The 144,179-nt window shown below is 50.3% G+C and overlaps 1 protein-coding gene across 1 annotated transcript; it reads left to right on the forward strand.

Moving 5' to 3' along the window:
- The first annotated feature begins 21,459 nt into the window (after positions 1-21,459).
- GRIK3 (glutamate ionotropic receptor kainate type subunit 3) lies at positions 21,460-84,560 on the forward strand. The gene is made up of 16 exons (XM_072355320.1): positions 21,460-21,711; positions 54,130-54,306; positions 55,128-55,385; positions 56,472-56,653; positions 58,462-58,515; positions 61,081-61,254; positions 62,659-62,802; positions 63,709-63,816; positions 66,013-66,126; positions 68,600-68,803; positions 73,383-73,606; positions 76,765-76,883; positions 78,816-79,033; positions 82,898-83,120; positions 83,261-83,511; positions 84,232-84,560. The coding sequence occupies exons 1-16, from the start codon at positions 21,597-21,599 to the stop codon at positions 84,424-84,426; spliced, it is 2,760 nt and encodes a 919-aa protein (XP_072211421.1). The 5' UTR covers positions 21,460-21,596; the 3' UTR covers positions 84,427-84,560.
- The last annotated feature ends 59,619 nt before the right edge of the window (positions 84,561-144,179 follow it).

Consider the following 144,179-nt stretch of genomic DNA (forward strand, 5'->3'; position numbering starts at 1 on the left):
CCAGCCGTGTTCTGCACCCCTGCACAGGAGCATAAGCAATGCTCAAAGGCAGCAGTGCCCCATGCAGAAGCCCTGCTCAGCTCAGCATCCATGCTGCCTCTTTCTCATTTGCAAAGTCACCAAAGCCTGTGCTGTCCGTGAGGTGTAAATGCCTTTTGCAAGAGAGGAGCAGGAGATACCATCACTGTATGTCCTTTAAAAACTGACACAAATCAGATGAAGAGATGCCTCTGGCAGTGAGCCTCCATCACCAGTGAGTCGCCATGGCAACTTGTACTGTGGCCTGAATTGAGGAGGTCAGGAATTCGGGTTCCCTCACCCCCCATCACCAGCCACGTGCAGACACACTTGGGTGCAAGTGCCCTGATGGATGCTGAGCTTCTCAGCCCTCTCACTTGCTGCTCTCATCTCACACAGCAGCCAGAACAACCCCTGACACCCCTCTGCTGTTGCCACAGCTTCACCTCTGGCCCCTGCTCAGCATTGGGAAACCACGCAGATCTTCTCTTCCACTTCCAATCCAACCACTCACTTTGTCCTAGCCTTGCCCAGCAACGCTTTTCCTTCTTTAACATTCTCCTTCACCCAAACTGCCTTTACACCTTTTGACAGTTTTAACTTCTTCCTATTGACGAATTACACTCAGAAACGCACGTGCTAATGAGCTGAGGTCCTTCATTTCACCCATGAAAAGATTCCTTATCGACAATAAGCGCCGAGCAGGTCTGCAGCGGTGCAAGCTGAGTTAATTCTGTTACACAGGAGAACATTGATTTGTTGTCGCAAGGCATTTGTTAACCAAAAGGCATTTCCAGATGAAAAAGGTGAAGAAGAAAAAAAAAACCAACCCTGCCCAAGTTTCAAGTTCTGACAGATGTAACAAACTGCTTCACAACCGAGTGCACATTTCCCAATGGAGAGAAGCCCAGAGACTGATAGATGCCTCTTCTCATCATGTGCATTCCTGTGAGCACATTGAAACCAGCATCCCCACACCTGGCACCATTGCTTCTCTCCTACGTCTGCAAAACCCACTGCTACTGTCTGTCTGTCCATCCAGGCTCTGCATTGCATGCAGCAATGCAAGCTGCTCAGTGATGGAGGAGCCAACACTGTCCCTCTCGAGTCCAGCACTGATGGACACCAATGGACACTGCCTGCAGGGTGACACCACTGTGAGCATCACTGCTGTGACCCAGCAGGGGTGTGGGGACTCCCTCACCGCCCCCCCACCACCACCACCAGGTGCTCTGCAGAGGAGTTAGCTTTGCTTTCCAGTTACATTTATTCAAATGTAAAATCCTCAGCTTAAATTGCAGAGGGTTTCGTGATATTTAATATCCAGAGCTGGGAAAGGTCATCTCTGCCTGAAAATAAAACGAAGTTTAATCTGGAGATTGTGTGTGGCAGGGTTTTTTTATGAAAATTTGGCTTCGAAATAGATCTTAAATCCATAAGGTCACAAAGAAGAACGTTTTCCTTTCTCTGAGACTTATCGTGTTGGGATCTCAGAGGAGCTGAGGGCATTTCAGGGGAGGAAAACAAAACCCTGCACCTTCTGTTCATTCTGCACCTGCACTCAGAGCTGCCTCCTTCAGTACATTCAGCAATATTTATTGGAATGTTTGTGCTTAAGGTGTATAATCGAAGCCTTTGTTGCATTTTAATGCTATTTTTTAGCACCTGAATGTGAAGTTTGGGGCATTTCTCTGCATCTTGCCAACCGGCCCAGCAGACTGTGCTGAGCGTGAGAACTTCATCTCTCACAGCACAAACCTAATTCTGCATGCTTCTTGGTAGAGAACACATTGGGCTGGAGGGGAAAGACACAGCAATGCCACTGTTGCACTGTAGGGTTGCCCTGCAAGCCAGGCTCCCTGCAAACCCCTCCTGCCTTGGAGATCAGCACAGAGCTCCATGGAGCTGCACTATACAGTAGCAAGACAGCATCCCATGTGTGCAGACAGCACTGGAGAACACTACAGAGATGCACTCCCCCAACCACTGCTCCCTCAGCCCAAACTGGGCTCCGAAATAAGCCCCTCTGCCTTCATATCTTGATCAGCATCAGTTCTGGAGGTGCTGCCTGACTCTGCAGAGCACCTCCCTGCAATCCATGCTGCCTTTAAGAGCAAGAAACAGACGCACTCATCTGCTCCATAACGCATCTCCAGGAACCTTCCACCGGTTGTTCTGTCGTCCTGTTTGATCTCGTTAAGAATCAAAGGAAGCAATTACATCCTTAATCTTGTTCTCTAAAACTGTAGCTACAGATAAAACCACCACGAGCAATGTATCCTATAGCATCAACACAAAACAAAAGAGCAAAACTGATACGCGATCTTTGATGTCGGATTTGTGACACCTATAAAAGGAGCTTCGGGACTTCTGAAAACTACAGATCCTCTGTGACAGCTGAGCACGAGGTGCACACTTGCAAAACGCCTTCTTGCACTCGTGTACCAGGAACAACAAACAGCAGCAAAGCCTGGAGATGGGGTTTCCTGCAGCTGTGGGTACGTTAAGTGACGCAGCCATGGATCCACAGAAGGAAGAGGAAAGGAAAGGAGAACCCAATGAGGAACTGCAGCCTCAGAAGCACGGGGACGAGATGGGACTCAGAGAGCTGTGTGTACAGCGTGTCTTCTGCCTAAAAAAAGGACTTTATTCTGCTCAGGTGAAGCTCAGCACAGCATTAGCACCAGTGAGTTCTTAGGGTTGCTCTCAGCAGCACACAGCAGCAGGCAGAGCCCTGCATGGAGCGGCCCCACGGGGTATCCAATGCTGCTGTGCTCACTGCAGAGCTCCTACACTATTTGCTTTGCACAAAGCAGCTGAATCCTTGAAAAATATCTGCTCTAAACCCAGAATTACTGCAGAGAGGGTGCTCGTTGTGCCTGGAGATGGCAGAAACCTGGTATCCATGGGCAGGGGACCTTGTGGCTGCTCCCCAGCAGAGAGACCTGGGGCAGAAACCCTTCAGGAAAGCTGCAAGGACCCGGTGGCACCCAGCATGGCCCCAAGCAGCACTGGGTCTGTGCTCCCAGCACAACCCTCCCGACCCCAGGCACATCCCAGAGTGATGGGTGCAGGAGGACCACAGCACCCAGCTCAGAGGGCTGGGAAAGCATTAAGGCAGGAGCTGGGAGAGGAAATGTGACACCTGGATATTACACCGTGTAATGGAATCAGCCAAGTGGTAAATGTAGCTCTTAAATAGGTTTTGTGCTCCCCATTAGCTCCCGTGACGCTGATCAGTGCTGACGGGGAAGGGGATGGCTGCAGTGCTCCCCCCATCTCCAGGCGGGCACCGTGCTGCAGCAACGGGCCCTGGGGAACAGCAGAACCCAAAGGGGATAGATAGGAAACTGATGGATGCAAATCTGTGGGAAGATTTTGGAACTGTGTCATTGCTCGTGTGTGCAGGTAAGCAACGGCCAGCATTGACACATACTGACACTGAGCGCTGCACATCAGCTCTGCAGGCTGCAGCCTGGTGTTAACACTGCTCAGCCCCGATCTACAACATGCAGCCACAGGTTCACCACGGGCTTTAACTCGGCACCCTATCCCAGCCAGCCATGCTTTGTGCAAAGGTTTTATCTCCATTCACAGTTTCATGTTTAGAGCAGAGCAAACGTTTCTTCACTGCTTTGCTTTTTACTACGCGCTTCCCAGCACCGAACAGATTTTCCGAGTGGTGCAGCATCTGCCTTTATTCTCCTCACTTGCAGTCAGAGCTCTCATGGTTTTTTTTCCCAGGATAAAGCTAATTAAAAATGCATAGAGAACAGAGGCTTATGGAGGAAAAAAACACTATGGGAAAGATAGAAAAAAGCCAAGTTAATTGGAATTTGGAAAGAGTTGTACGATCACACGCTTAAATCCCCAACCAGATTCCTCACCCCAAGCTGCTTGTCGGCCCCTTCTGAAGAAACACACTCAGTAAAGTGTTAATGCAAACATCAAGTTGGAGCTCCTTAAAATTCCGGAGCAAAGATGTTCCAAGTGAAAAAGCTATTTGGATCCAACACCTCCAGCCTGAATGTTCCAGCAGAAACCTCCCATCCCAGTTCAAGCTCAAGGAGGGCACCTGCTCCCTGCTGTGCTGTGCCTGGAGATGGGAATGCCCATTTAAAAGCATCAGGCTGCACCATCATTTCCTGTTCTAACTAAACATCGCATGGCTTCTCATGTAAAACCCAGTATTTTAATTGCACCGCGACCATCTTTCATAAGCAGTCACAGAATTCACCGACTCATTTCCTTTTTAAATGAGGAACACTCATTCCAAGTAGGTAGAGCACCCTCTGCCCAGTGTGATGCTGAGGAAAGAATTCTGCTTTTTTGCTCCTGGAGCAGCTCCTGCTATTTATGCAAACAGAAATGTGCTGCTGCTACGCTGGGAGTCTGCATCAGCTGTTTATGAACTTGCAAAGCTTGAAATCGCTCCCGTTCGATCTAAAGCAGACACTGCCTTACACGTGTGCACTGAGTTCCCAACCAGGCTCTAAAACAATAGCTCAGAGAACTAATTAGAGTCCTCGTTAAGCAGCAAACAGAATGCAAAGCTCCAACTGCAATGGGCTTCAGGAGAGAGTGCCCTGCTGGGAGCTGGGTGGTGTTCTGAGTCTGCTCTGAGACCTGGAAAGTATGGGGAGAGCTCCAGCATTCTGCTTTCAATGCCCAGCCCCATATCCCCATGCTGTCACCTCGCAGTGCTGCAGAAGAGGCAGCAGAAGGACCTTCCCATGCAGCACAGCAGCTGGAAACAATGACATCCACTGGAACAAACCCAAATTCTTCTTTATGGGCTCAAGGGCCTCACGTCATCCATAAAACATCACTGCAGATGTACCTGTGCTGCAGACCCTTTGCCTTGGCTTTGTGATTTGGCAGTTATCTCTGCCGTGGGTTTCTGGCTGTAGTGATGCTCCTGGCACTCCCAACCTGTACTGCATCACTCTGCCCACTGCAGGGGGGTTCTGCTGGGTGTCAGCCAGCCATGTGCCATGGAAACACACCTGGCAACAGGGCTGAATGATGGACTGGTTTATCCCTATTGCTTTCTGCCAGTAATATCCTAAATAACATGCTCTCTGGCCTCAGGCCCATTTCAGGTGCATCACTGCTGATGTAAGTCCAGGGCTATCAGGGGGCTTTTGGGGACCAACCAGCATCACCCAGCTCCTCCCCTCCATCCCCTCTTCAGCCCAAACCTCCCTGTGCTCCCCAGTGAGGAAACATGATGGCACAGCCCCTCATCTACCACACTGCTGCTGTTCCTGCAGTGACACTGGGGAAGGAGGAAGACTGCACACTGCAATGCCCCATGGGTTGGTCAGGGATGCAGTATGAGAGCACCACAGAAGCTGGTATATATGAGCTTAGCAGCAACCACTAGAAAAGAATCAGATCCAGCACAAAGCAGCAGCAGGAACTCGAACTCGAGTTCCCCTTTCCTTCAACAGAGCATGCAAAACCAACACGTTGCATGCCCCTTCCAGCAGGGCATGGATGTGCAAAGCCCACCCCCAACCCGCCCAACCATTCCCAGCCCTTTGCACATCAGCAGTAAATCTGGGACAGTTCTCTTTTATTAGCCTAATGAAATAACGGCCCTATAAAGCTCCGGGACCTTAAAGGTCATTCAGTCAAGCACAGGGCACAGCAGTGCTCCCCAAGGGGTGGAAAACCCATGGGGGACAAACTCATCCCCTACTCACCCCGAACTCCCCCCTCCCCAACCCTGTTTATCTTAACCACAAATGGGCCAATCTCCTGCAATATGACACAAGTCACATTAACGTGGCACGTTTGGCTGAGACTTAGAGCACACCAGTTCTGGAATTGAAAAGTTATGGTTCCCACAGCAACCACAGGTAGCAATTATCCCAGCGCTGCAGATTTCCAGCACAGAAGGAGTATTTGCTTTCTGCAGCCCTCCCCTACCCATACAGCAATGTGTTCGAGCACAGAATTCAATGTATTTTCCCCTTTTTTTCCTGTGTTTTCAGCTGTTTGCACCTTGGAAGTCTTTTCTTTATCAACATTTTTGAACAGCTATTTTTTATATTCTTTCTTTTTTTAAGAGAAAAAGAACCCTGCTACGCAATAAAGGCCATCCTAAAGCACATCATGCTTCACTGATCTCCACTTGGCCCCACTCTTTGCAACATGCAGAACTGCCTGCCTTGCCTGCGCCGCACTTTCTCTCCGCGTATCACATGCAATGAATCTCACTGCAATAAAACTCACTGTTCCTGACACCCCTTATTAATAGCAGCTTCTCATGGAGCAGAACCATCACTGTGGCCATTGTGGATGCGTGCAGCCCATGTGTTTCCTGGCAGGGATACGCAGCAACACCGCTGCATGGAGGCACTGCAGATGCCATGCTTGCAATGAAGTGCAATGTTTCCACCAGGATTTATAGGAACCCCCAAAGTGAGTTCATGGCATGGATGTGGGTAATGGATCAGCAGCTTGCTGCAGGGTTAGTGCTTTAGTTTGTCTTTAATTAGCCATGTTCTCCTAATGAACAGCCTCCTATCTATACAACCCACTCTCCTGGGTGCAGATCCATCCCTGCCCTCCTTTGGGAGATGCTCTTTCATTTGGTGAAGTTCAGAAACATTGCAGTCACCTGGAAAACACTCCTGCTTGCTCCCAGCTTAAGATGCAGCTATATGCTCACTCTGCCTCTTCAAACTGCCTTTGGTTCCCTCCCTGCATCACCAGCTGAATCGCAAAGATCGAGCCCTGCTCTCTAACCCAGCTTTGCTTTCTTCCTGCTTCATTGGTGGCACTTGTTAGGACCAGGAGCGGCCCCAGCACCTCCATCCCACACAGCTCAGCTCAGCTCTTCCCATGACGCTCAGCTTGGTGGCAGAGGATGAATAATTAAAGCCCACAGCTCAGCTGCTCGCCTCTGTTTAACGTGTATTAATGTTGCAAACTGTCTCGCCGAGTTTAGAACATTTGTTATAGACTCGGCCCTCTTACAGCCACGATGCAGCACCTGAATTAAATTTCTACTGTCAGATTTGATTAAAAATTAAGCTGAACACAGTTGTAGGGAAATTAAATTAACATTCTTCTTGAATAATACCATATAATTTAGTGCAACAATTAATACAATTGAGTCACGCAAGAGCTGATGTATGCGCAGCGCAGCCCAGGCTTGGAGGCAGCAGGGAAAGCTTGCCATGTCCTGCTGTGAGGAGCCTGTAATGGAGAGTGGATCCACTGCCATGTGAGCATCCCCACCACAGGGCAGCACTGTGTCTCTGCAGGCACAGCCATCCTGCGAGGTGGGCTTCTCCTGTTTGGCTTTTGGAGAACACACAGCCAGCAAACAACAGAGATGTCTGCAAATCTCTCTTAGCCCAATGGCAGCTGCTGTGATCAGCACGGCCATCCTCATCCTGCCCCTCCAACACAACACACATCCCAGTTGCAGAGGATTTATGCCATCCTGACGGGATGAGTGTAAAGTAATTTGTTCCCCATCATTCTGATGAAACATCCACATCCCCAGGCGCTGCAGACAATGGAAATTGCAAAAGCACATCTTGACCACGTCCCAGGTGCTGCTCATCCTGCTCAAATACAGTGTGATTGATTTCCAGCCCTTAGCTCAGAGCACATCAGGATAATCAGAAAGGCAGAGATATGAGCACAGTGCCCAGACATCTCTGTTCTGGGGTCACTGGGGCAGTTGAGAGCCCAGTGTTTGGTAATGCAGCCAATCCCTTCAGTCCCCTATGCTTGGGATGGCTGCTGCTCTGGTACCGCAGAGAGAAGAGAGCCCTTCTCAGCATGGCACCCCAGACTGCCCCATGCTACACCCCAACAGCTCACCAGGTGTGCACCAAACACCTCATTGTGATGCTCCATGTGCCACAGCCCGGAGAAATACATGGGGCCAGAGATCAGCCTCAACACCCTTCACCCGATCACAGAGCCATAGAATCATCACAGCCTTACAACAAGGCATCTACAGGCTTTGCCTCTCTCCAGGGGCTGAGCAATTCCGGATGGTTTCTATTTCTTTGCAGCTTTCACAGTGAATGGAGACAGCTCACACACCGGGCTTTCAATACACGGCCCATTTAGGATTGAAAAATAGAGATAGGTTTATACACAGAACGGGAGCGTTTCAAAGAAGCTCTGCCCCTCTCTATCTCTTCAAGAATTATTGTTCCTTATTATCCCCCGACAATAGGAGGATCTGCTTTCTTGCCAAGGTGAAGGCGATCACTTCTCCCGTCATTCTGCAAAATGGAAGAGGAAAATAAAGCCAACCCCAGGGCTGGTGCATGGCCATACATACAGCCCAGTGCCACGGGGAGCAGCGGGCAGATCAGCCCAAGGCTGACTCACCTGCTGTGGGTTTGTGCCATTAGAAGCATTCTGCAAACGTCACTCCGACTGCCCGCCGTTCTGAGGGTATTTTTGGCTGCTGTGAGCTCTGAGGGCCGTCGCACAACCCGCTCATTGCTGTGGCTCTGAGCATCTATTTATACCCGCATGCATGCAGGCACAGAGGTCTGGCTCTTCAGGCAGCAATGAATTAACAAGTTGCCCGTCAGCCTGTTTCCTATTGCTGCCTTCTGTGCTGTTCTCAGCTCTTTCACAATGGGCTGGCTGGGCACTTTACTCACTTCCAGCTGGACAAGGTGTGCACCCAGGGATGGGTCACAATGCTGCATCCCCCTCCAGGTGACACTGCACAGCAGAGCTGCCCAGCTGGGAGCTGAGCACAGTGCATCCCAACACACATCCAGCCAGTTGGTGTCTATTAGGACAAAGCTTACTATGGAGGGAGCTGCCATGACTGGGTGCAGCCAAGGCAGCACCCACACCTTCCCTCACATCCCTCACTCACCATGCGGGTCACAGCAGCACATCCCCATGCATTGGGTACATCCCAAGCCCTTTCCCCTGTCATCATTTCCCAGTAGGGCTCCCCTCTTCCCAACCCAACGATGCTGACAGAATGGACAGCAAGCAGAAGGAACCCAGTGCTCACATTCTTCCTCCCACCGGGCTCCGAGTTGTGTTCAATGCATCTCAGCCCACATCTGCCCACGGTGCCTCTGCTCCATCCTCCATCAGCTGAACGCTTTTGCCTCAGGTCTTTAATAAGAAGAGTTTTGCCGTAGCTTATTATCACTAAAATTAAATGTCACCTTGGGTTTTCCTCGCTCACTTTAGCACGCTCTGCTGCTGCCTGCTACCTCTATAAAGGGAGATTTTATGGCTCTTCGCTCTCCGCTTCTTAAAAACTGCACGCAAAGAGGAAAACATCACCTTTTCTTCTTTTTGCTTAAAGATATGCACAAATTGTGCAGCTGCACCTTGCACTGAACAGCAGCTTTCTGGGAAAACTGCAGCACTGTGCAGCACTGATGCGAATGGATTATCAGTGGCATGGGAAAAAAGGCAGGTGGGAAGCAAATATCCTGCACTGCTTTATTCAGACCCATAAGACTTCATGTCATCCTAAGTGTGGGCAGCGTTCACCCACAGACCCTCATTCCAGCCTGCTCTGCTGCCCTGACCATGGCTTTAGGGGCTGTCTGAACAGCTGATGGGGTTGAGCTCAATGGTGTGGGAGTGTTGCTCTTTCAAGCCCAAAGAATCATAGAATCATGGAATTATAGAATGGATTGGCTTGAAAAGGATCATAATGACCATCTAGTTTCAACCCCCTGCTGTGTGCAGGGTCACCAACCTCCAGACCAGGAGCCTGGGTTTGGACAATGCAATGTAGATCCCACCTGGGTGTGATGCAGTGTTACCGACTGGAATCCTTCCTCTAATAATTAGCATAACTTGTGCAACTTTACTTAAGGGCAGAACAAACACAGGGCTGGACCAGAGCCCCAGCACTGCTGTGTGCCCCCCCTGCAACCCAGCTCTGCAGCAGAGCTCTGCACACAACCACCTCCCCTTTGTGCCACAGCAGCCACCCAATGATGCCTCTGCAAGAGGTCAACGCATTCCAACCCTGCATTAAATTGCACCCCTCGCTGCTCTCCTTTCTCAAAGCAGACTTAGGGCTGGGTGAGCTCAGGTGCTGCACCCAGCAGTTCTGTGCAGCTCCATAACACCTGCAGATGGATTTCCATCCGTTTGTTTTCAGGAGGATCCCCAGGTGGCCTTCCTGCTCCTGCCACCAACCCTGCCTTTAAACTATTCCCAATTGGATTCTTTCATCCTGGGAGAACACACAGCTCTTCTCCCCCCAGAATAACCGGGGTACGTTTGAAGTTGTTTTGCCAAGCATCCAGATCGAGCTGGGTTCATTTTTAATGACATCCTCCCGCTCCTGTTACACAGCTACAAAGATTGTTTTGATACTTGGAGAATACTTAACTCACCCATCAAAATAAACTAATGCAAATGAAAAGAGAAGCTGCCCCCGTGTACGGAGATCACTGATCATCAACACGAGCACGTTCTGTTGGATGAGATCTGGCCTGACTTCCCAATTAGTGACGATGCTGAAGCCTTCCATTGGAACCAACCGCACGAGGTGGTGGGCTGTTAATTAACTGTAGCAGTTTGCTTCAGATTCTGTCAGCTCCTAAATTGCTTTTTCTCAATGAGACAGGGTGTGTGTACCAAGCAGGTGGGCAGTGAGGAAGGCAGGGAGTAGAGTAGGAGGGTTCCATGTTCCCAATGGAACCACATGGAGACCTATGGGCCACAGAGATGTGGGAGCTGGGCAGCAGTGCACGGCTTTGCCTTTCCATTGCCAGCATGCTGTGAGCTCACTGCATCCATAATCCAGGCCTTGGAAGATAGAGAGCACCACATTCCTACATTGCCAAGCCAGCCTGGCTATGGCTTCTTCATTATTCTTATTGCTGAAAAGCAGAAGAATTTGTTCTCCAGTGACTTTGCACTCTAAGCTGTGTTTTCTTTCCAGAAACCTTATTTGGATGTAAATGTTGTAAGCAGGGGACTGGTCCGTTCAGCTGCTGAACACAAAAAGCTCATCCAAGGAACCAGATCAAGCATGCAGTTGGCTTGAACAGCCTGACAGTCAAGTGGGGAAGTGTGCATTGGTGGTGGGGGAAGAGACAGCTTTAGGGGTTTCATTGGAAGGAGAAGTGCAAAACAGCCAGAAAAAAAGAAGGGATCTGGGGGGTGAATCTTCATTTTTATCACCATAAATGCCCTCATGCAAAACAGTCATTGTTGGAGGCGGAACAAAATGGCTGCACAAAAGCTGAGTGTCGAGGCAAATAGAGAACTCAGACCTTTAGAGAAACGGTTCAATATTTAAAGCGTTTTCTTTGCAATCAGGTGTACCCACTTGGATTTCTTTTCAGTTTTGTTCCCCGAAATGGCTACCGGGGGATAATTACAGCACTTTCCACAAACCAAGTGCAGCCACACAGCAGCAGCAGAGCTGTCGATAGCGCAGCAGTGGTGCAGAGGCTTTGTTTGGTGCAGAGCATCGATCCTCCCCATGCAGCAATGCGTGGCACTGCACGTGGCGAGTGATGGGGATGCTCAAACCTGGGCTGAGAGCATCCCCACAGCTGATGGAAGGAGCTGATGGAGGAGCAGATGAACCATCACCGCGTTTCACACCACATCAACATCCCAAACCAAACCCAGGTGAAGCTAAGAGCCATGGGAACATTGTGCATCAAGCTCTGAGCCCTCACCCCTGGGGAAGGAGAAGCAAATGGTTAATGCTGGAAAGCGAAAAGCAAACTGCTTTTATCTAATCTTTGCTGGACACAGCAGATTATGCAGAACACCAAGAGAAGGAGCGCAAGCAAGATGGGTTGGCACTTGAAGTTATCCACATTATCTCGAGAACAGATCAGGCCTACTGCCCCTTTGAAGTGCTGTCACTGTTTTTAAGTGTGGGGTGGGAACGCAGTTTTTTAGGTGACTCCATCAGTAATTTATGCTAATAGATTTCCGTGCTCGTGCTTCATGCCCATCTCCAGCTCTGCCTCAGTGCAGCAATGGCTGCAGAGAAGCAGTGCATGCAAATGTGCACATGCAATGAGCACTGCTGTGCTATGGCTGCACCCCAGCAGTGTAGCTCCCAATGCATGCAGACCCCCAGCCCTGCTCCGACCATCCATCCCACACACAGACTGCACCAGCGACGGGTTAACCTCGTGCTGCAAAGCTGCTGCAGGCTTCTCTTCCTCAAAGGAACACCTCCAGACAGAGGGGAGGGATGGCAGCACTCTGTGAGCACTGCCCTGCTTTTAAGTGAAGCACTAAAATGTAAAGCGAACCGCTTTAATGTCGAGTAATGTGAAACAAATCCCCATGGAATATCTCACCCGTGAAGGGTGATTAAGACTCCTTCCCGTGTAAGAAGGACCTTAAATAACAGCAGGTCTTACAGTTTTGGGGTGGGAGAACAGACACCTCACCTTCATGGCCGAGGGGTTGCGTGATGGAGAGGCAAGAAGTGAATGGGTCATGTTAGGAGATGGTATGGGAAAGGCATTAGAGAGCTGGGAAGGAGAAGATGTGATTACTGAGCATGGGGGTGGGAGCTCTCTCCCCAGGTTCTGCTCACACTGAGAGGCACCGAGCAGGGACATTGAGCAGAGGGAGCAGAAATGAGTGGGGAACTGGGGCAGCATGCCTTGCTTACCTGCCCAACCCAATAGTACCCAACCTCTGCCATTCCTATTGAGCTCTGAACTTCAATACACAGGTGTTACACTCCAGAGGAGCTGGGCAGCATCCTGTTCTGAAGGAGTTTGTGCCTGTTGTCATAAACTTTCCCATGTTTATGCTCCCCCCGCCCCCCTCTCTGTAGTAACAGAAGTGTTAAGGGAAAGAAAAAGCATTCATAAAACCAAAATTCAAATCAAATCTGCAATTGTACTGGAATTAACTCAAAAGGAAAAGAGAATCAATTGCAGCCCGCTCCCAGCTCTTTAAGGCAGCCTCATATTGTCTCTAATGAAACAGAAATCAATAAGAAATGCTTCTTGTGTTTTTGTTTCTTAAGCTCGATACCAGCTATGCAATTTGGTTGACAATTATGAATGATCTGTTATGTCATTTGGCCCTTTTGCTGCTGCCCAGCTTGCCAAAGCCTGCAATCATGTATTATTGCTTGCGGGGACATCTTTAAATATTGGTTTGCTTTCCACTTTTCTACAATAATCACTCAGAAATGAACCGAATTTGCTGATCAATTCCATTGACTTGAAAGCAGCGGCTATTAATGCCTTCAGCTGGATGCTGGTTCCAAACTCCTCTGATCCATGAGTTATGAGGCCCATTGACTGAGCACACACACCTCCCCGTGCTGCTTTTTTTTCTCTCCTTGATAAAACGAAGCTCTTTTGAGAGCCGCATTTCCCCCAGGAGGTGCAGCTTGGTTTTTCAAACCAGCACGAGATGATAATGCCATTTCATCACAATAACCTCCTTGGCGGGTAAAAGTGACAAAGCTATTTTTGAAGTGCTTCATTAAAGATGATTTCATCTTCTTTCCAAGTCGCGCATCCTTCTCATTCATCTCCTTCTTGCCTTGTGCTGCTGAGCAGTGTGGAGTGGAGCTGGTAGGGAGCTGGGATCGGCCCCATGCAACCCCATGCTTTTCCAGTCACACTCAAGGTCTCCTCTGCTTCTCCCATATCAAGAGGATGGATGGAATGTGATGATAACCCAACAATGCTGTTCTCAGTGCAAATCATCCCCATCCTGCCCCTGGTCAGGAGGATTTGGGTGCAGCAAATGAGGAGGGCAAGAGAGAGGAGAGCATGAACTGCCACAGTGCTCCTTCAAACCTGCTAAATATCTCATAAACCTCAAAAAAATGGGGGGGAAAAAAATGGACCTACATCTCATCTGGAAACAAATCATTTAAGCACGATCTTATCTCGAAGCTAATGAATCAGCTTACTGAAATCAAACGATACTTAAAGGCCTTTGAAGATGCAAAGATCCTCTGGTGAGGAGGTGGGATGAGGGGTCCAGCAGTGCTCCCAGGGATGGGATGGGAGCTGTGGGCACACTGCAGCCAGAACGTGCCCCATGAGCTGCTCCAAATGTCCCAAAGCTTTGCATACAACTCTGAATCACAAGCATGGCCACCTCCAGTGCAACTTACAAGAGGCTGAGGTGATCGTCGTGTCTCATTTAGGTGAGGAAAAAAATCACTCTTGCGTTGTGTCTCACCTCTGTTGATAAATAACCAGCAAAGCCATGGAACCCTTGTGCTTGGAGCACATCTAACCCCAGGCAACATCCCCTACGGTAGAAGATATTCCTGAAAACGTCCTATTGATCCTGAGAGAAGAGCCATTCATTCATCAGTTTGCTGACAAATGGAAAACTCAGCACTGATCAAGGAGAGGTGAGATTGCACCCATCACCACGCTGGGTCCCCAGCACCAGCCAGCAGCCCACCCAAGGGACAGAGCCAAGAGAAAGGTTGGGAAAACAGGTTGTGACAGCCTGGAGTGCTGGGAACACCAACGGGACTGCCTCACTACCCTGTGCTATTGAACACAGCAAGTCAAAGCTGAGAGCCTCAGTGTTCCCTCTCAGTGACGGTCTGTGATCTGGAGTACATGATGTGGGCTGCAGGAGGAGGAAGGGGAGGAAAAACCCCCCGAAGCCATTTCTACTTGTTCTACTTGTTCTCCTTTTGGCTGCTGCTGCACCCTTGGGATCGCCCTTCTCTTGGAGAGCAGTGGTTTGGAGGAGAAAGAGGGTGACACGCTCTCAGGAGGTTATTTACAAGGGCTCTTGTGCTGGAGATCAATGTGCAGAGCCAGCTGAAGAACGAGTTCAATTTTGCCCTTAAAACTTGGATCAAACACTGCTGACGATGCAAACGTCCCTGCCATCCAGAGATTAGACTTGTTCTGCTGTTTTTAATAGGGGGCTGAGCACACTGCCTGCCAGCGGGCGCTCACGCTGCACCGTTTGTCTTAAAGCTGGCTCAGAGCACACTGCAGAAATAACCCACGTGTGCCTGCACTCTGCTTGGGATGCTCCTGGGGCAGCAGCGTGGACCCAACAGAAAGGGTATCCCACAAACTGGATGCAAAGCAAAGGTTCCTTGAGGCAAAGCATCGGGGTTTAGCTTTGGATTGCTATGTGCTCTTCCCACGACCTTCAACATATCCCTATGATTGAGGGCATGATGGCAGCGTGAGGACACGAGCAGTCCTGTGCAGTGCTGGAGTCTATAAGAGGTCTATATTCACACATCCAAAGCAATTTGCAGCAAGAGGCACCCCCAGCATCTCCTGGGACACGGCTGTCTGGCTGAGGCTGATCACCCTTGACTTCACCTACAGCTGTTTGCTCCCTGAGCCAGAAATTAATCCCACAGCCTCCCCCACCCTGGAGCTTCTCTTGTGAGAAGTCCAATAAGAGCTGCAGGCAACTGCTGAAATGAGTGGCAGCTCCGACCCAGCGGGAGCAGCACCTGGTTCTGCCACATCCACCTTCCCAGCAGCATCGTGCAGAGCCAAGCTGAGCACCAGCAGAAATCCCAGACATGCAGTGACCTCAGAACCCACTTTTGCTGAGTGTTTGTGAGGAGCCCAACACGAGCAGCTCCTTGCCTGGGGATGGACGTGGCTCCAGGCTGCTCTCTGCAGCATCTCCCAGCTGCACACGAGCACAAGCCAAGGTCAAAGCCTTCTCCCTCCTGACAAGCAAAGGTGTTCCTGCTGTCATCGTGTGCCTCAAGGAGGGATTGCAATCCTCCAGTAGAAATATATGACAATGGGTATTCTGTTAGCTATAGAGTGATATAAAGGAATAGTGGATTAAGCCTTGGCCTGAGGCAAGGAGCTGCCCTGCAGTGCTCCCAGCCTCTTCACAGGGCATTCAGGACCCTCACTGTGGGCTGCACAGCCCAGCAGCAGCTTCTCTCTCTGTGGGACATTCCCCAAAGGCTCTGATGACTCATTAGTTGCCTTCAACTAACGAGGAATAGCAGCAAACAAAGAGACACATTTTGGCTTTTCTTTCTAGATCAGCACCATTCCAAAAACCTCTTCCGAATTACCTCTAAGAGCAGATGGCAGTGCCTTATTCTGAGTTACTCATCACGACAGCGCATTAATTCATTATTAATAAGAACAGTGTTTGTTCCATTCACAACGCTTTGAGGGGGTGCAGAGCTTCATGACAAGGATCTCAGCTCTCCTTTCCTACCTGCAGGAGAACACCGACAGGCTCACCCAAGCATTTCACCTTCCCAGGGCTATTCAGGTTTAAGAAGGTTTCCCCTTTTGGCAATCAGCTCTTTGCATGAATTAATGATCCCCAGAGACACGATGCTGCTCACATTGCTTGAGCACGGCGTCAAGGCGTTTTGCTGCAAGGTTCCTGTAGGATTCTTTGATGCAAAGAGCAGAAGGGACAGTTTGCATTTGCTGCTTCTCAGACCCAGCAGCATTTCAGCTGTGGGGCTGTTTGCTCCCTTATCCCACCACAGCTGCAGGGTACAGCTGGTGCCACACAGGTTTTGCTCAGTCCCTTCACCTTTGCTTTGAAACCCAGCACCAAGAAACAGCCCATGCCAAAGAAACCCTCCCTCCAAGCCAAGAAACTAAAATGACAACAACAAATCACATAGCCATTGCCCTGATCCCTTGCACATGGCGCTGAGCTCTTCCAGCAGCACGCAGGCTGGAATGCACTCTGGATAACAAGAGGCCACAGGCACACAGAGCACCAAAGACCCCAAATCCACACCCCCTCAGTGCATCTCTCCCAGCCCTCTGCCTGGGGTTGTCCCCATTGCTGCCCACAGCAGTGCCCATTGCTCAGCCCCATCCCATTGCATTCCCATCACACTCAGACAGTGCACTGCCCAAACGTGACAATGCTGCACTAAAATTGGGACTGCATTCCGGGAAGGATACGCATCCCCTTCCCATCAGAGCACAAAAGGAGCTGACATCCCCTTGTGCTCCTCAGAACAATACGCAGACAAACACTAACGGATGGATTTCATGCGATTTCAGACGTAATTTGTTAAAAGCCACTCAATCCCATGTGATTCTGGCCTTAATTTATTAAGAGCCAGGGCTCAGTGCAGGCAGCAGCCGCCCCACACCATGGCAAGGGGCTGAGCCAGGACTGGCAGTGCCCTGTGTGCCTCTGGGACAAGAAAAGTAGATTTTAACCCCCCCAAAATGATGCAGAATGCCCAATTTTGGCTGTATTCTATCCCCCCTCCCCCCCAGCTTATAATACAAAACCACAGTTATGCAGATTTATGCACTGTCTTCTTTTACACTTGAAAAAAGCCAGCACAAAGTACTTCTTTATATATGACATTCTGCTTTAAATATCTGATGTTTACTGGACGCGGTTCTATTTTTTCCTTATGCTTGGAAAAAAAATAAAAAAACACAAAAGATCCCCATAGAAAATAGTGAAAATTTGCTCTAAAGAGAGGCTCGTTGTTTTCCAATCAGGTTTCCAGATGCAAATTGTGCTCCCACCATGAAGGGGAATCGGTGCACGGCAGACACAGCGCAGCACAGCTCTGCACACCACAGCCAGCAAGCAGAAGGGATGGGGCAGCTGAGAAAGGGAAGCAAGGGGCTGCAGTCAGGTTGGACTTAATGATCTCAGAGGTCTTAGTGAGACCCTGCTATGGCTATACAAAGCAAAATGGGGTCACACAGAGACAGGAAGCTTCCTGCATTGTGCTCCTAACTCGTGACCACTGCACCATTCGTTTCCAATGGGATAAACCTTGGGTTGCCCGAGGGGGTTGTGGATGCTCCATCCCTGCAGGCATTCAAGGCCAGGCTGGATGTGGCTCTGGGCAGCCTGGTCTGGTGGTTGGCAACACTGCACATAGCAGGGGGTCAGAACTGGATGATCATTGTGGTCCTTTTCAACCCAGGCCATTCTATGATTCTATGATGAATCTATGAAAGGATGTGGCTCATTGCTTGCTAAGCTGGGAAGTGCCACAGCCAACCCTGTGCCCAGGCACTGGGGGGGGGGGGTGTTTGGAACATCCCCTCTTTCCTCTCCTTTTGCATGCAGGTTGAGAGGAAGCTGTCTGTGACTCATCCCAACCCTCAGCATGAGCAATTGGACACGTGGGGGGGTGACTGCCCAGCCCCACTTTGGGGCAGACAGATAGCAAAGAACACTGATGGGGGATTTATCAGAAAGCCAGGAGTGTGCCGGTGGGTTTTTTTGTAAACTGGTTCCATGGAAAGATAATTGCAAGCAGAGTCTAATTCTGCAGCCTCTAATTTTCTTGTCTGACTAAGCAGGCATAATTTACACCCATCAGTTGCAAATGGCTTCTCCCACCAATCCTAAAGATAGGGGGAGAAAAAAAAAACAGGTTGGTTTCCTACCTTTGCAGAAAGAGGATGAAACACACACAGAGCTCCTGGCACAGCTCTGCATCCCTACCTGGCCTCAGCCACACCACTGTGCAGCCCATGCAGAGCCATGGGGCATCCTCAGGTGAAAACAAGGCTCCCCCATTGCCCTCTGTTATTCTAAGAGCGTCCATCACAGTATCCTTGAAGTCAGAGAAACCTCTGCAGTCCCCAAGTCCAACCACCCCCATCCTCCCCATGTCCACTGACAGCCACCCTCAGCCCCCCAGGCCCACACAGGGATGGAGCCTCGGATCCACGTGGCTTAAGCATTGCCCCCCATCTCCTGCTCTAATGCACACCTGCCTTCCACGACGACACACGCAGCAGAACTGAGCACGTTTCCAACCAGCTGTTACAGCAGTGCGCTCCAACACAAATACACACTGCAGTGTTCTTCCAGGAGCCACTATTCTGGAACCAAGATTGTACCCAAAAAGTGCCTTTTCCTCCCAGCTCCAGCCCTCACTCCCCCACCCACAGTGCTGTGCAATGCCTTCAATGAGCAGAGAGAAGGGGCTGGGAGAAGTCTGCCAAAGTGGGAAACCTCCATCCCAGCACAGCGCCCACCCAGCGCTTCTCCAACACACGGAGCTGAACGAGGAGCAGAGAGGATAAGAAGAGCGATGCGGTCCGGGGGTGGCCGGCAGCCCCCGCAGCGCTCAGTCCGCAGCTCCCGGAGCCGGGGTGCGTTCAGCAGAGGGCACTCACGGCCCAGGAATGCGCTCCGAAGGATCGAGGAGTGCGGAGCCCACGGAGCTCCGTAACGGGAGCGCTGGGCAGCATCACTCGGAGCTGATCGAGGCTGTACGAGCGTACATCCAAACACAACGCACGTGGGTGCCGCTGGGTCGCATCAAGCGGTTTAGACAGCGGTAAGCGATGAAAAAAGAACCTCTTTTTCTTCATTAGCAAGGAAAAGTGTGGCAGCTACTGAAGTATTTTGTCTCCCTCTGAGGTCTGCGCCTCTTCTGAAGCACGGATCTGAGTGAAGGAGTCCTTTGTCACGCAGTATCTTCCCCAGATATTAACGAAATTGTTGCAACATTTCCCCCCCACACACACACACACTTTGGCAAACATTTCCCTTTCATACCCAACAGGGAGAAGCCTTGCACTAAATCCATCCTCTTTGGAACAACCGTCAGCCTGCAGCTCTATTTGTGGGCGAGGGAACCGAGATTTCATGCATATAAAGAATGTAAAGTGTAGATGAGTAACCTCCATGTGTGATATGCACGGCTCCAAACGCCACGGGCAGCACTGCGGGAGGAGAAACCCAACAGAGCTGAGCACTCTCATCCCCAACCAGGAGCATCCAAACAGTGCCGGTATCCTCAGTGCTGCACGGAGGAGCACACAAAGCCCAGGACAACAGATCTGCACCAGAGCTCACCCCACCGTGCTGTTACTGCAGTGGGGAGCAGAGTGCAAAGCAGAAGCCGGAGCTTCTCATCAGCTAACAGCAAACATCACCCCGGCAACTCGCCTGATGAGAACAGTTTACAGAATCACAACTTCTTGTCCTGAGTTACTGAAATCCAAACTCTTCTCTAAGTGTTACAGGCAGAAGAGCAAAGAGCAGCTCTCACTGCAGCCTTCCCCCCCCAGGTGCACAGATTCACCAGATTGTGACATTCGATTTGACACCAAGCCCACAGCAACAGCTGCCCTTTGTTTAAGCACCGAGTGAAGAAAATTCCTTGCATGCACTTGAGCTGAATCCTATCCCTTTTTGTGCCCTCAGAGCAGGATTGCTCTCCTCTCCTGGCACTCCCAGAACCCCCAGAACTTTCTCCAAGGCTCCACAACAACCACCTCTCTCTATGGCACGGGATGGACCCCACAGCATTGGATACCCCAAGGGGGAACCGCCTCACTGCGCAGCCCTCAGTCACACACAGACCACAGGAGCTGCGCTCCGACTTTTAGAGTGATGGATAATTGCACACCTCCCCCCCCTTCTCATCCCCTCCATCCCCCCCGGGTGCACGGCGGAGCTGCGGCAGTGGGTTGAGCTGCAGGCAAAGCGAGGTCGGCTGCTCCTCCAGCGCCGAGCGGAGAGACGGGCAGAATTAAAAGGATGAACAGATACGGACTAATAGTATGTTTGCAAGAATATTAAAGATTTGCTCTCGAGATGTTCCAGGCGATGTAGTTAGCAGACAGCTCGCAAATGGGAGCGATTGGAAATGATGGAATAGATCGAATTATTTAAATGAGAAAAAATAAATTCGCCCTCGCCGAACCTCGCCGGTTGGCAACGCTGCCTCCTCCCCCGGCGCTCCGTCTCTGTCACCGCAGTCGTTCCGCTCCCCCATCTCGGGGCTCTCAGTGGTGGCACCGAAATGAGACCCATCCCCAACCCGAGCCCACACTCAACCGTGCTGCTGTGTGCTGCCCCGAGCCCGGTGGGGCTGCTGAGGACACAGGGGACAGTGGGGATCTCCGGGGATATAGGGGACAGAGGGGAGCCTGGGAATCCCGGGAGACAGAGGGGATGAGGGAATTTCTGGGAGCTCTGGGGGACACAGGGGACAGTGCGGTCCTTCAGGGACAGTGACACCCTCAGGACCTCCGGGAATAGAGGGAACACCATCATCCCCAGCACAGAGGGGCCGTTGGGGACACAGAGAAATCGAGATTCCCAGGAGCTCTGGGGACACAGTGGGCACCTCTATGAGCATCGGAGACACCTGGGACACCGCTCCGGGGATATAGGGTGCCAGCATCCCTGCCACACGGGGACAGCGGGGACACGGCAGGGACACTGGGGACAGCGGGAAGCCTGGGGTCAGGGAGAGAAGCAGCCGTCGGGGCGGGCCGTTCCCGCAGCCCCCCGGGGTGAGCGTGTCGGTGCGGGTGTGAGCGCGGGTGTGTGAGTGTGTGCGTGTGCGTGTGTGCACGCTCCACTCCGGGGCTTTGTGCGAGCCGCGCGCATCAGTGGTAGGAGGGGACAGAGCCGCTCCTGCGGGCGCACCGACAGCCCGGCTCCGCAGGTGCCGCCCGGCTCGGCACGGCTCGACACGGCACGGTTCGCTTTGGATCCGCACGGCTCGGCTGGGCACAGCTCGGAGCGGCTCGGCTCGGCACGACGCGCGCACTACGATGTGCCATGGGCGGCCGCTCCGGCTGAGCCCCGGGCTGCAGCCCCCCGCCCCGCTGCCCCTGGGGCCGTAGGGCCGCGGCCCCGCGCCCTGCCCGACGATGACCCAGCCGTGGCTGGCGCTCCGCGGCGTGCTCTGGGAATACTGCGCGGCTCTCCTGCTCGGCGGCTTTTGGGGACACTGCTCGCATGGGATGCCGCATGTCATCCGGATAGGTAAGCGGAGTGCGGCGAGGAGGGGTGCGGTGCGCTGCTCCGCCCGGCAACGGGATGAGGGGAGCGGGGCTGGAACCGACGCGTCCTTGGACGGTGCCGGGAGGGAGCCCGGAGCGGTGCGGGGCTGTGCCGTGTTAGGGGGAGATGGGCACGGCGCTGGAACGGAAGGGGGATGCTGAGAATGGTACGAGGATCGTCGTGGTGCCCGGTGCGAGAAGGGATGCTGCGCCCCGGAGAGGGGGATGCTTTGCTTTGGAGAGCGGGGTGCCGTGCCCGCGGGATAAAGGGATGCTGTGCTTTCAAAGGGGGAGATGCTGTACCCCAAAGAAGGAGATGCCGTGCCCCAGAACGGGCAAGGCTCTGTTCCTGGAGAAGGGGATGTTGTGCTCTTGAAGGGGGGGAATGCTGTGCCCCGAAGAGGAGGATGTTGTGCTTCAAGAGTGGGTTGTCGTGCCCCAAGAAAAAAGGGCATTCTGCACCCCTGATAAGAGGATTTTGTGCCCTGGAGAAGGGGACGCTGTGCCCCAGAGGGGGGGGACGCCGTGCCGGTGCAAGGCGGGTGCTGTGTGGATGTGAGCAGAGGTGAGATCCTGCTGCAGGAGGAGCGTTGTTCGGAGGTGCTCTGAGCCCGGCCAGGAGCAGCCCCCGGCTCAGGACGGGCACGGGGTGCTGCCGTGGGGCTGCGTAGGGCAGGCAATGCCGGGAGCTGTGCTGAGCTCGCAGCCTGCAAGGTGCTACGGCGCTGCGGGGGGCCGGGTGGTATTCATTAAATAGCTGAGGTCCTGGGGAAAATTAATTTTTAATGATGTTACATAAAGTAATTGCACAGATAACAGCTTGGGAAAGGGGCTATGATCTTTCTTTCTCTAATTAAACTAGATGCAGAAGTGTGTCGTGTAAAGAAAGTCTCTGATTCCCTGCTACATCCCATGCACTTGGCCATCAGTTCACATCCGCAGGGATTTGCTGTGTGCTGATAAGAGCAGTCAGGACAGGGTTAGTGCCTCCATGGGGTCCAAGCAGGAGAAACCAGTGAAAAACGAATAGATTTGTGGATAATTTTTAGTGTAAAAAAAAATAAAAGAACACAAAAACAACAGGACTTGTTTATGCTGATCCGAATGCGCAGCAGCCATGGGAAAGCCAGAAAGACAAAAATGCCAGTCCTGAAGGGCAGCTGAATTATTGCCACCTCCAGAAGGGCTGTGTGAGTGCATGGCCCCAACACGGAGCGGGGCTCAAGTCCTGCAGGGCACACACTGCTCTCCTGTGCTGCTGTGAGCCACGCAGACATGTCCTGTGTGTGCTGCAGCACCCCAAGCTGTGATGGGAAAGGCGGAGATACCCCGAGAGCATCAGTGCTGCTCATGGGGGTGTTTGGAGACAGGAGCATCCCAGGGGCAGCGCTCGGTTCCATTGGATTTTCTAGGCAGGGCTCAAAGCAATCACACAAAGGGATACGAGAGATTCCAGCAGGGAAACTGTGCCAGCCTTTCCCGAAATGCTATGCTTGGGCTGTGGCTCTGCTCCTCCTCACCGCAGGCACCGAGCAGAGCAATGCCAACACTGAGGCTGCCCCAGGAGCAACACCGACTGTGCAGGGCTCTATGCAGCCCCACACAGCCCCATACAGCCCCATGCAGCCCCACTGCTGCTCCACTACCTCCAGCCACAACCAACAGCTCAGCCCCTCTCTCAGCCCTCCCTTCACCTCTAAAACAGAAACAGAAGGGTCAGAAAGGAGCTGAAATGGGGCTGCAGGAAGATCCGCATTTACCTGTGCTCTCAGATAGAACTGGAATCATTCCGGCCTCTTTAGCTTGGGAAACTGCAGCTTCTTCCCCCCCCCCCCCCAATCCTGCATTCATTTGTGCTGAGCTGCTCTGGCTTTCAAGTAATTCCTTTAATTATTAGGCGATGCCAAGAAGTGGAGAATGCTTACATAAGTATTGTTTTAAAAGCGAATATGAAAGAGGAGAAAACAGGTAACTTTCGCTAAGCTCCCCTGTTTGCCCACAAAGCTGACAATTAAATACAGCGGGGCTTTGGTTTCTTTCTAGGAGATATCCAGGAAAGGAAGAGCTAAAAGCTCGCCTTCTCTCACATGTGGAATATAAATATTTAATCTACGCATCTAAACACAATCTACACAAATATACGTACAAAGAAAACCCATCGCTGGGTTTTGTTGTTAATAGGTAAGAGTTGGGATCTGAAGCTTCCCCAGCAGCTGTTTAATTATTATGCAATGATAAATATTTGAAAACGCCGCAGCAGAAAGCAGCCCAGCCATGTGTTCGGGGTGCTGCTGTGGCAATGGGCTGTCCCATTGCAGGGATGTGTGGCACTGCTTCCTTTGGAGGTGGCAGGGTTGGGCTGGCGCTGGCTCCACAACCCAAGGGTCGGCGTGAGGCAACAGAGCCCATTCCCAAAGCATCATCAGGATCCACTCGGGATGACTGTGCCAAAGGGTGGCCCGTTAGCAAGACGTACTGGCTGAGATTAATAGGAGATGGTGCAAGCTGCAGCGCAGGAGCACTCGGCACGGCCCTGCTGTTCGCATTGCTGGTGGCTGCTTCCATCTGCACCCAGCGCTGCGGGGATGCACAGCTGCAGCACAGCCCCGCATGGGGACGGCAGCGGCTGCATCCTTGCAATAGCAGAGCCACCCCTTCCCCACTCCCTGCCCTTTTCTGTGTGGACACATTGCATTTTTCTCTCTGGTTTTAGAAGCAACCACCCGCACCGTTGGCTCTTGGCTCTACTCCTGGTTTTTCTTATATCTCTCTCTATATATTTTTACCCTGGGATGAGAGAGCCCCGTGGTGCAAGCAGCAGCAGTGCCTACGGGATGGGTGGGGACGGTGATGCTTTGGGAACGTGGGCTCCATTGCTTGGGGCTGTGTGCACCAGGGGAAGGGCTGCACACCGAGTGCATGCTGTGCAGAACAGGCAACCCAACGGGATCGGAATCGGTGCAGAAGAAGGAAAAAAAAAAGAAGGAAAAAAAAAAAGAAGGAAAAAAAAAAAACCCACCCAAAAAAGCATTGATTATTTTATATAAATACACAGAAAACAAATTCGGTGGATAATTACCCTCCTCTGTGTGATTGGCTTTTTGGAGGCTCATTACACCCGCCTGGAATTTAATTCTGCAATCACCTTCCCACACATTGCAGGCGAAGTTGCCATCAGAAATAAGGCAGCCTTATGGGGAACCCAGACCTGGGGGGCATGGAGCTCCTGGGCTCAGCGCTGCACAGGGACCCCCCTACCTCCAGCCTGTGTTCCTTCAAGGCTCTGCTGCTGCACGCTGCCTGCTGTCACTAAAAGGCTTTGTGACCACCTTCGTGGAGGTTCCTCCTGCAACCCTACCTGCATCTGCATGGCCGTGCAGCCGCTGCTCGAGTTCTGCATGGCACAGGGAGGTGTTGTGGGGTCAGGAGATGCTCTGTGCCATCAGGCAGCGCATCCCGGTGCTGTAAACTGTTCGTTGGTAAATGAATTCGGAATACATTTGAATAACAATGTTACCTCTTTCTGGCGGAGTAGCCTAATTGTTTGATCTCGGGCGTCCTCGTGGGAGCACGGGGTGGGAAATTAAGATCAAACCGCACACAGTAAAATAAAACACAATCAAAAGGAAGGCAAAAAAGAAAGTAATCGACCCTGCTCCGTCATGGGATGACGGAGCTACACAGTGCCCAAAGTCACAGCTGCGAGTGGGACCTCAGTGGGGCAATGCACTGTCTGCACAGAAGGGTCTCATGGAGGGGCTTCCCTGCACCACTGCAGCCCCCACCCCCAGCTCTGCGCTGTGGTTGTGCCATAGAGCTGCGCGCTCACCACGCATTGCAGCCACAATTCTGCTCTACCACCAGCGGGTGCAAATCTGCCTCTGCTACCTTCTGGATGCTCTTCTTAGTGAGAGCAAATGGAGGCTGATGCTAGGAAAAGATTTTCCTAAAGCCTTCAAGACGCAGTCGTGCATGGAACGATACCAAAAGCAAAACCTGCACGCCCTGTGGTGCTGCTGGGATGCAGCAGTGCTCCCGCCCGGCCCCGCAGCAGCAGAGGGCACTGGTTCCTCGCCATCTCCCACTGCTGGGGGTGAAGCAGCAGCTCTGGCCACCTCCTCCCCCCAGTGCTGCTGCAGTGCTACACGGGGCAGTGCATCCCGAGGAGCTGCTACCGGAGTGCTTTGTGAGGACGAAGCTCCAACCAAACCCGGTGCTGCGCATCTGTCTGCAGCCCGTGTTAAAGCCTCCTTATCCAACGTAGAGCATTTCTGCGCCTGTTTTGCGGCGCAATCTTTATTCCCTCTTTTTGGCTATAGGATTAATGCGATGCCATTTAGATTATTTTCCTCTCCCTTTGCATGTTCTGAAGGTTCTGAGGAAGGCAGAGCATGCAGAGAGCACCTGAGCTCCATAGAGGTGAAGGCTACAGAGGGTGGGCGCAGGCGGGGGCTGCAGTGAGGGCTGTGCAGGTGCTGCTGTTGGCAGTGGGACAATGGGCCACTGAGCACCACAGCTTCCATGCCCTTGAAAAGGAGGTGGTGAGGCTGGACTGCCTCATTTCAGATGGATGTAGCCTGGTGGGGCTGCGCAGCACTACTGATGTTCACTACCAATAAAAGCAGTTAACGTGCTTGCTTTTAGCATTCATAAGAAAGCCCCAAATAGGCTCAGACCATTACCAGAAGCAACAGCTCACAGAGCGGGGCTTTGCTCCCAAAGAACAGCTCCATCCCACAGGAAGGAGCTTCCCTTCAGGCACTGCATCTGCAGTGAGCACTGAGCACCACACAGTCATGGATGAGACCACTCTGCTATGGCTGGAAGAGGAGATAACCAGCAGCACCCAGCTCTGATGCAAACATCACTTCCAAGAGCCACGCAGGACTCAATCCACAGCACTGCTCTGAATTTTGCCATACAAACACCAAAGAGCTCCAGAGTCAGCAAAGCATCCCCGTTTAGGAAGTCTTTAAGCATACGCATTAGACCAGCCAGCACCGAGGGAACAAAACAAAGCCTTTAAATTCCAGAAGTGTGCAGATGAATTCTTGCATTTGCACTTTGCTCATTGCTGGGAAGTGGGCACCAGGGAGCCCAGTACAGGGCGTGCAGAGCCGGTATGGAGAGCATTACAAAGGAGTGTGAAGGTGATGGATAGAAATGAGCCTTCTATTCTCCCCATCTGCAAACAGCAGCTTCAGGAGCATTTGTGATGGCCGTGGATGGTGAGAAACCAGAAAGAGCTGTGGGCGGCTTTACTTTAATGAATAGATGGCTGTCATCTCCTCCTTATCTCCCAGGATGAAACAGTAAATAAAATCTGGTAAAACCCACAAATTTAGCTGAGTTATGACTGTCTATTGGGACTGAAGTGTTAGACTGGGTGGTTGGTTTTGCAGTGAATGCAAAGCAATCAGATGTCAGTGATTCTAACAGCAGCGATCCCGAATCAAACCCTCTGCAGGTGGCTGAGCACAGCTCAGGTAACACCAGCACAGCACAGGTTTGCTATGGATGAAGCAGTGGGTGCTGAGCACAGGACACAGAGATAGGGTGGGTAGAGCTGCAGCACTGGGAGCTGCACCCAATGCCTGGCTTGCATTCTTACATTGTACCATAGAATGGCTTGAGTTGGATGGGACCTCAACGATCATCTCATTCCAACCCCATAACAGCTTAATAGGGGTGCTCTGCTCCATGCTGTGGGCTCCATGCTCCCTGCAGTCCTTCCCAGCTCAGGGTCTTCTGACCCTGTGACCCTAAGGGTCCTCCTGGGGATACCCCACCACCCTGGGTTCTCCCTGCTCAGCTTTCCATTCACCTGCACGAGACAGATGTATAATGTTTTCTCTTCCTTTCCTAACGCTGCATTCCTAGCACAGCTGGTGATTTATGGAATAATCCATTTCATACATTGAAGGGATCCATCAGTGGCGGATAATCAATCCAGCTCATGATTTTAAGTGTGCAAGAGTGTATGATGTGGACTTGTGTATATATTTTCACCCCGAATCGCACCGTATCGTTGTCAGACCGAATAAAGTCTGCCTTGCCATCTTCCTTTCCCAGTGACTTTTGTTTATGGTGTGTAAAAGAAAATCACAGCATTATATTACACCTTGTAAGTTTTACGGTGCTTGAGAGGTTTATGCAGTATGAATGTAAAGGGCAATGCAATAATGCAAAGGGCAGTGAGACATTTTTAAGCGCAGAAGGATACACAAGGAGCTGCAGAGATAAATCTGGGTGGATAATCATCCCAAAGTGTCTCTCCTATTTATGAGATAAAAAGACATTCACTGCAAATCATGCTCCGGGTCACTCCTGCCCCGCTCTCTGGCTCTGCTTTGCATTACAGGCAGCTCAATTGTTCCTAATGGTGCTCCTACCCTGGCACACATCCCAGCTGTGCTGTGCCCGTGCCGGCTCACCCTGAAGGATGCTGCAGCTCCCGGTGCTGACGGGGCACGTCGGGCTTGCCCAGCTCAAGGACTTGCATACAAGGACCTCTTTGTTGCTCTCTGTGAATCAGAAAGGGTTCATCCAGAGAATGAACCGTGGGAAGAAGCAGAAGGAATCCCAATTAGCCAGACTGCTGCTCACAGATACGTGGGGTGCTGGCTGCTGGGAGCCTGCTCTGAGCTGAGCTGGGTGCAGAGCTCTGGGCATTCAAGCAATGATCTGTGCTGGGATAAACCCCACGGCACGGCACTGCTCTTTGGATTTTTCAATGGTGAATCTATGGAAGTTGCTCAGGTTGGAATACTCAGAATGCAGCGTTCATAACTGTAAGCAGAGCTGAAGACAAAAAGCCATCGAAATCTCATTTGCTCTGTGAGCTCATGAGGACAGAAGTGCTGTGACCCCTCCAGGTCTGATCCACCACTGTGTGCCACCGCTCCATCCAGAGCAGCGCTGCTACAGCTCTGAGCCAGAACCGGGGCCCGTAAAAAGGAACTTCTTCATTTCAATTTCTGGTCTATAAATTCTTAAAGACTCACCCTTCATTTACAAGGAAAGAAAACCATTTTCTTCCCCCATTTTACGCACTTTCCTTCTTAGGAATTTTTATTTCTGCAAGATCAGTTTTTGTCGTCTTTACTTTGAAGAGATTCAAAGTGAGTCCTTGGGCACTCAGCTCCAGGGTTTGGCTCATCGTGTTTGAATGGAAATGGGCTCTTAAATTTCTTTTCCTATTCACCTGCATCGCAGGGAAAGGGTTGTTCACAAAGCGAGCTGCACCATCTCGGATGGAGCCGCCATCATTTCACATTCACACAGAGCCCAGCTTTGCACAGCAGCACCTTCAATTAGCACAGAAGTCATAAATAAAAACATCAAATAGAAACAACCCTCTGCTCTTCTACCTGCAGCCCTGGTGATGTGTTTCAGCAGACAGGAGTGGTTCTGCACTCATACATACACTCATCTACCTTCCATTGACATTAACAAAGCAGTGACTTGAGGAAAATCATGAGTGTGGCCATTTGAGTTGTTGGATCCATCTCTTCCAATTAGGAGGAGAGCAAAGGCAGACTAAAATCTGCAACCCGGCCTGATTTGCATGCCATTATGGTTACATTATGAACCTGCATTTAATTTTCATACTTTTTGGAGGCGATTCTCACCTGTTTAACTTCCACTCCCTTGCTCTCTTTCCTTCTTCCTGCCTGGATCCAACACCCCCTGCCCACCCCCAGTTCCCATTCATGCACAGCACTGGTTGGGACCCCACATCACTGTATGCCTTTAGCCCTGCTGTTGGGATTTCTGCTTATGCCGATGCTGGGAAACAAACTGCCCACCCTGTGCCCTTATTTCCTACAGACCCAGACCCTGTGGGTGACACAGCACAGCTCTGACTTTTGGGGGGGGATGATTCCCCAGTGCACACAACCACATCTCCCAGCAGTGCCACCAGTGGGTCCAGGCTGCATCACTGAGGTCACCCCGTGTTCTCACATGCCCATTTGTGCCTTGTGAGTCCGTGGGAAAACCCATTTTGCTATGAAATATGGAAGTTTACGCCAACAGGACCATAATTCGTAAATTGTTCTGACAGCTGCAGTTTAAGAGGAAGCACAGAGAAACCGGAGCAATAAACCTTTCCATTGAGGGACTGGAACTGGGAGTCCTGCAAAGAATTCTTATCCCAGGATTATTTATGATCCCCCGCAAAACAAAACGCATTTTTGCATTTCATTGCTAGAAAACGACATGTAAACCCAGCAGGGAACCAATGATTTTTCCTGTGTGACCGTGATACTTCACTCTGATGTTCATATATACGTTTCCGTGACCAGTTTAGCCATTGCTTTTGATTTATAGCTACAGTAATTACTTCTAAATAGTCGGGATGTTCTGGGGTTAACCACTGATTTCAGTCGGCAGAATGGAGGCACTGACAGTGATGGATTTCAAAGGGGATTGGCTGGCGGTGCGCTGCTGTTTTTCCTCAGGATTGCTTTAATGGTGCTAACGGCCTCTAATGGGGAGCACGGATTATTTATGTTCTTCAGTAGGTCCTCATTAATTTCACAGTGTATTTGGTTGGAGATTCCCAATTTCTTGCTTTCTTAATTAGCGCTTCGGGTTCGACAATGCAGAGCAGTGGAAATGAATTCTGGAAGTACAACGTATTCCGAGTCCCACTCAGAAGGAAGATGCTGCAAAGGCTTCCTGTGCAGTCAGCACCTCATCTGCTCAGAGCAACAACCCCAAGAGAAGGGATGGATGCAGGATCAGCATCATGCACGGTGGCACCTCCCAGACTGACCCGCCTGGCACAGATCCATCCATCGGGTAATACAAAGCCAGGAGGATTCCCTTCCCCTGTTTTGGACCCTTAGGAGTCATTGACACCAAGGAGAAGGGCAGGAGGATGGGTGGTGGCAGCGCCAGGGCCAATCCTGCCCCCAAGGGGTGCTCCCAGCACCATGCATGCATGCAGCAGGGCAGCACCCATCCACTGCTTCACAGGAGAGCTCCTCATAACAGCACCAAAAAAGCTACAGGAGGCTCAAGATTAATCTTAACAGGAAGGTGAAGCCAGTCCTGAATTACCCATCTCCATGGTTACTGGGCTGGCTACGCCTGCTGGTTTTGGTGTGTTGCTCCAAATCCTTCAGGTACAGGCAGGGGGTCCCAGCAACCCCATTGCATGTCCTTCCCTTCTGTTGCACCCCGGATATGAGCAACAGCCACCAGAACGTTCATCAGACATTACATTGTCAGCCACAAGTCAGCACAGGACTGACTGCATTTGGGATTGTAAGATGACAATTTGTTAGAGCCGTGCTTCCTTTTACAGACTTTCAAAGCCTTATTTTTAGAGAAGTATTGTTTGATCTTTTGCTGGCTCCCATTCTGCCCCGTATCAGACTCCCCGCCTGGCTTTGAACAAATGACTTTGCTCTTCCATGCTTCCATTCTGTACTTGCCAAACAGGGCTAAGCCTACCCCATGCTGCCCTGGGCTGCAGTAATGGGGAGGGCTTTCAAGTGTGTGCATGGGCATGGAAAGAGCTGAGAGAGACAGTGATGGTGGTCTGAAGCAGAGCAAAGAGGCAGAGCAGGCACAGCCCTACTGAACTGCACAGGCTGCAGCCTGGGACTCTCTCATTTGATTTGTTTGGAGGGGAAAAAAAAGCACGTATCCTAAATACGCTCAACTGCTTATTTATTTTTAAGGTTATTTATTGAAATGTAACAACTGTTTACTCAATATGGGACTGGAAAGCCTGAAAACATACTCTTAAAAATCCCTCGGTGTTTAACTGATGTACAATAGTCTGTGCTATTACATCCCAATTATACAGTCCAATATTATAGCCTACTTGAGATGCGTAATAAGCAAAGAAAAGGCTCCCAGTGACCAGCTCTTGCTTGGGTCCATGCAGTGCTCTGCCCTGGTCATGGGCACAGCCCTGAGGATGGCTGCTCCCTGCTCTGCCTCTCACAAATAGGAAAATCCCAAGCCCTGTCATGTCTGAAGGAGGAAGAGCCCCTTGCAAACCTTGGGGTCCCTTCCAACCCAAGTCATCCTATGATTGTATGAAATCTGGGGATTGCTTCAAGGATGGGCTGTATTCATCTATTCCAGTGCTTTAATACAGCTCTTAATTGTGGGGCTGATGACTCTGCTGGTTCCTAAACTGTGTCTGTCTCACCTGAAGGTGGAGATCGGTGCTCTGGGATCTGAGTATGGGGGGAGGAGAAGGTCCAAATTAAAAGGGGGAACTGCAACATCCACTCACTCCTTTGCTGTTCCAACCTCTCTAAAATAATGTTTGGACTTCATGTATTGCTAATTACATACACTGCTGTTCTGTGCTACTTAATGCCAGCCAGTGATGGATGGTCTATAATCTTATATAAGAGAGAGCACATTTGTTTTCTAAGGGTAACTGCACACAATCTGTTATTGTATAACGCTGAATACTTTGCGGGTTGGTGCCTTTCAGCACTGAGCATAGAGCCAGGCCTCCCTGACAATAACCCCCATTAATCAGAGCCTCCCTGGGCTGCAGCATTGCAGACCACGATGTCTTCTTTGCATGTCGGGATCGCGCTCCGAAAAACCTCCCACCGTTCTTCCCTGCTTTTATTTTGCTTTACTTGCTTTCAATGGGAAAGCTCCCTCCCGGTGCTGCTCTCATCATTTCAATCGTGGTTCCAATTTGTCAGTATTTCCACTGCTTTTAAATGAACAGCTTGAAGGGGTGGGGACAGCTGCAACTCGCTGGGAGAACTTCACCAAGAGAGAGTTTGGCTTCTTTGGTTGGTACAAGAGCTGCTGAGTGCTCTAGGCTTGAAAAAGTGCAGCCCTTTGTCCAGGTCCTGAGATGGATTTGGGGGAGAGGCTGTGGCCAAGTGGGGGTCATCCTCTGCTCCTGGGTAGCTATAGGATAGAGGTGATGGCCTCAGTGAGGGCCAGGTTGGGTACTTCAGGACCAATTTCTTCCCTGAAGAGCAGTGGGGCTCTGACACAGGCTGTGGGTAACTGTGACCTTGTGCCATTGCACCAGCATCATTTCATCTCTGGCTGCTCAATAGTGCTTAGGAGGAGCAGTGCCTTCCTGCCCTGTGCCCACACAGCTCTCCCAGGTTTCGCCACCCATTGCAAGTTTTTGGGTGTCCTTTTTTTCTTGCACGGTACATTTCAAATGCTTCATTGTCAAACTGCTTAAAAGCCCTTATTTATAAAATGCGTGCGTCTCTTTCAGCTTAACTGAAAAGGCATTAAAATAACTGCAGCTGTGGAAAGAATAATTACAGCGAGTTTTGTCAAGGACTCTCTTGTCTGATGTTGCCATCTGTGACATGGTGAATGCAAAGATCATTTTAAACATAGGCAGTTAATGCAGAGAATCATTTGGGAGCTTTCGATATTTATGGTAAATTATTGAACTTTACAGTTTGGTTTTATGGCCTCATTGTTCCGTGTAGGATGGAAGTCTGCGCGGGTTTTGCACTTTGATTCTCACTTTGTGATGGAAAAGTAAACTGCTGCAGAAGTAACACTTTGCGGAAGGGGACACGGCACTGATAGGATTATATGATTATATTCATGCTCTCCACCACCATCCTTGATGCTTTCTTAAGGGTCTTTAGAGAGGAATGTTGTGGTACAGGTGGTAACAGGCAGGCCTTCAGGCATGGGCAGCACCAGGAGTTTTGTGAACACTGATTTCACATCCATTTTCTCCCCCATCTCTAAGCATTTTGCTTCAGAGGCTCCCACTATGAGGGCATTGCTGCACTATGTCCTTCACCAACCCCATAACTGCCAGATGAAGAGCAGTGAATAACTGAATGCTAGAAAGAAGAGGGGAACTTGGCTAACCCAGAGCTCTTGGCATCCCCAGAGCTGGCTCCTGCTGGGGTGAATATCACAGCAGTGGTCATCACACAGTGCAGGAATGGGGTGAGTGGGGCCGGACTGTGCCAATGGGGTGGAAACTTCCCCAGCTCTGCATTGACGTCAGTTCCCATCTCACAGAGCAAAGATACCATCAGCTGTTGGTAACACAATGCTGCTCAAAGATGTGTCGTATGGGGAAAGCCCTCCTCGGAAGACCACAGAAGCCTGTGCCAGCAGCGTGTGCTCCTTTTGTCCATACGTTCCCTTTCTGTGCACATAAAGGCACAGATGGCTGAGCCCTGCAGGCGGGCGTGCAGCCGGGAGGACACGTGTGTGTGTGCATGTGAATGCACACTTGTCTAAGGGAGTGGGGGCACGCACAGCTCCGTGGTGTTGGTGCTTCTGAAGGAAGAAGTGACACAATTCTGGGCTTTGCCATTGACCAGGCCATCCATTTTCCTTGTTACAACTACAGCATAAAGGGGTGTAAAGAGGTCCTCGTGCACAGGGCAGCCCACATGCATCTGACATTGCAAAACTCACTCCCCAAGGCCTTGGTGATGGGATCTTTCTTGGGCCTGAAGACCAGAGAGTAAGAGCAACTCAGTGCTCTCCCATCCCCATCACTGGCTCTGCCTTTGGGTCTGCCAACAGACAGCCTGACCTGAGATATTTCCACTCTGAATGCAACTCTGTAGCTGCAAACAAGAGGAAATGGGGCAAGCCATTGGGATCAGGATGCTCTGAAATGCCATGGGGCCAAAGAGTCCTGCATGACATCCATCCAAATGCAATGGGAGATGGGCCCAGGGGCTGCACTCGGTGCCAGCAGTCCTTGCACTCTTTGACTTCTTTTCCTCAAGCCACCATCCTCGTTAACTCGAATTAACATTCATACTGCCAGATCTATTGGGACATGCCTTCCAGACTCACAGACATTTCTGTTATGGTCAGGATTAATCACGAGGGATAATTAGAGTATTAAATGAAATAATTAGAACATTATGACTCTAATAACCAAATTCATGGATATTAGCTCCTGAGAGAAGACAAATATGGGAACAGTGCAAGTTCTGATGGATGCCTCCAGCTTCACTTCTTTCTCTTTGCGTTTTCAATTCCAGCACTCCCAAACATTGGCCACGCTGCAGGAAACTTCACTGCAAGGCTGGAGGGGTTGCAAGAAGCATTGACGGAGCAGCAATGCTTTGTAGCACCAATATATGCAGGCTCCTGCCTACGTTCTGTGTATGCCAAGGAAGAAATGAATGCTTAGAAGTATTATGCAATTGCAAATAGGGAAAGCCATGCACTCTGTGAGCCCACGCAGCAGTGCATGCAGCGCTGCAATTGTTGCTGCAGCTGTCAGCATCTCAGGCACGGGAATGCAGAGCTCCCAGTATGCTCTGGGCCTTAAAATGCAAAGGAGTTTACAGCACAGAAAGAGCATTTTCATCATCTCAAGAAGCATGAACTGGCAGCAATGGGCACGCAGCGCCACATGCACTGAGCTGCCCCCCACGCAGCCCCCAGCTCTGCACAGAGAACACATGGCAGCACTTTGGGTCCTGAATTCCTTCACAATACGCAGCGATAAGAAAAACTCTGCGTCATTCCAACAAAGCAGTCAAAATCCAGTTGCAAATGCTGTGCTGTTTATTGATAGCTCCATAATACAGGCGAGCTAGGTTGCCAGACAGCTGCATTTCCTGGCATTTAAAAAGAATTCACTGTAATGTATTGTAATACATTAGCATAATAATTGGTAAGCATTCGCAGATGAATAGTTTACTGACTGATAGATTTTGTACAGAAACTGTGAAGGTTACGTGGAGGGTGAAAACATTTCACTGTGTCAATGAACATACTTAATTTTTCTGGAAGTGCTATTTAAATTGTGCAGTGCTGGGGCATTAGCATAACAAAGACATAATGCATGAGGCTGTGCTGTAATGGGGAACGCTGATGCCCCGTGGTCCCTTCATTGGGTGACCCGTGAAGGAAAGGGTTGGGGCTGCTCGTACCAGTGCAGGGATGGCTGCTTACAGTGAGCGTGTGGGATTTGGTGGACCACAAGTGATGCAGATGAAGCTTTTCCTTGTTTTCTGCACTCATCATAGAACCAGAGAATGGTTTGGGTTGGAAGGGACCCTTAGGGGCTGCTTGGGAGCCCAAAGCCCGCAATGCACAAAGACACCCACAGCTCCATCAGTGCTCAGAGCCCCATCCCTTGATCTGGGGGGCACCAACCCTTCTCAGTGCAGCCCGTGCCTCAGTGCCCTCATTGTAAACAACTTCTCCCTTACATCCAGTCCAAATCTCCAGTCTCTATATCCAGTCTCTATCAGGCATGTCTGTGTTCTACTAAACTTCCATCACTGCTCAGGACATGATGCCACCTCTACCTGGCAAGGTTTGCCTTGCTGCTTTACATTTGCTCCCAATGACACCCTTGCATCGCTGGGCACCAACAGCCCTCACTGTGTCCCTGATGTCACTGAGCCCTCATCATTGTTGGTCTGAAGCAGAACATCAACTTTGCCACTATCTCAGAGGAAGCAGAGAAGTGGACAGGAAGGGGCAGAGCTGAATCTTTTGGGCAGAAAGCTATTTTCTTTTGAAAGCATTTCAAGCCAGATCCTTGCTTGCCATTATATATGTTAATTCCATTGTTGTTTGGAATGAATTGGGGAAAACAGATGTGAGGAGGAATGCAATGTTCCTGCGGATGAGGAGACAAAGCTTTCATCTCTGCCGTGACCAAATGGAGAAGATCAGAGGGACGTGGAGGCTTTGCTGGTAGAGGGATCCCCAGTCGCTGGACCACACGGCCGACATTCATCTCTACATCAGGAATGTGTTTTAAAAATAAATCAAAGGAGCTTTTTGCCCGAGCTGCAAACCAGAAATACTTCCTTTCAGCACAATTATCTGACCCGTGGCTTCGACCAGAAATGTACACATTTCACACATCTCAAGCTTTCATCTGAACAGCAAACTCTGGGGTTCAATGCGTTTCTTCCAGGAGTGATGGAAGGATGAATCAAACCTCATTTGTGGAGATCTTTAATCTTCGATGGCATCTGTGCTTTTGCTTTTCAGAAGGTTCCTATGCACAGAGAGGGGAGGTCCAACCAAGTTTGTGCCTACCTTTAGATCTGGTAACGCATCTTCCTATGGCTTTTTCTACCAGAGTAACATGATGTGTGCAGGATGGACACTGCAGATTAAGAAAAGCTTCCCAAAGGTTTTCATCACCAGAAGGGATGCTTCAGTTAAGAACAGAGCTACGGTAAAGAAATCCACTGATGGGGTGTCCCCATACACAGACAGACAGACAAGCAGAGTTCTTCCTGATGCATCTCCACCATAGGAAGAGTCAACACAGCTCCTGCTCCTGTGATTTCAGCCCTTTGGGGTTAACCTCATGCTTGCTGCTGCTGGCTGTACACAAACATGACCCGCCTGGCGCTCCTCATCTAATTGGTAACAAGGAAATTGAAATGCAATTTATGGTAACAGATTTCTTCCTGCTTTACAGTTGCAACGTGTTTCATTAACACTTCCACAGCAATTTGCACTATTAGGGAGACATTTGCTTCACGTGAGAAGAGAGAAAATTGAACAATACGGAGAGTAATTATGGGGTCAGTGTGATACATGTGAGTCCTGCTGCCATGCTGAGGGCTCCCAGCAGGAAAAGCTGCATGGAAAGCTGCAGGAATTGCTGCAGGAATTGCATTGCTGCTCACTTGCAGTGTCCCTGTGCTCTACAGGAGTTGAGGAGAAGAGTGAGCCCAGGGCTCAGCAGGACCACCTTCACAGCCCTGCTGTTTTCAGGAAGGTTTTGGATGCACTGATTCCTAAAAGGTTATCTTCAAAAGGAGGGCTTTGTCAGCTCAGCACATGGACCCACTCCTCTGTTCTGTGGTAGATCTCTCCTGAGCTGGAACAACCCCACATAGAGCTTTGTACACCTTCCTGGAACCACATCTATGGTACCTCAGGACATGGTTTAGTGGTGGGCTCACAGTGTTAAGCTGAGAGTTGCACCTGATGATCCTAAGGGTCTCTTCCAACCTAAATAACACCGTGGTTCTTCATTATACTTAAGTCTACTTCATCCTACACCCTGTATGTTAAGAGCACCAAGCAGGGGGCATCCCACAGCGAGATGCTCTGTGAACCCAATGCCAGCAGTGCTCCTAAACACAGCTCTTTGACTCATGATGTCAGCTAAACACGAGGTCTGCGGTACCCAGAGGGTTGGGGTTGATGGGAGCACCTGAGCACCCCCACAGCGAGCAGCCACCAAAGCCAAAGGAGCAGCAGAAGGACCTGTGCACAACAGCTCTGCTAATGCAGCTCTGCTGCCCTCCTGCAGCCCAGGGTGCACCGAGCTCCTGCAACTTGAAAAGGAACAGCGCCGCGAAACACCAAACACTCATCAATTTTTACTTCTGCCGCTTTAAAAGGTATCTATTATTTATTTCTGCTCAGATCTATTTGATAATTAGCAGGAAAGGGAAACCGAGCAGCAGATGGGGACATTCCTGGGGAAAAAAATTCGGTGCTGAATATTTCATAAAGTACAAACGTAACTTTCAGCCCTTCGCTTCAGATCGAGGGCGGTTTGCAGCTAATCGGCGGAGCTGCAAATTAAAAACAAAAGAAAAAATGGCTATTTGCCTAACAAATAAAGTGTGCTTTATTAAAAAACATCAGTTCTGAACTGAGGACGACGTGGAGATTCGCTTGAATGCTTTATGCCAGACGGTGATGCCTTTCCTGATGGTCTCCACAGGAGCACGGCTGGCTTTGGAGCTCTGCAGCAGGCCTAGCCTCGTTGCATGCATCCAAAACAGGGGCTGCAAGCATCTCTTAGGGGAAAAGCCCACAACTATAGCATCACCTCGAGCCTGTGCTGAGCAGCCTTTTCACAGCACCTCCAGAGCCTCCACTGTATTGCCCTGGGGACGCCCTGCAGCAGTGCAGTGCTGCCACAAAGCAGTGCTCCAGCATCAGGTGTTCCATGTGCACAATGCTGCCCTATCTATACAGGGCAATGAATGCCCTTGGGGTAAGAGGAGAGAGTATTTCATTGCACAAGTGAAAAATACTAACTGGGGGGAAGGGGGGAGTGCTATCTCAGCTTGCTGCATAAGCAGCTACACCAAGCAGTGTGCCAGCATATCGTTTGGAACAGAGATTAATAATTCCTGCGCTGAGTGGCGGCACAGCCTGATTTATGGCAGGGATGGTATTATGGTCCCAGACTTTATTGTCCTCTAAATTATACTGCAGTCTATACAGGAGGCAGACAGGGATCTAAATCAAGGATTATAGCCTGTAAATTTGGAAACAAATAGTAGTTTTCCTCCCTCTAAATCACGGGGTTTGTGGCTTTTATAAGGTGAGCATTACGACTGTTCTGTGACCATGGTGCTCGTTTCCTCCTGGCTTTTTCCACCCCAGAGTCCTGCTCCCATCCCTGCTCTCGTTCCTATTCCCATTCCTTTTCCCATTCCTGCTGCTTACTGCAGGGTCTGTGACTTTTCTGCTGTCTCTCTGCAGTCCACTTTGCAGCAGTAATTGAAAAGGAGATAAGAGGAGCTGTTGCTGCCAGCCCTGCTCACCCTGCTCTGCTTGCAGTGCTTTTGCAGGTGCCTGCACTTTGTGTGTTGTCATCTCATTCCTGAATGCCTGGACCCAGCTCCTTTATTCCTGCCCTGCCCTGTGTGCCACTTGGCGTGCCCTCAGCCTCCCCAATGGTTCTCTGCTTTGATGGCACCATGCAGCAATGGCAGCACAGAGATGACTGTCCCTGTGGGTCTGATTCCAGCCCGGCATTCTGTGATTCTATAGAGCAGGAGGTACAGAGCAATACCTGTGGATTGCTGGTCAGGGTAAGGAGGAAGCAAGGGAAGGATCCTGCACCCACTGTTCCCAGCCCCATCCCTCCCCAGGAGGCTGCAGGTACCGACCTGCACTGTGTGTTGCCTTTCTAACTACAGCCATAGTGCTGCCTTGCAGTGTTGTCTTCCACTCAGTGTCGTACAACACAAAGGACTACATGTGAGCAGATACCAGAAATGGCACAATCACACACACACCTTATTGTTGAGTACATTTTACACTCAGCAAGGAATGGCCTCATCTGGAACAGCGTGCTAAATCGCAGCCCAGCACCCCCTCCCTACCTCCTTAAGAGCACAGTGCCCTTGCAGCACAAACATCCACGACACTTCAGCACTCAGAGCTCCTCACAGCCCTCCCAGCATCCATCGTTCCTCCTGCTCTTCGCAGTCCTGCTTTGTGCTGAAGTGCAGATCTGCACTTGAGAGATGCAAAAGAGACGTAAAGTGCCACTTGGCATCCGCAGTGCCCTCACATGGGGAATAGGACCAACAAGAACCCCAGCCCTGCAGCATTGCTCTGTGTCCCTGCAGACCCCACTCTGCTTTGCTCTGGCTCTGAGCACCGACCCAGCTGCAATCCAGGCACACATCAGCTGACAGAGCTGAGCTTCGAGCCCTGCTCCTCCAGTGGGCCTGTTGCTGAAGCATCACATGCTTCTTTCTGGTGTGGTTTATTTTTTTCCCCTTTTTGTGATCTATAAAAAGCAGTCAAAGTGCTCCAGTGGGGCACCAGCACCGACGTCACCACTGTGAGAGCCACTTCCCTCTGGCTCCTATTTTTAACCAACCTCCCGGCGTCCCCGCTGCCCACACGCTGCTGAGAGCTCTCCAAAGCTTAACAGCTTTGACATTTTCCTTTCTGTTTTCCTTCAAATCCATAACATCACCCGACTGAGCACTACAGCCCGTTTGCATCCTACTGCCTGCACGTACACATCCCCAGCCCTAAGGCAGCAGTGGGCACCGAGGCATCCTGCTTCCATGCATGGCTGCGGATGAGCCCAACCCCAGCCCACCCCCCCCATACCCATGCCCATATCCCCAAGTGCCACATCCCTACTGTTCTGAACACCTGCAGGGATGGTGACCAATCTCCCTCCCAGGGCAGCCGGTGCATCACAGCTCTTTCAGAGCAGAAATTGTACCCAAATCCTGACTGAAGACTTCAAAGACATTCGGAGGGTTCATTCTTTGTGCTTCCCATCTCACGCACACCCACCCCTCTCTCGTATCTGCTCGGCACAGTGTGCGCAGAGCAGGGCTGGCATTACCACAACCACACTTACTTCTTCCCCTCCTCTGGAGCCCAAAGCTCTATGGGGTTCAAAGGCCCCCAGCAGCACGCTATCATCTCCGGGTGGAAGATTACAGCCAGTACTGCAAATTGCACAAAATGCCTTCCCAATGATGGAGATTGCAGGGAGCCTGGGAAAATTACCTTTTTCATTAAAGCTTAAAAACACCGCAATCTCAGCCTGTGCCTGAGATTCCAGGAACTGCTCAGAACAAGGAGAGCAGGAAAATGGAGCCAGGTGTGCTGGGACCCCGTGACCGCTCCTCTTAAATCCCCACACCGTGGCTGCTGCTGAGCTTCCCGCAGCACACAGAGACAGGGAGAGCTGCACGAGGAGCTGTGAGTGGGGTCTGTGGGCTGCCTGGGCTCTGCTCTATGCCCAGCTAAAGGTAAAGCTACCCAGAAGTGATGGGGAGCACAGCAGCAGGTGGCAGAGCCCAGGGCTCCAAAAGCAAGATGCCTTTTGCCCAAGACCTTGGGGAAGATGTAGAAGGCGAATGGTGTAAGAAATGTGGGGGTTTTGAGAATTTACTCGACTATGGAAATACATTTTCTTTGGCAAATCAGAGAAGGGAGACAGCTTTGGCCCGCAGCCCATCCCGCTTTATTGCTGAACCGAAGCCAGTAATAAAATTAGAGAAACAGAGAAAAATACAGCACCAAAAGCATAAAGAAATGGGGGAAAAAAAAATAAATATATATCTATGGAACCGGTAACAGTAAAGATAAATCACAAGTATGGCAAAATGTGTACGAAATGCTAAATAGATCCTGGTGAAATGCTCACGGTCAGCAAAGCAGGTGGGAATAGGTGACATCCCACCACGAGCCAATCCATCAGTGGGACACCAGGAGATGAACGCGGCGCAGCTGCTGACTGCAGGAGCAATATGTAGAGTAGTACATATTTTCTGGTCTTTACATGAAAAACAACGTGCTAACTGGGGATCAAATGCAGCTCAGCATGTTTTAAAGCACTCGGTGCTGCTGCATTTGGATGCATTGCACCGGTGTGGCACAGCTGCTCTGCTTCCTATTGCTGCTCCACTCGTATTTCCTCTGCCCCGATCAATTTCTTCCCTCATATTTATCGGGCAGCGAATCCTATTTCTTGAAGCAGTATAATAGTGGGGTGCTAAAGAATTTCATTAAGGTCGGTGGGAACAGATGCATCCTGGCTTTGAAAGCATTACTTCCAATTGAATCACCCACGTGCATTCACTCTCAGGCAGTCCATTCTACGGGGGACACTTAATAACAACTGCTCCTCTTCTCTGCTTGCTCTCCTAGGGCACAAATCTAATACGCTGCTCTCCAGCTCCAGTCCCTGTTGCATTGGCACTGAGTTTTTCCCAGCAGCATGGAGCCCGGTGCAGACGTTCAGTGTTGGCCATGCAGCACTCAGTGCTGCTCTCCTGCTCGGCACCATGCGATGATCTGCTGGTATCTGGCACCCAGAGCCAGCATCTTCCCCAGATGAAAGCAGAAAGTGCACGCAGGTGCTGTGTCCATCAATACAGATTAATTGAAAAGAGCCCTCTCCCCACGAAGCGTTCCATTAAGAAAGATGTGCAAAGAGCCCTTCTGCTGCCACCTGACCTGTATGCACGCGCTCTGCCCCTTTTTATGGCACACCTGTAAGAACAGATTTCACGCCCCGTCGCTTTGCAGACAGCTGCATTTACTGAGCTGTGCTGGGTGAGCACATTGCCACCTTCAGCTGCTCCCCAGGTGTGGGGCATGAAGGTACAGGGGGCTGGGACCCGTCCCGAGCACTCCTGCATGCTGCAACTGCAAACAACCAACAGCAGATCTGGGGAGCTCTTGGAACATGCTCTGTATAGAGAATCTTTGCTCTTCCTTTTTTCTGCTTGCTTTGTCTGAATGGATGAGTGCCAGCTGGGGGGGGGGAAGGAGCAGAGGGCACAAATCCAACCCCAACCTACCCAACCATACCTGTAGCCTTATGTGACCTCAGCGAGGGAAGACCAAAGGAGCTGTGTCCTTTGAAGAGCTCAGGGAAGAGATGTCTGTCACTGCGGCACTTGGAAACTTTGCTGCATTATTACTACAGGAGCAGAAGGGATTTGGCACCATTGGCACAGTCGGTGCTGCCCCAAGCTCAGGCACGTGCCATTCCTCTTCCACTTTCCCTTCCTTTCCTAGTTAGCACAACACACACAACATGTACCTTTAAAAGCCACCTGATCCAAGTGCCTTGCAGTGGACAGGGATACCCACAGCTCCATCAGGGGCTCAAAGCCCCGTGCAACCAGATCAAGGCCAGCCACAGTGGCCCCAAGTTTCTCCCTCCTTGAGATGAAAATCTGAGCACCAGCAGGGAGGGCTGTGGGCCATGCTGCTGTTTGCTTTGCATCGAGGTGGGGTGGATGTTCACTTCTAGCAGGGGCTGCAAACAGAGCTCCTGCAGGCTCAGGTTGCTGCTGACTGCACGGTGCTGGAGGAGAGGTGCCAGCAGGCAGCGCACGGGGTGCATCTGTTAGGGCAGCTTCAAGGGTACACTTGAAAAATTAAGATACAAGTGAGCGTCTGCAGATCTGAAATACCACGTCCGTGTCTGCGGCTTTGGAGAACGGGCTCAACAGACAATGGAGCATCTGGTTGCAAAAAACGCAGACAAAGCCAATAATCAGCCTGATGCTTATTTTTATATCATCATTCACTGCGGTCGCCGTGCCCTGCCTCCCGACTAGCAGCCGATGGGAAGGAAGGCGGTAATGGCTGCGGGCAGCATGGGGAGCACACAGCAAAATGCAGTCCTGTGGGAAAGGCAGCTGGGCTGAGTCCCTGTTGCACAACCTCAGTGCTCCCAGCAGTGCTGGGATAGCCCCATAGCACACAGGGTGCCTGCAGTGCAGTGTGACCGGGGCAGGGTGCTGAGATCCGCTGCAGTCGGCGTTGGCAGGGAGAAACAAAATGACCCGAATGTAAGCGACAAGTGGTGCTCAAGCAGGAAACGGTGCCTTGCTGAACTCTGCACATAAAATGAGTGGAGAGAGTGGAAAACGTCTGAAGCAATTTGAAGGAGTTTATTGAATCCCCGCAGGGAGCTCCAGATGGTCTGTGTGGCCAAAGCCGCGCTTGTTGCTCATGCAGAAGCTGCACTGAGTTTTCAAGAGCATTCCTGACAGCAGCGCTGTGCAAAGCCCCACAGCCACGTTTCCCCACCAAAGCACTTCAGGGCCCCCCAGCACCGCCATGGGACCCGTCCTGCATGCCCTGCTCAGCTCACAGCCTCCCCATGCTGTGGGAATCAGACCCGTTCTCAGCCCTGTGTTGCTGCTTTATGATGGCAATCTGTTGTCATTGAGCCCTAGGCTCTTCCATTGGGTTTTTCAGCCACGTTTGGGCTGTGGCAGCAGATCCTGCAGCATTCTCCCTAAAGTAGGAAGAAAAGGATCCTCCGTTGTCTTTCTCCTATTTGCGCATTTTTAATTGGACCGTAAATCCCACTTTGTTGTGTTTTAGAAGGTTATTTCCCAATAGAACCGTCTCTTCTCTGATGAGGGCAGAGATTTATTACCTAATTTCCGAGCTTTATGTTTCCCTTTGGGTGTGTTGCTTTAGCAGCTCCCTGGTTACACAGACAGCCCCTTTTCCCCATCACTTTACAGCTGAATTTCCTCCAGCTCCTCCTCACATCGTGGCTCTCTCAGCATCTCCCCAGGATGCACCCTGGCCCTCCCATGCCCCATTCCCACCTTCTCTCTTTGAGTTGCCCATAACCAAGCACTGCTCTGCAATACTGCAGTGCTTTTACAGCTCTGGCCCTGGGCTCTCTGCACAGCACCTCACGGAAAGGACATCTGAGGGTTTATTTTCATACCCCCACAAAGAACGTAGGGGTGACCTTCAATCCAGCTGGTGATCATTAATCAATGGGTACAGCCACCACAATGCCCTACAGGAGCAGCCAGAAGCTCTCACCACTCAGCAATGTTTGAACCAATGAGGAGCAATTGGAGCCACAGCAGTCTGGGGTACCAACACCATGTAGCTCAGTGCTGAAGCCAGGTCCCCAGATGGTCCCCCCCCTGGAAGATGAGCCACTCACAGACCCCTCTGCACACCCTGGTGGTGTTTGCTTAAGGAAACACCTTGCTGGCATACACCGAAGAAGCCTCATTCTCTGCTGTTATATCAGCCTGCTTATACAAAATATTTCAGCACAGACTTCAAAGGTGGCAGGGGAGCCCCAGGAGCTAATTGGCCCCGTTGTTTCCAGCACTGCTTCTGGCACAGCTCTGTAATCAGAGCAGGAGCAGCGTCAGCTATCGGTGTGTGACACCGCTCGAAAGAATGAGAGCTCACAGAATAATTCAGCACGGCTGAGAAAAATGGGCTTTCTTCCCCCCCTCATGGAAAAGGCTGCAATGTTTCCACCAGTGCTGAGTGAGCACCAGGAGGACCACAGAATCACTGAGGCTGGAAAAGCCCACCATAATCCCTCAGCACAGCCCTGGCTCACCCCCCTACCCAATGACCATGTCTCCAAGTGCCACATCTCCACGGCTCTTAACACCTCTAGGGATGGTGACCCACCACTCCCTGGTCAGCTGTGTCACTGCATCACTGCTCTTCTGAGAAGCAATGTTTCCTAATATCCAACCTGACCCTCTCCTGGCACAGCTTAAGGTCATCCCCTCACATCCTATTGCTGCTACCCAGAGGCAGAGGCTGACCACCCCCTCATCACAGCCTCCTTTCAGGGCATTGGACTGCAGACCCTGTTTGCTCCAAGGGTTTGGGTTACAACTGCTCTGCAGGAAGAAATGAATGAGTCTCATTCATTTCTTCTAACATTGGCTTAAGTGAGAGAAAATAGGGAGCCCAAATCTATGCCTCAGATCCGGACACTCGTTTCAGCAGCACGGCATGAAGCTCAGACAGGATCCTGTGGGCTCAGAGAACTCAGCTGGAATGAAGAGCACGGCATGTTAATCCCGTTAGGGCTTCCACACTCCTCCCGGAGCGTATTGCAGTGTCATTACTGCATTAAGGCTCAGCTACACAAAGAAGAAGCAGGGGCTGAACCAGCAGGATTTGGGGTTTCATGAAGCCTGCTGTCTCCGAGATAATGCATTATTTTCATCTCCGTTTGAAAGCATTAACAAAAAACGTGTTAGCTCAGTGTGAACGCTTTAGGAAGAGCCTCCCGAATGCAAAATGCTGAGCGCACAAGCTTGAGTGCACCCAAATTGACTCACGTTCTTGGGGAAGCACACACTTAATTACAACCATAGAGAGGATTATGGCTATGAGAAGTGTTCGAGGTGAGCGTGGAAGGGCACAGCCATGGGTGTGCTGGGAGATGGCTGTGAAGGAGGCATGGATGGGGTGATGGGTGCACACAGCCTGAACCCAGCAGCAGCAGCACCAGGGTGAAAAGTAGCCTTGAAACATTACATCCAATGAAAGGGGCAAGTTTTGAGTAAGAACGCATATATATGGCTTCTCCTATCACTTCTATTGGTAACCCTTTGCCCATGTGCTTCGTCTCATGCTTCTAAATAATGTCAATATCAGGTTGGATATTAAGAGAAATTACTTCTCAAAGAGTGGTGATGAATTGGCAGGCAGTGCCCAGGGAGTGGAGGGTCACCATCCCCAGAGGTGCTCAGAAGTTCTGAAGCATTTGCTATAGCTTTCAGCTACAAACACAGCCACTTCCTTGGCTGCCCTGCTGCCTTCCAGCTCCCTGGTCTTGCTCGCAAAGCAGCTGCTGTCTGAGCTCACACACCTGGAAGGACATGCAGGCATTTGAAAACGTCACTGGAGAGAAAAGCTGCAAAGAGCTCAGTACCAGAGGGCTCTGCCTGGCCAGTCAGGCTAATAATTCCTCCTCTTACCCTTAGCTTAATGCTTTCAGTGCCTGCCTGAAACCAAGAGCTCAATATCAAGCACTACTTCTCCTTCCCTGCTCAGCTCTGTGCCGCTCAGGGGCAACAAACACCCAAACCAGCAGAAGCTGTTGCCTAAAAATAAAAGTGGTTGTGAGCAGCAGCTGAGCACCCCCAGCTCAGCCCCTCACCCCATCCCCAGCTTCATTTTAGGAGCAATAAGTGATCCCCCAGCTGCCGAAGTGCTAACACGGCAGTGGTTTGATTCCTTGCTCCCATTGCTATTCCACCTGAGAAAAGCAATTACAGCCGAGAGCGTGTCGTGCTCTGCCTGCTGCCGTGGCCCCGGGGAACCAGCACAGTGCTCAGCCCCAGCTGTGCTCAGCTGTGCTGCAGGTGATGATGCTCAGGATGGAGCCCAGGCAGAGCAGCCCCGCAGCACACAGGGCTGGTGGGCGCATGGATGCCAGTTGGATTTTTAGCTGCTGCTGGCAGGGAATGCACAGAAGGGAGCGAGATGTTGGCTGATAACTGGCACAGATTTCCACCCTGGGAATATCTGTCCTTTCATCAGCCGAGGGTTTTCGGTGTCTAAGACAGTTCCAAGGCAGCACAAACCCAGGGTTCCTGCAGAGTGAACCTGAGACCTTTTCCTCCCTAACAGCAGTTTGCTTTCTTTTGAAAGGACAAATAGGGGGGGATGGCCCTGAGCAGCTGCATTGCCCTGGTGCTGCCATGGGCTGGGGGACAGCAATAGACCTTATATGGACCACGCTGAGCTGGGCTCAGTTCTGTGACCCTTAGCAGAGCCCCATCCTTCTGAGCCATGATTCTACCACCTGCAAACAGGTTTCAAACCCGCTCCTTCCCCTCCTTGCCGTCGATAGCTGCTGTCGTTTTGTCTCTTTAAACTAGAAAGCCACAGCTTTCTCTTTATAGTACAAAGCCCAGCGAAACGCTGAGCAGTGGGGTTATTCCAACTCATTGTCTGCTGCGATGAGATTGAGGTCAGGCCTTGAAGTATTTCCACAAACAGCATTTAAGAAGCAAAATAATTCACACCGCGCTCCCTGTGAGCTGCTGCCTGAGAGAGAACTGCATCCCTGCCCACCCCTCCCTGCATGGGAAGCAGGGAAGCTCTGAGCAGCTCACCCACTGCCCTTCATGTCTATGGGACACTCAAGTTCTCCTGCTGCTCCAGGCGCATCCATCCACTCCACGTATGGTTTGTGAGGAGAGAGTGAGGGGTGGGGAAATGAAATCTATTACAGAGCTTTCATCTCTTTCCCTGCAGAGGAGTTTGGGCAGAGGGATGCAGCAGAAACCATCTTTGCAGAGAACTCTTTTTTCCCCTATCCCAGTGCTTTCTATTAAGAAGAGTGAGGAGGAACAGACAGGATGCCAACCAGGAGGACCCCAATATGGGTTTAGGTTCTTCAGCTCCGAAACGGATCTCTGTTTGCCAATCAAACTCCGTATCTATCAGGAGCAAATTCTCAGCAGGTGGCACAACAATCTTGCAAAACCGAACTGTTAAATATTTAGGGCAGATGACAAACAATATGTCATAATATTTGCAGAGCCGCGTTTGCTATTCCGCGCCTCGTCTCGCCGTTTTTGGAGGCATCCACTGGAGAATGGGAAACAATTGACTGCCACTATTTGGTTACATTGTGAATGAAGTGCAGGATTTAATTTGGATTCCTTAAGCCTAATATTGCGATGCTGCACGCCAGGTGGATTTTAACATTTATTAGCTGGGGCCTCGCAATGAATATTGAAGAGGAATTTAATTAACATGCAGGAACTCTGACTTTAATTGGGTTGAGGGTTTTATTTCAGGCTTCATTCCAATGTGGGACACCTCTATGTCCCATTGCCACTTCTAGGCAGTGCTGGCAGGACAGCTGCTAAGCATTCACAGCCCCAGAAAGGTTTGGGGAGCAGAGCAGTGACGTAGCAGGGAATAACACAGAGCAACACTATGGGTTAGTTCTGTATCAGTGGCAACCCAGCAAAAACAAATCTAGATCTACATGCTCCTGTCTCATGCACCCAGCTCTGCTCCCACCTGCACCCAGTACTGCTATCCCATGCACCTAGCTCTGCCACCCCATGCACCCAGCTCTGCCATCCCATGCACCCAGCACTGCTATCCCATGCACCCAGCTCTGCCATCCCATGCACCCAACTCTGCCATCCCCTGCACCCAGAGTTGCACCCACCCGCACCCAGCACTGCTGTGCCACTCAGTGCACTGGATAAACCTGACTCTTCCCAGCATTTCCATGGCCCTTACCTTGATGGAATCTACTCCTAGGAGACCACAATGATACTTTTTAATTAATTAATTAAGCCTGATTGGAAAAAAAAAGCTCAACCCCCCCCCCCCCCCCCGACAAAGCCTGTTTCATTTTAATCACGTACTATGCAAATGAGAAATGTAAATATCATTAGGAAATCTGTTGCTCACTTAATTCCTTTCTGCTGTAGCACTGCAGAAGGCCTTTGATCTCCACTCGGTGCTTTGATCCGCTCTTGGCCGGGGCTGCTGTGAGGGCACAGAGCTCACCCCGTGCAAACAAGGAGCAGTGCCAGGAGCTGAAGCAGCCCCCACCCCGACCCACAGTGCCCCCACATTGCCCCAGTGCACCAGCAGCCCCCCCAGCCCTTCTGTTCCCCTATCACAACCCAGCAGTGGGGACACAGAAGCAGATCCATCCCTGTAGTTCCCTGCGGGTATCCCATTGGACACAGCCCCTCAGCCTGCCCCAATCTACTCCTCGTTACAGAACGAGCCGCCAAATTCCATTAATTTCTCATTTAGTGAGGCTAAAGTGCTGATACGTACATTTTAGCTACAGTGCTCTTAATCAGTTAATTTAACCAGAAACATTAATAATGTATTTCTTTGCCACTTGACTGCTCATCCGTTAAACGGCTTATCCATAGGAGAAGGATGTCACCCCTCGTGACATGGAGTACCTAATACAGTGCGAATGAAATAAGATTTTGCATATTTAATGTCAGGATGAAGAAAGAGGGAGATGCCGTCTCCTGGGAGCTGAGCTGTGAGGCTCTGAGCCGAGCTGGGCGTGCTGCCCTGGCAAGAGGAAATCCCTCCTTACGGGACATCAATTGCATAGATCTCATTTTCTGCTCGGGTTCATCTCCTTGGCATTACTCAGCAAATACCTGGCGGTCTCTGGGCTGTACATTGAGGGTAGCCTTGATGCTGACATCACCCCCAGGTCCCTCATTAGGTGGGCACAGACCAAGGGAAGCTGTGTCCAGGGTTGGAGTGTTCTGTGGTAGCAGCTCCTTAAGGAACACAGAAGAATTTGGAGGGGAATAAGGAGTTATTGCTCTTCTTTTTCTCTGTAGTGATACTGACTTTGCATTCGGTTGCCTCCATCCCGTATGGGACTATTGCAGTGGCCGTGTGCTGAGTGGGAGGTCCTGTTAGTGACCTCCAGCTGCAGCAGGGGAGGGTCAGGTTGGATAGTAAGAGGGTCAGGATGGCTAGTAGGAGGGTCAGGTTGGATAGTAGGAGAAATGCTTTCTCAAAGAGCAGTGATGTTGGCACAGGCTGTGCTGGGAGTGTTGGGATTACCATCCCTGGAGGTGTTCAGAACTGGAGGGATGTGGCAATGAGGGACATATGGGCATGGGGGGAAGGGGGGAGGCTGGACTTGGGGTTCTGAGAGGGTTTCTCCAGCCTGAATGATTCTGTGATTCTATGAGTGGGCAGTGTTCACTCCATCCTCAGCACACGACTTCAGGGAGCTCCCTTTGCTTTCCACCAGTGTTTTCCCACACAGAGCAAGGCAGCACCATCCCCTCAATGCACCATTCCCAACAGTGGGAGTAAAGTGCCAAACCTCCCCTGGTGGGTGCATAGGGCAGGAGATGTGCAAAGCTCAGCCCTGTGCTCACACCATCCCTAAACAGGGTGCAGCAGAAGGGGACGAAGTGCCAGCCCAGGGTTCAGGGTGAGGGGAGGCAGCAACTCCTGAGCTGCACCCAGCAAGAATGATTTCAAACCGAGCACTTCTGCCAGGATGTCACACGGAAAGGCTGTCAGAAAGCTGTCTAAATGTGTTAACAACACTGTCAGCGGGGGAGAGAGAAGTGTTATCAGAATGGTTGTTCTTCAGAGCTAAATAACTCTGCGATTTTGTGCGGAGCAGAAGACGAGATCACACCACGCACTGAGTGCTGAGGGAAGCTCTTGCTGAGGATGGAGCTGTTTGTTTTGTTAAAAAGGGGAAGAGGGGAGAAAGTGAAAAGCTGAACCACTCTGACTTTCCTCACCCGGCTTCCTGCAAAGCTGAAAGCAGCTCTGGTTGCACCCAAGAGAGCAGAGCTGAGGGGTGAAGCAGAGGATGGGGGTTGGATAAAGCTTTGCTCTCCTGGCACAGCTTTGGATTCCCACCATCCCTGGTCGGGATGGGGCAGCAGTGCTGGGATCAGCACAGGTTTGGGCTCAGCTGTGCACAGCCTTTCCCAGAGCTCCACATCCCAGGCAAGGCTTCAGCCTTTTGCTTTGAGTTCTCGTTATGAATTGCTGCTCAATTCCCACCTCAGCAGCAGTGTCAGTGGCCATCCAGTCAGACCGAGTAACACAAAATAAGAAGACATGAAGCAGATCCTAATTAGTGCGCTTTCTCATTTGCTGATTGACATTCTCTGGAGAGCAATTAGCCTACTCTAAAGGGAAAAGACAAACATTTACTTAACCTGCCTGGTGATTGATACCTGAACTCCAAGAAGTCAGAATCCCAGCCATTGCTGAGATATGATGACTCAATGTTGCTCCCCATGCCTTCCCAAGACAGTGCAGAAAAGCATAGAGCATGGAGCCCAGACAGTGACCTGCACTGCCACTCAGTTGCACCCCGACCATCCTATCTTGTACTCCCCAGTCTGCTCCACCACCGACTGCTTACAGTCAGTGCTGCATCCAGCAGCACTCTGCATACTGCACTATTTCCTATAGGCTGGTTGCCAGATCTGGTTCCCATTGTTTTTTGGGAGGGGAGGAAGGGAAATTACATGCAAACAAACAGAGTCTGAACCTCTGTGTGAACTGAGCAGCCCACAGCATTGCAAGGTGGATCTGTGTGCCATTGCCTGGGCAAGGGAATAGCACAGTCCCTTCCTGGAGGTGTAGTGAGCAGCAAATGCCCTCTGAACCTCTGCAGGACACTGCACAGCAGCACTGGGTGCTGTGGGTGAGTGGGAGGAGGAGCTGTGATCTGCAGAGACAAAAAGCAGCTCTGAGAAAAGGCTGCCAGCCTCAGATCAGGGAGCAGCAGCCACTGATCTCCCCAACACTTGGAAATAACTTCAGCAGCGTCACAGAAGTGGTTGAGTGAGAGGCAGCCACACCAGAGGGCCTTCAGTTTTACTACCTCTGATAAAACTGCTTTACAAGTATATAAAAGTGGAAGCTGCTTTGCTGTTGGCTTTTTACAGCCTGCTGGCTCCCCGTGTTCCATACAAGGAGCTCAGCACAGCTCCGATCCCCCTGCAGCCATCGCACCCTGCAGAGCTGGCAGCCCCTCTGAACTCCCCCTGCTCTCAGCGCCATTGGCAATACCAGTGTGCCCACAGAATGGCCACTTTATGTTCATTTTGAGGGTAAATGTTCAGTTCTCAGACCTTGCTCCGACTTCCCTGTGCTGCTCAATGGAAGGCTGCTTGCTGGTACCCTGCAGTACATTGCAATGAGGGGTGCAGGGGGTCCCAAGTCGCTCCATGATCTGCAAGCTGATGCTATCCCACAAATCATCCCCACTTCGCTCAAATGGAAAAGCTGCAACAATTATTTTCATAATTAGCTGCCTTTTCAAATTAATGCCAGTTATGCTATGTAATCATGATGAAGATTATGCATTAATCAGCTGTTCCAAGCCGGTTATTAGGCTCTTTAAATAATGATTGCAATGAATATATCTGAAGGAGAGACCCAGAGCCAGGAGAGAGGCAGCACACGGCATCCCTCAGCACTGAGCACTCAGTGGTGCCTGCTGCTGGCACCTCTGTAAACACAGATTTCACCACGTCCTGGTGTTTGCAGCACCCAGCAGTGCAGCCAGAGATATATGGCTCCTTCCTGCCTGCTCCCACCGCCTGGTACTAAATTCAAGCTATTGGGTAGTTGCACGGAAAATTTGTTTCTGTCAAAAAACCTATTATATCCAATTGGATGTCTGGAATGGGAATTTATTTGGGCTCAAGGAGCAGTAATCCACATAGGCAGACCTTCTGTATTGTGCCCTAATAAGACGTGCTGCAAAGGAACTCTGAAAGCTCTGGGCCTCGTGTCAGCAGCTCAGTGATCGATGTCACACCAACCCAGTTATCATTCCGGGATGATGCTGGAAAACAAAAAATCCTTTGCTACAATGTTCTGGGCAGTAAATCTCTGAACAGAAAGGATGAACCTCATGCTCACTTTATTCCTGTTTATTGTTTCTAGTGTAATACTGAGCAAGAATCTTCTCTACCCTGTGAAACTCGGATGAGCTACCGGAGTGCACAGGCTGATAGGGGTGAATCCATCTCTCAATAACTAGAGGTTTCAGTAGGATCCAGTGAGCATGGGGCTCTGGGACGACCATCCTGGGCTCCTGCCCACACTGTTGGGTGTCCTACATTGGTCATAAGTGACTCCTTGGAGATCCCATAAGATCGAAATGGGTCTCCCGAATCTCTCCTTTACTCTTCCCCCCATTGCTCGTGTTATTATCGAGACCTAAAACATTTTTTTTTTCCCATTGGAGACATTCAGTGAACAGCCCCAATATCTGCAATGAAATCCTTTAGGTCCACCTTAAATTGAAAAGGAAGATTTCCTTTCCACTAACGAACCCAGAGCCCATCTGTTACCAGTTGCACTTGCTTATCTCGCTCATCCATTAATTATCTTGGTTTACTTTTTAATAAGATGGAGCAGGGTTTGTAAGCCTTCCCGCAGCTCTGCGTGGGGCTCAGGGCTGTGCCCACAATGATGTACGAGTGCATAATTTACAGCCACCCCGAGCTGCTTCCATTAGGTTGGCTGTCAGCAGGGAATTGAGGACAAGACGTAGCAATCCAGAGCCGAGGAGCCAGGCAATGCCATGACATGAGCTCGCTGCCCATGGGGAGGTGTAATGGCATGAACAGCTCCAGAGCACTGGGTAACATGCATCCGAGATGTGCATTATTGAGCAGATACGTTGTGGGGTAGGCAGAGCTCCACTGGCCTGAATTAAGGACTTGGATGAGCAAAAGTGAGGAATGATGGAAGATGGGAAGGGCAGCACCTACCAAACACCCCCATAAGCAGAACCATTTCCTGATCCTACTGCAGCCTGGGGAACGCCGCTGATCAGCTCGCTGATGGCACAGCTCCATCCAAGCCTTCTCACCCTTGCTGTGCCTCACCATAACTGCAGCATCCTTTTGTCTTCCAGGAGGGATCTTTGAGTACACCGATGGCCCCAACACGCAGGTGATGAGCGCAGAGGAGCAAGCCTTCAGATTCTCCGCCAACATCATCAACAGGAACAGAACGCTGCTGCCCAACACCACGCTGACCTACGACATCCAAAGGATCCACTTCCACGACAGCTTTGAAGCCACCAAGAAAGGTGAGCAGGTGATGCATTCCCCATGTGCTCAGCATAGAACTGACCCTCCAAGGCACTAACACGGGGCAGCAACTGCTCCTTTTGTCCTCACAAAGCTCCTTTCAGTGCTTGCTTCTCATCCTGCACGCGGGTCTGTAGGCCATGCTGTGTTTATTTCATTGTATCCCCAGCAATTCAAACCTCCACGGTGCAGAACGTCGGCTTCCTTTCTTCCAGGGCATCAGCCTCTTTCCTAAGGCCTTGCAATGAAGCAGAGCTGTCACAAAGCCCCACGCTGCCCTTTGATTTGGAGGGAGGCAACAGAGGCGACTGAGAAATCATCTGTTCCTGTGAAAAACTTTAATGTTTTTCTTTCCCCCCTCAAACTGCCTCCAGCCCTAAATGCAGTTGTTCTGCTTTCATTTCTCAGTGAAAGCTCCGGCGGAGCTGGGGGAAGCATTATTCGGCAGAAAAAAAACTCTATTAAAACTGATGGGAAAAGGCATTTGTCAGGGCAATTTGGGATCATTTCTGTGCTCACACCCAACACAGCCCTAATGGTGAGCTAACCAGGCAGCCCCCATCCACACTCCCATTAAGAGGTAATTACCCTCTGGAGCATATTCAGCTCTGATCAATGGAAACGAGCTGCTCTGAAGGGGTGTCAGCATGTGTGCACCCCATGGGGTGGGATTGAGGGGGCTCAAGAGACAGGAGTGACTGGGTGGCCTTCTGGCTGCACATGGGTGATGCCTTTCTTTGGCTCAGTCTGTCCATCCCCCCTTTGCTCCCACCCCATAACGCTGCCTCGCTGTGCTGATGGCCTCTCCCCCCCCTTGCAGCCTGTGACCAGCTGGCTCTCGGTGTCGTAGCGATATTTGGACCATCCCAAGGCTCGTGCACCAACGCCGTGCAGTCCATCTGCAATGCCCTGGAGGTGCCACACATCCAGCTCCGGTGGAAGCACCACCCGTTGGATAACAAGGACACTTTCTATGTCAACCTTTATCCCGACTATGCCTCCCTCAGCCATGCCATTCTGGACCTGGTGCAGTACTTGAAATGGAGGTCAGCCACTGTGGTTTACGATGACAGCACAGGTAGGTGAAGGAGGTGCTTTGAAAGGGGGAATCTGGGAGATTTCTTATGAGTCCCATTTAGGAAGTGCTCTCAGGAACCCTTTTGGAAGCCAAACATCACAGTGTACAGAATACCCTGGGGTCCCTCCCAGAGCTTTCCATCCTTGGGCACATGGAAGCCAGGGCTGGGACAGAGGGATGAGGAGGGGGAGATCAGAGCTGTGGGGCAGTGCCTGGCCCAGCTCCATGGCTGCCATTGGGGATGCACTTTCCCAACTGAAAGCAAAGGCTGTTCTGCAAAGGTTTTTTTGTTGTTGTTTTCTGTCTAATTCTGTACAAAAAAGAAAATAGCTGGCAAAGTTTTTCACTTAAAGAATTCTATTGATGGTTAAACAAAGCAAAGAGCAGCACAGCCCCATAGATTGAAAAAGAGCAGAAAGAAAAGACGCATTGGAGAGCCTGTCCAACTTCATTCCACTAAACCAAATGGTTTCTTTAGGGGAGGGCTGATGAGAACACAGTTTGACATTCCTGTTTTGCAAATGTGGGTCACAGTATGTTCCCTTCATGGCACATTCTAATGCACTTCTACCATGCACGAGGACTCGCTGTGCTTTCCCTGCCTGCGATAGGCATCTGCTGAACTCCTTCTTGCAGCATCAGATACCAAACAGCTCCCGCTCAGCTGCATTCAGCACAGCTTTGTACCTTCCACAATAAAACAGGGATGAATTCAAAGGACAGAGAGATGGTTACGAGTTGTGATTAAGTGCCCGCTACGAACCATGCTATTCATAAATCTAAGTGCATTTTCCTTTTGTTCTTTTGCTGTTGTGCATGACAAATACCGCGGGTTTTAATTTGTCATGTAGATAATTATCACAGCCCGTCCTTCCTCAAGGGCATCTTTGCTTAAGAAAAAGCAGTTTGACAACAGAGATGACCAAGCTTGGGAGCAGCCCTATTCCACTCTTCCCACCCAGCGCCAGGACCCAGCTCTGCCCTTTACTTTGATAGACCCTTAAGTACTCAGGGCAGGGAGAAACAGCTTGGGCAGGGCAGCCCATCCCGTAACGCTCTGGGTTTGTCTTTGTGCAATGCCTGAAGGCCTCATCCGGCTGCAGGAGCTCATCATGGCCCCATCACGATACAACATCCGCCTGAAGATCCGCCAGCTGCCGCTGGACACGGACGATGCGCGGCCGCTGCTGAAGGAGATGAAACGGGGCCGGGAGTTCCGCATCATCTTTGACTGCAGCCACCTGATGGCAGCCCAGATCCTCAGGCAGGTGAGCGGGGAGACGTGGGGACACAGGGGAGGGGGATGTGGGGACAGTAGGGGTGGGAACATGGGCTCAGTCCTGCCTACAGCAGAAGGTACAACGCATGCATTCCATTCTAGCTCTCCTAAGGCAGCCTTGGGGCCATCCTGTACAAATGCAAAAGTGGCACCACTGAGCACCGAGGAAAATGTCAGCTCTAACTCAGCCCCACTCCTTGCAGCAGGGAGGCAGCCATGTCCTCCCAGGCACGGTGTGTGGTTCTTGCACTCTAAGCCAGTGATCTGCTGTCACCATCTCCCCCCTCCTTCCCTGTCTCCTAGCTCAATCTGGCCCAGCTCCTCTCACCCAAGTGCCATTACATGGCAGGGTCAGCATCAGACAGAGGGAAACGGTCTCAGGAAGAGTGCTGCTCAGATCAGCCCAGCAAGACGCTGCCACACAGATTAAATAGATGCCCTGAAGGGCTGGGAAAGCAAACAGAGAAAGAGACTTCTCCTACAACCTGCTTGATGCAAAATGAAGAGAAATCAGAAAGCCTAGGAGGGATTATTAAAGAAAGCAATAGAAGGGACTCATTGTCTCCTGCCTATTATTTTAGCATGCTAGCTGTGCTCGGTGCTGTTCACTTATCATGTGGTTTATTATAGTTTATTGTGCCATCTGCTCCGCTCGTCGCTGCGAGTGCAGTGTGAGGAAGATGGAGGAGGGGGGGGCTGCAGGGATGGAACTTCTCCCGAGCCCTTCTGTGTGTCAGCAGGGTTTGCTCTTTTGTCAGGAGTAGCAGCCTCTTCATTCCTTCCCTTCCTGGACAAACAAATCACTGCAGGACCCTACAGGATTGCTCTACCTACTCACGGGTGTTATCTGTGCTCTCCAGCTGTGCCCATTTCTGGTCACTTTACAATGCTGTATGCCTATTCTCTTGCTTCCCAGCCCCTCTGCTCCCTTTGGCAGCTGTCTCCAAACAGTTGCAGCTCTTCACAGCGCACAGATGTGCTGCCTTCACTTTGATGGAGTTCCCATCCCATCCTGGGGTTCACCAACTCCAGGTTCCCCATGGATTTATTTCCCCACCAACCCAGATGGCAGCTGTGCTTGTGCTGCAGGAGCAAGGCTGGTTGGCTGCAGCGGGACAGGGCTGCCATCCACCACCACCTCCTGGACCTGAACCCCCCTATTTGCTCCTCTGCTTTCACGTGGCCTCACAGACACCTCACATCCCCTATTTCTGCACCCAGCTGTGCAGAGCCCTGCAGACCACAGGCACGAGGCACTCAAAAAGACATTGCCAAGAATCCCGGGGTGAAGGCTCACCCCAGAGGTACAATTTCAAGGCTCGTGCTCTCCATCCTTTCCTTTACCCGTGGTTTTTTGACATCCTGCTTCTTTCCAAACTGTCACTTCCTTCCTCGGAGCGAAATTCTGCCCTAGTAATTTCAGTAGAAAACAAGGGAAGTAAACATCTCCTGGGGGACGTGAAGTTGCTTTCCCATCAGTGGAGATTTTAAAGTGCTCCTGCATGTGTTGTTCTGCAGAAAGCACGCTCACAGTCAGCACCACAGGGAGAGCCACGACTGCTTCCTCATGATGGAATCACTGAATCACTGAGGTTGGAGAAGCTCTCCAAGATCCCCAAGATCCAAGCTCAACCCCAGCCCACCCCTACCATGCTCATTGACCGCGTCCCCAAGTGCCACATCCCCCCAATCCAGGGATGGTGACCCATCACTCCCTGTGCAGTCCATGTTGCTCCTTGGAGAAGAGTTTTACTCCCTCCTTTCCCTCACTAACAGCCTTTCCCTCCTCTCCCCTAGGCCATGGCAATGGGAATGATGACGGAGTACTACCACTTCATCTTCACCACGCTGGTAATGTATCTGCTCTGTAATCCCAACCATCCCTACACTGAGGGGCTGCAGGGTGAGGGATGGGATGCTGGGGAGGGATCTGGGCTGAACAACCCAGCAGAACCAGCAGCAGCCCCACCACCCTTATAGCCTCATCCTGTGTGCTCTGTAGAAAGGACTTGGCACAAGATGAGCTCTGCTCCCATTCTCCATGGGCCACTTCTTCCCAACACCAGGAGCCATTCTGGTCTGGGCTTTCCAGCATGCTGCTTTTGTTCCGGCTTGGGCTTCTATTGTCTGTTCTACTGTTGAGTGTTGCTTGATTCTGAAAATCCAATTTCTCTCCCTGCCTTTAGGAAAGCAGCAGACAAAAAGTAACCCTTAAAAACTGCAAAAGAAAAAAATTTATTTTTCAAATGCAAAAGACATTTTAATTACCCCTGCTACTATTATCTATTCCAGGCAGCTTTAAGCATTTCCCAGATAACCTCCTATTAATCAGCCCCAGCTGAGCCTAGAGTACATTTCATGTGTAGGTACAGCCTGGAGGCGGGAAAAGAAGAATTATAATAAATTAATAGATAAGCAATCACAATTAATGCCACTTTCCTGAAATAACAGTTATATCATGGGAAAGATATTTTAATCTGTCATTCCTTAAGGCAATGTTTTCCTAGCTTGCAACGCATGTGCTTCGGCGTCTACAGTACTAGACCCATGGGGTGCTAATGAATTAGTCTATTATGTTATACTGAATGTTTCTAAAAGGTCCCCAGTCGATACTGAGTGCAGTGCATCAACACTTGGCACGAAATGCTGCTGCAGTGGGCTCAGCAGCACGGCTCTGCTCAGTGCTCCGGCAGCAGCAGCCCCAGCCCAGCTTCCCCTATAGGAGCACAGCTCTCTGTGCAGCTCTGCTATCCCATAATGTCCTGAGATTTCCCAGCCAGCTTTGGAAAGCAGCTCTTTGCAAACGTGCAAGCCAGTGTCCCAAAGGAAGCAAGGATCCTCCCATGCTTTGTGCAGAGAGAAACAGAAATCACAGCCCCTCCAAGCTTAGGCTGGAGAGTGAGCATATGAGGACGTCATGCACCACGAGTGCCCACCCTGAGTGCCCCATGGGGAACAGCATCACTTGGGAAGGGGTATCCAGAGCCCCAGGAGCAGAGCTGTCCTGAAGGCAGAGGGATGGAGGGGAGAATAAATCTGCAGTAACAAAAAATAAGTGTCAAAAGAGAATGCTGATGAGGTGGAAAATAGAACCAGATGTTCCAATTTGTGGCTGTACAGGAGTGGAAAACGCGGGAGAAACTGATAAGGCAATTCCCCCCTCTGTGCCTGCTCTGAGGCTCGGTGGGGCTCTGCACTGCCCAGCTGTGCTGGTGGGAGCACAGCCCAGTGCTGCACAGAGCAGAGGACCCCACAGCAGATATATGCATGCCTGAGCTTAAGCAGCTCTGTGTGCCAGCTGTGGTCATTGTAACCTATCTGAAAGTCAGCATACAACCAGGCCTGTGCACTGCCCTTTAATGCGATGTGAGGTTTGCACTTGCCATTTTTCAGCAGGAGAACAAAAAAGCAACAAATGCCCACCCCAGCCCAGTCCCCGTGCTGTGCTGCCCATGATGAATGGCACTGCTGGCTGCTCCAGCAGGTTACAGCCCAGCATCCATCAGCAACCAGCCCAAGGTGCAGGGTCATGGGGGCAGCACACAAGGAGAGATCAAACCCCTAAATCTTAGGAAAGCAAAACAGCTGTAGGAACTCAGATCTCCCACCAAGCACCAAGTGCTGGCTGCTGGTGAGTGCTGATTGTGTTCTGCTTTGCTCAGGATGCTGCATTTCAGGGCCGGTGTTTCTGCAGCTGCCTGTGGGCAGAACAGAGCTTGCTGCTGTGTCTGGGTGAGCACACAGCCCAGCTACATCCTGCTGGTACAGCCACAACATACAAAGCAGCTCCAAAATCTCTGGCTGCTATGCATCCCATGACCCAGCTGCACCCATGCAGCTCTCCGCTCCCATTCAGGCTGTGCAGGCCCTGGGCTGTGCCTTGGGCTCATCACTCAGCCCCACAGCAATAATGGGGCACTGAGGATGGTCCCTGAGCTGGAGTCCATATCAAGCTGAGCTCCGGAGCCAGGAGATGCATTAAGGAGTGCCCGTCCTTGCTGTGTGCCAAGCCATGTCCGTGGGCCAGCTGCCAGCAGCTCAGGGCTGCCTGGCTGGTGGGGTTTATTTTTCAGTTGCATAAAGGGCACTCTCATTCATTTGCAGACTGTGTAGGCTGGTTGGAACGTCGAGAGATGCGTCTCCGTTCCTCTTTGATAGCTGTCTGCAAACTGGCACTCTGGATTCAGAGTCATTCCACTATCCCCAGCACCCGGAGGGCTCCGGTGCTCACAACAAATCCTCTCCCATCACCTCCCAGCCCCACCAGCACACAGCAGCATGGGTGGCAGCAGACAGCCCTGCAGCATCGCTGCCTTCCACCCATGGGCTCTGCCATGGCACACACACAGCCCAATGCAAAAGAGACGAACAGCCCACAGCTAAACCCAATGTTTAACTTGGTTTCTCTCTTTTAAGGATCTTTATGCATTAGATCTAGAACCATACCGCTACTCTGGAGTGAACCTGACTGGTTTCAGGATCCTCAACGTGGAGAACCCCCATGTGTCCTCCATCATTGAGAAGTGGGCAATGGAGAGGCTGCAATCTGCACCCAAAGCAGAGCTGGGGCTGCTCGACGGTGTGATGATGGTACGGGGCGTTGTGGTGTGGGGTGTGCTGAGGGTACAGGGTGTGACAAGACATGGTATAATGGGCTGGGGTGTGGGGATGTGGGGTGTGATGGGGTGGGGTGGGGTGGTGCAGGGTGTGATGGTGGTACGAGGCACGGTGATGATGGATGGTACAAGGTGTGATGATGGTACAGAGCATGCCAATGGCACAAGGCATTCAAATCCAAAGTCTTCACTGCTGCCCAAAGACAGAGCACAATGGGGTTTGTCTCCCCAGGCAGCCCCCAGAAGGAGCAGAGCACATGGCTGGACTGGGCCAGGCAGTGTGCTGAGATTGATGCAGGGAAGAAGAGCCACAGCTATGCCCAAAGACAGCTTCTGCCGCAGCTTTGATGACTCCTTTTAGGGCCTGATGGCAGCTCTGCTCCACTGAGTTACGGCTCGGAAGGTGCAGCACCTGCTCACCCATCTGTCTTCCCTGCAAGGCTGTCTCTGGTCCCATAACTGCTGACTAGCTGCCTCCCGATCCTTCCCACAGGTAGCACAGCTCCCAGACTTTCACCTTGAGAGGTCTCCTCGTATCCCTCTATTCTGCTTTATTTTCCCTAGGAGGACAGTCTCATCACTCTTCTCCTTTTACTCCTCTGCAGTGCTGCATGCAGGGGTGCAGAAGGGTCTCAGCACTACAGTAACTCCCCATTAAATTGCCTGGCCATGTCCTCGTGCTCCTCTCCCAGCCCCAAACACACAAGGTCTGTCCCCACTGCTGTGCCAGGAGCCTGCAGGACAACACTGCCCACTTGTCACACTTGGATTCCATGGGCACAAGGACGGTGCCAACACTAAAGGATTTTCTCCATGCCCACATCCTGATGGATATTCCCCTTTGTTTGCTGTGCCATTTGTTTCCTTGTGCCCTTGATCAATGTTTGGAGGAGAGATGGGGCACCTTGTGGTACCCAAAGCCATCACATTCTCCCTGGTTCAAAAGCTGATATGTGGGCAGGTGTTGTGAACCTGTGATGTGTTGGCTGGGTTGTTTTGGAAAGTTCTCCATGCACAGGGACAAGCCACTTTGCTTTTCCCGTTCTTCTTTCCCTTTGTGTATGAGCGCATAGCTAAGATGCTTTCATATAAGGCAGCTTTACATTCCTTAGGCAAAGCAGATGAAACAAGAAAGCTCTGTTTCTATCTCCTACATTTAGAATTAGCTTCTCCATTTGACAACACAGCAGTCCCAGCACCAGAAACAGCCCCTCTAGATGCACACAGACAGATGATGCTGTGCCAAGCTCTGATTTCAGGGCAGAGCTGTGCTCTTTCAGCCTGAAGAACAGAAACCCTCTCTGCTGCGCCTCTGCCCTGTATGCATGGATGTCAGCAGTGCTCTGCAGAGCCACAAATGTTGTTCCCTTCCCTTTAGACAGACGCGGCCCTGCTGTATGATGCTGTGCACGTGGTGTCCGTGTGCTACCAGCGTGCCCCGCAGATGACGGTCAATTCCCTGCAGTGCCACCGGCACAAAGCCTGGCGCTTCGGAGGTCGCTTCATGAACTTCATCAAGGAGGTGAGAGTCCAGTTTGCAGCTTTAATTGCTCAAAATGTGCAACATGCCTTATAGACAGCCCTGCAGCCAGCCTGGGCAGCACAGCCATGCAGCTGTGGGAGCAGCGAGAGGGATTGCTCCCATCACAGGCAGAGAATGAACCTCCTCTTAATCGGCTCTGCAGATTAAATCTCTTCTCTCTCTGCCACTCTCTCTCCCCTTTTTCATGTTTTGTTCCCTTCTGCGGAAAGCTGCTCCGACTGGCTGCCAAAAGACAGTGTAAATAATTTGTTTGCTTGGTTCCTTTTGCAAATTACCCTGAGCTCACACACCACTGCCCTCCTGTCACCAACATTCTGGCACCAACACAGGGATAACTGTGCCCCTATTGCACCCCGAGCAGCACTGCCACACACTGTGAGCACGGCTGCAGCGATGGCCGCATTGCCACCTGCTGAGGTCACACCGCAGAAGGGCCAGCATTCCCACAGCTGCCTGCTGCTCGGGACATTCAGGCTCCCATTCCCCTCAGGAGCATCAGCATCCTGCCAAAAAGCAGCTCTTAATTTATGAGCACAACCTAAGCTGTCCCAGAGCCGGGCTCCCTGCAGCCCAGCCATTCATCAGCACCACAAGGATAAATGCAACCCGCAAGGATGCTGTGATGAATGCAGGAGTTTTGTACTGAGTCATCACAGCCCAAACAGCTGTCGGACACAAAAGGTGTGAACCAAACCCAGCACGGGGACTGCAGAGCGCTCTGAACATCTCCGTCTGCAGAACGCATGGAGGTGGTCATTAATTAATCATGTTCTTTGGGGAGAAAGAACCAGGAATGGGACTAATTAAAAGATAGTAGAGCGGAGGGGCGATAAGCTTGTTTATGATGCCAACTGACAGCCCTGTGTTTTTCCTCCCCCATATCAGGCCCAGTGGGAAGGGCTCACCGGACGCATCGTCTTTAACAAGAGCAGCGGTCTGCGCACAGATTTTGACTTGGACATCATCAGCCTGAAAGAAGACGGCCTTGAAAAGGTAGGCAGCATCTGATGCAGAGGAGATGGCTGGTGGTTGTGTTGTTTCCCTGTTTTCTGGGTTTTATATATATATATATATATATAAAAAGGAGATTTATTCTGCAAGATTTCTCTGATCTCTCTCCATGTCTCCGCTGTGACTCACTGCCCCCGGAGCGATGCGTGGCACATTACAGATCCCAGCTGCAAGAATGCTTGTGGCACTTCTTGGGGACAGGGCAGAGAGTGGAGCAGAAGAAATGCTCACATCAGCCATTAACCTCTGCTCACCCAGCCCGGGGAAGGGAGGGGGGGGGATGGATAAAACCCATCCCGTCCAGCTTCTTGTTCAGCTTGCTCACAGAACAACAAACAACCCTTGAAAGCATTATCTTAGTGTGATTTCCACAAGGAAAATTGCTTGGAAATGGCACTGGCTTATTACAGGCTAGGTTCTGGAGGATGTACTGTGTAGTTTCATTTGCCTCTGTGTTGTTTAAGGGATGATAAAGAAAAGGCAAAGTGTGTTTTCTGGCTGTCCCAGGAGCTGGGCTGCAGCCTCAGCCCCTTGTATTGCTACAGGTCTTGGGGGGACACCATGCTAACACAGCAGCCTCAAGGTGAGGTCTGTTTGTTTAAGGCAAAACAGAGCAGCCCGAGGCTGCCTCATGGCCACCACTGACCCCCACTGGGCTCCAAACCTGCACATGAGGACACCCAGGGCCAGAGTGATGCTGAGTGTTGGCTATGCTGAGGACTGTGCAGCAGGTTTGCATGCTCCGGGGCAGCCATCCATCCACACTCTGGAGCCATCTGCTTTCAGACAAACACAAGGTGCTGGACTGGCAGCAGTGACAAGGCACTGAGCCCTGTGCCTGTGGGCATGGACAGGGGATGGATCCCAAAGGGACACCAGCTGGGAGCAGACGGGAGCAGCCTGCAAATCACCAAAGGGAGCAGATGCCTCCTCAGGTTGGGGTTAGGAATTAACTGCAGTGCTCACAGGCTGCTTCCATCACATCCCAGCTCCTATCCCATCCCAGCTCCTAGCCCAGCCCAGCCCAGCTCCCAGCTCCATCCCCATGTTGCACATCAGTCTGCCAGGTGCCCCATAGGAGCGCACTGTTATCAGTGCTGTGTGCCACACGCCACCCACAGCTCCATATATATTATGTGCAACTTTTGTCTGCAGCAATCCCAACATTTCACAGCTCATCTCATTGGCTGAAAGCTTCCTTTGGGCTCCGGAGGGGCTCTTGAGTATCGATGGCAAATCTCAGCCGACTCCGTGCTGCTGTCAATGGTTAATCTGAAAGAACAGAATGCCAAATGGCAAACAAATCCTGCTCGGGTTCTGCATTATGTAGAACAGCTTATGTCTGTTGAGCTTTAGGATTGCACTCCTGATCCCGATACCTCCTGGATGTTCCAGGGATTACCGGAGCATTAACTAAACCTAATTACAAGTGCTTTGACTATCTGAGCCTCACAGCTCTCTTAAGGCACTTGTTTTCTTTTTTTTTCCTTTTCTTTCTGTCATTTTTTCTTTTTAAACTCATTACTTCAGCCTTAAGTTCCATGGATTTCAGCCTCATCCCACACAGCTGTAAGCAGGGGGAGACGAGCTCAGACCCCCCTGTGCCCATTAGCAATGCAAACCTTTGCATTGCAGCTGCTGGGATGGAGGTGGGGGGGGAGCAGAGGGGCTTCACCTCTAACACTCAGAGCCTTTCCTCATTCCAAAGCCTGCTGCCCCCACAGCACGCTGTCATGATGCTCCTCCAGCCTCCAGTGCTGCACGGTCCGGGTTAACAGGCTTAGAGCTGCCCGGCCAGCTTCTCTAAATAGAGACATGTTTTGCTATTTCTGGGTCAATAGACACCTTCAAAGCCTAACGACTTATTGAAATTGACAGCTGGAGAAAAGCAGAGCACCTGGAGGAGCCGGGGGGGTGGAGGAGCTCCCCGCAGCTCCCAGCACCTTCCTGGCAAGGCCCCATTCAGGGAATTAAAAGCAAACTTTGATATATATTTTTGCTCCCTTTGGTTCTGCTCTGCCCCAGCCCAGAGCTGACAGTCAGTGTGTTCTGACACCCCCTTTGGTTGGGGGAGACAAGCTGATGTCGGCTTTGCTTCCAAATGGATGCAAGTTCCATTTCCAGGCAACACTGCTGGTGTTCCAGCAGCTCACCTCCCATCTGCTCACTTCCTTTCAGGTGGGGACGTGGAACCCCTCCAATGGTCTGAACATCACTGAGATCTCCAAGGGACGAGGGCCCAATGTCACGGACTCACTGAGCAACAGATCTCTGATTGTCACCACTGTGCTGGTAAGAGACCGCAGCTCTTCCCCTGCTCTGCCCCCAGATCAGCAAACCCTCTGCTCCCTGTGTGCACCCTCAGGGAGTCAGGGTACCCCATGGGGACCCCCAAGGCTTCCTTATGAGCTCCCACAGCTGGGCTGCACAGTGTCCCCCATCAGGAATGCTGGTGTTCTGCACAGTGATACCAGGAACAGCCCCAGACCGGGCTGAGCTGTGACAATCGTGTTTCTTTCCCTCTTCTAAGCACGTCTTTGATAAGCCAGCTCTGAGTAATGCCATTACCCAGCAAAGCACGGCTGCTTAGCGGGCCCCTCTGCTGCCAGCTGTCACGCTGCATTTTGTCCGCACGTTGGCTATTGGATTTGATGGCAGGCATCAGATCAGAATGAATTTTTATTTTCTATCTAATGAGTTATGACGAGTGGCATTGGTTTGGATACGGCCGTATCATACAGTGCTGGTTTGTGGAGTGCCACCACGGGAGGAACAAGGAGCACCAACCCCACACAGCCGGCTCACAGCCATGCTGGGGGACCACTGAGGCTGAAAGCTTTAGGCTGTGCAATCCAGGGCTGTGTATGGGGTACACAAGTAACAAAACAAAAGGCAAAGGGAGGGCAAGGAGTATGTAGGGGGGATACTGGGAGGTACAGGAGCCCACAAGGGTGAGGTGAGGCCATGGGACCACAGGAAGGACAGGGATGGATAGAGCTGAGAGCTGGGGAAGGCATCTGTCAGGGTCAGGATGGACTACAGGGCATGGAAATGTCCACTTGGGGTGACCTCCAAGACCAGGATGTAATGCAAAACGATGGGGCCAGGAGGAGACCTGTGAGCCATCTGCCCCTGGTTCACTTCTCTTTGGCAGCACTTCCATCCCATGCTCTGCAAGGATGGACAACCTGCAAAACACACAGAAAGCACCAGTTCCTATGGGCTGTACTGAGCCCGGTGCTGTGCACAGGGTGAGGGAACCCTGCAGCCCACAGGGAATGCACTCAGCCTCAATCTGCAGTCACTGCACCTTCACAGACCGGGCTCTAAAAGCCCACATCCCTAAACTGTATGTGCATTTGAACTCTGCCTTTGTCCTGCTGTGCTGGAAAACCAGAGGAGGAACCTCAGAAGGAAAAGCATGAAAGGTTATTTTTTCCCCTTTTTGCTCATATCACAGCAACTTGTTGGAAGAGAAATATTACCCCAGCAGCCAGCAGCGCTCTCCCCAAGCAATATGGGAACTGTGAAGTTATGAAATTGAGGGCACCTTCACTGAGAAATCGATTAGCAAACCGAGAGAGCTTGTGAATTGGATGTCTGGCCATTTTCAGTAATAAATTGTGAAATAGTCCGTGAATAAGTGGTTCACAGAGTTCAGAATTACCCCCTAGGAAATGTTTGAGACCTGCAGATGCATTACTGAAGCGGGCGCCGTCCTAATGTTCAGCGCTTCGGCTGTTAAATATGTATGTAATCCCTACAGCGCTTCCCAAAATTAATAGTTCTTTATGGCTGCACTGGAGCTGCCGTATTTATATCCAGACCTATCGACTGGTCCGATCCACAAACAAAGCACTAATTCCAGAGATAAAACATAAAGCTGGGGAGGAGGTGTTGGGGGAGCAGGGTGTAACGGAGCCATGTGCCAAACTCAGCCCCGTCACAGCGGTGCCCCTCTGTTGCTCTGTGCTTCTGCAGACCCTGCTCTGTGCTGCAGGCAGACACTAGCCCCATCCTTGCTTCCCAGCACGGTGCCGGAGCCTGGCCCCGCCGGCAAGGACACCAGCCTTGTGTGCAACCCTCACTGTGGCCATTTATCAGCTGCTGCTTCCTCCGCCTGCCTCCCAGCTCCTGCCCGCTGCTTCCAAGCTTTTGCCATTCCCATCTGTCCCCTCCGTGTTTCCCCCCTCGGGCTGCCCTTGTGCCCCCCATTCCCTGCCCTTGGTGGCTGCCCATGCCTGATGCCATCCCAGGCCGTGCCGCTCGCTGCACCAACACCTGCTATCCATCACCCCACGGGCATGGAGCACTTCTCCAGTTGGAGCTGGTGCCCCAACCTCCCCATTCCCTGCATCCTATAGTGAGTGCTTCGAAATGGAACAGAACCAAACTAGGAGCACATTGAGCTGCAGCAGCCACGCACAGAGCCTGCTGGGCTCAGCCCCAACCCCACAGCAAGGGGGGCACCCGACCGTGCAGGGCTGGCTCTCCTATTCATCCCCCTGACCTTGCACTGCCCCTCAGCACTTCATTTCAGAGCATGAAATGGATATTTTTGTCCCTGAAATCCCACCAAATGGAAAACAGTTGGCCGCTCAGAAGAGGCAGAATTAAATTTTGTGGGGTAAACAAGGTTGCTAATTAGCTGCTGTGCCGTGCAAAGTTAATTTACTCTCAGCGTGTTCCCCGTGCCAGCACAGCCTGGCGAGCTGACCCTGGAGCCAGGCTGAGCCATAATGGGGTCTGTGCTGTCTGTGCCCAGGAGGAACCCTTCGTCATGTTCCGTAAATCTGACACGGCCCTGTTTGGGAACGACCGCTTTGAGGGGTATTGCATCGACCTGCTGAAGGAGCTGGCCATCATCCTGGGCTTCACCTATGAGATCCGCCTGGTGGAGGATGGCAAGTACGGAGCGCAGGACGACAAGGGCCAGTGGAACGGGATGATCAAAGAGCTCATCGACCATGTGAGTGGGGCACGGGGCTGCAGTGGGGCTGGGGCACAGCCAGAGGGCACGGGCAGTGAGTGGGGCACAGCTTTCTCCCCCCATATCTGCACTTTTAACAAGGCGGCTTGCAAAAGCCCACTGACACCAGTGTAATTCCAGGGGCAGCCCTGCTCTTGCAGCTGCCAAAAGGTCACTTAGCCTGAAGCCAGGACACACAGCCAGGCGATGCTGAACTCCCAGTCAGGTTCTGCCTCCAGCACATCCCATGCTCCCCCCCAGGCCCACTCAGGGCTGTGGTGTTTGTACAAAGCTCTCCTTCCTGGAAAAGGTCTTTGGAAGAAGAGACAAGGACAGAATTTACCTCTGATCCCAGGCAGTAGCTGCAGCCCTACAGCTACAGCGCATCCCTCCCTCCTTCAGTCCTGTCCCAGTGGTGCAGCACACAAACCCCTTCCCAGCCTCACTGACACCTCCCAAATTCATCTGCTGCATTTGCAGAAAAAAAGAGACAAAAATAATCTCTTGTACGTAGCAGCCGTGATGCTCTTCCAGGCCGTGTGAGAAGGATGCGTTTGCTTGGTGAGTCACTTTGGTAAATGAGCTTTGCTGTGAGCAGATAACAGAGCATTGTTTCGTGGTGAGACGGCAGAGCTGGGGCTCAGGGATCTAGGTTGTGTTTCCAGATTCATCTTGTCTGCCTTAAATGACATTGGACAAGTTGCTTCTGTGCAGTACTCGCTCCATCTGTAAAATGCAGATGATAATGATTATGTCCCTTAGAGGGACACGGTGATGCTCCATCAGTTTGAGAAGCACACGGCAGTCCTTAGATGGCTCATCCTGGAGAGGCAGGAGGATGGTAAGGGCTCACAAGGACAGCCCTGGGGACCAGGACACGTTGTCTCACAAGGGAAAGTGCCACAGGCTGTGCAAATCTGCTTCTGCGCTTCTGCTTCCAGAAAGGTCCGTGCAGCTCCAAGTACAGATTGAAGGGTCTCTTACACAACAGCCCTGTTGTGTGCCCTGAGTGACGGACGTGACACGGATGTGTGACACAGATGTGTGACATGGATGTGTGACACGGGCTGTGTCCCCTGGTAGCATGCCAGATCACAGCATCCCTCGGTGCCAAGCAGGTCCCTGCTCCCAGCACAGCAGCCCCGCTGCAGATCGCTGGGGAACAGCTCTGAGCAGGAGATGAGATATGGGGAACAGCAGTCGTGCTGTCACTTAGCCTGACCCGTGTCACTTCCAATGTCCTGCAAGACGTTGCAGGGCTCTCAGGGGCTTTTCTCATCTTCCCAAGGCTGAAAGCTGAGAAGATATGGGGAACAACCTCATTAAGTCATGCCCTGCATTCACGGTCAGTCCGCACTGAAGCATTTCTTGGCCACTTAATAAAACAGTACATTAACATTCAGCAACAGCAAAGGGCCAAAACCCTCTTCTTGCAGGTTTCTTTGCAAGCAAGCATCAGGCTTGCACTCTGCTCTGACAGGTACAGCTGGGTGCAGGCCAGGCAGTGATTTACAGCTGCTGCCCAGGCCCTGTCTGAAGCCATTCTTTTCCTTATCTACATGTCATTGCTTTTTACAGCAGTGTTTATGTAAAGCATTAAAAAAAGGGAATCTGCAACCAGATGCGGCCGTTCCTTAGCAGCAAAACTCCTTCTTACCATGCAGGGAGAGGAACAACACCTGATAGGCATGAGGGAGAGTTCAAACCCATTCCATGCTTCTTAGGAAAAGTGCTGGAGATGGCATTCAGACACAGTGATGGGAACAGCACATTGCAAGCTATCTCCTTCTCACCTGCACAAAGCAGGGGGGCTTTGGGAGCTCTCAGCACACAGGTAGGGGCAGCTCCCACCCCATGGGTCCTTCTGCTGGTGCTGTGAGATGCCCAGGCAGTGGTGCTGCTTGGGAGATGTGATGAATGAGTTTTGGGGTGGTGGTGCTCAGCTCACAGCGGTGCACACTGCAGAACATGGTAAGGATGGGCTGTTTGCACAGCATGCTGCACTGCTGCCTTTGGAGTCGTACATCCTTCCCCCGTCCCTTCTGATCCAGACATGCCTGCCCACAGGCAGCGATGCCTCGGGCTATCGGCCCTTGTGCAATTGCTTTGTTTCAGTCTGGCCTTAAGCATAAACAGGAAAAGCAACAGCAGTCGGAGCCACTCACAGCCTGACCCCATCCGTGCCCCCCAGGAGCAGATCAGCCCCAAGCAAGCAACCCTCTGCCCTGCACCCACCTGCACAGCAGCGTCCACCCTGCTCTGCATCCACAGGCAGTGAGCAGCAAGCTGCCAACAGCACATCTCTGCCCCGCATCAGCACTGAGCTAAAACTGCTGCTTATTCCTAGGAATTATTATTGATACAAGCAGAGCAGCTCTGTGTGCCGCGGCCCATCCATCCCACTTGTAAATCGTAGCTGTCTGCCCAGCAGAACGGCTGCAAATCTTGTGTGTTGTTTGTGGGTAGGACCCACATAAAAAAGCACAGCGTGAATCGCTCTGGACATTTTGCACAAACTCGTTCACAAATAAAACTTGCCTTCTGCTGAGACACTACAGATCAAATTTCCATTCAATCTGAGAAACTTCTTGTGGGAATAAAGAAGGCGTGAAAAATAATAGGGTTTCTAATGGAAATCCCTGCCAATGGTAACTATAGAGAAGATGTAATGTCTATCCTTAGGGACGATTTATGACAGCTGATTTAACACTTTCACAATAAATGGGCATTTATTGACGGCACGTTCTGGCAGAAATACATATTGCACCACATTGCCACGTTCCCATTAGCGCTGTGCACCGGTGGGTGTTTATCTCAAGTGCCGCAGAGTGGGGATTCATCTGGGAGCCACTGGGCCAGTAACAGCAAAACCAATTGCTGGTGGATGAGGCTCTTCTTGTTTTGCCTCTTGTTTATGCCCTGCAGGAACTCGGCATGGGGAGGAGATGGCGGTGAGCCCCAGCAGCGGGCTGCATTCCTCCTTCGTGCCCAGCACTGATAATTGGGTGCATTCAGACTGATCAGACCAATGGAGCAGCTGATTGAAGCGCCCTGCAGTGCAGGGAGCAGCCCCAGCTCTGTGCTGGCTCCCCGCTGTGCCCTCCCTGGTGCATCCCGAGGAGCCTGCTTGCTGTCACTGTGATCCCTGTGACACCCTGAGGCTCAATGAGAGCCCGTTCCTTCCCCGAGGGTCTTCCCTAAATAAAAGATTGGAAGAGCCCCAACACTCCCCAATTTGGCCCAGCTCCCTGCTTGGGTTCCCTGCCAGCATTCCCAGTGGGGCTGTGGGTAGAGCTGCACCCAGCAGGGCAGCTGCACCTGGGGATGCCCTAATAGGGGATGAACGTCTGGGTGCTGCCAGACAGAGCTTGGATAACAACCCAGCAAAGCACGCACTATTTACCTGTCTCTCAGGCAACGCACGCCTAATTAGTTTATGTCAACACTGAGCTCAGATTGGCAAAATAAGCACCGAGGCAGCTTACTTGCTTGAATAAATATATGTCCTAGTGCTCTGCTCCATAGGGCTGCAGAGCTTTGGCCCAACACGGCCTCATGGAGCAGAGCTGCAGATGGGGCTGCGTGGTCCCAGGGAGCAACATAGAGCTCTGTTGGGAACATCGGCTCCCTGGCCTCAGTTCAGAGCAGCACTTGAGGAGATCCATAGCACTCAGAGGGTGTGCAAGCTCCGAGAAGGCAGAAGCATGTGCTTAAGTGGCTTTGCTGGATAAGGGCCTTTAAGCCGTTGGCACTCACCGTAATTCCTCATTTCTAATAAAAGCCATTTAACCGTGCAGAGCACAAAGCTGGGGATGGGAGAAAGAAGCATTCAAGGCCCGGTTTGTGACACCCAGATCGTGGTGGCACATTGTGACCAATGGCAGCTGCACCCTTGGGGGGCTGACCCACAGCCTCTCCATCAGCAAAGCCTCAATCAGAGCCACCTCTAGAAAAATCTGCATTGAGAAAAAGGGCATCAAAGCATCCCATCCTGTGTCCTGTGGGCACAGCGCAGCCTGGGCTGCTGCTTCCTTCTGCCCGTATGGGACACGTGCTGCTGAGGACGTGGGGCTGCCATCAGATCAATGGAGCTGCTGAAATTGACACAGTAAAATTTTATTTCAGCTCTAAAAATGTTTTTTGATCCTTGGGCATCCATGCAGATTTTTCTCTTCTTGTTTTCTGGTGCAAAGCAGAAGCTCCTGGCCAGCATTCTGCTTGCTCCATCATTCTGACAGCTCTGGCTTGCAGGATCTCACGCAGGTGGCTGCTGGCCCTGGCCTCAGCGCTGCTCCTTTCCTCCCTCTCTCATAGATATCAGGAGCCAGATCCTTCACTATCCCCACCAGCTTGCCCTGCTTGTGTTGGGACACACACAGCGCTGGGTTTGGAGCTCTCTGGTGAAGGCAGCAAGGACAAAACCTCTGCAAACCCTGTGTCCCAGGGTGCAGAGCAGGCAGCAAACACAGCTCCACGTGCTTGGGAGCAGGGCTGGAGGGATGAGGATGCTCACTGTCTAATGGCTTCTTTCTCTCTCTCTCTCCCTTTGTGTCTCCCCCCCCCCCCATGCTGTGCATAGAAAGCTGACCTGGCAGTTGCTCCTCTCACCATCACCCACGTACGGGAAAAAGCGATAGACTTCTCCAAGCCCTTTATGACCCTGGGGGTCAGCATTCTGTACCGGAAACCCAACGGGACCAACCCCAGTGTGTTTTCCTTCCTCAACCCTTTGTCTCCTGATATTTGGATGTACATTCTCCTCGCCTACCTGGGGGTCAGCTGCGTGCTCTTTGTCATAGCCAGGTAAGGGGATGCCCACAGGGACCCGCTGCTCCCCACACCCCACAGCATTCTGCATGCCCACTTCCAGCAAGGGCACAGCCAACCCACTGCCTTCCCCATAGCAAAAGAACGGAGAGCGCGTTGCTACGGACCCGACGATGTGTCTGTTTACAGAAATTAATATGCATCTAATTAACATGTTTTAAACCTCTATATTTAAAAGCAGCGGAATTTGCATACATTTGCATGTGTTATTAATTTCACGGCGTCTTTTGATGAGATTCACAGGCCAGGGTTGCTCTGCATACGTGATGCCGCCTCCTCAAAGCAGAACAAAGCCTTTGCTTGCTCTTGGCCATATCCCTGGCCACGCACACTCCTTAGGTGCTCAGATACGTGGGTTGAGCCCCAGGGAAGCCTGCTGCACACCTCCAGCCATGCAGCGGTGCTTCACGAGGGCCCTGTTGCCCCCCAGGGCTGTGCCTCCCTATAGCACAGTGCAGAAGGCAACCCCTTGCCTCAGCCCCTGCCATCCATCAAGCAGTCAGAGTAGAGATTAAACATGAAACTGCAGTAACTAGAACCCATTAACCCTCGTGTTCCAACAAATCTGCAATTTTCAACCTCCCTCAGGTCCTCGGAGGCTTTTAGAGATGATTTCCTGAGTTTACTATGTAATATCCTAATTACACATCACAGCAGTTGTCAGAGGAATCCCTGCCTGGCAGACAGCACCAGCCCTCCCCAACCCACCTGGGGGGCAAAGCTGTTCCATCCCTGACCCCCCACCACAGGGGTCTCATGTCCCCTGATGGCAACAAGGGTCCCCAGGGCTGCGGGCTGCAAGGGAAGCATTCTCCCTCCTGGTCCTTGTGATGCACCTCTGGCACGTGGCAGAGCCATAGGGAGCAGCCCAGTGCTGGTGCTCTCAGCAGGCAGGTGCTCACCTGGGACAGAGAAGCCTGCTAATTACAGGAAGGAGAAATGCTGTGATGATTAATGGAATTTCTTCACTTTATGTCTCCGTCAGCCATGCAAAGCAGAGCTAGATGGACTGTGCAGCCGTAACGCCTTTGGCTCCAACGCCATCAATTATAGAGATGCTCGCACAGCTTGGAATTACAATTCAAAGACAGTTTTAACTGTGATGAGTTTATTTCTCCCTACTCATCTGAGTACCAAACCAGGCCCAAATGACCCAGATCCCCCTTCCAAAGTGTGTTCATTGAGACTCTGTACCCACACAAGGCACTGCAGTATAGGACAGTCCAGGCAGCCCCTACAACACTGGTACCCAGCACTGCATAGCACTGCATGGGCTACACAAAGGCTGAAACACAGCCCTATAAACAGGTTCTTCTCCACATGTTCTGCTCCTGACACTCCTTCTGCCTTCAGATTCTTTTAAGGCATTCCATGTAACCAAGGTACTGCAGGAATGACAGAGCATTAAGAGCTTTCATGGGGGAGATATGAGATGTATTTATCACACTCAGAGGCAACACAGCCAATATCTGCTTTTGACCCCAGCCAGGCCTTTCAGATTGCAGCCTCTGGAGAAAAACACTCAGCATCACAAAGCCTTCACTCAGAGCTGTGAGCTCCAAACCAGGCACCAGGGTCCTGTGCTGCTGCTACAGCCATAGGTCAGTGCCACTCACGGCCAATCCAGGGGCTGCTCAGAGGCAAGAAAGGATGGATGTGATCCTCAGCCTCTTTAATCAGCCTTTATACTCCCAGCCCTGGAGAACCACAATGCCAATGGCTCCATGGGGTCCCCTGTGAGGGGACACAGCCACCACCCATCACCTCCAGCACATCAGGGTGGGGATCGATGCTCATCTTAATTGCAACCAGGACTGGGTGATCCGTGGGAGATTTCTCTGGAGGTGCAATTTAGACTCAGAAGCATTCCGTGTCAGATCTCACCTTTAACTAAGCCTTCTTTGAAATGCTGCTCCCCCGCCATAAAAAAAAAGAGACAAGAAAGTAATCAGGGGTTTTGATGAAATATTTCTCAGTCCCTGTTTTGCACCTGGCTCATGGTGCATCATGAACAGCCCAGATTGCAGCTGCATGGAGCCACCAAGCAGTGCTCACTACTTCCTTTCATACCCCCTTCCTTCTTTTAATGGTCCTGCTGCTTTGCAAGCACTGAAGGCAGTCGCTGCTTTGCAATTTTCTGAATGTTTCCCTGTAATCTGAGCAGCACCGGTAGGTTCCCACTTGGAGACCTTGAAGTTCTGCATCGTGCCATCCTGCCGGGCTCATTTCATCTCAGCAATTCCCTTTCTGTCTCACAGCCCCACCACAGGCAGCCTGAGAAAGTTTCCATCCTGCACAGCTCCATCCTGCTCCATATCTTGGGTGCTTCCTTGGATTGTGAGCTCTTTGTGTTGGGACAGAGCTGTTGCGTGCTCTGAGCACATCCCTCTCCATGCCTGTGGACACATAAAGCAGAGCACCAAACCTCCCAAGGAGCAGCACATCGAGCATGAGGCTATGGGGGAACATTGCCCATTGTGAGCTGCAGGCTGGGCTCTGCCACGGGGCTGCTGCAAAGCTACAGGGATTTCAGAAGGAAGAGGAGATGATAACTAATGCTTGGTTCCAGAACAATTACGTCAATTATGGTTTTATTTGAATCTCTGCAAAATTTAAGATCATGCAAACAAACAGCTCTATAAACTTCAGCATCCCTCCTATGGGGCATCCTCCATAGCCATTGGTTAACAGAGGCAGAGCCTGTGGACTGCTCCTGGGTAAGATGAGTGCAGGGATGACTGAATTCTCTCTGTTTTGCCCATGAATAGAGGGCTGTCCATGGAGATTCCCCCTTGCAGGAGTGCTCTCCTATGGCCCAAGCATCGCAGCAGCCCACAGAGTTCCCTGCACCAGAGCTCTGTGGCAGTCACCTGCAGGGTCAGTGCTGCACCTCTGCTCAGAGGCATGGGATCACAGCTGCTCCCATATCTGTCGTGCCCCATCTCTGCTGCAGTGTGGGACTGAGAGGCTCACAGCCATGCTGTTTACTGCCCAAACCCTGGCGCTGAAATTACCTTTTACTTTAAGGAGCTGCACAGGCAGATGGAGCAGCAGCTCTGTGCAGCACCAAGTGTGCACGGCCCGTGTTCTGTGATACATCTCAGCTAATGAGCTCCTGCTCTGTGTCCCCATAGGTTCAGCCCATATGAGTGGTACGATGCACATCCCTGCAACCCCGGCTCGGACATCGTGGAGAACAATTTCACCCTGTTCAACAGCTTCTGGTTCGGGATGGGAGCGCTGATGCAGCAAGGTACAGAGCTCCCTGCTGCTTCTCCCACACCGCCTTTTTGGTGTGGCTTTTCAGACGTACAGCTTCATTTCTATGTGACAGGAACAAGATAACATCGCTGTGTCTGTCAGATCCAAGCAGAAACCACAAAGGGACACTGCCAGCCCCGGGCAAAGCTGTCAGGGTGTGGGGAGTGGGGCTGCTCTGATCAGGCACAGCCCACAATGGGGCTCCTACATCCGTGTGCTCACAGAGCCCCCAGATTTCTTCTGGGTGAGAGCAGCACAGAGCATCTCAGTCTCTTTTTTCCCCCTTTTATGGGCATGGGGTCAAAGCCCATCATCCCAAGAGCTCACAGCCCCACTGCAGCCAGCTCACGTGTGCCCTGCTAACAGTAATTACTCTTAATGACATGTGCAGGTGTTGGAAGGAGCAGATCCAGAGCTGCCATGGGGAATCACAGTGCAGGGTGCACAGGGGCAGTGCCACACACAGCAGCAGCCCTCCAGCTCTGTTAGTTCAGCCATGTGTTTAAATATGTGATCTCAGATCTATTGCAGAAGACAGAGCTTTGTGCACTTTGATCTGTCCCCGTTTCCATCCTTGTGTGGTCATTCTGTGCAATGGGAAATGGCTGAGAGCCCTTCGAAGCATTCCCAGAGCTGCTGGTGTGGGGTACCAGCATGGCAAGGAGCTTAGAAACGGGCACAGATAGGATTACAGCTGTATCTATGGATGCAACAGAGCAAAAAGAATGTATAGAGATGGAATGAATAGAGTAAATCCATTAGGAAGACAGCATGGAGCGAGCCTGTGAGCAGTGCTGAATTGAGGAGCAAAATAGAGCTGTGGTCTAATTGCAGAAAATCCCGGAATAGGAATCAGTGGAAAACATCAAACACTCATCCCATTTTATTTATCCCACAGTGGTGGTGGCAGACAGCAAGTAACAGACCCACAGCACTGCCCCACAGCAGTGGGGCTTCTGCCCACACTAGCCCCGATGGGCAGCGGATACATGAAAAGAGCTGTATTCTTTTTAACTCAATTCCACATCTAAGAAGAAAAACACATTTCAAAGGTAGACTGATGTCACACCTCCCTGTGCATCAAAGGGCGAGGGATGGAATGGAAGGGAGAAGCATCTTAAGAAGAACTAAAGCAAACTGCAAACCCAATGCTTTGCTTGCCGGTGCCTCCTTGCTGCACTCAGACAGGAGAAAAGCTGCACTCCACACCAGGCTTTGATGCCGCTGCAACAAAATTGCTCTGCAAAGCCCAAATTGCTCTTTGTTGCAAATTCCAGGTTGGATGTATCCTCCAAACGTGGCTGTTTCGAACCCAGAGCTCTTTCCTGGCTTTAAAAGGTGGCTTGGGTGATCACAAAAATAGCACAAGCCCATTTAGTCCTTCATGTTTGCTCAGTAAAAGTCATTCCAGACCCGTTACACCTTTCATGCAGCAGAATCTCCAGCTTCCCTGCTTCTAACCATCATTCAAAGCACCGGACCCTGATAGTTCCTTTCTTTCCCTGTTTGATTTCTTTTTCCATACCTTGTGTATTTGAACACACTCCCTGGAGTGAGAGCTTTGAAAAGAGATCTGTATGAAAGCAAAGCTCTCTTTAAATGGCAGAACAAACCACTCATCAAAGTTCATCAACGGGCTCCCTATTTCAATCTCATAAAAGATGCCTCGTTAATTACTTCGGGTTTGAATGTTTCCTGTAAGTTGTGCACCGTTACCCAAGGTCAGCAAGAAAGGGACAGAAGGACCCACTGATCTCCTCGCATGCATCCGTCTGGATGATGTGCCTCAAAAGCAGCTGGCTTCAAATGAGCAGCTGTTACAGTTTGACAGTGAAACCTTCATGTATACGTACATATACACGTGGATAATGCATATAAAACAGGTCCCTTCTCTCGTCCCATCCCCCCTATCCCCTCCTCCCAGGCTCTGAGCTGATGCCCAAGGCTCTCTCCACGCGGATCATTGGTGGCATCTGGTGGTTCTTCACCCTCATCATCATCTCATCCTACACGGCCAACCTCGCCGCCTTCCTGACAGTGGAGAGGATGGAATCCCCCATTGACTCAGCAGACGACCTGGCAAAGCAGACCAAAATTGAGTACGGGGCTGTGAAGGATGGTGCAACCATGACCTTCTTCAAGGTGAGACCCGGCTCGGGCACGGATGCTGCCTCCCCTCTCCAGCAGGTTGTTCCTGCCTGCTGTCTTCATTAAGACATTAACCCCGTCACTTTAGCTCACCTAAATTCACATCACAGCTAAATCCTTCTCTCCCACTTGCTAATTGATGTCGCAATTACAAAATTACAGCAATCTGACAGCTCTGGGGGGCTGTACCCAGCACAGGCTCAGACACTCCAACCTACAGCAAAGAGGATGGATGCTCCTTATACTAAAGCCTATAGAAAACTCCTTCGTTCCCTAAGAATCCCCATTCCCACACCTCACAGACTGCCATTCCTCCAGCCTGGGCCACACTGTGCTGCCTCGAAAAGGGAAAGAAACCCAGAGACTCCAAAAGACCTTTGGAACCTCAGTTGGCCTTTAAAAACACACTTGTAGAAAAGAGCAAGTGAATAAAGGAATGGAAATGAGGGGTGATTAACCTCAGCAAGGAGCATCCCAGCTTGGAGAGGAGTTTGAATTTAATGGTGACCTTAAAAAGCTGTCTTGCAAGAAAAGGCCATGGCAGAACACAGAGGCATGCTTTATATTCTCGGTGCCAAAGGTATGAGAGGATCCTTGCACACTACCATGCACGACTGAGCTTCAGCTTACACACACTGCTGGTGTTACATACACAAAGGTTTTCCTGGGTGGTGTATGTATATTCAATACTTGCCCTCCTTCATGAAGGTAGGGTTCTGCCTCCTTAATGCCCTGTGTGTGGTGGGGGGTCTGATGGGGGCTCTAGTGGTCTGTAGTAGTTCACCTCACCATGGCTGCTGGCTGAGCACAATGCTGCCTTCTGAAGGCACAGCCATTGGAAGGCACAGCCTTTTACTGGGGTGCTTTAACTGCTTGTTCCAATAAGAGTTTTATATGGAAATAAAAGGAAACTATCTTTTTCTTTTTTTTTTTATAAACCAAGGACACAGCATCTTTATGGCTTCCTATCATTATGCATCAGAATCATTCTCTGGGCTTCTAATGGGCACTTGGCACAGCTTATTGCTGCGGCACATTTCCCTTCCTCTGCGTTCTGCCATTGCTGTTTGGAGACGAATACCAGCATTGCCCTGACACACACACATGGGCACAGCACAGGGGATGCTGCACTCACTCAGTGCTGCACTCACTCAGCACAAGCAGCTGGCAGAGCTGTTTGCTGACCACCCTGAGACCCCCACCCTCCCTCCAAACCACAGCACCGAGAGCTTCCCAACCACATCAGCAGACTGCCACTGTCACCAGAAGAACCTCGGAGCAGCTATTTATTTCCTGGCGATGCAGATTGAGTTACAGGAGTAAACAGATCAATTAATTTGGGAGCAGCATCTCGCTTTCATTGCGGATCATGCCAGGAATCCTTCATATCATGCAGGAGATGCTGTCTCGCTCTGAACAAACGTGGGGTTTAATGTGAGGGTGTGTGGATGTGTGTACACAGACATTCACTTGTACAGAAATGTTAAATCCTCCAGAGTAAGTATCTTCAGTTGGGGAAAATCAATTTATTTTTTCATACAGGCTGGAATTGAAAATCGTCAGCCTGAAAGTTACTTTCTTGCCAATTTCACTGATAAAAAAGCATATATGTCTTGGCAAGATGCCTCATATTGCCTCGTCTAAACTATTCCATTAATTTATTTGGGTGACTGCTCTTGAAGCATTGGTTATTAAAGGCAGCTCCTGAGCTGTGACTCTAAAGAATGAGCTCAGAGGCGTTGAGTTCCTGCACTCCCTGCACACAGTGGGGCTGCTGCCCACCTCTGCACTCCCCTCACTCAGCTCCAGGGCAGGGGCTGCTCGCCACCATACAATGCCTTAGGGTGAAAAGGACCCCAAGGATCATTAAGTTCCAACCCCCTGCCTGGGTTGCCTTGTTGCCTGGCTGCCCAGGGCTCCATCCAACCTGGTCTTGAGCACCTCCAGATGTTGTATTCACATCCCACAACGTGAATACAATGCATGTACTCACTGAGTATCAACTCAGTGCTAACAAATTACTGTGCATAACGAGGATGGGTTTGCTTCTGGGACATCACCCACAGCCCACAGATAAATCAGACCATCTGAAGTGAGGTGTGAGCTGCAGCTCCACATTCCTCCCGCAGTGCCTGATTGATGGCTGCTCTCACCATGACTGACAAATGCTTCTAAATTGGACTTCTAACAAATAGGCAGCTCTATCAAACCGCTGGTGCTGCGCTGAGAATTACAGCTGGCGAATTTTCACTTGGAAAGGGACTGCTCTTATCTCCTGTTAGCCGAGTTAAAGAAACTAACTGGAAATAAATTCCCCATGGGGAGGTGGAGGGTTGCAGACTGCAGAGCTCAGCCAAAGCAGAGATGTACCGAGCTGTGCTGAGCTGTGCTCTGACCTTGCAGGCACAGCTCACCCCAGGGCTCTGTTTGGGGAGGATGAGGCCACTACAGCTTGCTGGGCAGGCACAAGGCTGGGGCTGCAGCAAGCAGGAAGGTCTGCAGCCCAGGACCCTACGCTGGAGCCACACAGCATCCAGCCTGCTATTTCCAAACACAATGAAGTCCCTGCAGCAGGTCAAAAGAAGGGATTTAAGAAGAGCAGAGAAGAGAAAAGTGGTTTTTTTTTTTCTATTCCAGGCAGCCCTGTCTGGTGTAATTTAAGCTGCCTGAAGAGCTACAATGCCTCATGCAAGTCCTATTAGCTTCACTAAATGCAGCCTATTGATTTTTTGCCAGTTTATTTTGCTCTGTGCTTTAAACTGGGAGAACACTGATGTTGTTTAAGAGCCCTGTGTCAACACCCAAGGAGCATTAAATGCAGGAAGAGAAAGAGCAAAAGGGAGAGCCAGTGAACCCAGAGGCCTCTGATCTGAACTATATAAATGTTAAACAAGTCGTTATCGGCAACTCGAGTGCGCTGTTCATTTCAATTACCCATCGTAATGCACAGATATTTAATAATCCTTTTGGAGGCGACATTTCTTGCTGCTCTTTGAGGCTTGATAGATGCCACAAATCTGGCTCACGGGCACTGGACCGGATTTTCAGGCAAGGGAGATTATCCTGCCTCCTGAATGCAGCTCGCTCCCGTACCGCAGGTTCATCAGCGGATTATAACGAGTCTGAATTCTAATTGACATCAATGAGTCCGTGGCTGTTCCAGCAGGGATGAGCCCATGGGTCAGCAGCAGAGGAATGGCTCGTCTCCATTTGGCACTACTGGGCCTGGGGTGCTGGATGGGTGACCACAGCCACAAGCCCACATGCTGAAAGAAGGAGGTGAACTGAGCACAAAGAGGGGCAGTCTGGCTTAGCACGTTTCCCCTTGTATATATATGTATACAGGTAGAAGCAGCCAGAACCATGTGCAGGATGAGCTCCCATCCCCAGCACAACAACAAACCCAGAGGGTGGTCACGGGCAAAGGCTGTATTTAATATGCTATGGAAAGACCAAAAAGAGCCACATTTCTTCTCACCCACTATATTTCCTAGAAGAAAAACCTGCCTGTACAAAGAGCAACGTTCCTCCTTGCTATCAGAATGCCTGCTGCTCATGGAAGAATACCCTATTTTTAACCAGAAGACAATCTTCTCCAATATTTCCAAGCCTCTGTTGATTTGGGTACGTTAAATTTGCTTGGCAGTTGCACACAGCTCAGAGGAGACGTTCCCTTGTGATGCTTGGGGAAAGACAGGAATACAACAGAGCCTGCGAGAGAAAGGAAAACAGACTTTCCAAAACATTCTCTGTCTTCTCTCATTGTCGTGGGGTGTCCTTTTTTTATACTGTAAAGGTGCATTTTTCTTCCTCTCAGCAGACAGGCTATTAATTCTTATTTTTGTATCATTTTCCCAGAAATCCAAAATATCTACCTTTGAAAAAATGTGGGCTTTCATGAGCAGCAAACCCACAGCTCTCGTTAAGAACAACGAGGAAGGGATCCAGAGGACCCTGACGGCCGACTACGCCCTGCTGATGGAGTCCACCACCATCGAATACATCACCCAGAGGAACTGCAACCTCACCCAGGTCGGGGGGCTCATCGACTCCAAGGGCTACGGGATTGGGACCCCCATGGGTAAGTGGCCATAGGGAGACAATCCTCTCCCAGCAGCCCATTTCCAAACACCAAAGCTCCTATGGACCACCTTCCCAAAGAGAGGTCTGGAGGTTCTCTTCGCCGGGAGGACATCCCCACTTTGTGCTGTTTGCCCCCAGGCTCACCGTACCGGGACAAGATCACCATCGCCATCCTGCAGCTGCAGGAGGAGGACAAGCTGCACGTCATGAAGGAGAAGTGGTGGCGGGGGAACGGCTGTCCTGAGGATGAGAACAAGGAGGCCAGTGCCCTGGGCATCCAGAACATCGGCGGCATTTTCATCGTGCTGGCAGCAGGTTTGGTGCTCTCAGTCTTTGTGGCCATGGTGGAGTTCATCTACAAGCTGCGGAAGACGGCAGAACGCGAGCAGGTACCAATCCCTACACCTCCCTGCTAGCCCAGCATTGAGGATTTCCCTTTCCTGAGCCCACAGCACCCCTGGGTGCTTTCCCCATGCTCCCTGCCTATCCCATCCTGTGGACAATGAGTGCCCGTGGCATGGAAAGGCAGCCTATAGGAGTGTCCTTCCTGCGTGCTGCGGTGCAGTAATGGGAAGTGCATCCGTGTGCACAACCACAGCAAAACAGTCAGCCTGTGTGTCAGGGCAGACAGCTGCAGACACCTGCTCACTGCAGCAGGACTCTGCCTCTCTGATTCATAACCCTACCAGCCCCCAGCAGCAGGGATCACACAACAAGCCCTCCAGAGCTCAGCCGGAGTTAGTGTACCCAATGTACAACTTTACCAAGGCAAAGAGGGTCAGCCCCAAAGCTTGCACACTGCTAAAGTCCCACTGAGCACAGCTGATCACAGAATCACAAAGTCACTGAGGTCAGAAAAGCCCTCTCAGCCCCAAAGTGCAACTCCATGCCCACACATCCCTCAGTGCCACATCCCCACCATTCGGATGGTGACCACACCGCTCCCTGGGCAGTCTGTGCCACTGCATCACTGCTCATTGGAGAAGAAATCCCTCCAAATATCCAACCCCATGCCTTCAGTACACCCTAAACCTCTGCTGCTGCAGAGCTGAGCTCCAACACTGCAGGCATGGGGCAGTAATGGACCGTTCTGTCCCTCCTCTCTGCAGCGCTCCTTCTGCAGTGCAGTGGCTGATGAGATCCGGCTATCGCTCACCTGCCAGCGCCGGGTCAAGCACAAACCTCCACCCCCCGTCATGGTGAAGGCAGATGCTGTGATCAACATGCACACCTTCAACGACCGGAGGCTGCCAGGGAAGGACAGTATGAGCTGCAACACCGGCCTGACGCCTGTGTTCCCATAGGCAGCGGGACCTGGGGGTGGGAGGGAAGGATGTGCAAAGGATGCGCTCCGAAGTAGGGAAGAAAGGACTTAAAAACAACAACAGAAAAGAAAGGAAATAAAAGGGGGGAAAAAAGAAAAAAGAAAAAAGAAAGAAAGGGGGAAAAAACCAACAAAGCTTGGTTTGGTTCATTTCAAGAACAAGGCCTTTCAACACAGCTGCATCCATCACCGGCGCAGAAGCAACAACGTCAAAGCACAGACTGCACTGCACTGCACTGCACTGTGGCTCTCGGGGCTTCTCCCTTTTGTTTTTCTTGTTTTTTTTTCTTGCATTCCTCATACTTTTTTACAGCTTTGCTCCTTGGCCTCGTGCAGCCCAACGCCCCACCACAGTCTGATGTTTACACAGCGAGAACAAGCGGAGGCACAACTGAATTGAGCCAAACTGAGCCCTGGCGGGCAACGAGGAGCCCCCGAGCACAGCTCCTCCAGCATGGCAATAAAGGGACACGTTGTCCATCGGGTGTGTATGGCACACCTGGGAGCAAGGGACAGGAGAAGCCCCCCCGACGCGTTGCAGCTGCTGGCATGGAGGAGGCACCTCAGCTGCCATCAGTAGAGCCCACAACAGAGCCCAGCAAGCTGGAATGGAACTGCAGTGGGCAGGAAGGGGCTGGCATGGTGTGTGTGGGGACTGCGAGGAACTGCTGCCAGCCTGGGGCTGCCCCAATGCCCCACACCACACAGGCTGGTTCCTCCCCCTGCTGCCAGGCAGCAGAGCCCATGGGCTGCAGCAGAGATGGGAGGAGAGCTGTGTCCCAGAGGAGGACAGGACAGGTGCCATGAAGCTGGCTGAAGCTCTGTGTTCACACCTAAGCATCCTGGTGGGGTCCCAGCACACGGTGCCAGCTCAGCCCAGTGCCTCTCACCCACCCACAGCTCCACACAAATGCACTCATGTGTTCTTAAGGAATCTTCCATGCACTGTGTTCTTCTTTTCAGGTTGCTAACCCAGAAGGCTGGTCCTGAGCACCAATCGAGTCAGAATTACCAAAGACCCCTCTGCTAACCGAAAGGAAAGCTGAGCAGCGCCGCTCCGCTCCGTCCCTCCATGGGAACACAACCCATTTCTCCCCAACCAACCACTGCAAAAAGAAGCAAGCAGACCCACCATCACCCCGAGCACCACAAGCACACGAGCACTGCAAAAAGTGCTTCACAGCTCTGCTGCAGACACTGGTGTTGAAGGAAAGTGCAGCCCCAGCCCCTGCCCAGCATCCCACAGCACGGGGGGGCTTCTTCCCACCCTCCATCAGTGAGGTTTCCTTGGAGCTGATCCCAATTAGCAACCTAGACCAAGGGGAGACAGCTCTTTTCCCCTCCCCCATTACCCCCTACCTCCAAGCAGAATTTGTCTTTATTTTGTTCTCCCCCGATGTAAAGAAATAACGTAAAGACCCGAACCTAAAAACGGATTCGTCGTAGTTTGACTCAAGCAGAGATATGCAAAGAATTCACATTTATTTCCACTTTCTCATAGCAATTGTGAAAAGTCAGAGCTGAAAGCTGCCTCCTCACAGTGCTCATATCACCATGGTCAGTTTGCTGACTGGGCACCCACTGCTGAGGATGCACCATGAGCACAGCTCTGCTTCCTGAGCTGATGGGCCCCCACCAATGCTCCTCAGCACCCCAGGGCTGGGCAGAGGAGCAGAGCTGATGCTCCCCTTGCAGATTTATAAGCCATTAGACAGAGATTTTTACAACCACGGCAAAGATAAAAACAAAGCTTGAAACCTGCTTTACATGTGCTGAGAGCAAACCACCCCCCAAAGCAAAGCATTCACTTTGCTTCTCTGCAGACCTCTTTTTTTTTATTGAGCTAAATATCACCACTGCCACGAGCACCGGTTATTCATCTTTGACACCAGCTCAATTTCCTTTTACTCACAAATGCCCCAGAGTGACAGGTGAGCACCAGCACTGCTCGTGCTGTCGGCCAGCAACACAAACCACTGCAGCTCTGCCTTCTCCCTTCTCTCTCCAACCACACGCCAGCACTCCACACACCCGTGTGGTTCGGCCACCACAATCCTGCTTGCTCCCAGGAAGCATCAGCTCTACTGACATCATTGTGCTGCTGGGCAGGGAGCTCAAAGTAGAGAGACCACCAGCCCCATGCCCTCCCAGCCCTGCTCACTGTGCTGGGCAGCTCTGATCTCAGCAGTATGCAGGAGCAGGATGGAATGCAGCTGGGATGCAGCTGGGATGCAGAAGGGATGCAGATGGGATGCAGGGGGAATGCAGCTGGAACGCAGCTGGAGCTGGGCTGTGCAGTGCTGTGCAGGCAGCAGTGAGGAAACTGGCAGATGGCAGAGGGGAGACCCCATAAGGCGCAGATATGATGACAAAGCATCAAAGCCTTTTGCAAGCTGCCCTGTGACCTGCTCATGGCTACCAGCCACCCACATCTTAGGGATCTGACTTCCAACTTTCAAGCAGGTTCATTCCTTGCTTGGAGGGCAGAGGGACTGAAAAAGTGAGGAGGAAACAAATAAAACCACCTTGGGGCTACGGAACTGTACCCACAGTGTTGCCATCCCCCTTCACTGTCCCTTTCTCACCTGCTTTCTCCTTCTTTTGTGGGACAGAGCAGGGACACATGGGCAGATCCTTCTGGGGCTGCTCTTTTATTTAGGCTGATCTGATGAGAGCTGGGTAAAGAACCCAACACTACAAACCCATGGGACCAGCACACGGAGGGGCATCACTCAGCCCCACAGCTGCCACCCGTGGGGGTCCCCAACCCACAGCCTTGCAGTGTGGGATGCCCTGCAGTGCCCACACCTCCATCAAACAACAAGAAAAGGATAGAAAGAAAAGGAGAAAGGAGAACAAAAAAAGCAACCAACCAACAACGACGGCAATGGAAAAAGAGCGTGGAAAAAAAATAAGAAGGAAAAATAGAAGGGAAAATAAAAACCCAACACAAAAAACAAACAAACAAACTGGTCTCCTTGACATTCAGGGGAATTTCCTTTGTGGACATGCAGAATTTCTATGAATATAGTTTTTTGTAAGCATTTTGTAACGATTTTGGTTTCATAGTAACTGTGTTACTGGCTGATCATTCGAGGCTGATGTAAATAAGATTTCCAAGAAAAGAAAAAAGAAAAAAATGCCGATTATTTTCCTTTTTAAGACACTGTGATCTATCGAAGTGCACAGTTTGCTGTATGAAGTCATATGGTTTTAAATTTTAAATAAATAAAAAAGAAAAACAAATGGTTTCTAGAAAACAACAAAACCCGCCCCATTCTGTGCCTGATGTCTCCATCTCCCTTACTTGGAATGTTGCTCCTAATTGCAGCCAGCCCATCACAGCCCACCCATGGACCACAGGGAGGGACAGCACTGCATGGCTGTGCTCAGTGCAGGGGATGGCACAGCCGTGGGTGCATCTCAGCCCTTTTGGGCTCTGTGCTTGCATTGAATTGCCCCCAAAAGCTGCCATTCCCTGGTCAAAAGAATCCCTCCCCGCTGTAATTATTTCTAAGGGTCATCTGATAAAACTCTTCATCTCTATGTTTCACACCAGCCCTGGAACGACATCGACGTCCTCACCAAGGAGGACCCTGCAGAGCTCTTCTTTTTGTTCTGAGCCCTGATCAGCATGCAGAGGATACGGCAAAAAGAAGAAGGGGAGAAAAGGTAAAAGGAGCCGATGCCTTCTCATGGCTCCTTCAGCACTGGGGGCACGTGGGGTTGCTGCTGGGAGCCTCCCAAGGCACCGCGCTGTGCTGGCTGCGGCCATGAATCCTTATCAGCAGGCAGTAATTAACCCTGTCACTCAGCCCGCACAGTGCTGCCAATCACGTGTGATGAATATTTCATCAGACGATGGATTTCACTCATAAAAAGGCTCCGTGCTCCCTGCGAGCATCAGTCCATCCCATTGGGCAGAGCAGGGTGAACCCCAGGGAACACAGGTCCACGGGGCCTGTCTGCATTGTGGATTCCTAACCTGCATAGCCTGCATCACAGTGGAACTGCTCCATCTGCAGCAGCATCCTCTGATCCCAAAGCAAAGCTCCAATCCCATGGCACGAGGACAGAGGACACCAACAGTGGCCCTATAACCACTGGGGTTGTTACATGAAGGAGGGGCACAGGGCAGAGCACAGGGTGAGGGCATCACTGCAACATGGGGAAGAGGAGAGGCATATCACGCAGGAAGGCTCTGGGTTTCAATGCAAGAATCTCATTCTGCTTGTGGCTGAAACCTCTCGGAGAGGCATCACTAAAGTGTTTAAGAAGCATCTGTCATTATTAAAACAAAGTTGCTTTGCAATTTTACTATTTCGCTGCAGTTTCATTATCTTATGCAAATGAGCCATCTATTCCCTTCTGTAGCGTGGGCTGCAACGGGACGGGAGCCCCAGCGAGACTATTTATTACCAGCCTCTCACTCTCGAGATTATCAATTGCAAATGAAGGAGCATAAATACATCTTCTTTAGCTGCTTATGCCACATTAAGGAACACGCTCGCAGCTAATGGCTTTGCAGCTCTCGCCTATTCAAACAGGAGCAGAGCACGGGGGGACTCCTTTGGTTGGCAGCAGAGTCAGGCTGGTGGGGCCCAATGCTCAGCACTGTGCTGTGCCACCAGCACTGAGCCCAGCCATCGCCACGTGCCCCTATCTCTGCCACCCAGCAGCCTCCAGCTTCAGCAGCCACCGAGGGGCACGAGAGAAGAGACAATTAGCAAAGGAGACAGCCAGGCTGTAATCAATATGCGATCTGACAGGCTGCCAAAACAGTTGTATTCTGCAATGAGAATGCCACTGCGCCCTGTGCCCGGCACAAGCACCACTGCAGGCTGAGGGATGCTGGGTGCAGTGTAATCCCTGCAGGCAGGAATAGTGCAGGGCTGGCAGCCAGCACACAGATATCCCCCCACAAGTGGGTAATTGATGCTATCTAGGGCCAGGTTATTGCAATCAGCATCGCTCTCTTTACATCAGCATTCTCCACAGCCGAACCCTCTTGTGTTCCAGAGGGTTAGAAAATGTTATTATCCAGACAAACCCTCTAATTCCAACCAATTCGATTAACCAGGAAAATGAAAATGACACAAACAAAGCTGTCTGAGATTCGGATGGCTCGATGGCTTCCTGCTGCTTTGATTTACTCCTAACTGAATATACAGAGCACACCCCAAGCATGTTGGTCCACCAGCACTGGGAACAATGTTGTGCTGGGGCCCCTGCATCCCCATGGCTGTTCCCATCAGTATCTCCCAGTCCTCCTCACCCACCTTGAGCTCTCCAGATCCAAGCTGTGCTCTGAGATCATCTGGAGACACTTTGCTCTGTTACGTCCTGGAATATGTAAAAGTCTCCCAGAGTCTGGTGACAGGCCTAAGGCAGAGCTCTAATGAGGCCATCAATAACCCAGAGCAGCTGCTCAGAAAGAATTCAGCTGTTCAAAGATGGAAAAGTCCATTAAGTTTATTGCATGAAATGTTGGACATGGTTTAGACAGGGGATCACGGCCAAATGATATAAAGTACCAAAAAGCTGCCAAATGGAGCAAGTGCAGGCAGGACGGGGCATTTTTAAACTGTCATTGCCCCAAAGGGAGAAGCAGACCCATTTGTCTGGTGCTGCTGTCCAGAAGGAACGTCTGATGACAACTGCAGAGCCACTGCTGAGCTCACACAGCTAATGTAGGAGAACAGGAATAGAAGGTAATTATCCAAGTATTTCAGTAACTGCGGCAATTAAGTATTGTGGTACCACTTGGAAAACACAGCCATAAAACAAGAAACACGAGGAGCTTAAACATACTGCAGTGGTGATGAGGGGAAGCACGTCCTGCTCGCACCTCTGGGCTCCCTGACCTCCCCATGGTGCAGATGCATGCTCCCAACCCACAGCCTTTAGAAGCTGTGCTGCTGAAAGCAATGGGCAGCCAAGCAGGGAGGGCGTGTTGAGGGACACGGGCATATCAAGGGGGGGAGGGACACGGGCAGTGTGAAGGTGATGGGCACAGGATGGAGGCAGCAGTGCCATCTGGGGACATGCTGGCTGCAGAACTGGAGGAGAGGTGCTGGAGCTGAAGGCAATGCACAGCAAATCAAAGGACCAGCCACTGGGGAGGCATTAAAGTACAACACATGGCTGGCCCCGGCGGCTGCTGAAGGATGGGATAAAAAGAGGGACAAAAGAAGAGACTCAAAGAGTCCTATTTTTAGGCAGAGCTGCTGGAGCTCAGTGCTGCTGGTGGCCGGGCAGTGACAGCCACCAGGTGTACCCGAACTATGTGCTCAGAGCCTGTGCTGGGGGGCCCAGCCAGGTTTCATGACAGCCCCTCTGCAGGGAACCAGGAGGATTAATTTGTGGGGGTAAAGACTCTCATCAGAGCCCATAAATAAAGACTGAGGCCACATCTTATCAAAAAAAAAATAATCCTTTTCTTCCCTCTCCAGGTGCCAGAAATTCCCACAACGCTGAGAAAATAGAGAACAATTTTTAAGCACTGCTCTAGCAATAAAATACTGATCTCCAGCAAATGGAATTCGGAACATACAACAGTGGGCTATACATTATCCTGCCTAAAGCCTCCCCCGAGGGAAACCAGGTTATCAAAACTTCGCAAGGCTTAATGCAAACGTTGCTCCTTCTCCTGCACAAAATGCCACTATTTGGGGGGGGGTTGGCAGCGCACTGCAGAGCCTGACCCCATCACCTCGGAGCTGCTGTTCCTGCAGCAGGCACTGCCCAGCACTCAGCACTGGGAAAAGGTCATTCTCATGGTGCCCTTCCTGCTGCAATGCAAGCTACCCCAGATTGGGTTCACAGAACCAGCGTGCTTAAGTGAGAATAGTCATGAATTGCACTATGGGGGCTGAGGGGGATCAATGCAAAACCCTGAGTAGGTACAAAGCAATTGCTCCCGTGCTGCCCTCACTATCAGGCTGGAGCCAGCTGCACCCAGAGGAGCACAGCAGAGCTGTTTACCCAGCTGCATGCCCATGCATGGGTTGTTTTGCTTCTACCTGCCTGCCGTCTGTTTTAAACATCACGCATCTCTCTGGGGTGCCTCAAAAGGCTGATCCGCAGAATCCAGGCTGAGTGTTTGTTTTGTTCTGCTGAGACGCCGTATTTAGCAAGAGGAGACCTTGAGAAGCCTAATTGAATTAGAGGAATCCAACTGCTCTGCAGGATGAGGCTTCACCCCTCTGCTGCTGGTCAGGGGGGAGCCGGGGGGGCTGCTGTGTGTGCACCTATAGCTCACAGCCTCATTGTGGTGTCTACAGAGGGAGATCCCACAATGGGAGGCACAGTGATAACTGTCACCTACCTCATCGATTTTAAGACAGAAATTATGTTTCCTTTTCTTTCCCCTGAATAACACTGGATTCATTCAGAGAGGGCATCGCCTGGAAGGGGATGGCTGGGCTGAGCTGGAGGATGGATGCAGGCAGCAGCACCAGCACTGATGAGCTGAGAGCCCCAGCAATGGGGTGGGAATCAAGGAGTGAAGATGGGAATCTTCTGCTGCACTGCAGCCTCACAAAGGGATCACCAACCAAAACCTGAGCTGCCAAAGACAAGAAATGTCGAGCAAAATAACACTTGCCACTTTTTTCCCCCTTTTTTTACTTGTTCACAATTAATTTGGGCCTCGCATTCCCCCTAAAATGTGGAATGATTTCTTCTGTGGTCCCACAAGAGACATTAGGCTGCTGGAATACCAATCCAGTCCAGGCCTTCCTGAGATTTCAAGTTAATCGCACTGATTGCAGCTTTATTTACTCACTGAGGTCTACTTAGCCCTTCCTTTGTTGCTGTAAAAGGCTTGTTATTCTCTTTAATTGAACCGCTTTTGTAAACTGCATGCATTCCCACTAATTATTTTCCTTGATGAAAGTGGAGCTCCTCATCACTAATGCTCTCCTGAAAGCTGTCATCTGGCAGGGAGCAGCAGGGCAGCAAGCATGCCAAGCTGGGCAGGAGGGGCTCAGGACCCGACCACACTGAGTGCATTGCAGGGATGGGATGATGGGAGCAGCAGTTCGAGCTGAGATCCAGCCTTCCACTGAACCACGAGCGATAAAGTGCTCTGTGTACATCACGATTAGTCAAAGGCTCGGGCTTGTTGAAGGCATTTGCCTTTGAAATGCCAAGTCAAAAGAAAGTGACTTTTGAATGAACCTTTTCTCTTTCAATAAGACAGTTAATTTCCCTCAATCCAGCTTCAATTCAGTATTTAAAAAAAAATCAGAAACGTTTCTTTCAGCTCCCAGACAATCAAAGCGTTGTTTGATCGAGAGGTGTGCCGTGATTTTGTCATTCTGGCTGCACTCAGAGCATGGGGAAGAAGTGAGTGGGGCAGCGGGGGAGGAGCGGAGCTCTGTGCCTGGAAGGGTGAGGTCAGGGTTAGGGTTAGGGTTAGGGTTAGGGTTAGGGTTAGGGTCAGGGCTAGGGTTAGGGTTAGGGTTACGGTTACGATTAGGGTTAGGGTCAGGATTAGGTTTAGAATCAGGGTCAGGGTTAGGGTTAGGGTTAGGGTTAGGGTCAGGGTTAGGGTTAGGGTTAGGGTTAGGGTTAGGGTTAGGGTTAGGGTTAGGGTTAGGGTTAGGGTCAGGGTTAGGATTACAGTTAGGGTTAGGGTCAGGATTAGGTTTAGAATCAGGGTCAGGGTTAGGATTACAGTTAGGGTTAGGGTCAGGGTTAGGGTTAGGGTTAGGGTTAGGGTTAGGGTTAGGGTTAGGGTTAGGGTTAGGGTTAGGGTTAGGGTCAGGGTTAGGATTACAGTTAGGGTTAGGGTCAGGATTAGGTTTAGAATCAGGGTCAGGGTTAGGATTACAGTTAGGGTTAGGGTCAGGTTTAGGATTAGCATTAGGGTTAGGATAAGTTCAAGGTCAGGTTTAGGGTTCGGTTTAGGTTCAGGATCAGGATTGCAGTGTCCAGCCCATAACAGCAGCACCAGATTGCTCCCACATCTCACTGGGGCACAGCTCTGCCCAACCTCGCTTCACTCCCCAATCAGGTGAGCTCTGTTTGCAGAGATGCTGCAGACACCTCCAGCAGCTGTAAATACACCACAAACGCTTCTCCCCACTTGTGTATTCACCCTCCTTCTCAGCAGTTCCCCAGGTATCAGGTCAGTAGAGCTGCTGTAGCATTCAGTGATGGTGACAGAACCGCTCCCATCTCTGGGGGGAACTCAGGAAGCATCAGTGCTGAGTGTGACACAGGTCAGGGCAGAACGATCCGCTAACCAGATTAGATGCCTTTCATAATCTCTGGAGAGCACTCATAAATGCATTACCGGATTTGCATAACAACAGGCGGTTTAAGTGGCGCACAGAAGGAACAGATGATGATCTGCTAAACAAATGTGCCCGTCTGAACACGGCGCTCGTCCCCCCCAGCAGCAGCAAAGCAGCACAGCAAGCAGGGACCCAGCAGCTCCAGAGCACGGCTGCATAGGGATGATGGGGCCCGAGGAGGAGCTCATGTGCCTCACACAGGAGATGCAGACAACGGGCAGGATGGTTGTGTGGGAAGCTAGGGTCAGGTAGGCAACACCTGCATGGGGATGCTGGGCTGGAAAGGAGCAGGACTGGAGCAGGGCTGGGGGGAAGAGCCCGAGGTTAGAGCTGACTTTGTCTGTCGCTCAGTTCCACAAACACTAACATTATCTCCTCTCATCCAAAGGTATGTTTTGTGTTGTGTTGGTTTTGTTTGGTTTTGTTTTTTTTCCTTTTTTCAAAGAAAACCCGACTGGAAATGACAGTCTTTGCCGTGACACAGAGGGCTATTTGCATTCCATTACACATCTCCCCCTCCCCAGATGTGGCGAGAAAATTACACACTCAGCTCAGAGGAGCAGCTGGATGCCAACCCCAGCCTCACCTCTCCCAGGACTAATGAGACACTATCAGGAGAGAGGCTTTGATAGCTCAGCACATCACAACAAAGAACCTCGGGTCACGCCTGCAGCCGGGAACATTGAAATGAGACGACCCCAGTTTTAGAGCAGGGCCACTAAGTGGAAAGCTTGCTATTTTGGGTAGACACAGAAGAGTCCCTGGCGTATTTCGAGCTCTAGGAGGACTGTCGTGATGGGCAGTTCTAATGAAACCTCAGCTGCAGAGCTATTTACACAGATGTTTTACCGGCATATAGTGCGGCAGGCTCTGCATCGAGACCTTCTGATGGACCCAGGCCCAATTATCTCCCAAATGTTCTTCAGCTTTCCTCTGACTAGCGCTAATGGACCCACTTACAGCTACAAATAAAAATTGCTTAGCTTTAAATTGGACAAAATACTTCTCTGTGTGTTCATGTAGGGGGCAGGGTTGGACTGGAATAGCAGAGGGACAAAGAAGAGCAGCAGGACTTGGCTGGATTGGCAGAACATAAAGAAATGAAATATGAGAATTGCAGCAAAAGCCCCACTTAAAGGGACTATCAAACCGTGTTTATTGAGAAAAGCTGCACAACAGCTCCGAAACGCCCATCTTCCAAGCAGCACCCACACAGCACCACGGGCAAACAGAGCAAAAGCACACAAAACAGATGGAGAAATTAGCAAAGAAAAGGAAAGTTTTTGGCCTGAGCTGTGCGTTTCCTCCCAGTCTGAATAAGCACCGACGTGGACGCTGCTCTGTGTGAAACAGCTCCAACTGAGGTTAAAGCTCAGCAGTGCTCTGTGACTGCACTGCCCGGGGGGAGCTGCAAGGAACGCTGTGCAGCAAGGCAGCACTCACAGCTGCTACGCAGAGCCACCCGCAGGCAGCTCCACTCCATCCCAAGGGCACTGTCACCTGCTGCTGACCTTTGCCTGCACATCACACATCAGACCTCGCTCCAAATCCTTCTTCTCTTTGGGATCTCCTTCTTTGCTCTGGTACATTGCCCAGCTCTTACCTTGCAAAGATGTTCATATTGCTTTCTCTTCCATCTCCCCCCATCTCAGCACTGAACTCTGCCATTTCCTCTCTGGTGTTGCATCTCTACTTGTGCAAACTCTTCTGAAGTTTTAGATTTCCTCTACAGTCGGTCAAATTCAACACAACCCAGAGCAAAGCAGGGACTTGCCTTGTTCCATTGCCATTCTGTGTGATCCACAGAAGGACCATATATGAAGGACCGCATTTTCAGCAGGACAGCCTAACTCTGGGGTCGGCACAGAAGGCTTGTGCTCATCCCATCCATGGATTTCCACCCCAGACACAAGGAAGAGCTGTCAGCTCCCAACTGGTTTGACTGACCCCAAAGCCAACTCCAAGTCAAACTCAAAGTTAACCCCAAAGCCAACCCCAAAGACAATCCCAAAGCCAAATCCAAAAGTCAACCCCAAAGCCATCTCCAAGTCAAACTCAAAGTCAAACTCAAAGTCAACCCCAAAGCCAACTCCAAAGCCAACTTCAAAGCCAACTCCAAGTCAAACTCAAAGTCAACCCCAAAGCCAACCTCAAAGTCAACCCCAAAGCCAACCTCAAAGCCAACCCCAGGCTCTGCTCAGCTTGGAGACATCAGGATCTGTGCACACTGTTAGTACAGAGCTCGGCACGAAGAGGCCAAGTCAGCAACAGCCCTGGTAGGAGCTGTAATAGGGAGGAGAGAGGCTGCTGAAAAGGAAGTGCCTGTTCTGACAATAATCCTGTGCTGTTTTTTTCCTGAAGTGCTTTTAAAACTGAAATAACATCAAGTTAGAAAGCTCACACACCACATTCGAGGTGCAAAGGGGTGAAAATTAGCAGCTGATGGGAATTTTCCGCGAGTGCTTCTCAGAATCAGCTTTGACAGAACTTGCAATTCCAAAGAATATTTCCTGACCATTTCATCTGTCACTCCGGGTCAGGCAGGGAGATGGAAAAGCAGCCGGGTTTGAAAGGAACCAGCTTTAGTGGAGGAATCGGGACGAGTGCGCAGAGCAACAGGAGCAGAGTGAATAATGCATCATTTATTCACGAACTGTCAGCTCGCCTCTCCTCTCTGAATTGTCCCGGCTTCCTCTGCTTTATCCTTCAGCCGAATAACGCGTGTGATGAAATACCAGCTGTAATTCATTTCGGAGCAGTAGCCTGACATTACAAACAGCTGCGGTTGGGCTCAGAGGCCACAAGATACATCATGTTTCTGGCTGAGTGAACACAACCTCGCGGCCCTCGGTCTCAAGCCTGGGGGGAGGGCTGAGCTCGGGGGGGGGGGGGATGCTGTTGTGCTGCTGTGCACAGAGCGCATGGGGAGAGATGGGGGGCACCCCAAGGAGCCCTCTGCCATGGCAGAGCCTGGTGGGATGCCATGGGGCAGCAGCTCTGGGCCATGGTGAGCAGCGTGTCCTCATGCTGCAGCTTCATCCCAGCTCTGAGCACATACCTTGGGTGCTCAGTGTGTTATCTGCAGGAGCCCTAAGAGCGAAATGTCGTATTCAAAACCATGTATTCATAGCTGGCTAATCACAGCTTAATTACAACAGCTCAGCAGGCTCTTGTAGGAACACCACGTCTGAGGCGGTTCCACTAGGAAACTTTATATGAGATAAGCAGAAGCATCAAATTGCTTCAGATGTGTGAGAAAAAAAAACTATTTAGTGTTAATTGGGGCAATTACCTTTCGGCTAATTTGCATGTCTCATGAATATTAAACGCATAATAGAAAGAAAATGATGTGACTGGCCAACTGCTGCCCAGAGCAGTGCGTGGGGAGGAGGGAACAGCACCGGGCTTTGATGCATCCCAGGCAAGGGAATCCTCAGCAGAGAGCAGCCAAAGCAGCACCAGACCTGCAGGTGCCAATGGAGCCCTGCTCCAAGCATCAATGTGCTCACTGGGCACTGAGGCACTCAGTGGAAGTTGTGCTGTTTTTTCTCCCAGGAGCACATGCTGCTCCTGTTTAGAACTCCCCTTTGAGTCTGCTGGGAGCAGATTTCAGCCCTGCGGTGGGCAGTGCATCTCACAGACCCCTCCTCTGCTTTCATCATTTACTGCTACTAAAGAATCATAACAGAGCTATTTACAGCAGCCATTAAATAAGGCAATATTTCAGCATTGATTTTGTGTCTTTCCCGGCAGCGCACACATCTTTTGATAACTCAAAGCCTATTGATTTTTCTATAAACAAAAAATTAATACCCGCAGCAGCAGAGCACAGGGCTGGTCACAGCAGTGACAATGCAGGGCCTGATGTGCACTGTAGGAGGACAGAAAGGCAAAGGGAAGGGGGGGGGGGGGGAAGCAAACACACTTGTGGCTGTCTGCCTGGGATTAACTACAAGCAGGAAAGGATGTCTGAAGAGCATCAAGAGGCACCACCTGCTTCATGCTGACCTCTCAGCTGCCTGGGAAACACTCTTCATTTCCTTTATTTATTTGTATTAAATTCCAGCAGTCTTTGGAAAACCGGGAGCCAGCACTAAGCACCAGGCACAGCGAGGGGCTGTGCTCATAGTGGCTGCAGCCAAGACATGGATGGCACAGCATGGCACAGCATGGCATGGCATGGCACAGCCTCCCCTGCAGGGTCAGCATGGCACCACAGCAGCTTGCAGCCCAGCTATGGGCTCAAAGAGGAGCTGGTGCACTGACAGTGCGCCTGCATGCGTTCTGCTTCTTGCTTATTTGTGTTTGCTGGGTTGTTTGCAAACGGCTGCTGGTTTTTGGCGGGCAGCTTTGGATGGCAACACATCCCCGGTTTGACAGGGATGATTGCTGGGGGAGCTGTGAGATTAATAAAACAAAAGCAAATGATAGGGCAGCCGTGCCATCTGCTTTTGAGAAGACAAAGGGGTCAGGGAAGCTGCTCTGCTAATGACGATAAACGCTTCTCTCTGTGCCATGACATTTGTAAGCCAAATTTACTGTAAAACAAAAATTACTCTCTTGGTTGTTTTTTTTAAGCAACAGGAGTGAGCTCATGGGGTCGCTCACTAAGCAAGCCAATCTGCAAGTTAATTCGGACCTCAGGCTCCTTAATGAGGCTGAGCAGGGCAATGCAGCTCGTAGCGCTCCCCTGTTTGGGTGTCTTTTTTGATTCTTTGTCATTTTGCATTATGAGAGTCACAGGAAAAGCAGGGGGGGCAGATAAAGGAATCCAACCAAACCCTAATGGAGAAACCCATTTCCTTCCGACAGCCAAGCAGTGTGACAGACAGTAATGGATTTCATACCCGCCTGATGCAAAGCTTATGTTAGGCTCAGGAAAATTTAGTGATAACAGTTTATCAACATATTGATGGAAGATAATGGGCTCCCGTCAGACCTGTCCGCACTCCTCAGCCTGTCAGCTATTCCAGGCCCGTACCTACGCCGGTCTCTCCCTCACATTAATCCCCACTGGCACCATGTGCCGCAGGCAAAAGCCATGACACGGGATTAGCATAACGCCTTCAGCTCTCCATGCACAGCAGCAGCTGTGAACCCAGCGCAGAGACCTGAAGGACACAAATCCCTTCTCTGCTACAGCTTCCCATTTCAGGAAGAGCTACAGAACTGAGGTTCCATGCCAGGAAATCTGTCTGAAGTGGCAAAAAGTCAACCCTAATTTTGAACCGCACTCTGTAAATAATACAAATAATACAGATGTCATTATGAACATAAAACTAACCCAGGAGGCTGCGCTAACAGCATCAAGGCTGGTGCAGGACCTGGATTAGCGGTTCATGGCATTGTAAAAGGATTAGTGGGACTGCACTGAGATGAGGGATAAGATGGAAACAAATCTGCATGGATGAAGATGCAAATTCCAAGGGTGTGATGCTTCTTCTTCTGCCCTGAGCCTTCACAGCTGCTGCAGAAGAGGAGCTTCTTTGCTCAGGTGTGAGACAAGGGCAGTTGAACCACCAGTTTAGTTCTGATGGGGCCAAAGCTCCAACACAAACATGGAGTTCCCTCAATTCTCTCCCTCTGCTCCCCATGCTCCCAGCACTCACACCAGTGGCTGCATGCAAACATCACCAACGCTCACCCCCACCCTTTGCAGCAGTGATCACATACGTGACACCGTGCTGCTTCTCCTGCTCATACCCACATGCATCCCCAGCACAGCATGTAAATAAACAGCCGGTGGCACGCAATTTATCTTCATTTGTCAGCAGTGACAGGATAACTCACTTGTGACTGCCCCGCTCCATCCTCTCCTCACTCACAAAGATTGATGCTCGTGCAGACATCCCCACAGTGGTTGCCAGCCATCCACATTCCGCTTTGTTCTGTGGGCAAACCCTATGGCCTTACCCTACAGCCCTGCCCCACGGCCCTGCCTAACAGCTCTGTATTGCATCCCTGCCCCACGGCCCCTTTCAGGCCACAGGAAAAGAACAGAAGCCCCAAATGTACTTCTCGAACTTTCCTCTCAGTTCAGCTGTTTGGTCCAGTGGGTTTGGAGATGACTCACAAGAGCTCCTTATTTCCAACACAGCTGGCGGTACGGAAACATCTCTCAGTGCTTATGGCACACCGGTACCCAGGAGCTTTCCATACCCAGAGTTACAATTATCAGGGAAATACATAATGGAATGAGCAAACTGTTTAATAACACACACCTGTATAACAACATTAGCAGTTGCCACGCAGCAGAATGAGCGCAGCCCCTTTCCTGGCTATACAGGTGCTCCCCAGGTTTTAAATAAGATTGCGTGTGCTCCGTCATTATAGCAGTGATGTGTGACACAGCCCCAGCATCCCTCACTCCCCGGAGAACAGAATTATCCTTTATGCCATCTTTAAGGTAATGACAAGATTACTATTCTCACAGCGAGGTAATAATGAATTAAGGTGATGGCATTTCCCAATCTTACATCTAGCCAGAACGGATTGACTTCATGCCAACCCCTCCTGCTGCTGCTCACCCATCTGATGGTGTTGGATGGACCAAGCTGTGGGGAAGGCTTCAATCCCTACAGCGTTACTCTGGCTACAGCATCCTTGAGATCAGCATCAATCAAAAGGTCACGTGTCAGCATTATAAGTACCAACACGGCTTACCCATCTGACCTTAATAAAAGGAACCAGCTCTCTTTGGGGTTTGGCCACGTGGCACAGAGAGCTGCTGCCACCGACCCAGCCTGCCTGTGCTCCCATCGCAAACGTTCAGTGTTAATTTGTAAGCGAGAATTGATGCACATTAACACAGCCTAAGGAACATGCTGTGAACATTTAGAGCTGGAGCTCCCATACTGCGAGGCTGACAAAACCGAGCCCGGCGGCGCGTTATTCTTGCCAACATATGCTAATAGCAAAACATGTTAAAACTATTTTTATTTCAATACCACCGTGGACTGATTCAAAATTAAACCCAAATTCACACAGCAAAACACAGAGAAGCGGGTTGGCCCCGGGCTGCCAATGCCCTGTTGCTGTGATAGCAGCGATGCACACGCAGTGCCTGGTTCATTTGCTCAGCCAGGAGCACCGGCTGAGCCCCCACCCTCCCCAGTGCTTACAGCTGCATGGAGAGCACCTCGGGATGCAGGAGGTGGCAGAGCTCCTATAGAAGGAAATAAGGCATTTCCCTCATCAATATAAAGCAATTAGCGCAGAACTGAGCATCTGTAAAGCGATTCACCTCTAAACCGGTCGCTCCCAATGCAGATGAGGTTGGAAATGAGGAATGCTGAAGTGCTTCAGTCCCCATCACCAACAAGGAGGAAGGCTGGTGAAGGTCAACTGCAGACCAACACCAGCATGAATGGAAAGCAAAGACCCAGGCTGAGGCTGCTCCATCCCTCCCAAGTGCCCATTCCTAGAGGAGCAGGAGAACACAGCAAGCTCAGCCCTGTGCTCATTCACATTCCTCTGCACCGGGGTTGCAGATTGCACTCAATCACATCCACACCTACAGCCGTTCTGCTCCTGAGTGTTCTGATTGCGGTTTATACAGCCACTTGCAGCTGAAATTACACTGCCTACAGCCCTTATTGATGGACTGGCAAGGTAATTAAAAAGGAGGCTTTTCCAAAAAAGCTTGTATAAACATTGGGGGAATAAATCCATACGATTACTCTTTAAACTCGAAGAAGGACAGAGGAGAACAATCCTCACTTATAATGATGTTCTAAAAGAAATCTATTAAACCCGATAGTGCCGCATATACCTGACGTATTATGAATGTATTAATATCTAATCATTTTTGATAAATATTAATAGGAGCTCACATCTGAAGGAAGCTGAAACCTACGTTCTTAATTAATCCAGAACTCCCTTCACCTCTAAAAATACACATAATCTCAGGCCAGTGCCCAGAAGCACACATTGCAGGACACCTGTTGGAACACAGTGCTCTCCATCGCCCGTCTTCCCCTCTGCAATGGTCAGAAGGTGGGCAGTGGTCCTGCTGAGGGCTGCCCTGCTCCCACCTTGCTGCCAGTCCTCCCAGTGCCATGTCCTGCAGCCCACAGGGCAGCTTTGGCTCCCATAGGGAGTGTAGGTGTGGTGTAGGAGCCGGCCCTGGAAGGCAGTCTGGCACTGCCATGCACTGGGAAGTGAAGGGGAGCATCTGCCCAAGGACTGGCTAACACACAACAGATGGCTTTTGTTGGAAAGGTGCAAATGAGAAGCTGCCTGCGTGCAAAATTGTTTCGCAAAAGGCATCTCTGCTGTTGGTTAAAGGAAGGATTCCTTCCCTCTAAGAAGGAAGAATAAGTCCCACATCGTTATTAAAGGTATTACCATGGCACCGTTATTACAGTGTTTTGTTGTTAAATGATTTCAAGATATGCCTTCCTCCATCAATCAAGAAGATAAAATGCTCATTCTAGTCACAGAGAGGATTTCAATGGGCTTCAGGCAAGCACAGAACAGTTCTGAGAGCAGAAACCAGGCATTACTGCACCAACTGCCCACACAGACACGTCATTCAGGTCAGTGTTTCCCCAAGGTGTCACTTCAGTTGTGCTTTCTACACCCTTCAGGCTCTGCAAAGGGTGAACGAATGGAACTGATACAGCAAGCCCTTCCTTGGCTGTACATCACTCGTTTCACACACTCTGCTGCCCTGAGCTCCACCAACACCGAGCCCACAAACGTCACCGTGGCTCAAATGTCACGTTATTAAAGCGCGGCTTAAGTAAACACAATAAAAACCTTCAAACAGTAGAAGGAAACAGAAACAAAGCACGGCTGTTGTTTTTTAATCTCATTTGACCAGCTGCTGAATTCATCTTCCCTTTTTATTTCGAGCAAACTCGGGACCCGGTGTTTAAAAATTAAATTCTCCCTCTCTGCATGACTCACTGCCTTGTTAACTGCTGACCTACTTTAGCTGCCAGGCTTCGCATTGTTTCGCTTTCTGTTCCTGATTGATCAGGTTTTTGCTGCAAGCACAATCTTCAAGACCTTCCTCCTGGGTTCACACTTCACTCATCTCTTGCATTTTCCGTGGGTTATTCTAAGAGGCACTTTCACGCTGTCATCCCATACAGAACTCGATGCCTTTTAGGTGCCAATTGAAAAGGTCTCCTCTCTGCTATACCTTTCCCATTATGCCTAATGTGGTCCCTCGTTAGATGCGCAGTCAAAGCCATTTGTAAGTCAGGAACACAAAGGCCGTTCCATTGAACCCTATGCAGTGCATACACAGCCACTTCAGTGCCCTTCTTTCTAGCAAAAGCCACCAAATAATTAAGAGCACACACCAAGAGGTGAACGTGCTTCATGACAGCAATTTAATTCATGGACGCCAGCACTTCCTCAGTGATGAAGAGGAATTTGTCTTCATGTGGCTCTGCTGCAGCCCACGGAGCAGGAGGAGCTGGGCAGTGCCCTCTGCAGCTGCCAGGACCCAATGGGAGCATCCCCCCTCTACACAGCTTCTCCAGCTTCTCCAGTTAACTTGGGGGAGACCCGCCAGCGTTTGCAGTTCCTATTGCAGATTCATAGGACTCAATGACCAAAGAGATCTCCAGGTGCCAGAGGGACACACTGCGGTCTGCTCTGCCCCATGCACTGGGAGTGATAGGACAAGGGGGGGATGGTTTTAAACTGAGACAGGGGAGGTTTAGGTTGGATATTAAGGAGGAAGTTACCCAGAAGGTAGTGACGCACTGGAACAGGTTGCCCAAGGAGGCTGTGGATGCCCCCATCCCATTTGGAAGCATTCAAGACCAGGCTGGATGTGGCTCTGGGCAACCTGGTCTGCTGGTTGGTGACCCTGCACACAGCAGGGGGTTGGAACTGGATGAGCACTGTGGGCCTATTCAACCCAGACCATCCTATGATTCTATGCACTGCCCTTGGTAAAGCTGCAGCAGAACTGCACCATCTCCCTGCGATCCCTAAGAACGCACCTGGTGATCTTTAGGAGCTGCAATTAGCACAAAGCCAGCACTCCAGCTGATGCCAAATGCCACTTTCTTAATTTTTTTTTTTCTAATGACCTTTACGTGCTTCTGCTTTTCTCCTCGTGGTATTTCAACCAAACACCCGGAATCTCTGGGGAGAACAGAACACTCAACACTTACTCTGTGCTACTTCACAGCAACGGCCTCCAGAATACCCAACCTCTCCAACCTCTGGAGACACAGCTAAATGTCACCTAGGAATTTCTCCTCTCTTGAGACAAATTAACCAGGGATGGAGCTCAGGTGCACAGCTGACAGCTGCCATTCAATCTTCCATGCCGTCTTTTTTTCCCTGCTCTCGACAATTCACTCTGCGTTTCCAGCAGTCGGAGCCAGCAAAAGCACGCAGCAAGGTCTGCACTCTGCATTGGGATGCAGGGCTGCAGCAACAGGGCAGGGTGGGAGCAAAGGGAGCACAGCCCAGTGCAGCTCAGCACTACCACTTCTCATTCTGCAGGTGCTAAGACCATTGCTTCACTCTTCTTGAGATCTTCCTCCTATTTTGGCTTGCAGCACTTTGCCTCCTGCCTGCCCTGCAAAGGAGCCCCCACAGCCCTGATTAAATGAGTGAACTCCGTCCTGCTTCTGCAATGCTTCTTCATCACTTCTGTGTGAATCTTTAAAAAATACCTTAAGGAATCATTACTAAACAGAGCTCAAGGCACACTCCCTCGTGTGCTTGCGGTGTATGTCCTTATAGATCTGTTGAAGCAGCATTAGTGGAGGTTTGCAACCAGCTGGCTGATAACACCTCTGAGAAGCTAATGTAAATTGACAAGAAGATGCTAAGTGATGTGACTCGGGTTGCAAACTGTGAGAGCAGCTCGTCTGCTGTCCTTGAAAGCAATTTCTCTTACGGGTATTTCGAGCTTATTATTTTAGAAACCAAATTCACATATCTGCAAATGATGCACAGGTTTCTATTGGTGATGACTCCATCCTAGGAATGCCCTTGATAATCGGTCACCTCCCTGTGCAGAGCAAAGCACAGCATCAGGGTGACAAAGCCGAAGCTCTCCCTAATGCAGTAGATCAATCACTTGACTGAAAGATACACAGACACAGAAAACACGCTTTATACTTGTCATATTCAAGGGTAAACTTCCAGCACTCGAGGAAGCTGCTGAGATAATTCTGCAAAGCAGACAGTTGTGCCAACCTCGGTGTCTAATCAAAAGAAAAATATGTTGTCTGTTTAACAATACCAACACCTGGAGACTCCTCCGAGCTGTTAACCCATGGGCACAGATCAAAGGCATCTGGAGTTTGGCTGAGAACGCACATGATTGAAAACCCATGATGTAAATTTTAGTCATTGAAAAGCCAAGCCGAGCCATCAAACAAAAAGCAGTGTCTGTGTGCTGACATATCTGGGAATAGACACGGCACTTTTCAGGTGATAAATAACCCGAGAGCACAGGCTCCCATCACAAGCAGTCCTGCTCTGTGCTGCAGCCTGATTCCAGCCGTCGGAAAGTTCAGCCCAACTTTACTTGGGCAATAAGAGCTGAAGGTCACACTGCACATCACCACGATGACACATCTTAGAAGTGCTCCAGTAATCCCTCCTGAGCAGCGCTGCCATCACGTACATGGGATTAAGAGATATCCAATGGTGCAGAATGGTGATGAGGTCCTCTGAGCGTCCACTTTTGCTGGTGAGGGCTGGGAATGCAATGAACGGCAGGCAGGGAATGCCCATGGACACTGCTGTCAGACAGGAACAGATTAACTATTAGCACTAATGGAAGTTGTACAGGGAGGGATGTAAACCCTTTGCGCTGTACCCAGGGGCACTCTTAGGCCTCCCATCCTATTCCTGGTTGAAGCAAAGCTGGCTCTGCTAGGGAAAGGAGGCCCAGCAATGCTGCCCACTGATTGCAAACATTTCATCACATCTTAACTCTGCAGGGAAGGATTGCTTCAGACTCGGACTCCTGGTGCCCTTTGCAAGCAATGACAGCACAGCCCTCGGAGTGCAGCAGTGCCTCGAGTGTAAGCAGCCAAAGGAGAAGCCCGGAACAACCTCCAGGATCTGCACTTTTGTCTTTGTTACAGTGACCTCCAGAGGCACTAGGAAACAACTGAAGCTCCCGAGCAGCTCATTCACACCTACTGGGCTGCACGAGAGAAGCGTGAGGTGGAAATGAACACCGAAAATAACCTATTCCTGGAATAAAACCCCCAGCAAACCCAGCTCTGAGGTTAGAGATGCTGTAGCTCTGGAGCACAGATCCTAACGATCTGAGTGTGCTGGAGGGTAGATGGAAAGCAAGCCATATAAAGCTGCCATCTCCATCTGAATAAACTCTACTCTGCTGAAGGATTGGAGCAAGGAACGTCTCCCCTGCAGCTTGCAGTGGCACAGGGCAGCCCAGAGGTGCACCATTCTGTAACCACACAGCACTGCAAACAGGAGGGGGGGGGTGTAGGGAAGCAAGCATTGCATTGCATTTCCTAACCTTGTTTTTATTTCCTAATAGAATTTCCCATCTCGGATGGTGTTTAGAAAGAACATTACGCAACAACTCATTAAATTCTTCATAACTGCGGTACTTTATTCCAGTTTAAATTGCAGACATAGCCTATTTTTATGCAAACAAATACTTTCCGAACAACTTTGAGCTCCTGTGTACACTAATTAAATCTGTCACATGCACAGTGGAACCTTAAATTATATTTGTTCAATCCTTCGGCAGTAAATGGTGCTTTGAACTGAGTACACGATGAACGAAATTGCATTTCTTGTCCTGCTTAGGGGAAGGGATGGGGAGTAGAATCATAGAATCATAGAATGGCCTGGTTTGAAAAGGACCACAACAATCATTTGGTTTCAACCCACTGTTATGTGCAGGGCTGCCAGCCACCAGACCAGGCTGCACAGAGCCACATCCAGCCTGGTCATGAGTGCCTGCAGGGATGGAGCATCCACAGCCTCCTTGGGCAACCTGTTCCATAGCAGCTTAAATGCAATTCTCTGCTGTTTTGTGCTCGGACAGAAGTCAACCCTATAAATCACTGCGGGGCTGTTCTGTGCTGTGTGGGTACTGCAGGGCACAGCCGGAGGATGGGAGGGAAGCACCCAGCTCCGCTCTCCAGCCCAACGCTTTATCTGCGTGCAGAGAGCAGCAAAGTGCTGAAGTGGTGCCTGGCTGAGAAAGCACAGCGCACACCTTTAAGTAGCAGGAGTCAATGGGAACGGTCCTTATTCCTGCAATGCGCGCTGCGCTCCTCACGGTCACAAAGTACTTCTGATTGCCCCTCGTTTCTGGGAGACCAGCATGCATTATTCATAGCAGCAGGCAGCTCCAACAGAAATACCCCCTTCGCTTTGCATCCCTTCGCTTTGCGCTGCTTTTGAAGCACGCAGAAGCTCAGCTCGGTGTTCTGCTCCAGGGAGCGACGCCTGCAACCCAGCGCTGCTCCAGCGTCGCTCCTCTCTGCACACAGGGGCTGCAGAGCTCCTCCATCCCACGTCCAGATCATCCCTTCAACTCAATGTATTTTTAGACACGCCATTAATATTTAAGGAGACAGCCCACAGCAAGTTAGATAGCATAGCAATTAATTTTTAACTGGTGACATTTATAACAGCATGTAACTGCTACCTAACTTGCTGTGGGCTATCTGGATAAATGTCAGTTAAATATCTAATAATTCCTTATAACTTAGTATGAGCATGAAGAAAAAGGAAGAAAAAGCGCCCCGTAATTAGCCATTATTTGCAACATTTAATTGAGATTTTAATTTTGGCATTTGGGTTCCTTTGCCCCCCCTCCAGCCTCTGAGGCCAAGCGATTGTTGGTCGTTTATACATTGATTCATTCAATTAGTTCCTCGTCATTCTAAAGCCATGCTGGCAAGGTCTGAGATACAACAGGGAAAGCCCCGAGTGATGCTGCAGCAGCCTTGCAACAACACCCAGCAGCCATCCCAGAGCCTCCACCAGCTCCAGCCAGGTTTATTCACCCTGAATTAACCCAAATGGTTCGAAATCAACCGGCGATTTAAACACTTGCTTCCACTGAAACAAAACAAAAGCCACCACAGGATCCATTCATCTTCCCTGCAGTAAAAATGATGCATACCCGCAGCACTCGCTGAGATGGAGTTTACTGTGATTATTCCCCTTCTCCCGCAGCGCCCCATCTCCCACCATCCCCCCCCCCCAGACACACACAGATGCCATTCAGAAAGCAATCATTAGCTCAGGCAGCAGGGAATGCTTCCCATCCCACCATTTATCAGCTGCCTATGGAGAAGTGGTGAGTCTCCTGCTTGAGATCATCTCCAAAACTGAGGGCACCCGCAGCCCACAATGGAAACTCTAAGGCCGACTGCTGGATGGAGGCTGCATCCCCAGCATTGCAACTGTGCATCCCCAGCACTGCAACTGTGCATCCCCAGCATTGCAACTGTGCACCCCCAGCATTGCAACTGTGCATCCCCAGCATTGCAACTGTGCAACCCCAGCACTGCAATTGTGCACCTCCAGCATTGCAACTGTGCAACCCCAGCACTGCAACTGTGCACCCCCAGCATTGCAACTGTGCATCCCCAGCATTGCAACTCTGCACCCCCAGCATTGCAACTGTGCACCCCCAGCACTGCAACTGTACAACTCTGTAGGCACTCTGCTTCATTCATGTGCGAACTAAGAAGAAATACAGAGGAGAGAGTAATGCCTTGGCCTTAAAATCATGCTGGCACTGTGAGTTGAAGTCTTTCTGGCTAATTAATTAGCGCTGACAAAGGATAGTCCAAGTCAATGCTAAATATGTGCTATGTGCAGGAGCTATTCCTCTCAGTGGCCCTAAATAACGGCTGCCTGAATTGAAGTCTATACCCACAGCCAACACTGCAGCCCAAAAGGAGAGGGGTAAGCAAAGCACAGCTTGGGCTTGGGCAATGCTCAGCACTCATAAGGGCTCCTTCCCACTGCTCCCTGTGCTGTCTTCCCCCCTGCAGACCCCACTCCCCTTCCTTAAGGGGGCTTCCCCATCTCAGCGCAGCACCCACTGCTCACGCACAGCCTGATCCCACTTTGCACTTCATTGCTAACATGGCCCAGTGTATAAAAAGCTATTGAGGCTTCATGGAAACACACTGCTTTGGAAACAATTCTGCTTGTACATCATACATTTTCCTGTCATTTTTATTCCCTTGGTATTTTATTACTGAGAGATATTTGCATGAAAATAGAATCTTTGTTTCATAAGAATTCATCTGCTTCTGCTATCCTGGTCCTGGAGGAATTTACGGTGAATGAACACTCTGTATTTCTCATGTTCTCACACACACAAAAAAAAAATGCCAATTATTTAAATTATTGTATCTTCTGGAGGCTTAATTTCCCACCATGAATCTCCCATTCAATCAATGCCACCGCAACCTCGAGGACTGAATGGGGAGTAGAGCTAAGCAAGCAGCGGCTGCAGGAACACGGCAGTGTATTGCAGCCAGCCAAGGCTCCAGAAATGCAGGGCTTCCATCCCGAAGGGGGCTGCCATGGGATTGGGGCTGTCAGAAGCATCATGAGCTGTGAGATGGGGCACCACAAGGAGGGGATGAACGCCTGCCATCTGTCTGTCAGCACCAGGCAGTGCCCTTCCCCGAGGACAAGTCTGTGCCCCAGAGGTGCAATGGGTGGAAATGAGCACGTTGGTGTTTTTCATAAGAGCAAATGACTTTGGGGAGCCCGCCTGTACCAACGTGCTCCTCACGTTTCAGTCCTCAGAGCCTTAATCAAAATTTGCTTTTGAGATGCTTTTCAAAACGTTCACAGCAATATTGTATTTTCCAGGGGCTACAGGAAGAATATTTGCAATGGAAAGGAAAAAAAAAAAGCAATAATGGCTTTGGAAAGTAACGTGATACAACTTCCAATTAAAATCTTTGACTTGAAACCCAAGGACTTCATAAAGTGGAATCCAGGCTTTGTGGAGGGGAAATGAGGGTTTGGTTCCTGGAGTACATCTGTATCACAAGGCAGGGCTCTTCACCACCCCAGCCTCAGCCATCCTCCTCCTCCTCCTCCTCCTCCTCCTCCGGGCACTGCTGAGGATGCAGGAGGAGCAGCACACCTGTACTTTGTATCCATGGGACCCTTCCCCATCACACAAGGATTCACCTCACAAGACCTCCTCCTCCTAACCCTCCCCTTTCAGCTGGAGCTGCAACATCCCAGCCTGGTTGCTGAGCTCCCTGTTGGCTGTTCTGCCCTTATTCTGCTGCGGGTGGGTTCCTCTACAACAAAAATAAGCCGTTCTTAAGTCCCAAATGCAGAGGCATTAATTCTTAGGCCAGAAATCCAAGTAAATCCCATGGAATCCTCAGTCTAGGATACTTCTGAACAGGCATTCGGTTCTCTTCTCCTTACTTAATTGAAACAAATGCATCCATTTAAATCTACACGTCTTCCAAATTTTCTAATGCCTCCTGTAATTCACGCCAATCTTTTATCACTTGAAAAACAATCAGGTTCTTTACTTGCCTAATTCTGTTTTGCTTGCTCCCAGGCAATTTAGATCCTGAACCACCGGCTCGTGCACATGTTCATTAGCCTCATCCATTTAGCTGCTTGGGCAGCTGTGCTTTTAAATGGAGCTGAAAAAAGCTGCATGAACGCTCCCTCCCAATGCAAGCTGGAGGGATGCAACCTGCAGGGTTTGCTCTGGCAGAAGCAGCTTTCCCAGAGGCAAGGAATGAGCAATAGAATGAGCTCTTCTGTTGGAGGCTGCAAATTCTTGGGCTTCCTGCTCGCGTTTCCCCATCTCCTCATGTCAGCTGATAAGAGAGAAAATCTCACTGCTGGCTTGAAACAAGCGCCAGCTCACTGCACCGAAACAGGAACAAAGAGTAATCCGAAAGTACTTGCAAAGGGGTTTTACAGGAGTTTCACAACTCCGGCAGATCCGAAGTCGAACGTGTTGAAAATCATCAGCAAAACAAGCCTCCTTCCAACCACAAAGCAGCAGGCTGTGAGCTGTGCCCTCTGCACATGGGGACGTGGGTCTGCACTGCCCTTCCTGCACGGCTGCACTCCTGTTGTCCAGCATAGCACTGCAGTGGAACTTCTGGCTTTGGAACCCAGCTTCGCTTGTGCTGGGAGGAATAAAGGGCCAGGAAACACATGGAGCTGCCTGCAACATCTTGCTGACTTGCAGATGGAATCAAAGAGCCGAGCAGTCCCACGAGGCCACCTCCTGGTCTTCACTTGAGTGAGATCGTGCAAACAGAAGGGCTAACAAACCCCAATTAGTGCTCAGGAGCATCTCCCTGCACGGCTCAACACGCAGGAGGCTGCTTACAGTGCTGTGGTGTCAACTAATAGTTAAAAGTCAGCTTCTGTTCTCATTCCTTCCAGATGAACAGAGTACGGCCGCATCCGGCTTTCTCCTCGATAACCAAATCAAGCATAAAAACCAACTGCAGAACTGCTCATATTGCACAAGAAGACGCGAGACTGAGCTCAGCAATACAAAAAGCAGTTGGGCCATCATTTGCTAACAGGCCAAAACTTCAGTACCCAAACAGATGCGTTCTGCTTTAGGAGGGTTTGAGATGCCTTTCCCACACTGCTGCAGGAGGGGTTTGCACAGCATGGGATGCACCACCCAGCCTGGAACACAGCAATGAGTTGGCAGCATCCTTCACCTTTCCAAAGGGCATCCCCTCATCACACACCATTTCCAGCCCTTTGCAACAATAGAGGACTGGGAGACTGGCAGCTATGTGAGCAATAACCACTGAAAGCTCCAAATCTGCTGAGCCCACAAATTAGGATGGGTTTACTATGAACCCTTTGGAACAGATGGGTTCCAAACACACTCCCTGTGTGTCACCCCACAGCAGCACAGGGTAAGGGATCACATACAGCTCAAGGTACTCCAGTGGATCTCAAGTTCTGCTCGCCCAGAAGGCTCTGCACATCCCCTCCTGCTGCTGGTGATGCTGCTTTATTTCTCCTAAGGGAATGAATGAACACATGAGCACCTGAAACAACGCGTGTGTAATCCACCAACAGACACAAAAAGCCCTAGGAGCCTATCAGTTCTGACAGCAATTTCCCCAGGGCTATCCAATTACAATACAATGAACTAGAGCTACTAAGAACCTAAAACGGGAGCGTATGTCTCTCTGATACAGAAATGAGCCTTAAGCCACAATTTAAAAGCCATGCATGCAACGTAGAGATATGGGATGGCTTCTGAAGGGGAGGATGGAGCAGAGCTGTGGAGCTGGGGGGGGTTGCACAGCCCCAGGCACAGCACAAACAGCACAGGGGGCTGCTCAGAGCCCCTGCAGGAATGGGTCCCTGTGAAGCACTCATTAGCAATAATATTACATCCTTCCTATCCAAATAGAGTACTGCTGAAAGCCAGGATGAGGAAAAGCACTTCAGGTATTTGGGGTCTTTTTGGGGGCTCCCCCACGGCTGTTTGCAAACAGGTGCGTAAACAGCACTGCACTTTGGAGCTGCAAACAGCTGGTTTTCATACAAAGGGTTCTCAGCCTGAACTCAGCCCCCACCTGATCGTGCTAATCACTTCACCTGGTGCTCATCAGCCCAATGAAGTGCTCCTCATTGTCATAAATCACTCCGTTTAACAAGGAGTGCCATAGAGCTCTGCCACCGGCACCATAAATTTGCAGGGCACATAGAGAAGCATTTTGCCAGTGGCAGAACCCGAGGAGTAAAATATTGCCTCATTTGTCGTCCCTCACCGCACACAGAGCTGCAGAGGCAACAAGGCCTTCTCTGCCTTCAGTTGCATGTGCAGGAGTTTGAATGCAAGGATTTATTTGTGTAGGTTTTTATTCAACCAGAAGATGCCAAAAGTGAAGACAGAGCTGTCCCTCAGGCTGCTGTGTCCGACAGCAGCTCCTCGGGCACAGCACAGGTAATTGGCCATTAGGGCAGAGCTGGGCTGTGGGCAGCTGAATGCACTGACCGTTGGGAGGGTGGTGCAGCTCATCCTTGCTTCATTTTTCTGCTTCTCTGTGTATATTTTAAATGGTAAAATCCTGGCTGTTGATGCACGCTCACCCCTCAGGCCCCCAGGAGCATTTCTGAGCCACCCCCATTGCAGCCCAGCTCAGCCCCAGCCCTACAGCTCAATGCAGGAGGGCTGGAATTCACTTTAAAGCATTAGGATGGAGCTGCCCTGCAGTCAGCCCATTGGAGGATTTTAAGTATCTACAGATTAAATGGATGTGACTAAAAATAGACACAAAATATCGCTTTGATTCCGCTTTCGGATGGGGAATTTGCTCGTGCACCGCTGCCTGTGTTAATTAAGGGCTCGTGCAGGCTGGAGTTTGCTCGTGCCACGAGTTTCAGAGGGAGCCTGCACACAGAGCAACGGTGTCAGATGGCACAATTGGACATGGATGGAACAAGCAACGGATGACATTTGCATCTTTGTTGTTTGTGACAGCAAAAGGAGGTCCTGCTGTCAAACAGCTCCAAGTCATTTAATTCCAATGAAGAATTTAGGATTAAAAGATAAAAGTCGTCAGCTCGGTGTTTCAAACTCGCCCTGCCCACCCCTTCCAAGCAGCACATGAAGGGCCTGAAGAGATTATGTCTCCTAAGCATGGAAGACATGGCAAGAAATTGATTACATGGTGATAATAGGAATATGCTAGCTGTTTAGGTGTCAAATGAAACATAATTCTGAAGAGTATTTTTGCCTTTAGAATAATACATCATCCTTCCAAACTGCCACGAGCTCCCCTGTTATTAATGCTCCTCAGAACGACGACAATTGAAATGATAATGCGTTTCTAAATTAATATTGCATCTTCCCATTTCGGTATCTGATGAGCTGTATCAAAACTTCATTAAATCACTCCATTTCGCCGGCTACAGCCCATAATCAGCGCTGAGACGCACATCTGTGCTCCATCAACCCACGCTCCCAGCCCCGTGCTGCTCTCCCAGCCCAGCTTTGAAGCACAGAACCCACCTCCATGGTGGTTCCCATTACCTGCCCTGTTAAATAACAGCACCCAGCTGAGGGATCGCGCCCCGTTAGGTCAGAGTCAATTCATTAGGAAGCTGATTCAATACTTGTATAAACTTCAGTCCCACGGCCGGGCTCTGCTCCCCCCTCTTGTTTTTGTTTATTGTCAAAATGGGTTGTAATTAAGCTGTCTGTGCCAAACCAGGATTATACCTGCCTTTTAAATTAAAACGGCCCCTTCAGCGCCTGCTGATAGATGCAGCTAATTCATTTCAACTCTCATTTCAAGACGGACGTTTCCTTTTGAGCTTGAAGCTTAATTACTCGGTCAGAGCCCAGGAGACCACGCAGAGCAGCGCTGCTGGCCCCATGCAGAACACTGGGACCCCCATAGGGACCCTCAGCTGTGCTCCCATGCACAGGGTCCCCTCTGCTCCCACACCAGCTCCCATCCTGCTGCTGCACAACCAGAAGAGGCAAACGAAGCTGCAATCCTGCCAGCATTGCTCTCAACAACCAGTGCACAAAGGAGGGGATGCAACAAAGTCAGACCCGGTGACTACAACACTTCTTTTCCTGCACACAAGGCTTTCCATCAAGAAACCCCAGGGTGGCATTTATTTAAAGGCAAACATCACAACGCATTGAGTTCCACCCTTGGCCCCAAGCCGTGCTGCAGGGAGCGCTGCTCTGCTGCTCAGGGCTGATGGGCCCAATCAGCTGCAAGCAGAAAAGCCATAAATCGATCTGGAGCAAGGACTAAGAGATTGATTTTTCTTAAAGTTGGTGTATAATGGCACTCCATCTGATGGGACAGATCTGGGGGAAAAAAAAATACATCAGCTGTTAATTTGCATTAATGAGCCTTAACAGCGCTGGCCAGAAAGTGATTAAGGAACTGTGTAGTAACCTCAGTGTCCATCAACACAGAAGCGATCCCAGCAGCTCCCCAGGCTGCAAGCAAAGCAGCAGCTCTGCTGGGACAGCCCACGGCCCCCTCTGCTCCCCAAACCCACATGGGCACGTTTTGCAGCTGCTGCTTCCAGAGCTACAGCCTCACTTTCCCTATGGAGTAATCCAAAGCAAAACCCATTTGCTTTCAGGCTGGCTGAGGCTGCTTTCACTGCTGGGGAATTCGGGGCTGAACGTTTTCGTTTTGAAGGCGTTTCTCATCGCTTAGGATCTCAAAGCCAGGAATAAACGATGCTTCTTTTTTCCTTTCCAGCATGACTTTGCACTAAAACACGACCCAGCAGAGCCTGCCTCCTTTCCAAGGTATTTCATTGCCTCCAAATCGTCTCTTTGGTAAGTTGAGAAGATAAAGGGGGGGGGGGGGGATTGGATGAAAACACATCAAAACAACAACGGAAATGCACAACAAGAGGAGAGTTTGGGAAGCGTGGCTGCAGCAACGTTACATAAAAAGACTTAACGAGTTCAGTGGGAAAAGCAGCAGACACACTCAGCAATTCAGCTGCGAGGGATTTTAGCTCGCTTGCTCAACAAATAGGTTGCAGTGGGACTTCAACTTATTCTGTCACTTGTTAATGAATCGCAGCCCTCTGCTCTGTTTTTTTTCCTCCCTGTTCTATACAGGCTCAGGGCTGCCCTCCCAGCATTCGGGCATTCCTCACGTTCAGATTCAGGCACTGCAGTCAGCTCTAATGTTTCTCTTATGCCAGAATCCGGGATGCTCAGAGATCCAGACAGGTCAGATAAAAGCATGGTTGGGAAATGGACTGAACAGACACGGAGCAGAAAGCTGAGCGTGAATTTAAAATGCCATTGAAATTAGAAGTCAAAATAAGGAGAAACGCATCGATTTCTGGAAGAACTTGTTATAAAAATGCCAAAGTAAAACGACCCGTTAAAGGATCCTTTTACAAACCAAAAGCTGTTCAACTTTGAAGATATTCCACACCCCGAGGTCTGCTTTTAATCCAAACCCAGCTCTGTCCTGTTTGTGTTTCCCTTTCAAAGGGAGATGCACTAAAAACAAGGCGTTGCTCAGCTCTAAACCGGTTTAGGAGATCCGTTTTTATCTGCTCTCCTGTGAGCGAAGCCAGTTCACCACAGCCACTGGTCAGAGCGAGGAGCTGAGTTAATAGGAATATTGGCCTCCTGTAAGTGTTGGGGGCAGAGCTGAGGAGGAAAGAGGAACAGCTGAATGTGGGGCAGCCGGTGTTTAACTCAGCTAAGGAGGACCAGTTGTCAGCACACCAACCGAGGCAGCCATTTGAGGACGGCTGGATGGTAATTTTCCTCCAAGGTACCCAAATTACAGCTTTTACACATCCACGATAATATTACCCAGCTGCACAGGCTGGGCAGTGGGCTGCCACAGAAACCCTCTGATTTGTGTGTTAATGCACATGCTGCTGCCATGCAGAGCCCCACACTCAGTGCCCCGACCCGCCTGGGTCACTATGGGCTCCTCATCCCCTCCTCTCGTGCCTCCCAGGTTGCAGATGCTCACCAGCAGCAGCTACTGTAATTTTCACATCGTAATTAGCATGTGATGCTGCTAGCAGAGAGAGCAGTGCATTCTTACAGCCCGGGTTTACAAACCAGCTCCTGCTCCACATGTGCTTTGCAGGAGTGCAGTGCAGCTCTGTCTTTGTGGGGCCAAAATCCACCCCGAGCTTCTGAGCAGCACTGAGAGCTGCCCTGGCACTCAGCTTTGGCACAGCCACACACCAGGCAGCAGCAGGGCCACCAGGGAACGCTGGCAGGGATTGCTGCACAAGGGCTACAGAAGTGCATTGGTGCCAGGCTTTGTTCTGTGATTCATTATTCTGAGCTGCTGAATAATTCAGCATGCAGGATTGATGGCATATGCCACCGTGACACGTCCCATATGGCACCCAGCTCCCCCAGGACCAGAGCTCTCCAGAGGTGACAGTCCAGCACCAAGCAGCAGGCAGGAGCTGGGCATGGGCTGCCCCTGCAGCACAACAGCTGGGAAGCCTGGGCTGATGGGGTCCCTGACCCACAGCAATGGGACAGATGGGGGGTGAGCTCTCCTGTTTGTACTGCAGGGGCATCAGAGCTCCAGCCTCATCCCAAAACATGTAACAGAGCAGCTGCAGATGTGCCAAGGCCAATGGTTTGTGACTTCAGCTCCCCACAGCCTTTCATTGGTAAAGGCTTTAATCTTCACTCACTTTCCTAGGCAGATTTCAATGCATTAAAAAACAAAATACAGAGGGATCTCCCTATATTATTTACTGTAGTACGAAGCACAACTGCTCATTTCTCTTCCCTTCTAAACCAAAGCCAGACCAGGACACAGAATGGTGGTATCCAGTGATCTGAAGATGGCACCAGGGTGCTGGAAGGGTTTTGCCATTGGTGAAGAAGAAAGGACCAAGTCCTGGAGGGCAGAGAAAACTCTGTGTGCTGAATGCACTGAGCCTGCAGGGACAGGATTAGTACCAGCATCTTCCCACATCCTAATCAATAACAATTGAACGGAAAGTGATAACCAATTCAGAAGATAGAGATCTCACTAAATTAAATTAACATGTACAGTGTAATCAACATTCATTAAGCCAATTTAGTCAAGTGATGACCTCAGCAGCTTTTAATCATATACTTAAATGTCAAATCAATATGTAGATTTGGGATGAGTCCTTTCCAATTACATCCCATTAAAAAATTTGAAGTAAATAAAATGTAACTGAGTCACCTGTGTCCAAGGAATTCAAACACAAAGCCCCAGGCCAGGCAGCCCCCACTACCAGCAGCAGACACTGCATTGCTCTCCCTCTGCACTGCCAAAGGATGCACACTCGTACACACACACACAGCCTGTGGCTGCAGAAGTGGAGCAGATTTGTGGCACGCTGGTGCATCTCCCCACCCCACCATGCAGGCTGGATGTCTGGGCAAGCAGGTGCAGGCTTGCAGCAGTGCCAAGGACCCAGAACGAAGAGCACAAGCAGTGCCAAGCAGCCAGCCTTGGCAGATGTTGCTGGTGTCACAGCAAGAAGCTCCAGACCTGATTTCTATTCCTGGAAGGAAATGCCGTGAACAAGTCCTTGCGGTTTCACCTTGCCATCACCTCCTGCATCTTCCCTTGCAAATAGAAATCCCCCAGCTTTTCTGCTATGGGGAGAGCAGCTAACATCACACCAGTTTATTTATGGGGCAGCCATTTGAATGCAAGAAGCAAGATGAAGGAGAGAGAGGAGGAGAGGGGGTCAGCCAGCAAGCTGTGCTCTGCACCACAACTCTCAATGGTTTAACTTATCAGACTCCTCATCAAAACCTCCCTTACGTGGGGAATAAATCTGCTTTAATGTATCATACCTACCGCTAACTCACGGAACTGAAAATCTCATTTCATGGGCTCCAGGTTTACCAGATTACAATTCCACTGCGGGGAGTTTAAGTAATACAAACTGCTCATCAAATATTAGAGGCAAGAGCAGTATTTTCCTCCCAGCTGCCCCCCAGCAGCATGCAGTGACACGGCTGCATCCCCCAGCCCTGCACAGCCTTGCCGTGCATGCACAGAGCCTTGATGGCAGCAGCTTTCCATTGGTGTGCTTATCTAAAGGGAAAAAGCATTTCCTCCAACAATAGCTGCGGATTTATGATCAACTCAAGATGTCAAGATTGCTGAGAGACACCCTCTTTAAGGCTGCTGTAAATTGTTTAGACAATGGGAAGTGACAGCTTCTTTTATAGCTTACAATGGCAAACCCAAGATGGAGTGCAGATGTATTATTTTTCAGGTAAAGAGACCAGTGAATGAGTATCCTTCAAAGGGAAGCAGGCATCTCCAGCACCGTGTATTTGGTTATTCCCTGTCTGTACTCATAATTCAACCCACTGAACAGCAGTTTAACTCGCTCCTGCCCTGCTCTCGTTGCAGGGCTGCTCCGAGGTGCACAGGGATGGCTGCAGAGTTGGGCCAGGAGCCTTGCTGGGATGCTCCATGAAAATCTTGTGCCTCAGCCTTGCCTTTACTCCCCAGTTTGTGTCCTTTATTCACAGCTGAGGATCAGCTTTATCCGACTCCATCATGTGGAAAGCAAAGCGACGAAGCCTAAGTCGCAATCGCCTGAAATCTGAATTAAGCAATCAACTGATTAATTACTTGACTTCTGTCTAATAAAGCTAAACATGAATGATACCATCCCATTGCATTCCATTGCTGCAGCCTGAGGTCCCCCCCTGCTGCATGGCATGGAAACGAGCAGCACACTGCAATGAGCAGACGGGGCCACCAGAAACACCCTTTATCACCGCCTGGCCTTGTTTGCTTTTGATGCACACCCTGTAGAAGTGGGGAATATCCGTGCATACATCAAGCTACAAACAAACAGGACCATTTGCACACCGAATGCCAGGATGTTGTGGACTCTGGCACAGAATGAGACGTTATGATTTAACAGTCCTTCATCAGCAGTAAAGTAGATGCAGCCCATCGTATCTTTCAGATTGATTTCGCACTGATAGATGTGAGGCTGTCATTTTGGTCAGCGCTCCCAAATACATTAATCCAGTCTGAGGTCATTCTGGGCTCATTTAAAACAGCTTAATGTCTCTCTCTGCCCCTGCGATACATCTGATAAATGGCCACTGGAAGACAGTCTATCCTGAAGCGTGTCACGGCCACAAAAACGAGGGCTGTCAAAAAATCAGCATTAAAACTTGCTCCATGTGCTGCTTCTCTGAAACCCTTTAAATGGCACGGACTGCCTGCTGACATTAATCAAGGGTGACACATCCTTTGGAGGGCCGTGTGTGTGTGCATGTGTGTGTGTGTCAAAAGGAACTTCTTCAGATCCCAAAGATGTGAATCACCTGGAAAGCAGCACAGGCACGGTGCTATGGCAGGGCTTTTCTCTTGCAGCTGATTGCAGTGCCTTGCCATGCTGCTGTGTGCTACCTGGGACCGGGAGAAAGCTGAGAGGTCCCAGGAACCTTGAGGTTCTGCACGTTGTTTTCCCTTCTTCCCCTTAAACAGAAAACACGCATTTATTTTTAGCTGCTAAAAAAAAAACCATCGCCTGCACCTTTTCCTGACCCAGAAGCCTTCAATTATTCTCCGCTTCTTCTCCCATCAACCACTGTGACCCTGGGAGAGCAAAAGCAACAGCACGTTGCCAAGCACTGCTGCTGGAGGACAGCCCAGAGAAGCCCCCCCCCCCCCCTCCAAGTGCCAACAGCTGGAGGGGACGTGTGGGGCAGTTCTCCTTAATAACAGGCAGTCCTAATTTCAGCAAGGGAAAAAATAAATGGCTACAGGCCTGTATAATCTACACATCAGCACAACAAGATGCTTAGTCAATAAAATAGTTCAACTAAGTGATCTCAGCGTGTAATTCCATAAGGATTTTTTATTATTATTATTTTTTTATATTTTTTTCAAGGGGAAACGCTATCATTTCCCATTTCTGTTTAATGAATCATGTGAATTATAGTAACATTACAAATGGTTCTCTTTGCAGCCTATTAGTTTGTTTCTGTAGGGTTCTAATGGAAGACATGCTTCATTTAGATCTTAGCTTGCCCCTAAGCCATCAAGAATAAATTGTATTATCATAAGCAGTTACCTTTTCAAATGATCTTATCAAAAGAAAGTATCCTGCATTGTTGAGGAGGGTTATTACCATTTTAGGGGAAGTGCTGCAAGCATTTTGCTTTCCTTAAAGTACAAATTGCAACAGCAAAGAGACCCAGGGGCTGCAAGTGCTGAGGCACCCCCCAAGGGTGAACATCTTCCTGATAACATCCCATCCACAGTAAAGTGAATCATTCACAGGTTGACTTTAAGGCCACGGGCAGCAGGTTGGAACCCCGAGCATCACAGCACCGAGCCTATTTGCCCCTCCTGCTGAAACCAGAAACCACTGCATCTGGGGAAATGTGGCTGTGTTTGCTGAAGCACACCTTCACAAAGAGCCTCTTGTCCAGCACGGAGCACAGGGAAAGCAATGATATTTTATGCATCTGAAGAAGGCTCTGCTCTGCCTTCCCAGCCTGCACAGTGCCAGCTCCACGACTTTGGCATGGATCAGCACTGCTCCCCAGTTAGAAAGCAGGTCAGGAGGCACCGAGGCTTGAGCAACATTTTAGCATCTTGTTATCCAAGTAACTAAAAAGCAAAGAATAAGATCTCTGCGCCTTCTGAAGCCCAGCAGGATCACTTGCTCAGAGCAATAAGGGCTGTCCCTCCTTATTCCTGCCCAGGCTGCACAGGGAAGGGGCTTTCACAGCCACAGTGGAGCCAAGAGGATCCAGCAGCCCAGGAGCCTTTATGGGACCAAAACATGATCTGGCTTTAATTGCAAGTCTTTCCAGCTACCAGGCTTTTAATTGTTTCTATATAAGCTTTGCCTAAGAGCTATTTTAATTCCAAGCAGCTGTCTTTCAAAAGAAAACAAATAGCAACAAGGAAACAACTTAATATGTAGTGCTTTCCTGTGATGTCTCATTATTGATTGAGAAGGCAGGAAATAATGAAGTCGCTGAAAAATGCCTTTTGTTCCTCTGAAAAGCCACAGCAGTGGGATGCGAGGTGGGTTTGTGCATCTCAGCCCAGCAAGAGGCAGCTGCCCACCATACCAGGCAGCTGGGGATGGTGAGCAGTGAGTCCAGGTGAGGTTCTGCCACTTCAACCAGTGCTTCTCCAATACAGCCCTGCTGGACGTGAGGGAGCTCTCCCACTCGGAGGGGCTTTTCATCAGTTATCTCAACCCATCTGGCTCCTTTTCCAAGTTGCATTGATTACGAGCATCCTGTGCCCTAGAGATAAAAACCCAGCCCCATTTCCCCCCTGTGCCTTCTCCATATTGGCTCGTAACGTGATGAGACTGGTGATGAATAGCCTGCTGGGAAATCAATAGGAGCCCAGACATGTCACAGCCCCAAGATTAATGGAAGTGACTTGGCACAGAAAACTCCCCATCATCTGCACAGCCAGCCCACAACGCCTGTCAGTTCAAGTTTCCTTAACCATGGGCACAGCCCCGACTCACACGGCGATCCTCAGCACAGGAACCCACCAGCAGGTAAATCTAAACCAGGAGAGATCTGCAAGATTGAAGAGGATTTTTCTTCCCAAGGACTCATGGGGTGGAATACAAAAGCGGCTGAGCAGAAGGACCCAATGCTGCCCTTGTAGACTGGTTCTGCCAGGACAGCAGCTGTATGTCACTAATGACTGATAATGGGGAAGACTGGAAGATGCCCACCACGCATCCTTCCCACTCAGTCCTGCACTCCCAAACAGAGCAGCTTCCTTCCTTCCCTCCCAGCCCAGCTTCCCCTCCCCCCCAGCTGAGTTAGCCCTGCAGTGATTACAATCCCATCTCAGTTAGGAGGAAGCTGGACATGTTTATCACCTTGCCTTCCTCGATCCCAGTTCTCCTGTCCTTTCAGCAACAGAAAGTTACTCAAATAACTTTGTGTTAATTCTAAGAACTGTTTCTTAATTTCTTCCCAGCCCCTCTTCCTTCCTCAGCAAGCAGAAAACAGCATTTGTGGCTGGAAAGCTGTCAGCTGGTTTTGCTCTCTGGGCATCTCCAAGGGTTTGGATCAAGGCACAACAGATTGGGGCCATGCATGAGGCATGACGGCCAGCAGCACGCCTGCAATGACTCCCACAAGCATTTCAGCAGGCTGAACTCCATGTCTGAGCAATGTGACAGCAGGTAGCATCCCCACCCATAGCTACAGCAGCTTATCCAGACATTAAGCACCTTCCCCAAAACACAAGAGCAGATGGCCCACCAAGGTCACCCAGGTGCTCTGCCTTCTCCATGAGATGTGTGCAATTATCCAGTTATCCTGAACCTCATTCTGCTGCTTCCCAGGGTGCTGATTAGCTTCAACTATCACATTTCTCACGTACATCTAATTTCAAGCACTTTACCCAACCTGTACAGTCCTCCTTTTGCCCCCACAAACCCACACAATACACCCACAGTGCAACATACAGCTGTGAAGTCTTAAAGCACTCCATGGAGCTCAATGGGCACCTGGCCCTGGGTCCTTTGCAGATGCAAAGACACTTTGGTGTCTTCAAGCACAGCTGACTCAAAAGGCTGTAAGATGAAGTTTAAAATGCACACCAGCTCCCACATAAAGCCTGGATCAGAGGGTCCCCTGAGCACCAAGCTCCCCTTCCCCCCCCCCCCCCCGCTGTCAGAGCTCAGTTCTGACCCAACACAACATGAAAGAATAATGAGGAATATCAATATTTTTTAATGTGACAAGAAAGCCATTCCTCAGCCCTGCTCCTTCCTGACATCTCCAGGGCCTTTAGTGAAAAACCTTGAAACTTTCAATCTATAATGTGCACCCAAAGGGGGTATAATTAAAAGTGCTTTTGATTAACTATCATATAGCAGATAATAGCTGCCATTAACTACAGATTTACAAGGTCATGCAAACTCCAAGAATCCATCCTATCACTGTTTCCATCCCAGCGTGCAGTCAGAGGCTGCACCCCAACCCAATGCTCTGCACTGCACCACCTGCAGCCCAGCACTCCAACAGAGATAAGTGGGTCCCTGTACTTCACACCCCCTTGCTGCCCAGCTCCTGCTGCCTTGTAATAAGCTAAAGTGGGGCAGGGTGTGATGGGCAGCAACCCTGTTTGTTTGAATGACTTGATGCGCACCTGGTGATCTTCGTATTTGCACTCTGTGCCAGTCCTTCCCCAATGGACCACAGCACTACCAAGTCCTGCAGCAGCACCGTGCAATGCAGCTCACTTTGCAGGCTCTGCGGCAGCACAGCTCTGTGCATGGAGAGCTGCAAGATCTTTAAACAGAGCACAGCAATCCCTGCAACCAAGTCCAAAGAGCTGCACTGACCCCCTTCTCCTGGAGCTGCACCTTCCATTGCAGCTCACTCCAGGCCTGCAGGAACATTTTGCCACTCAACAGCAGGAGGAACTTCACGGTTAACGTAGCCAGGTGCTAAATAAATAACAATTTGGTTTCCAACCTGTTCTCATGGGGCTCAGCAAGCACACAGAACAAAGCTGCCCCACTGTATGCAAAACAACGGGTCTTGCTGGAAAGCCAACCTGGATCCTGAAACAGAGGAGTGGGAGGAAAATGAATGAGCGTGCGTGTAAAATATAGATAAGAAAGCAAATCCCAGCTGTCTTCCTTATCAGCCCTTCCTATTTCTCTGGCAAGAACATGCAATTTTGAGCCGTAATAGCAAAGGTTGGAGTGACTGATGTCACATTTGAATGATAGTGCTATAGCTTCCTCCTTTATATGTATCTGAAATAGGAATCTTGGAATCTGTTCTCTGGGTACCATTCATTTTCCCAATGCTTGTCTTAGTCCCTCCTTCTCTACAAAACGCACCTCTCTGAGATAAATACCAATAGGGCCTTGGTGTGCTCAGAGCCCTTTAGAAACAGCGTATTAAGTATCCTTTCAGTGAGCTATAATTTGTGCTCAAACATAAAGAAAACGGAGACCGTGGCATTAAGATTTACCCAGGCCGCAAGCAAATCCCTGCTGTAAGAAAGTTCCTTCTGCCTAGGTGTGAAACATGCACCTAATTCCTTCCTAAAAGGACCAAAGAGCCTGCTGGCACTGCGGAACATAAAGGTAACAGTGCCATTGTATTGCATCAATGGGAAAAGCGTTAGCTCAGAGAAGAAGCAAGTAGGTCCATATGGTTGAATGGAACAGCTGCCCAACTCAGGGAGGGACTCCTGGGGACTCTGCCTGGAAGAGAATTAAGCAGAGCAAGCACATCACTTTGCCAGGCTGTCACAGCTGCTTTCAGCCTACAAGTTCCCTCTGAAAACTTTATAAAGGATCTGCTCAACAACACATAACATGGCAGCCTTGAGCACACACTTCATTCCCACTCGGCCCTCGAGAGTTATTTCCCTAACCACGAGCGTCAGCTCCACACGGGGACAGTATCACCCACAATCAAATCTGTATGAAAGAAATAGGGATTTCCAGACAATCAACAGTTCTGCAATGCAGCTGTGAGCAGGAGATGAATTAGTCTTACATCTCAAACCTTAAACCTATGCTTAATGCGCACCTAAGGACGTAGCTTAAACCCGACGTGTGCACAGTAGTCGGGATGCTGACTAAATTAAGGTGGTAAATAGCTGTAGAAAGACAGATTGGGTGAAATAAAGCCAGAGAGTTGTGACAGCATCACTTTGCAGGGCGGGAACGCAGCTTTCAACAACTCACATCTACTTCTGTTCTACAGCAAGGGCAAATCCAACCTGTGCTGCACTGATGGAGGAGCAGCCCTGCATGGCTCTGCACCCAAAGACTGAGCTCTGCCCCTGATTGATAGCAGGAAATTGAACAGCACGAAGCAGACGTTAGGAAATCTGATACATATTGTTTGGAAATATAATTGAGCTTTAATCGGAGCATGAGTTTTTTCCATTCAGAAGCAAAGATTTCTCCACTTGTTTATGAGGAAGATTCAGCGTTACAAATGACGATCACAGCCAAGATAAATGTTAACCCACGTTATGCCTTTCCTCCTGCACACAGAGCAGGTGGCATTCATGCCCCCAAATCTTCCAGCCCTGCCACATTAAATGCAGATACACCATCAGGTGGGCAGCAGGAGAGCCAGCCCCATTTGATTTGCAGAACAGTCAACATTAAACAACACTCACATACTTCCCTTTCCTTTTCACAGGTTTAGTTCTGCATTTGAATGCAACAAGCACTCGCACTTAAACTGTACAAACATGTGCTCCTTTAATCAGCTTCGCTAACAAGGAGCTGCCGGTATCAGCCAACGTTCTATTAAGTCAAGGATGAGCATTAGAAATTCCTATATTGCATCAGGTCAGGGCCGGTGCTGGACTTGCATGCTAACAGCTCAGCCCTCCTGCTGGATCTTCCTATTAACACTACTTCAGCTGTGCAAACAAGATAGTAACAACACTCCACTACGCAGCAAATGCTAAATTCAGATCCCGGCTCCGTGCCTCATAAATTTTCATCCTGGCATCACTTCTTGTTCTTTTTACAGCATTTTAAAAATGTAGGTTATCCTTTGCATGTTAAGCAGGAGCGATGCTATCAGATGCCTGGGTTTTACAGCAGCTGAGATGTTCCTAAGCTTGATGAACTGATCTCAAGCAAAATACGTTGTGTCAGTTGTCGGCTTTGCCAGTAGATCAGGAGTTGGCATTTCAACTGGTTTGTAAAGGTATGATGTGAAGGATGCTCTTGAAAATCCACCTGGCAAGGTGAGGTTAATAAGCACTATAAAGAGAATGTCCCCATGTAAAACACTTGGAGCACCCATGCTCCAATCCAGTACATTGAGGTTCCCTTCTTCAGGAGCTCCAAGATTCTACATAAAGCATCTCATACAGCATCTCATTCCATCTGTGTGCTCCTTTGCTTTCCAATAACCGACGACATTTACCTCCCTCCCCATGTCACACCACGCTGTAAGTCTGCACACAGCCAGGTAAAACTGCCCACATTTAAACACAGCGTTTGAATGAGCTGCAGGAGCAGGTCGCACTTCGGATCTGAACTGTATCACTCCCAGAAACAGTGGATAAACAGAACGGGTTGTAACTCAGCCCCTGTTTCAACACTGGCAACAGTTACTTTTCCAAGGGCCTGTTTATTGGAACAGCTACAGTATAGCCCTTAGAACTCTGTTATTGAAAGGATATGCATGGTAACAACGTATGGAGATATGCAGCTTTTAAACACTTCTAGTAGGAAACTAATGGAAGCAATAAGGCTCTGAAACCACCTCTAAGTGAAAGGGATTCACCTTGGAATGCACCATCCTATATCTTCCACATTAAGTTCCCTATAAAGCCAGCAGAGCGCTGGTGTAGGAAGCACTGTGCCCTACAAAAGGCCAGTTCCCCATAGCAGATGCTCATGGCTCAGCACAGCCCAGCCCATGCTGCCCAAACCCAAACCTTCTCTGCATGCTCCATAGCAGGACGGTGGGTTGGGATGGTGATGCAGCACTGCTCAGCATGGCAGCACGTCCCACATCAGGGCAGAACTGAACAGAGCAGCTCATGTTGTGAAGCCATCCTTAAACTTAAGCCAGTTTAACCCAGTTTGCCTCCCAGAGCTATTTGTATTGCTTGGAAGCCATAATTTCAAAGCACAGATGGTTCCTGGAAGGAACCAAAACAAACTGTACTTCAGCCGGACTGAGAAGCGTTATATGGAAGCATTCTGTTTTATTATTTGTTTGGGTTGGTTTCCCTTTCCTCCCCCCCAAAAATATCACTGAAGTAATTTGGGATTGAAGATACAACAATCAGTTCAGCTCAATCCCATCCCCTCTCCCCCATCCTTTGCCTCCCAGCCGTCCCATCTGATACACCTCATCGAGGCCAAGTCCTTCTGAAAGGAGAAAGGACAAGAATTAATACAACAATATTCCTATGGAGTCTAACATTAAAAAGCAAGAACTGAAAAACTTAAGGAGACAAAAACCCATCTCTTCACGTAAATACTTGTAGTAATAGATGAAAAGAAATTGGGAAGTGCCGAGTGTATCACAGCCTTGTGAGATTATATGCGGAAACAAAATGCAGCTCTAAGCTTGCTAGATGGCACCAAGAGCTCTTTACCTTGATCTCACTTCGTTTTATTCGTATTTGCATTACAATAGCAGCGAGAGGCTGCAGCAGAAGTCAGCACACCGTGTGCTCAGTGTTTCCCAAATAGCAGAAATAGATGATTCAGGTTCTGAAAACCCCCCCGAGTTCACATTTACAATGATGGGAAGAAGAAAGATTCTAATTAACTTCGTGCCACAGGAGCACACTTGAGCTCAGGCACTGAAACTGAGCTCAAACGGAGCAGCACAGCCCCAGCACTGGATCCCTCCTGCAGGGCTGTGCCCGCTGCTGCTATGGGCTCCCTGCTCTCAGCCCTTTGGAAGGTGGGGATGGCAGCAGGATGAAGTTGCTGTACGTGCTGCTGCAAGTTAATGAGGCCTCCAAACAGTGGACTTCTTCTGGGTTTTTATAACCCACGTGCTCAGGTGTGTTTAAACACTTCTCACACTGTCAATAAAAGGTCAAAGGCAAAAAGTAGTGGGAGGCAGCAGCAAGGTCAGGGGGCAGGAAGCTTTAATTTCCATGGTAAGCAATACCAATAAGCCCCGAGTGCAGCCTGGGGAACACACACACCTCCTCCTCCAGCAAACAGCCAGCAGTCACTGATGCTTTCCCTGCATCCACTGCACAGCAACGAGCTGCAGGTAGCAGGGATGGCAGCACCCATCTTCTGGATGAGGTTTGAGACCGAACTGAACTCTGCTGGCTTAATTAGCGAACCATAAATAAACACCATTTACAAGGCCTAAACATTTAAAACACCCTGCTTAAGCATCTAAAACATAAATGCTTTAATTACAGACTAGCTCAAGATTTACATAACACTGGGATAAATGCAGTAGAGCAGCTGTCTGTGAATATTTTACTCTGAGATTGCTCCCCAGGTCCGTGGAGCTGTGAGGTTAGGAAGGAGGCATCCACACTGCAGCATGTCTGCTCCCCTCTCCCTGCAGGGTGACCACCCAGCTCCTACCACCAACCCTACTGGCTGGCCAAGAGCTTTGTGGCCATGGAAGGGCCCACAGTGAACCCAGATACTGGGGCTACTCTGCTGCTGTGCCATCCCCTCATCTCCCATGGTTCCACTCCATATCCAGCTATGTGGAATGAATCCCCCAGCATTGAGCCTTGAAGCAGACCCCCAGTTCTATATACGACCAGTGCAAGATCTGCATCTCAGAGCACTCTGGTTTCTTATGAGCTTCATACAGGTGCTAGAGCAGCTCCTGGAAGCACAGCTAAGATCACTACTGCAGCTGATGCTGTAACAAGGCAACCTAAACAAGCTCTTGCTCCAAAGGGATGCAACAGGAAAGCCACTGATGCTTCACCCATGACCAAACCCCACCTGCATTCCTATCCCATCAGGAGAACTCAACACTCCTCCAGTTCCACTTAGCATAACGTGCTGTAAGCAGAAGTACCCAAGGGTTCTTGTCCCGAATATTAACATGATGGTCACATCTCTCTTATTTAATGTAAAACATGAGCAAACAGACAGTAACTGAATCAGCCTTCCAAGAGCAAAAGCAAGGCAGCCAATTTCACCTTCAGATGAGTAACGCTCCCTCTGCTAAATCTGTTGAGCATCTGCAATACACTGATTGCACTTAAACAGCTGCCTTTAGAATGCTAAACTCTGCTCTGCCTACATCCAGCACTTCTGAACAGGCAGCACAAACTGCCCAGGTTGGTTTTTTTTTCCTCCTTTCTTTCTTTTTTCTGCTGGGAATAAATGGAGCAAGTGATTTTTTTCCCCCCCTTTAACTACAGACCAGAATCTTCATTCCAATTAAAGTGACAGGAATCTATTAGTTAAGGAAATAAAATCCCAGCTACAGGAAGGAAAAGATACTTAAGCCTGTATCTCAGTTCATCCTCTATTAATGGCCAACGTTTGAAGCCTGGCAGAAATCTCTCGCATTTATTGTTATGAGTACATTAAGAATTAATGGCGGGCAAAGCAATGAGTGAGAACAGCATCTTCCTTCCATCCTTCCCAAAGCAATTCATGGCTGAGGCAACCAGAAATGCATACAGAAGGAACATGAGAGCAAATAGCAGCACTGCATGGCAGAGCCCAGCTCTTGGGGGGGATGAACAACAGATGAGCTGGGAGCCATGGGGAGAAGGGCCGCTGTTTGCTGCTATCAGAGATGGAATCAGACTCCTGCACCCATACAGTATGACACGTTCTGCTTCTTCTGGCTTCTCCCACTTGAGGTTGCCACATTCCAAAGGGTTTACACCATTGCAAGAAGCCTTCAGTGTATCCAGTTTGTATTATTTTCCCTTTTCTGCATGCGTTTGATGCCCTGTTTCCAGATGTTGGGCCCTAATAGGCGCCAGACGCAACCATCTTTATGGGATACTTCAAAGCATTGAGAACCACCTCAGATCAAAGCAGCTCATTTCTATCAGCGTCAATAACAACACGCGCAGAGTGCCTCCGTGAGAGGCTAAAGCTTCATTTGACTCCTTGTGTAACACATCATCCAGCAACAACACGCACAGCAGCTCCTGCAACCCACATCTCCTACTGAAGGCAATGCACAAAGAGCCTACAAAGAGCCTTCCAACTGGGCTCCTCACCATCCCAGTCCAGAGTTTGGAGGCACCAAACGGACTCAGAAGTGGGTTCTGTTACAACCTGCTTCTCCAGCACTCTCACGTAGAAGCATTTACAGCAGTTCTGCAGGAAGGAGTGAAATTAGAAAAGCCCGTGAATAGAGCAGAACACACATTGTGGTACATTTAAATGCGGTCTTTTCACACTAAACAGTGAAATTAAATCAAGGGGGAAAGGAAATCTTCCAGCCTTCAGAAGGTTTCAGGAGTGACTCGCATTCATATCTGTGTCTACATCTCTATATTTGAGCACACAAGGGATGGGAATGCATCAATTCCATCCAGCAAACGGAGTTAATTCTCATACCGAAAATGTGCCATCTAAATTCCAGGAGGAATAATGAACAGCGCTGGAAAAGAGACCAAGAAAAACACGATAAGCAATTGAAAATAGCTTTCAATGACTACAATGTCTCTTTCTCTATCTGCTGTTATTTCATTTGCTGGAGATATGGCCTCTTGCCCAGCTTGCTGGAGTAGGTAAAGCAGTGCAACCTATCCGCCATCTGTTCCAATTGGACACGCAGCCTGAAGGAGAGCTATAAATATGCAGAGAACTACAACAGCACCCTGATGGCATAGCTGGATAACAATGGCTTTAATTTTTCATTTGTTTATTTGATTTGCCTGGAATAAATGAGGCAGTGGAGCAGCATCCGGAATGAAGGAAAAGAGAGGAATGAAACTTTAGGGCAAAATAAACCCATTGGAAACAAAGCTGCATCTTTAGTTTCGATGCTCATTGGGTCGCTGAGCCCTTTTTGCTCAGCCCTCTGCAGCTCTTCCATGCATGGGATGGGGATCCTGCATGGTGTGGTTGCTCTGCTGAGCCAGGCAGTTCCAGGGCTCTGTCATTCACAATCAAAGCTTCTGATTTAAGGCTTGGAGCAAACCAGATGAGCTACTGCCCCAAAGGAAACAAATGATGCCATTGCATTTTGCTAGCAAGGGCTTTCAAAGCTGTTTTCCCAGACCTTTGCAATTCAATGGCATGAAGGGGAAAAAAAAGACTAATTGCACCTGCAGGGCAAGGATGGGCTGCTGTAAAATCAGGAGAACAAGAGCTGCCATCATTGCAGATGACAGCAAGCTGAAGGCAGATGAATTCACACTGCATCTCTGCCTATGTGTGGGACCCAACAGCAGATTGAGGCCTTCAGAACTGTTAGTCGCCATCAGAAGTGAAGGAAGAGGAAAAAGAAAAAGGATAATTAAATGTAAAAGGTTCTTTCTGAAGGAAAACGGCCTTATATCATTTTGAATGCTTACAATCTAGCTGACTCCAGTGTTTCTCGTGATGACTTCAGCAACTTGCAGAGCAATTTAGAGCTATGAAGGGAGCTGGGAAATACAACCTATAGTAAAACTACGTCGATTATCCCATTTGAAGAGAGAAACACAACAGATGTTCTTGACTCCTGAGGAGAGCCCCATAAACCATGCGTTCATATGGGGTCTGACCATGCCACCACCTGCACTGCTGTGGGCCAGGGCAGCAGAGCCCCACTGCTGCTGGGACACCATTGCAAAGCACACACAGACGAGCTGCTGTTCCAGTACAGAGCAACATCCAAAAGCACTTAGCATATAACTCTATGGGAGCCCTCCTCCCATAGCAGAGACAAACCCATCTCCAGTGAGGAGCAGAGGCCATTCAGGTCACACATCAGCACCTCTTGTTTGGTAGGAGGCCACAAGATTGCAAAATCCATTGGAATTAAGCAGCTCTCCCTCGCACCTGAGCCACCACCTGCAACTAATCCATGCTTGGCCACAACCCACCTGGCTCCAGGCAAGCTTTGCACACCTGCAACCACCTCCAGCTCACAGCAAATCTCTCCCCTCCCCCTGTGCCTCTGCACTCGGCTCACGTGCAGCACCACACCACTGCCCCACGTTCTACACGTGCAGAACCAGTGTTAAAAAGCCATGCAAACTCTAGCAACAAGCATGCAGAAAACCAGCAGCTCAGCTCCAACCCAGGAGCAACAACTGCCTTTGCTGCAACGCTGCCAGCAGAGGCAAAACCACAAATCACAGCAGGGCAGCACCCAGCACACCCCAGGAAGCCTTCTCCATTACAAACCAGCATCTCGCCTTAAAACAAACCCCGCTGCCAGCAGCAAACGGCCACCAGGCCTCGCACCGCGGAGCACCGAGCAGCGCCATCTCCTTACTTTTAGACGACAGCAGTGCACCCATTGCTCCTCCCGTGGCAGCTCCACGTGCAGCAGGGCCGGGGCGATGTCTCTGCGGGCTGCTCCTCCTGCAGGGTCAGCTCTGTATCTTCAGGGTAAGGGTCCCTCCATCCCCGCATTGCCTGTAGGGCTCCGGGAGCGTGCAATGGGGCTCAGAGGACCCCGCACGAGCACAGTGATACCGGAGCACGTGCGAGCACGAGGCACAGCTGCAGCAGGACGGGGCAGCACCGTGCAGGCGGAGGGATCCGGGGCGGTTCGGTTTGCAGAGTAACCAGCCTCCAGCAGGTAGGGTATCCCTACGCCTCGGGAGCACGCGGTGCTGCTGGCTGCAATAGGAATCCTTATCCCTGATGTTCACACCGCTGCTGATATCCTTCGGGGACCCTGCAAAGCAGCCATAGAAAGTCGTGGGATATCTGAAAGTACTGAAGTGCTTTTCTCTTCCTTCTGAGCTTTTTGGGGTCGCAGCTTGGGGGTTGGTTTATTTTGGTGATTCTAAGGGCTAGAAAGGTGGAAGGGCTGCCTGTTAGTGGACACGGCAATGAAGGTCCTTACAGAGCCACCAGACCTGCAGGTGTTTCAACCACACAGAGCCAAGAGCCCGATGGCAGCTGAGTGTTGGCACCTGGGCAGCTCACAGAATGGGCTGGGTTGAAAAAGCCCACAAGGATCATTTGGTTTCAACCCCCTGTTGTGTGCAGAGTAACCAACCACCAGACCAGGCTGCCCAGAAGAGGAGAGATGGGGCAATGAGGGGAAAGGAGATGGGGAAGAGCAGCAATGAGTTGTGCTCAGCAGTGAGCAGCGCCTTCAGTGTTGGCACAGTTTGGGCTCTGAGGTTTCTAAGCGAAGGAGGAAGGTTGGGCGAAGGGAGAGAGGAAGGAGGAGTGGGAAAGTGAGGAAAGGAATGGGGAAGCTGATCCCAAGCGCTGTGAAAAGGTCATCTGCTTCGATATGAGTAATTAATTTTCGTAGAGCGATGTTGAAAAGGTTAACTTGATTTATGGAATGCAATTTAATTTAAGATGTGTTGTGTACCTTGTTAAAAGGGTCCAATTACAGCTGCTAATTCTGCGGATTGACACATGAGCCACGGGCTGATAATAACCCGGAGTGAGGGGGAATGGATGCCTTTCAATAATCAGACGTGGCCTATTGAAGTTGGAGGGGGAAGGGTAGAAATGTTAGAACAACAACTGCTCGCTTTGTATCCGGATCCCACAGTGCTGCCTTTCATTCACCTGCACTGCACTCCGTAGCTCTTGCAAGTCATTGGCTTGCACTGAGAGCAGCAGCCCCAAAGCAACTCTCTGCCCGACCTGCGGTGAGATTGGAAGCTCCTCCAATGCTTTCTGCTGGCATCCAGTGTCTCTCCCTTTGTCTTTTGCAGCCCCTCCTTCGCTGAGCAATTAATGCAGAGCACATTAATGCACAGTGACTAATAGCTGGGGAGGGAGGCAGTCCTGCGTGTGGTACACGGTGTTGTGAGCAATGTTCTCCATTATTCCCTCCAACAATGAGCCTGCGCTCGCTTTGATATGCTTAAGATTAATGGGGGAACAGTTGTAACCCAAAGAACTGGTTGACAGAATACATTTCCCTATGAAGAGCCGAATAAATGAATTGATTATGCAGCTCCAAGCTGTATTTGTTCCCTGTGTGTGTTGATAGGTTTTGGCCAAAGCTGTGTGGGTACAAATGGTACCTTTGGAAGCATTGGTCCAAACTGCTTGTAACAGGCACCTGCATTGTGTCTGTTTGAGGGCTGCTTGGCTCCGGTGTGTTGGTGAGCAGCAGAGGGGCTGCTGGGGGAGAAAGCAAGCAGCTAAAATAAACTCCTGTTGCAGCACATCACGAAGCTCTAACAATATACAGGCCCTGCATTCCAAAGAGAGGTTGCAATCAAAAGCAGAAAGGAGTTTCCAATGTCAAAACCAGGTGTGAGTACCTCCAAAATACTGCAGGCTGCGAGTGCTGAGCAATTGCTGCGTGACAGATGCTGTCTCCTTGCTTCCTGGTACCCTCTCATGCATCATTTGTCAGCAGTGTTTGGGGAAAACAGGCTGAGATGTGCTCGGGAAGGTCTGTTTGTCGATAAGGGCAGCATTTCTGCTCCTTGGGTATTACATCTGCTGGGGAAGCATCTCGGGCTCACCTAAAAACCATTAATGAGGTGCTGTACTGCTGGGGAAATAAATCAGCTCTTTCTGTTCCGTGGCATTGGAGATGAGCAGCCTATTTTTGTGTGACATTGAGCTCTGAAACTTGGACATTTCGAGTGATCCCGAGGTTCTGAATCTTTCTATTGCAGGGTGTTGATGGTGGGAGAAACTGCTGCTGCCTTGGGTAACCCCAGCTGCCCTCACCTTCCCTTCTCTTGGCTTCCCAGCCCAACTGCTTTATACAGCTGTGACCAATTTGCTCTGCAAACTTCACCTCGTGGGAACTTCAGCTCTGTTGATGTCTCAGGAAAGGAATATGGTGATGACTTAGCCCAATGGATGGGGACACCAAGGCAGTGAGGTGGCTGTTCCCTGCTCTATCTCTGCCCCATCACAACAGCCATCCATTGCCCTCTCTCGTGTCCATCTTAGCATCTCATGGGGCTCTTTCTCATCCCGAGAGGATTCTGCCTGCAGAGGAGCAGACAATGATGAGCATCATCAGATGAAAAAGCTGCTGTTCATATTACCAGAATCTGTCATTTCTCAGCCACAAGGAACACTTAAAGCAAATTACCTCAATTAAGAGAATAAGAATCAGGGAATGGCTCGAAAACTGTTGCGTTCAGATAGGATGCGTGGTGCCTGCTTGTCATTTGGGGTTTAATATTTACTTCTGTTGATGAGATTTTGTCACGCTCTATTACAATTCATAGGCTTGTGTCTCCAAATCTCATGCACCAAAATGCTTTGATTTATAAGGGTGTGGGTTCTTCTTTTCCCCTGCAGATTCCCTTTCTGTGTTGCCAAACGCGGTCAGTGGTGCTTAGCTCCTAATATTAATAGGCCTCTTTTAATTGTATTGTCTCACTCAAGAAGTTGTTGGCTGATGGTGAATGCACGTTTCTGGCTGCAGAGCTGAAGGATCACGCCTTCCTCTTGGGTCATTGGCTGCTTTGGACCTTTCTGCCTCTGTTTCACATGGGACCCCCCAGCTTCACACCTCCAAGCTGTTGCTTTGCTTGCTTTCTCATGCCCTGTTCTGTGGCTTCTCCTTCCCACCACCAACACCCACTGCAGCCCATCTCATAGCATCCCTGCCCAGTGCTCCCTGCTTACCCTGCCCAAGGAACTACAAGCATGCCATGGCTTTCCACTTCCCTTTTAAGGGTCAGGGTGGGATGATTCCTTATTGATTACTTGATCTGTGTAATTGCAATCAAAACGACGGGGATTTCAAGCCTGATTGACTTCAAATTAGGAATCTATTGGCTTGGCTGAACTCCTAATCAACAGGATTAGGAGAGAACATCGTTTGGGTCTGCTTTTTCTCTGCAGGCTTCATTTTAGGTAACGAAAGATTTGACAGCAGAGGTCTGCACAGGGAGGCACTCTTTCACTCTGCAGAGCAGGGCTGCTGAGTGATTGAGCTCCTTTATTCCTGACCACAGGTGTGTGTGTGAGCTGTGTGTACAATGGGCATCCAGTGCTTGTGACCTCTTCCCAGTAACAGTATGTATGGGAGTGGGAATGAGCTGGGAGGAACTGCAAGGGGAGATGTCTGAACTCAGACAGTGCTTGCAGCTCTATTGGGGTGTCTCAGTGATGTCCATAGGGATGACGGGTGCTGTCAGCCCATGTGTGAGCTCTCAGCTCGTGGCAGGCAGTGGGTCTTCATTCCTACTGTGTTGGGCATAGCCAGGAGTGCCTGGATCCTAAAGAGGGACTCCATCGTTCCATGGGGTTGAGGCCAAGGGCTGCGCTGCACTGGGTGAGGGATGCTCGCTTCACAAAGCCTCCCAGGCCCAGAGTTTGCCTGTCTGCCCCCAGAAACTGAATGAAGGAGCATCAGCAGGCAGGGAAAGGGCTTTTTTTTATTCTTTTTTTTTTTTTCTTTTTTTTTCCAAAATAGGTTTTCATTTAAAAGATGCCAGAGCCAGCAGATTAGTGTCTCGACTATATAGGTTTCCTAAAGATAAGGCAGAGAAATTGATTTCAATTACCAAAGTGGATAGACAGGCTGCTCTGCTCTCCCCAGAGGATTGTTAACCCTCAAGAGACAAGAAGTAAAAACCAGCATGAAGTTCAAAACCCCTCCCCGTCTCCTTGGGAGCAGCTGTGTCTCTCACACTAGCATAAATCCCCACAAAGGGCGAGAGGCAAAGAAAGAGGGTTTATTTAAGGATGTACTATGATCCTTGTGATACTTGGGGATTTCAGCCAGCTTTCAGGTCCTTCAGCGAGGCTCAGGAGGCCAAGGGTTAAAGCAGCTGCGGGGATTAAAGGATTTGGTGGCTGTCAAGCAGCAGGTTCTCCTTTGGAAGTGCAGCCCGGCTGCTGGGAGGGTTTGCTGCAGGGCTGAGCAGTGCTGGGCTGCAGCTGAGCAGCTCCTCTCCCTGCGGGGTGGTGGGCTCTGCTGGGACAGCCCTCAGCACAGGGGGCACGTGGGAGGCTGTGCAGGGAGAGAATAGCAGGGATAGGGGCTGGGATGGCAGGAAAAGGTCCTCTATGTGCTTCTGGAGAGGGAAACGGCCTCTGAGAGCAGGGGTGGGATATGGAGGGGATAGCTGCCAGGAGGAGGACCACAGCTGTTGCAGGAGGTGGCAGTGTGTGGATGGGGCTGGGAGAATGTGCTGGGAGGGCTGCTCCTTCTGACAGCTGCCATTGCTGCTCCTGCATTTACACACCCAGTGATTGCTGAAACATCTCCATAATTGTGTCCGCAGGGTGCCTGCTTTCCTTCCCTCCTCAAATTCAATTCTCTTTTCTTCCTTTTTTTTTTTTCCCCATAGCTTTGCTGCCACTCAATAATGGGCACCTTGCAATAGATTTTTCTGCTGTTCACTTGCTGGGCGTCTTTTGTCCTCCCATGGGGAGTTGTGCCCCCGCAGGTCTCACAGTGGGTTTCTCAGCTGGGATTCTCACAGGCTTTTATTGCCAGCAGCCATCTGCTCTCCCCTCCGATTACTCCAACTCATGCCTTTGATAATGTGCTTTACAGGCTTCACCTGCAGCTCCTCACTGAACCTCCATGCACACTGCATGGTCCACACAGGGTGTCTTGGTGTTGGGGGGGGGAGAGGGGCTTGCTGTGGTCAAACCTGATATCACACATTGCTATTTCAGGGCAGGAGGAGTGCAGGGGTGCTGTGCTATGGCAAGAGCAATGGGATGAGTGCATTGAAGCCATCTGAAACACACAGCCTATCAGTAGGACTCCATCCCAGTTTTGCTCCTGGGGGCAGCTCAGCAACAGCAGCTTTTTGTCCTTTTGAAGTGCAATCCCGTATCTCAGAGAAGCACCCCGTGATGCTGAGGGGGTGTCACGGAACACAAGGATGGTGCAGGACCTCGTGCTTGTGCAGCTTTACTGTGCCCTGCTCTGTGCTGAGCGTGGGACCTCAGTGACACAGTGATGGACACGGACACGTTGCCACCATGGATGCTAATTGGGTAACGTTGGGTTTCAGCCACTCAGTAGACACTCTCAGCTGCTGGCATCATTAATGCTGGGTTTAAGATGACAGAGCTTTAATTGTATGGGACAAAGGCGCCCGGTTCTGTGCTTCGCTGATCAATCCCAGCTCATAAATTGTGGAGGAAACAAAACTCCTTTGCGGTGCTGACAATTAAGTAACATCCTGATAAACATCCCCCTTTTGTTTTCTATAAATGAAAATGCCTTTATTCCCACGGAGTCGGATCGTGTAACAATAAGATTCACTGTCCCCGAAGCTTGGTTAATTAAACACAGCATTTGCAATCTACCCAAACAAGCTGTTTTATGCGAGCTGATAACAGGGTTTCCATTTCATAATGTGAACAATTGGGTTATGCAAATGCCAGCGTTTTAAGCCCCCGTGATCTGTTTTTGTCGCCTTATTATCTGTTTCTGTCTGCAAACTCCAAATATAGACATCCCAATTAAAGCAGCTAAATGCCATTAAACCCAACTAAAGATGTTTTTATCAGCCCCAAACTTCCACAATCTCATTAAGAATAAGGTTTGATTTTGACCTTTCCCAGCCCAAACTCCTCTCCTACGTTCCCATCTGCGGGATTTCATCCTCCCACCGTGGCTCCCATTCCTCAGTGCTGTTTTGAAGCCCTTTGGGGATGGGGAGAACCCATTCCTCTGCCAATGCTGCGCCCACCCGTTGGTATGTGAGTTGTTATGGCAGAACCTGCCACTCCAGATTGGAATCAGGATGGGGATGAGATGGGTGGGAGATGCAACCCAAGCTCCTGGAGGTGCAACACAGTGCAAGCTCACCCCACGTTGCTGGTCTCATTTCCACCATGGGGCACACGATGTGTTTGCTGTCACAGCATGCACCGAGCACATCTCCTACCTGTGGATTAGCAGCTGTTTGAGTGCTCCTCTAATGGGATTGGTGGATTCCTCCCAGTTTCCCCCCGGGAGGATGCAGCCTCGCTCCAAGCAAGCTTTGCTCTGCTTCCAAAGTGCAGTAATTTAACGGGATATCAGCCGTGTTTGCTGCAGCTGTCAGTCACCACGACAACAATATTAACACTCTTGATATCTGTGTTGTGAGCAGCAGAGAATGTAATATTCTTGAGGGAAGAAGCAGCAGTCGCTCCAGCAGTTGCTCACAGCCCAAGTGACTCTCGGTTGAAGTGGGAGAGGTTCAAACTGCATTTTAAACACGGAGGCAAAGAGTTGCTTTTAGAGCGTAAAGTGACTTGAATGAACTTCAGGCTGACAAGGGGAAGTAAAGGGAGCCGCTGGAATAAATGTCTGTGTGAGAAGGGAACATTAGAAAGGCAAGGAGAAAAATACCAACCCGCTTTTTTATTCCAGGGTATTGACTCTGTAAGGGTAGATTTACATTCCTTTAAGCATGCAGAGGGTGATTTAAAGGGGATTTCTTATCCCTGTGGCCTCAGCTGAGCACTTGCAGTGGCTCAGAGTGGTTCTGTAGGTCCCAATGCTGGAGCACCACATGGGGTGACCCCAAAGGAGGTCCCAGAGGGGTCTGAATTGTGGGATCAGAGAACCAGAGAATGGTTTGAGTTCAGATGGACCCTGAAAGGCCATCTGGTTCCAATGCCTTCAATGTACAGGGGCACCCACAGCTCCATCAGTGCTCAGAGCCCCATCTCCTGACCTGGGGTGTCTGTTCTGCTTTATCCCAGCTGAGGAACATCCCACGTTATGGGTCCTGTCCTGTGTGCCAGCAAAAGGCTCTGCAACAGCATGTGACAGAGAGAAGTAATGGAGCCAGGAGGACGGCTTGCAAGCTCATCCATCACAGGAGAGCCCGTATTATCAGTGGCAAACATCCCTTTGCCTTTGTGTAATGGGGCAGTGAGCAGAGCACAGGGCGCTGGTGGGGGGCTGCAGTGAGCAGAACTCAGCATGCCAGCAAAGGAGCTGCTGCCTCATTGCCAAGGGACCCTGCAGCAACAGTTGTTAGCCGTGCTATCAGCTGCTGCTCTCAGCTCTAAAATAGAAAGTTTTGTTGCTAAAATTAACAGCACACCAGCTGCAAGGAAGGAAAGTGGGATGTGGTTCTGATGACTCCAAAGTGCTGGCGAATGGGATGAGGGCTGCTTTATTGCTGGTTCACTCCCTGCTTGCTGGGTGACTTTTGCATTGGAGGAGCAGCAGCAGCACGGTGGGGAATTGAAAGGCAAAATCAGGCACTGGAACACAAAGCAGGGCTGGCTGGGGCAGCTCCTGGGCAGACTGCTGAGCAGTTCAGCTCTCTCAGGATGGTGTGTGGGACTGAGAGCAGCTTCTCAAGGCAGAAGGGCAGATGGGAAGCCATCGTTTTGCAAGCAGTGTGCAAAACAAGCCAAGGGGCCGGAGCTGTAGTGGGCCCAAATTTACCTCATTTTAAGGATTCCAGATGGTGAAGAAGGTTTGAAGGAGGTGTTGCAGCCCCCGAAGCTTTCCTTTGGATGCTCTGCTTGGAGTTCCACCATCAGGACCATGATTAGCTGTGACTCCCACTGCTCCTGCTTTGGGATAGCGTCAGCTGCCCTGATATCCCTAAGAGAACACAGTCTGAAGACTAACACAGATGGTAAATCAATTCTTACATCTTCCCTCCCTCCCATTTTATCAAGCTCCTAACACCGTCCTGCTGGGAACGTACTTATGAACCATAAACATCTGTCAGTTCGCTGCATACAATTCCCAGCCCACAGCTGATTTCCACCCCCCCACTCCCTCCCCTCTTTCTTTGCCATCTCCCTTTCTGGCAGCACTGGGTACATTGGGATGACTGGAGCACAGGTGCCCTCAGGCAGAAGCTGGCTGACATTTTACCATCTTGAGAGCTCGTGGCTGCTTTTCCACCTCCAGAGGCAGAAAAGAAGAAGTCAGGCTGGCTTTACAGAGAGCACTGTTGCTGTTTTATTTTATTTCCCAGCAACATTCACATAGTGGGATAAAGTGCCTTGCACACGGGAAGATTTAGTCCCTCTTCATAAAGTTCTATATTACAAGTGAAAGGGGAACAAGCACGGGCTGGCAGCAGAAAATTGAATTAGCTCAGCAGCACGCAACACAAAATAAGATAAATATTGCACAGAAACATAATTGAAGCTGGATTATTTATCCTCCTTTCTCGTGTTATTCGTCAGGAAGTGTGAGCTGCAAGTTGCAAATTAAAACAGCTCTTGATCCGAAAGCTGCTTTAAAATATTTTCGGCCTTGAGATCCTTTGAAACAATTATCTCCAAGTGTCATCAAACAGACAAACCCCCGTTCGAATCGGGCTCGGGGAGGTAATGCATTGCCAGCCTCCATCCATGGTTTGCAGGCATTTTAAATGATGCTTTTTAATCGAGATTTGTTCCCCTGGGGAACAAATTGTTCCATGCTGCTGAGCCAGGTGTGTGGTTATGGGATGGTTATGGGATCCCTGTGCCCTCCCAGCAGGGATCGGCCCAGGGGAGGAGATGGGCTCTGTGCTGGATTATCCTTGCTGGAACAGAAGGGGAATGCTCTCCTGAGCCCCAAAAGTCTCCCCACACTGGCTGGGCTGTTGCTCACCAACACAAGTCCTTCCTCCATGGAATAACCCCAAGCTGAACACCTCCATCCTGCAGCCCTGAGCACCATCACCTCCCGTGATTAACCAGGATTCAACGGAGCATTCATCCACGTCTGGATGAGCTAAGGACTAATGAACTAATTAAAGAGCCTCTTTTGTCTCAACGAGGCAGATCGATACCTTATTACTGTTACCATGAGAAAAGAAACAGGAAGGGAGGCCAGAAACTCTGCTTCTGCAGAAGGGTTTGGAAGCTGGGGCTGAGGGAGATGGGGCTGAGGGATGGTGACCTCAGTAAGAAGTGCTGGGAGGAGAAGCACACAATGAACCCCATCCTCTTGAATGGAACAATGGGACTGGATGGGACATGGACCACAGCAATGAAACCAACTGGATCGTTTTCTGCTTGCAAGCCTCCCCTACAGACAGGAATAGGCAACAAGAAGGGAGACGTGGGTGGAAGTAATTTACCAGAGTGCTGGAAACCACTGGCCCATGTTTTCTGATATATTTTTCTTGCAAGAGTGACCACATCCAAAGAAAGCATCAAGCAAAACTCACCCTGTGCCTCAACAACGGGGTGACGCACTTCTCATTAGTGTGGAGGAGCCGGGTGATAATTTTGCTTTGACTCCCACTGCTCAGCTTGATAACTGCAATGTGAGTCGCCATCTGCCCGGCAGCCAACAGCAAACAGCATCTGCATGGAAATGGCTGCAAATGGGACCCAAAGAGTGCGTGCTCCACAACACAGCCAGACAGCAAGTCGTGTCTCTTCTGTGCCACTCACAGCCCAGTGTACCCAGTGCCCATATCCCATTCCATCAGTACCAGCACTGTAGGCAGCAGTGGACACCATCCCCAGCTGTGCCATCATCTGGGATGCTGAGCTCAGCCACTTCAGCCTTAATGTACCCAGCAGGCTGACTGCAGTGAGGGCAGATCAGTCCGCCTTTCCAAAGGACAGGCTTTCACCCCAGCATCAAACATCTTTCCTGCAATGGGATTACATTCGTGCAGCCCTGCTACGTATTCCCACTGTTACAAGAGGGCAAACACTCCATCCAATAATGTTGACTGTTCTTATTGCAAACCTCCACCAAAGACAAACACTTGGAAAGGTCACCCATGCGTTGTGCCCCACTGGGTGGATGGCAGCATACAGGCACAGCATTCCACTTCTTTGTGGCAGAAGACATTGGGTAGAGTTGTGGGGGAAGGAGGGTTTCTTTTGAGGGGAGCAGCTTCTGTTTTGCAAAATAAACAGAAAACAGCCCTTGTGAATACAAAAGCAAAAACATAAAGCATCAAAAAATCCATCCGCTACCACGTTGGAGCCATTCTGCATGGGTCCTCGGAGTCTCTTACTGTTTGAGTTAAGGCTCCTTATATAAAGTTTATGGGTCCCATCGGGGTGTTTTTAGTAGATTACATTCAAACCAGCTCATGCAATGTGGGTATGAAGCAGTCAGTAAATCAGCGAGCTGAGCTCGTAAGCTGGTGCATGGCTTTCACAATGGGTCTCAGTGCTGGTATAATACCTCTTATTATTAGCTGACATCTGGTAAACAAAGATCCTGCTTCTGATACACATTGTCGGTGCTTTTATAGCCCCGGCTTACACGCAGTGCTTGGGAAAATTGCCACTTTAATAAGGAGCTGAAGATCTGTCTGCACAACGGCAGCAGCTCACAGCGCAGCACTGCAGCCTCGCAGCCCTTATTCCTCCTGATGCTGAGAGGTCAGACCCAGAGGATGATGGCATCAGGACATCGCAGACCGACTGCAGCTATTGCAGCCAGATGGAGGTGTCTCTGTCGGTGCACAGGATTTGTTTTAAGGTCTCCCAACTTTTCTTGCTCCAATCGAGGTGATTTGGTTCCCGGGGATGATGGGTTTATATGGGCGCCATGACTCCGGGCTGGGCCAGCTGGTGGCTCTGACAGCTGTAGGGGCTCTGTCTGCTCCTTGATGCTGCAAACCAGAGGCTGCTTCACTGTAGAGGCTTCTATCCCTGCCAGTCACTTCCACAGCGCTGTGTCATCATCTGTTCCAGCAGATGCCTCCAATCCGAGCTGCCCCACATCCGTGCCGTTGTTGCTCTCAGCAGTGCGCTTTGATGTAAGCACCAGGCTGCTGAGCAGCATTGCTCACCCACACTCCTGCTACAGCCAAGAGCAGCAGCGTTGGGATCTGCCATCTGCATGAGGTGTGCTTGCTTTGAAGAAACAACACCCATTTCTTTGATACGTGGCATCAGTCGATAACGTGATTCGCAAGGGAAGTCGCCAGCAAACCATCCTTGTGTTGGCAGCTGGGTCAAACCCACTGCATCCTGATGGATCTGATGGATCCCTCCCCACTCACAGGGGCAGACTGAACATCTTCTATTACCAAAATCTTTTGGTTCCTAATGAGCACCGCCTGCGTGGCTTCTGTCCACTATGTGCCACAGCACCATCTCCACTACTTCCTGCTAATTAGGCGCAGTCGTTTAATTACAGGGAGACAAACTGCAAACTTTGCCATTTTCCTTCCCAGTTCTCACACATATTTTGGCTTTGAGAGCCCACAGAGCATCTCCTTCACAGCTGGAAGCCAAGGAAAGCTGCTCCTTTCTCCCCGCTTCACATGGCAAGAGCTGCATCTGAGCGTTGGCAATGTGACCGCAGCGCTTTGGGCCTCCAGAAATGGGAAAACAGAATGGTTCTCCATTTAAAACCCGTTTTTGAAGCTGTGCATTTTTAGAAGCTCAGCGAATGCCTTTTCTGCAGGGAAAATCTGTCGGAATAGACAGTTCTGAACAAGGCTGTAATTGCCATGAAGTAAATAAACAGCTCTCGTTATCG

Source organism: Excalfactoria chinensis, chromosome 22 (genome assembly GCF_039878825.1).
Source record: "Excalfactoria chinensis isolate bCotChi1 chromosome 22, bCotChi1.hap2, whole genome shotgun sequence".
NCBI classification, from domain to species: Eukaryota; Metazoa; Chordata; class Aves; order Galliformes; family Phasianidae; genus Excalfactoria; species Excalfactoria chinensis.

Coding starts and splice junctions, on each gene's coding strand:
- GRIK3 (XM_072355320.1), top strand. CDS start 21,597: ATGACCCAGCCGTGGCTGGCGCTCCGCGGCGTGCTCTGGGAATACTGC. Junction 66,127..68,599: donor TGATTGTCACCACTGTGCTG/GTAAGAGACCGC, acceptor GTCTGTGCCCAG/GAGGAACCCTTCGTCATGTT. Junction 68,804..73,382: donor TCAAAGAGCTCATCGACCAT/GTGAGTGGGGCA, acceptor TGCTGTGCATAG/AAAGCTGACCTGGCAGTTGC.